The sequence below is a fragment of the Biomphalaria glabrata genome, chromosome 11, assembly GCF_947242115.1.
Source record: "Biomphalaria glabrata chromosome 11, xgBioGlab47.1, whole genome shotgun sequence".
Lineage (NCBI taxonomy): Eukaryota > Metazoa > Mollusca > Gastropoda > Planorbidae > Biomphalaria > Biomphalaria glabrata.
Window position 1 is genome coordinate 24,980,014 of NC_074721.1, and position 128,296 is coordinate 25,108,309.

Here is a 128,296-nt window from a genome sequence, read left to right on the forward strand (position 1 = left end):
AACTCCTCTGTTGCTGCCAGCTATTTTTTTTTTTTACATAAGGGATAATCTTCGGATACCTTTACTCTTTATTTTTTCTATTAGTTTTTTTCCAAGTTAGTCTCGTGTCATATGCGACTCCAAGATATGTAGGACTGTCATTTTTTTTCTAGAGCTTCCATACCTAATGTTACTTTTTTTTTGCTTTGTTTTGTTGATAGTGAGAAGGTAGTGTTATTTTTTTTTCTTGTTCATGGTCATGCCCCAGTCTTTGCACCACTCACTGAGTTTGTGGAGAGCTTCTTGTAGCCGAAATTTTATGACCCTACATATTCTTCAGTGCTGATCAAGACCCTCAAAAAAAAAGTTGTTCAACTCTAGGAAAGTATTAGTATTTTATGGGTGTAGGCCATGTTTACATAAGAAAAGATAGAAAGGATCTAGATCTAATTTTAAGAACTACACTTTGCACGTATCTATCTATCTATCTATCTATCTATCTATCTATCTATCTATCTATCTATATCTATATCTATCTATCTATATATATATATATATATATATATATATATATATATATATATATATATATATATATATATATATATATATATATATATATATATATATATATATCCAATATATATATACGCACGAGAGCGCTTCAGCGTACTACTCGAGGCTGATCTTTGGAAGCCCCAAGACGATGATCCAGTGAGTAACTGGAGCCAGCTAAAAGCGATACTCAGGACGTGACAGCCAAGTCGTGGGATACTGCAGTAAACCCAACAGAGACTGGTTTGATGAGAACAATACCGCAATTCAAGAACTGTTAAAGAATAAGCACAAATACTAGCGATCTGTTCTTGCAAACCCTAATGACCACGCAGCCAGATCTCTCTATAAAGCTTCTTGTCACACTCTGCAGTCAAAGGGCAGGGAACTAAAAAATAATTGGTGGCTTGGGACTTGCTGACACTGGTGACACACGCTCTTTCTATGAGTCACTTCGATGTGTCTATGGTCCAACTTACCACACTACAGCACAGCGAAGATCATCCGATGATTCTACCCTATTAACTATCAAAGCGGACATACTAAATCGTTGGACAGAGCACTACAATATGCTGTTTTGGTGATAAAAGGCACGTATCGGAGGAATCGCATGCAAATGTCCCTCAGAAAACTATGAGAGAGGAACTCGACGACCCACCGACATTTGAGGAAATTGAGACAGCAATATCTAAACTAAAAAAACACAAGGCACCTGGCTCTGATGGACTTCCCGCTGAAATATTTAAAATGGTTGGTGTCGCCCTAACCGAGAGGCTAACAGACTTGTTCGCCCTATGCTGGGAGAAGTGCGTGGTCCCACCAGAACTTCGAGATTCCGTAATCGTATCCCTATACAAAAAGGGTGACAAGTCTAACTGCTCCAACTATCGAGACATTACACTTCTGTCAGTAGCTGGAAAGATCTTTGCTCGAGTGTTACTCGACCGACTAACCCACTCGTTAGTGGACGATGTCTTATCTGAAAGCCAATGTGGTTTCAGAGCCGGTAGAGGTACATCTGGCATGATATTTCTTCTGCGACAATTACAAGAAAAATGCAAAGAGCAGAACCTAACTCTATACGCTGCCTTTGTGGACCTCACCAAGGCTTTCGACACGGTCAGTCGCGATGGTTTGTGGAGGATTTTGGTCAGGCTGGGATGCTCAACTACGTTCCTATCCATTCTCAAGCAGTTTCACGTGGGACAGAAAGGCCAGATCAGACACAATGGTGCCCTTTCGGATCACTTCCCAATAGAAAATGGCGTGAAGCAGGGCTGTGTACTTGCTCCTACTCTATTTGCTTTCTTCTTTGGCGTAATGCTGGGTCAAATGAGGCAGCAATTGGACGATGGCATCTACATCCGGTTTCGTTCAGACTGCAATGTGTTCAATCTTTGACGTCTAATATCCCATACAAAAAACAAAGGCGATGGTCATAACGGAGCTTCTCTATGCCGATGATTGCGCCCTGCTAGCTCACAACGAACATGATCTACAGAACGCGGTAAACGAATTTGTATACGCTGCCGCCTCTTTCGGTCTATCCATAAATCTCGGGAAAACAGAAGTAATGTTCCAGATGTCACCCAATAAAACATACTCAGCCCTAAGGATCACCGTAAACGGACATCCCCTTAACGTGGTAGACCAATTCACATATCTAGGTAGTATAGTGTCAAATGACGCCTCACTTTCAAGAGAAGTTGATAACCAACAAAATCAATGTCTACCAGGCATTGGTTCTCTTAACCCTTTTATATGACTCTGAGACATGGACACTATTGTGACAAGTCAAAAGCTTGCTGTCAGAGTCACTCAAACTTATCACAGCATTAATTATTATTTATCATTATTTATTTATTTTATTATAGTTATTTCCCCGTCCGATCCCCAATTTCTTCACCCGCCCCACCTTTTCCTCTCCCTAGACTGAGTCCACCACCTTGGCGGCTTTTCACATCTCCCTTTGACCGGGGGAAAGATAAACACACAGTCTCTTTGATCTTACCCGCCGGATGTCTGACGGCCGCAGTTGACACCACCTTGGGTGGAATGCAAGTCAATCTTTCTCCCCCCCCCCTTCTCCCACGTCTCTCTTTGATCAAAGAGATTACTCGGGTCAACACGCCTCATGCAACTCCAAAATGCGACTCTTGTCGGATTCACCCACGTGTAAGATAATTCTTAGTCTAGGACATTTCCTGTTTCCGCCCATATCGCCCGGCCTTTATAAAGTAGAATGAATCAAGTCAGACTCTCTCATATTTCTCATTCTATCTGAGCAATCGAGTCTGGACTATTTCATTTATTCTTATTCTTAGAGGAATACCTGGTGCCTCCCTCAGGTGGCTGCCTATTTGCTGTTCAGTGTCTACTCGACACTACTCAACTATTTATCGATCACTTGCCTGACTATTTATTTGGCATTGTCTGCCTAGTCAATTGCCTATTTGCTTGGATCAACTGCCTATTTATCGGATCACTTGCCTGACTATTTATTTGGCATTGTCTGCCTAGTCAACTGCTTATTTGCTTGGATCAACTGCCTATTTATCGGATCACTTGCCTGACTATTTATTTGGCATTGTCTGCCTAGTCAATTGCCTATTTGCTTGGATCAACTGCCTATTTATCGGATCACTCACCTGCCTATTTATTTGGCATTGTCTGCCTAGTCAACTGCCTATTTACCTGCCTTCGTACTTAGTGCTATTCAGCACTGCACTACAGCCTATTTGCTATTGAGTATCATCTCCTGCCTACTTGGATCTACTCAACCACTTACTTGGCGCTATCGGCTCTACTAGCCCGCCTATTCGACAGCCCACATGTCAACTTATTAGGTGCGACGTCCCTATAGACCCAGCGTCTGTGCGAGACGTCATAGCTACGCCAACCCTCTGTAACTCACTGGACTTATCCTGTTAACTACGCTGCCAACGGCAGATAAGTTCTGCCCGCAGTACACTTGTGCCCACGGTAGCCGGCCACCCGCCGCCAAGCAGGACAACCACCTAAGTTCAGAAGACAAAGTGACATACTCTCTTATTAAGTGCAAGAGTGATTATTAAATAGAGTATCGATTAGAGATAGATGCAAACCATCCCCCTTTTTATTCTTCTATTCTTCATTTTAACTTTTGTATCTCTCTTTCATTGCTTGTCTCGTTGCGTGCCTGCTCCCGATTTATATGCTGACGGGTTGGTGTGTGATAGCTTCAAAAATAATCATCCCCTAGACATTAAACGCGCCAAACACACGTCACTTTCGCCAACCTGTCACAACTATACATAAAACAACTAAGACTTCTTGAGCACTTACACCAAAGATGTTTGCGCTCCATCATGGACATACGGTGGCAAGACCGCACTATAAACAGCGATGTCCTTGCGAAGACCGGTATGGGTAGTATCGAGGGACTTCTTATGGTCCGACAGTCACGCTGGGTATGGCACGTATCCCGTATGGGAGACGAAAGTATGCCAAAGGTAGTCTTTTTTGATGAGCTAAAAGGTGGTCGACGTAACAGAGGCGCCCCACGTAAAAGCTTCTAAGACCAGCTTAGGCGCCAACTTTCCTTGGCTTACATAGAAGAGATCACCTAGTTGCATGCGGCCTCAGAAAGAGACAACTGGAGGTTATTCACGAAGGCCGCGGGATACACATTTGAGACCAAAAGAAAATCCGCTACCGAGGACAAACACAGACGGCAAAAAGAAAATCTAAATCGACCACTTGCGGACAGTGGTTATGCTTGCCCTGGATGTGACAAAATATGTAAGTTACAGCTGGGCTGCGCATACACGGGAAATACTGCATTCCTCACTTATCTTCGGAAGATAAGCCGTATATATATATCTAAGGTAGGCGCTCAACGAAAGGCAGGAGGTAACAATAAACTAGGTATTTATTTACAGTACAAACAGGCATGGACTTCAGCCATCAAGTCCCAAAATGTCCTATCTCAAGTGACACCAGTCCTTTCCCACCTAAATACCAATGCAGACCACCGACACACTTCCCAGAGCCGCCCACAGTTCATAGATAGCACAAAGAACGTTCTCTCGAGTCAAGACAACTTAGACTCCCATCACTTTAGCCGAATCAACACCAGTCCTTCTTCCTGTCTAAACAGGTCTTCCACTACTTGTGTTGAATGGCGCTCTGGTGCGCACCATCAGTGTGGCTCGGGAGCGGAGTTATAACATTGCCCCCTTCTCAGCTCTGTTCGTCCCGAACAGATTCAGGTGCCCTACAGGGTAGTGGACGTTGGTCAGTGCAGGTGGACAGGTGGAGGTCGGTCTGTGGGTGCCATAGACGGCAGGAAGCGTGTTCCCCACAAAGTCATCCACACTGCTATCTACAGTTGCCGCTTTGTCCTTCGCCAGTTGACCAAGTTTCTCTCAAGACGATATCTCAATCGTTGTCTCTCCATCCTGATGGTCGTTGCTGGCGTTAGACACCTGACACGTAGAGCGAAGGTGACAGCTCTTGTTTTTAATGCAGTTGATCAAGAACGTCGCTTCAGCAGACTTTCTCGGTGAATGCTTTGCAATTTTGTCGGAGGCCCCCCGGAGGCCAGGTTATTAAACAGGTCACCAAACCCAGCAGCATCTGGAAGACATGCCTGTAGGGCACTTGGGTAACGTCCAATGTGCAAAAGTTCATCAGCTGCTGCATCACGTCTTACTGGTTTACTATGACCACCTTCAGGGCTTCTCTCGCTGGTTATGGTCTCTGGACAAGCGCCTGTTGGGTCATGACCTTGTTGGCAGGTCTTCTAGTACTTGCCCTCTCCCTGCAAGCTCCAGTCAGCACAGATCTCGTAGAACGCCTGTGTGTAGGCAGCAGAAATCACTTGGACATGATCAGGTCTGTGCCCATTATTGTGATATTCGAAGCAATCGCCAGGCTTCTTGTCGTGAGAGCCACGCTTGCAAAATTCGTTATCACAGTCACTGACAGCACTATCATTATCAGCGTCTCCGATGAGTAACGGATCGTTTATTCTTCTCGACATAGTAGCCATCTGTTCGTCTGTCTTGTTCAGCAGATCATATATCGGTTCATCAGTCTTGCCGAGCATGGTACACATCGATTCACCTGTCTTGCTCGTAGTGGTATTCATAGCATGTAAAGCAATAGCTTCAACCACAAAGCAGACTTCTCTTTCTTCCACTGCGTCAACCCTCTGATTCATCTGTTCGTCAATGTTTGTGATTATCTCCTCCACAGCATGTATGCGTTGGTTCATAGCTAGTAAATTGGTTTTGATTACCAATTCCATGACATCCATCTTGGTGTCCATGGCATCTATCTTGTCATTGGCGTTTCCTAGCTCTGAGTTCAACTGTTCTTGCATAGACCCAATATTTTTTAGCACAGCTCCCATCTGTTCTTGCTGAGAACCCATCTGTTGTTGCATATCTTCCATATCTGGTTCGACCTCAAACAGGTAGGTCTCGGGATCCCCCCTTCATCAACCAGGTTCTGTCGAAGACTGTCTCTCATCTTTTCTTTGGCACAGAAGATCCTCAGCTCCCTGGCTCGGAGCTCCTCTTTGAACTGTTTACAGCTTAGTTCATTTAGCTTCCTAATCGTTGTTATTCTTTTCATTCGTTGAGCTGCCCTAATCCCACTTTTAACACCAATTGTTGTAACTCTAAGGTAGGCACTCAACGAAAGACTAAGACTAAGACTGCTTTATTGATCCTTACGGAAATTTGTTGTGATTACAAGGACTCTTTTCTCATATAAAGACAACACAACAGAAATATACACATAAATGTAACAGACACAACATAAAAAGTTCATTCAGCGACTACACATAGGCATCTTGGTGCTTTTCATGTTCCCTGATCAAAGAGTGGCGGTGATATAGTCTGACCGAGTGAGGTACGAACGAGTTTTTGTATCGCTCTGTTCTTGTTTCGATTGACAGCAGTCGCCCACTTCGCGACGACCTGACGTAGTTCTGATGGAGCGGGTGGCCGTTGTCTTCCAAGATTTTTTCGATTTTCTTTAGACACTTTTGTTCAAAAAGTTCCTTTAAATATGGTAATGTTGTGAGTGTAATTTTTGATGCCCTTTTTATGATGTTTTTTAGACGTCGCAACAGTTTAGATGAAGCGTTGCCTTGCCAACAAGTTATTCCGTATGTTAGCAGATTTTGTATAGTCGCGCTGTAAAAAGTATCTTGGATCTTTTTGTTTAGTTTAAAGCTATTGAGTTTGTATAGAAAAAGTAGTCGCTGGGCTGTTTTCTTTGTTCCAAGTTGGTCTTCCCATGAAAGTTTGTTATTAATGATAACGCCTAGATGTTTATATGCCTTTACTTGTTCTATAGATGTTGTGTTTATTTGCAGTTCACGTATAGTTTGTTTTTTCTATCTGAAATCTATTATAAGTTCTTAGTTTTTGTGACATTCGGTGCACCAGTTTGTAAACTCTTCTATCATTTCAATGTAAAACTAGAAATGCTGTCAATTTCATTTGGTAAATAAAAACAACAAGTTGAAAACAATATTTGAAATGTTTATTTAAGTGCACTAAAAAGGTTCAAAAAAGTCTTTTTGTTTTTACATCTAAAACAATGATAACATCTGTTAATCAAGTAATTAAAAACACAATATAAAAAAGGCATACACTCAAGCATAAGACACAATGTGGACATAGACTTATATATATACTACCAGACTGGAAACTGGAAATAAATTCTTATCCGCGACAGATCGATCGTGAACATTTTGTAGAAAGTTGGATCAAGGCGTTGTTTTGTAAAGTAGTTCAAAGAAGTAACGTTGTTTTTTTTTTAACTCTAACCTATGTAACATATAATTTTATTTTTTAGATTTAGATCTAGTAATTGATTATCAAAAATACACAAAAAATCACAATTTAGTGTTGCATTCAGTCTTTTGATAAAGAATATTGTGTATCTAAAAATTGCAAAATAATAATTACGAGACGAGAGTACACTTATTATTGATGTTCGTTTACTAGATCTAGATCTAAAAATTAAATTATATGTTACATAGGTTAGGATTGAAAAAAAGTAGTCTTTACTTCTTTGAACTACTTGACAAAACAACGCCTTGTTTCAGCTTTTAACAAAATGTTCACGAGCGATCATTTTGTGTAATGTTCAAAAGTCTCCATGTCCAGTCTAGATATAGTATATATAATTCTATGACCATGGATAAATGTACAATTCAGAAATATTCAACTGCGACTTTTTAGAAGAGTTGGTAAGAAGAAAACATGAATGAGTTTTATTAGCTGTAAACAAAACAACACGCTTATTTCACAACACACACAAACACACACTAATTTTAAACTCCTACTAAAAGACATTAAATATTGAAACCCCCCTTCCCATTTGAAGCCTAGAGTAGGCTTACATTCATAACAAATAAAACAATATATCCATTATTTTATATCATTAAATGAGATTTTAAAAGCCCTGAAATTCACTGGAAGACATCAATAAATCAATAGCAAATCCTTAAATATACACAACTTTTATAGCAAATTGTCGAAAAGAAAATTGCTCAAACGTTTACCGTTTTCATGCATTCTGAGCTTCAGAAATTCTCTCCTGTTGTCTGCAATGCTTTTTTTTTTTATCATAATAAGAAGATCGCATGTCAAAAGTAAAAGTAAAAAAAAAAAAAGGTGGGGCGGGCAGACATTTAAGTGTTTTGTTGAAATCAGAGAGCACCAAGAGGAATCTTGGTAAAAAAAAAAGTCTAGTCGCAGGTCCAATTAAGTTTAATAAATAAGGAGGCAGCGCTGGCCAATTTTATTATGTGAGCACTATTTCAGATAATATAGCACAAGTACGTCTGGGATAGGTGGGAACGTCATCATTTCATCTTTGTGTAAGACGTCGCGGACATTTTTTGTGTTGCTATTGCATAACAGTTGTCCCTATAAAGATGTACAACAGAATAGTTTCTATCATATTCTGACACAAGACATTTGCTGTTATTTTGAAATGTATTCTTCAAAGAACTTTCATAAAGTCGTAAGTTCATCTTTGTGTAAGACGTTGCCATATTATCCCTCGAATTTTTGATAATTTGTTAAAATAAATAACTAAATAAAAACACCAGGCCTTGGACCTAGATGGCAAATCTTTCTCCAAAATAAAATTAATTTAATTAATTCAGGTGTCAATAACATTTCAATAAAGTATTTGTATATTACTTATTTATAAAATACAAACCTAAAATTTGATGACCACCAAAATTATGAATATCTCATAGTCACAATAAAAATCAATGTTACCACATCGATGTTAAGAAGAGGGAAACAAGAATTTTCCATCAAAAATTCATAATATAAAGTTAATTTTCTAAATAAATACTTTGCATCCGGATTTTCATCACAAGGAGAGAAAACCTTCCTGCTATTACCGATCCAATTGAGGACATAGGAGCTATATATGTAAAAGAGCGCTTTCCTTCGCTTAGTTGGCCATACAAGTGAAGGAAAGTGAGGCGTTCAGCATAGATCCAGCCTCCTGGGAGACATAGACACATGACAGAGCATCATGGCGTCGCGCTGTGAAAACTGGCGCACAGGTTGCTGAGGAAAAGAGAACAACGCTGGCAGAGGAAAATCGCCAGAGAAGAAAAGCAAGACAAACGACACTAGCTCCAGCTGGAATAACCTGCCCAGTGTGCAGCCGAACATTCCGGGCTCACATAGGTCTCACCAGCCACATGAGGAGGCATAAAACCCCAGTGCAAAACCCTCAGTCCCCTGGATGACAAAGTGGTTATCATCGAACCACGATGGACGAACTATATATATATGTCTGTGTGTGTGTAGAAGAAGAAGTAATTCACACACTTTCAAGTAGAATAAAGCATATGGAACTGTAACTAAACTGTTGGCATTCTAGCTAGAGTTTTCAAATAATTAAGTAATAAACAATTACAAAAGAAAAAAAATATTTTGAAGGACTAAATGAATACGGAGTAATATGAAAGAAGCTAGTATCACATGTACAGTGTAGACAATTGAGCAATATCTGAAATCAACTAATCACCGAGATAAACATTACTGTCACATTATGTTGTTGACAACAAAAAAAAAAAACAACAGAAATCCCTACAAGGATTTCCTTGAAATAAAAGATCCCATTTTAAAGAGCCTTTGTGTATTAAAAAAAAATTACTTATTAGGACTTTTGCCTTATGAAGAGAGAAAGACTATGGCTGTCAGGTCACATGATGGGCCAGGTGGTTGATGGAGAAGGAAGAAGAATTTTAAATTGTAATTTTATTTATTTTGTATGTGTCAAAGTATTTAAAAAAAAGGAAAACTAGAAAGATTTCATATTTTTTATTACCGGAAATGTATTCATAATACAAAGTACAAGATTAATAATTTAAAAAGAAAGTGTATGTACATGATTGGAAGAAAAAAGGGCCAATATGAATTGTATAAATCTGACAAAGATATAAAATAAGGTATAAATATAAGAAAGATGTTATCAATAATAAGTAAAGCCTAATTTGACTTAATTACTAAAAAAAAGAAAAGAATCAAGGTTACAAAGACAGTTTATGTGGAAACACAAACTCAAAATCGGCCCTCGAAGTGGTTTCAATATTTTCAGAAAGAACATCAGAAGGAAATTCTATCAAAGACAAATGACAGAGAAGAATGGAGAAAGAAGGTTAACGGATCTTGTGTGGTTCCCCAGCGCTCCACAGACCAAAGGATAGGTGAAAGTGAATATGAAGTTAGATGTGAATCTGGCCTAACTAATGTCTTATAATGAATGTATAAGTGCTCTAATTGTTTTGTAAAGGGACAATCTCTTATTCTTCAGAAAAACAAAAACGTTTCCGTATGTATATAGTTCGGGTTCTCACTGCGATACAGGGTAGTTCACGAGATAATGATAAACTACTAATTAATTGTTGTTTTAAATTATGTCCAACATATATGCATACTAAACAGATTTTTTTTCTTTAAAAAAAGAAAATATTCTTTTGTGTAAATGTAGTAGTCAATATGACAGAACTTATTGTACTTAGCAATATATTTGGGAAAAAATTTTTTTGACAAAAAAACTAAAACCGTTTGCATAAAGTTGGTAAAAATATGGTAAATGGCCATTTCCCCTACTAAAGAGACTTCAATGTTTGTTACTATTAATAATAAATAGTTGTAAAAGTGGTTCATTTTTATGAAAAATACTGCTTGCATAAGTGATTTTAAAAATTAGATTTTTCGCTTTCAGAAAAGAAAAAAGTAGCCGTTGCATCAGAACTTTGAATGGTCTAAAATATTATAATGTCGGATTTTCACTATCCTTTCGAGGGCCGCCCAAAAAAACAACAACATACAAAATATATTGTAGAAATGTTTTAGAAAAATTCTAGCAAAGTTTAATTATTTTGAACTGGATAAGAACAAATTGCATTTTGTTTTTGGAAATTGTAATAGGACGTAATTATATGGATATAGCATAGTATAGCAATGTGTTAAGAGATTTAAAATCGTCTTTATTATAGCGATATATGCACACCTCATGCTTAACATCATATCCCGACTGAGTCACAATAAGCCGGCCTTGAGAAAACGCGATGCACTTCGGTGTTGTAAGACCATCATCAGAGGTTAGTACTTCCCATAGACGCCCATTTTTGGTCAAAATATACACTCCACTGTTGCATACAACAAGCGTATTATCATCGCTGTCTGTACAGACTCCAAACAACGAAACGAAATTTTCAGAAGGAAGGTGAAAATCTAAAGATGTAAAGCAACGCAGTAGCCTGCCTTGAAAATGGAATATTTTGACACAGTTGTTTCCCGTGTCGGAGACAATAATCTGATTCGATGAGTTTGTGGTGACACAGTAAGGATGATCGAATTCTTGAGGGCCGTCACCATATTTGCCAAAAATATGGCTGATAGTTCCGTTTGGTTGTAGAACTGTGACAGAATGTTTACATATATCAGTGAATATAATATGGTCATCGATTGTGACACATATTCCGTGAGGAAATTCTACCGCTGCCTGCTGAGTGAAACACATTTTGAGAGTACCATCTATGCTAAACAACTTAATTGCTGCATTGACGCTGTCTGTTACAACTACATCTTCACTAGATGTGACAGCTACGCCCATTGGATAACAAAGTTGAGATGGTTTTGAACCTTTACTTCCAAATTTTGATTTGAACACGCCGTCAAAATTAAAAATTTGAACTCTGTGGTTTTCAGTATCCGCGATAATGACGTCACCTGTTATAAAAAGAAAGAAATGTATATTAAGGATGACTATAGATCTATTTTTCATTTCAAATTGACATCTATGGAATCTTTGACTTGTACATGTCAGTTAGTGTGGAAATGGACAACTAGCGTATTTTGTTTGACTAGAAACTGCTCAGTTTGGAACAAGGAGTAGAGATAATAGTGAAGGCAGAGCGTTTCTCTGTTGCTAGTTAGTTCAAACTTTCACTTTATGCTGAGCCATAGAAGAATTTGAACATAATATTATTTGACTTTGGATCAGGACAGTGTGACTCTACACATGTCTGTTATAATGAGGTGACTGCGTGTTTGAATTAAAATGTCCACACACTTCGGAAGCTTGGAGAAACGAAGGGAGCATTAAAACTTACAAAATATCCAATCAAATGTTAAGTAGTAGATTTAGTCAAGGCTCTTTTTTGGTTGACCTTCTTTAAACGACTAAAATTTCAGCCATAAAAGAAAAAAAATGGACATTTTTAAAGCTAAAACTTATTGTTGCGCACAGATTGAGGTTGTGACAAGTCAAAAACTCGCTGTCAGAGTCACTCAAATTTATCACAGCATTAATTATTATTATTTATTATTTATTTAGTTTATTTCAATTATTTCCCCGTCCTAACCCCAATTTCTTCACCCGCACCACCCTTTCCTCTCCAGGCTAGACTTAGTTGACCACATTGGAGATAGCTAAAGCGCGTCCTTTCATTTATCTGCCCTTGATCGGGGAAAGGTAAACACACAATCTCTTTTGTCTTGCCCGCCGGATGTCTGAAGGACGGTCGCGGTTGACACCACCTTGGTTTGAATGCAAGCTAATCCTTCTCCCCCCCCCCCTTCTCTCACGTCTCTCTTTGATCTAAGAGATTACCCTGGTCAACACACCGCGTGATATTCCAAGGTGCGGCTCCCACCTCGAGTCCAATCCACCCACGTGTAAGATAAATCTTAGCCTAGGGCATTTCCTGTGTCCGCCCGCACTTTCCAGGCTTATATAAAGTAAACCAACTCAAATCAGACTCTCTTTCATTCTCATTCGAGCTGAGCTATCGAGTCTGGACTGCTTCATTTTTTCTCACTCCTAGAGGAATACCTGGTGGTAAGCCGAACTTAATCACAAGTTCCATCTTAATTACTCTGTGTATATTTCCATTGGATTTTATCATGTGTATTTTGCCTAGTTCATTTATATTTAATTAGTGCATTGTGTATTTCTCACTGGCGTAAGTAGAAAACATAAACATGTCCTATGTATTTATTTATGTATTGCATTAATCTATTAATGCTACGTTGCTCAATTGATCGTTGATGCAACCATGTATTTATTTGTACACCTTATTTTATTTCCTTTATCTCGGTTGACAGCCTTGATAATTCTACTATCGCACTAATACTGCGCTTAGAAAGGAGATATGAGTTATCTCCCCTGTAATGAATTGTCTCCCCTGTACTCATTTTACTCTAATGAGAGTTGCGCCGCTTGAAGGGACACCCTCTCCATTCAAGCACGCTTCATTGTTCTCGACCCACGGTCATATGTAAACAAACCATCTGGGTCGCTGACCACCGCCCATTCCCCCCCCCTTCTTTCTCTATCCACCTGTGTTGTTTATTTGAGATTATTATTTCCCCTTCTATGTACATTTTTATATTATTACTTTCCCTTTTATGTACACTTTTATATTGCTACTATCAGCCATCTGTTTTCCAAATCCTATTTGTCATCATCTCCCCTTTATGCTCTAAAGCAACTTTACCAATCTGACGAATGCACCTCAGTCGAGGGCATCGATAAGATGCATGAGAGACATGTCCTAACTTGTCTTTATTTATCCGCAGCCTCCCTCAGGTGTCTGCCTATTTACCTGCCTATTTAGTTGATATCAAGAATCACCTACTATCTTTGTGCTTAGTGCTATTCAGCACTGCACTAGCTCACTGACCTGCCTATTTATTCATTGGATCAACGATCTATTTACCTGCATTTGTGCTTAGTGCTATTCAGCACTGCACTTGCCTACTGAGATCTACTCAACTCTACCACTTGGCGCTATCGGCATTGCCCGCCTATTCGACAGCCCACCTGTCAAGCTATTAGGTGCGACGTCCCTATAGACTCGGATCTGTGTGAGACGTCATAGCTACGCCAACCCTCTGCAACTCACTGGACATATCCTGTCAACTACGCTGCCCACGGCAGATCAGCTCTGCCCGCAGTAACCTTGTGCCCACGGTAGCCGGCCACCCGCCCTATTGTGCCCACTACAGATATTAGATTTTAGGGATTGAGACTCCACAAGAACTATATCACCGGCGTCCCTCTATCCGCTAGAGCGCCACCTCCAGCTGCAGAACCTCAAGCCAGGACACAGCCAGCTGCGACATCAACAGGACAACCAGCTAAGTCAGAGGACAAAGTGACATGCTCTCTTATTAAGTGCTAGAGTGATGATCAAAATACCTTACTAATTAGAGATAGATGCAAACCCTCCCCCTTTTTATTCTTATATGTATATTTATGTAAATAAATATGCTTCATTTTTAACTTTTGTATCTATCTTTCATTGCTTTGTCTCGTTACGTGTCTGCTCCCGATTCATATGCTGATAAGTGGGGTGTGATAGCTTTAAAAATAATCATCCCCTAGACATTAAACGCGCCAAACACACGTCACATTTCCCCACCTGTCACAGAGGTAGAAAGACAAGGCTTTTTATCCCTAATGACTACAACTCACTAGGGCACAAGGCAAAAGATTACTCCTATATGGAAGAAGGAGGACGTCGGACTGCTTCATTCCATTGGAGTAGTAAAAAAAGGTATTTTATCTTTTAGACCTACGATAATTTGTCGGCCAAGTAGTATATCAGTGTTTGTGTGTCTAAATGGGGGATATTATTGGCCATTTCATTGTTGGATAAAAATAGAGGCAGTAAAGAAACCTACAACGTTTAAAGGATGGACAAGTATCTTGTAGATGCTTACCAGACTTTGTAGTTGTCACACCACATGGCATATCGAATTGACCTCGACCTTGGCCTTTCCTTCCAATTTTTTTCCACAATTTGCCTTGATCTAGTTCCGTCTTGTTAAAGATGGTATCTGATTTTGTTAGGCGTTTTAAGAAATACATTATTCTTTAGCTTTTTAATTTCAGACAAAAAATTAGGTCACTTGAAGTCTTTTTCTCCATGTATCTAATTTTGTTTGTACTTGACAGATGGTCATTTCTTGTGACCAGATGAGCACTTTCTATGAAACATTGGAAGTTGACTTTGGTCTACAAGTCCTGCAATAAATAAACAAACAAATAAAAGTATGTTTTATCAATACAATTTTCAATCATTTCACACACAAACTCAATGACTTCTCTCTCTCTCTCTCTTGGATCGGTTTAAGATTGCTCCTATTGCAACTATTTCTGCCAAAATCTAATTTCAGCCATTTATGAAAGTAAGCCCTATATTACCAAAACTTATTGAAATAAATGTCGATAAAGATGCAGTCGACAGTAGACGACCATAAGATAGTAGAGATTTAATGTAATTTCCATAGATATTATGCTTACACACAGTGGCGTCACTAGCGGGGTGCGGGGGATGCGAGTCGCACCGGGTGACATCCACCAGGGGGTGACACCCAAGTTGGAAAAATGAACTTTTTCAAAATACAACATTGAAAAACTTAAAACTGACTACCTTGAATGTCTCTCACAGTTTCGTTTCAACGTGTCCCAAACCTTCTTAATTGAATTCGATTTGACCTGTAATAATACGTTGTAGACGTCAGGAGAGTTTCTGAAGCTCAGAAATGTAGAAAAACGCTTGGTACAACTCTGAGTGAGCTTCTAACTTCTTATCCCCTCGCGCGCCATTCGATGCAAAGAGCTGCAAGCTCTCTCTACAGAAATCAGTCTAAGGCGACACTTTCACAGCCACTTTGCAGCTGTTGCCCATGAAATTCAGGACTTCTAAAACGTTGACGGCCATGTTTTTTGCGTTCCTCCTTTCGGCTTTCATGTTAAGGCTGACTTTGGTAAACGTGTTTCGTCTTGTCTAATGATATGTCCCACAAATATCAGTTGACGTTCAGTCGCCACTTCCCTAAGACGGCAAAAGCCTGTGCGGGAAAAGATTTCTCTATTGGTAACACTATCTCTTAATATTATTCGTAGGAGCTCAACCATCACTGCTCAGCCATCACTGTTCAACCATCACTCCTCAGCATCTTTTCAACCTTCCAAGTCACTAAGCGTAGTAGCCTTTGGAACAATGATTGAGTAGGTGGATTTTAATCTCCAGGCTAATTGATTTGTTTGCTCAGATAGGCAAACCTTTTTGAAAGATGGCTCCTGCTTTCCAATCTGACATGCAACACCATGATATGCATCTTCATCGCTATTGAGATAACACTGCCTAAATAGGTGAACTTTTCTATTAGTTCAAAATCTTTAGGACCAATGTTGATGAGGTACTGAGAACCTGCACCCAATATGCATAACTTTGAGGTGTCTGTATCCGTCGTATCATGTATACATTTAATTGTATTTCAAAGATAAGCTATGTCGTCTGCAAAAATCCAACTCTGTTTGGTTTACGCCATGGGTACCCTTATTCTCTTGCTATTTTCCAGAGTGATTCCGGTGGACGCTATCAAACTTTTTTAATATACAAAACTGATCAACATCATTGGTTGGTAGTCCAGTCTCGACGATGTTTCGTAGGACGTAAACCTGTTCAGTGCTTGATTTGACTTTTAGGAAGCTGAGAAACACTAGTATAATTAAAAACCTTTTCCTTAAGGAGCTCTTAAATTATGTCAAATATAAATGCTGAACTCAATGTTTTCTAATGGGCTTTGTTGCTGCACATCAAAATTATATATGTGTCAGACGCGAATAGCCCAAATTTTCAGTAAAAGAAATTACAAAAGTCATTTTTCTACAGAAGAAGTTACGAAAGTTATATAATGTCACAACGTGTGTTGTGGTGCCGGGGATTTCGCTTGAATTAAAATAGTTGAATAAATGAGGATCTAGGATTCACAATAAAAGATTCTTTGTTAAAACACAACTCTGGAACTTTATTTAAATATAAAACGTAAGTACAGCTTATGTACAAGTTACAGATCAACAAGCACAAATAACATTACAAAGGCTTTAAATCAGAGCTCCTAGAAAACGCGACTGTCTACTAGGAAATTCTTTCATCGACTGGCGTTCTTTCTACTCTCGTCAATTCTCTGGCGCTAAAATGTCTTTATTTATTTTCAAATCAACCAATAGATTTGCAACATCGTAATTACGTCTCGGGTAAAACCTGAGGCGCTGTGAAGGATCTAGATTTGTGGGGTAATTCCTGAGGCTCAGTCAAAGGTTTATATTTCTATTTACACATAAGCTTTTAAATGTGAAATATACAAATAAATCTATAATGGCATCTGTGACATATTACCCCCCCCCCTCCATTTAGCATTTGTATGGTAATAGAAATGCTCATATGTATTAAAATATTTAAATATACATAAGATACCATACATGAAATTATAGAAAAATGGTTGAGGTAACATATGACAATGCTCTGAAAAATAAAGTCAACTTGAAGATAACATTTAAAAAAATGTAAATGTAGTGTCAGGTATATGAGAACAAAATTATTGATGACTTAGAACACCTGTTTCACTATTCAAGTGGTTATGAAAATGAGACAATATCAAAAGTTGTACAAAGCATAATACTTGAATGAATTAAATCTTGAATTGAATGAGTTACTTCTCTTCATGGTGCTTCATGATAAAATTAAAATATGACAATACAAAACTGATATACTACACCTGTGGAAGAAAAATATATACACAATTATGTAAAGAATTAAATACATCTGGAAAGTGTGTCAGCGAAAACATTCTCACGTCCAGGAATTGTCTTGACCTCAAATTGGTAGTCTGTGAGTTGTAGACTCCAACGAGTTAAACGACTGTTCGCTAACTTCTTTGAGTTCAGAAATGCTAGTGGTGCATGATCAGTTAGGAGTGTGAAATGAGCACCTAGTAGATATCTGGAGAACTTGGCTATGGCCCATACAATGGTTAGACATTCACGTTCGATGGTTGAGTATCTGGTTTCAGCTGGTGACAACTTCCTGCTGATGAAAAATACTGGGTGCAAAGTCTCTTGGCATTTCTGTGAAGTGTCTTGGTATTTCTGCATTAGGCATGCACCTATAGCTGAAGATGAAGCATCTGTGGCGAGGTAAAATTGCTTCTCTGGATTCGGAAGTTTGAGAATAGTGTCTCTTGAGAATTCAGCTTTAATGTTCTCAATAGTGGTATGTAACTTTGTAGACCATGGAATCTTCGTTGGCTGTCCTTTCTTAGTGAGTTCAATCAATGGAGCTATGAGTGCTGTGTAACCTGGTATGAAATGTCTGTAGAAATTACACAGACCCAAAATACTTCTCACTTGCTTTTTACTGGTGGGGACTTTGATGTCTAGTATGCGTTGAATAATGTTCTCTTGTGGTCTCAGCGAATTGTAGCTGACTCTATAACCCAGGAAGTATATTTCTGACATGGCTAGTTCTACCTTGCTAGGCTTTATGGTAAAACCGTGTTGTTTCAGTATGCTAAAAACTTCTTGTAGTCCTTTGATATGTTCGTTCTATGTCTTATGGAATATGCAAATGTCATCTATATATGACACTGTGTCAGAGCGATTGCCTAGTATGCTGTGAATGGCTCTATTAAAGGTGCTGCTGGCGTTGACTAGACCAAATGGCATGAAGTTGAAATGGAATAGCCCATAAGCTGTGGTGAATGCCGTAAACCGTTTGCATTCTTGTCTGACTGGTATTTGGTAATAACCTCTGGATATACATACATATATATATACATATATATATATACATATATATATACATATATATATATATATATACATATATATATACATACATATATATATATACATACATATATATATATATATATATATATATACATATATATATACATACATATATATATATATACATACATATATATATATATATACATACACATATATATATATACATACACATATATATATATATATATATACATACATATATATATACATACATATATATATACATACATATATATATACATACATATATATATACATACATATATATATATATATATATATATATATATATATATATATATATATATATATATATATATATATATATATTGTTACGAATCTCCCTATCCAGGCTCGCTGCAAATGGTACCAAACGACACCACCAACTTAAAGAACTTGACAACTCTGGGCTTCAAAGTAACGTAATAGTTTAATGTCAATAAATAACAGCCAACACTGTACAATTGGCAGCACGTAACACAAGACTGTACAAATATCTCTCCGCCGTGTCAACTCTTGCACTGGTCTCTCTGTCTCGTCTTGGACTTGTACTGAGCCGTTGTAACGAACTGTAGATCGGGAAGTTGTGACTGACTGGTCTCTGATACCTTCGCTCTTTATATAGGGTCCCTACAGGCCTTCTCGAATCGGACAGAACGTCGCTCGACCATTCTGGGTGGTCAGATGACTACAATTCTCGTGACGCTCCTGAGCTGTGTTCACGACGCCGATCCTTCCCGAACCGTCATGTTGAAACTCGTCTCGGCTGACCGTCGTAACTCGTCACGCTCGACCGCTCATCTAGCGCTGGCCTGGGGCGATTGGCGTTGGCTGACTACACACACACACACCACCCCCATCTGTGCCACCACCAGGTTTATAACAATATATATATATATATATATATATATATATATATATATATATATATATATATATATATATATATATATATATATATATATATATATTAATAGTATACAATGTAAAAAGAAATTGTCAAATGTGATGAAAAGAGAAATATATTATCCAGTTGGCATTATCATTCAAACATCGTGAATGTCATAAAATAAGTCATAAGTTTATACCGGAAGTACCTCATCTCACATTTTGGAGTTGAACGAAACTTATGCTTAGTTACCCTTAGTGTTGGCAGTCCTGTATATATATAGTCTATGGTTCTGCGTATACTGTAGGCGTAGTCATATCACAACATGAGCACATGTGATTCGTAAAACATTAAAATACACAGTAAACACTGCACTCATCATTAATCTTCGGAATCGGAGGGGGGAACTGATGTGTGGGCGACATCGTTCCGACCACAGCTAATGCCCAGACATTCATCTCACCGAGATGATACATAGTCGCTTCGCGACTGAAGGAGGCCATAGATATCTAGATCTACATTTCAGATCGAATCTAGTTTAGAAATCTAGATTCTATCTTGAGACTAGATTGTCATTAGTCTAGATCTAGCTCTACCTGACCAAAGTCTATTAATTAGGATAGACTTACATCTACTATCTAGATTATTTTATATAGAGTCTGTATCTAGATCTAGAATAATTCTATAGCTAGTCTAGATCAGACTCAAAAGATCTACTGTCTATACAATATTGAATATACTTTTATATACTTCTACTTATAGATCTACTTTTCAACGCCCACATAATAAAAATAAGGCCGGTAGTGACGTTTTGGCGCCGACGTTTTGGCCCCGCCATTTTGGCGACGGGACGTTTTGGCGCGAGATATCATTTGACGATAATTTAATAAGCACGTAGCTTTTATAACAACGTTTATTTCACTCTACCATAATAGTGTATGTATAGTAGAAATTCTAACACAGTTCAGCGATTTTTTTTTTTAATTAGCCTATAAAGGTTTTGCTTATTTCATGAATATAGGCCTATAATAAGTCTATAAGCCTATAATAAGTCAGATTCCTGAATGGTAATGACATGCTATATTTGAGTTCTGCTAATCGCACTGGATGACATTTTTGGATTTCTTTCCAAAAGATTTTTTTTTATTTGACATTAGTGTAATATACGAACTAGCTAAGTGTCACACTTTAATTATAACAAAACCATGTTAACATCTAAAGCTCTATTACGCTGAATGACAATAACTCCATACATAGTAAAGATCAAGACACGGAATGTGGTCATTATAAACTCTAACGTGAAAAGATATATTTTGAGAAATTGGGTAGGGGTGATTTGGGTGACACATCTCGCATTGACGCAGGTAGAGTTAAACAAATGAAGACAAGACCAGCACCGATCACTGGTCGTTGGCGTCATGCGTCTGGCAATCATCTCCTTGGATTGGTCATTACATGTGACACCTATCCCGCCCCCTCTCTTCTGCTCACATTTCACTCCTTGTATATACTCTTTCCTCCACTCCTCCCCTCTCTCACACGATTTTTGTTTTTCATTTTAAAGTGATATCTTAAAAAAATTTTTTGAAAATAAAAGTGTGCCTCTTAATAAACACACATACACAAGCCAAAATGTTTATTAAACACAAACACACATTTACATTTAGTACGTGAAAAATATGTCTTAACACAAACACTCATGCAAATCATAGATATGAATAATTCTTTTAAAAGAAAAAATACAATAAACGTACATAATGTATTTCGCGCCAAAACGTACTGCTTCGAAATAAGGCTTGTCATCGGGTCCGAAGATTCACGAGGATCTCGAATGAAGTATTTCCCGTGGCTGCGCAGCCCAGCTGTGACCTACATATTTTGCCACAACCAGGGCAAGCATAACCATTGTCCGCCTATGGTCGATTAAGATTTTCTTTTCGCCGTCTGCGTCTGTCCTCGGAAGCGGATTTCCTTTTGGTCTGAAATGTGCACACCGCGGCCTAAGTGATTGTCCTCCAGCTGCCTGTCTCGCTCACCAAAAAAGACTGCTTTTGGCATACGTTCGTGAAGTGTTCTACCACGTTAAGGGGACGTCCATTTACGGCGATCTTTAGGGCTGATTTGATTTTATTGGGTCACTTCTGGAACATTACTTCTGCTTTCCCAAGGTTTATAGATAAACAGACATAGGCGGGAGCGTATACGAATTCGTTGACCGCGATCTCGAGATCATGTTCATTGTGGGCTAGCAGGGCGCAATTATCGGCATAGAGAAGCTCCGTTATGCCCATCTCCTTTGGTTTTGTATGGGATAGTAGACGTTGAAGATTGACACATTGCCGTCTGAACAAAACCGGATGTAGATGCCTTCGTGCAATCGCTGCCTCATTTGACCCAGAATTATGGCAAAGAAGATATCGAATAGAGAAGAAGCAAATACACAGCTTGCTTCACGCCATTTTCTATTGGAAAATGATCGACATGTCACCATTATGTCTAATCTTGACTTTTTGTCACACATGAAACTGTTGAGAATGGATAGGAGCGTAGTTGGGCATCTGAGCCTGGCCAAAATCCTCAATTAACAATTGACCGTGTCGAAAGCCTTGGTGAGGTCCACGAAGGCAGCGTATATATAGTTTTATATAGTATACTAGACTTAAATCTAGTCTAAAATCAAGAATGTCTAAGACTCTAGATCTAGACTGCCTAGAGTACCTGAGATGAGCTCCTATTGAAAAAACAGACTCAATCCTCCCGTAGTGCTCTGGCAAGAAATTGGGCCGTTCGGCGTAATGCCTCATAGCTATCATACAAGTCGAGTGACTGCTCAGACACGTCCCCCCTTAGTTCGCTGAGCTGGGGACACTCGTATAAGACGTGCGACACTGTTTCGACGCTCTCTCCACAGTGACGACATCAGGAGTCAAAGTTCGGACGGAACCGTGCAAAATATGCCTCAATAGGATAGTGTTCCGTCCTACACTGCGCAATAATTGTCTGCTCTGACCTCCTCAGTCGCCACCATGGATCGTCGCGATCTGGGTGACGCATGTGCTGCCAGAAACTACGCTCTATCGGATTCCTCCCAGGACTTTAACCACATTTCATGAATGAGTGCTCGGATTTGTGCCATTGCTTGTAAAAACGTGCTTGGTGCTTCGAGGTATGTGGCTGCCAAAGCACCCTCCCTTGCGAGGGCGTCTGTCGTTTCATTGCCCCTCACGCCGCAATGTGAGGGCGCCCACTGCATGAAAACGACAGCTCCAATAGCTCGGCGGATGTTATCTGCGGCGCCGACTGCCTCTTCTATTACGGGCGACCCACCGCCACCCATATCTAGGAGACTGGAGCGAGAGTAGTGGCACCAGTTTCATGTTGGGTCATTCGAGCTCTAATAGCCTCGAACGCCCGAGTTATCCCTGTTAGCTCGGCGTCCATGGAGCATGCAGCGTAGCCGCATGGGCCAGAGAGCCGATCTGGTTCTATCCGGTCTGGGTAGACTATAAGGGCCCCATACCCAGATCTATCGGTGTCCCTCAATACCGACCCATCGGTATAGCAGAAAATGGCATTTTATGGGTAGGACTTAATTGTTGCTCATGCCTAGAGTACCAGTAAATTCTGATTATCTTAGATTCTGTTTCTACTATATTTATAACCTAGATATTAATTCTAGAAGTAGATCTATACTGATTCTATAGTCACAATTTGAATTCAACGTGAGTATTTATGATTAGGGCCTATATAGATTACAGATTATAACTAGATTTGATAAATCTATAACTATTATGACAAGGCCCATGGCATGTGTGAGATCTATTTTTCAAAGCAACTATAACTAATGGACTTCATCTAAAACAAGTTCTTTCATATATTCACATGCGATTTTTTTTTTAATTTATAAGCTTAGTATTATTTTGGACCAATGTCTCACAACGAATGATAAGAGAAACCATGTATAAACGTCAGGAGAAAACATGACCCCTTAACTCAAGAAATAATTAAGAAATTAAAACAGACACAAAATAAGAAACGAATATTCACAACTGATTATAGTATAAACACATTTTAAAAAATCATTAAAAGTTTTAAAATCACAATTTATATTTCTACAATCATTTTTGTGTGTGAAATTGTGTATCGGAAAATGCCAGGTACTTTAAGTAAGCTAGTCCTAAAAAAAATCCACACAGACCTTGGGTAAAAGTTTCATCAAATAAGGTAGGCCTACTGTAAATGTGTAGTTTCACACACTAGTTTCAGGTCTTCTCTTTTTATAGCCTCTATCGGGTTTTATCCCAACTACCCGTATTTTTGTGCAGAATTTTTTTCTCTATCTATTATAGCCATAGACATAAATAAATATAGACTGGTCGAAGGAAGTAACTTCATGTAACTTGAAAACATAAATATCTATTGTATTCGGATTTCCGAATTATGAAAATTGCATGAGATTCTTAGAGATTAAACAAAACTACACTGCCTCCTTATTTACAATATATATTAGTGTGTGGCTGAAATAGACATGAATACTTAACGTTTATACTGCCCATAAATGCTATATAATAAAGTACACAAAATTGCAAGTCACAAATTTTCGTTTCATAAAACTCTTTAATCGGCCAGTCTATATTTATTTATGTCTATGATTATAGCAAAATAATGCCAGGTTCATTTAAAAAGAGAAATGAAAAATGCAAAAGAAAAATATAAGGAAAAAGGTACTTCCGGCCCAATTTATGATTCTAGTTTTTAATCAAAGAAACGAAACGCATTAGTCCAGCATTGCGCATTCAATAATTGTACAATTTAAATTTATGTAATAACTTTTAATAAAATGTTAAAAGCGACATTTTAAAATAGAATCGAAAACTATTTTGTAACCAATAAATTAATTGGCTTACAGTTTTATTGTTCAACATAAAGAAACAAAATAAACTTATTCTTTTACATCGTTCTGATGTTTATGTTGGGGCGTTCAGACAACGAGACCAATATATGAGATGAACTGCGCAGTGGTTTCCAAATCAGGGAGCTCTGCATATAGTTTTCTTTCTATTGGGTGTTTTGGGGCCAGTGTCTTGTTCGGGCCTCTCGGTAAAGAGTGCAGTTTTGAAAGACATTGTCTGCAGAGAATACTGACAAAAAAAAACAAAACACAAGATGACACCAGAGATTACCGCACCGGGTGACACCGACTCTAGGGAGGTCACTGCCTACACATATTCATTATAGATGGAGTTTAGAAAAACGGCCGAATTGCCATTATCTCTTAGACCTAGCAGAAATGGAAAGGTACAACAACTTTTTTTGTGCAAGAAGCCAAATTGATCATTATGTACACTTTATTGTATGACTATGAGATCAAGTTATACAGTCATTGCAAGAAATCAGCTGAGGTCAACCATAGGAAACGTTTCAATAACATCAAACAAATTGTCTACCAGAGCCAGATCTACATTTTCAGCGTAGAAATCAAACGTTGTAATATCTTTTAATGCCACATAATTGCTTTGCAAATGTCCCCTTAGGTTTTCTAATGCAATGCTTCCAGTGGAACAGTTCAGGCGAAGAAAAGACAAAAAAAAAAGGCGAAAAACAAAGAACAATGTTCAGAATCCAAGATTCAGTTTGGGGCTAAGCCAGAAGGATAAAACTTTAGAATTTCACATTTCACAATTAGTCATCCATCTCTAATTAGTATTTTGCGGGGGAAGCAACATGTTGACAAAACAGCAAAGCTAATAGTCTAATAGCCAGACAATCGCGCATGATATATGGCATGGTTCAATCAGAGAAATCGTTTGTTTGTTTTGTTGTTGTTGATTCGGGAAACCTTAACGAATCGGACTAGAAATAAAAATGCTTTCTGTTCTGACGCGGGGCAATTGTTAGTGGCTATGTAGGCAAACTATTTTCCAACATAATCATGGTTCTCTACACACGTCTTAATCTAAATGAATGTATTACAGTCCCTTTGATTATCAAAAAAAAAACACTGATAAGAACAAATTTACAAAGTTGCAAAAAAGATTAACATCTCTCTCCTCTAAAACTGATGGTTACACACTTAGAGAACAACGTTCATCCTACTCAGTAGCAAGGTACCCGTTGGCCCGGGTTCAAGAATATGTTGATGACCCCCCCCCCCCCAATGACAAATATTTTGTGTGACAAAGAAATCAAATATTAAACATTGCGCCTTTATCTAATATCAGAATGTCGAATGTCAAAATGCAAGGGCCCCTAAAGAGACCAAACCTCCCAGGCGCCCAAATTGTACTATTGCTATTGTACTTTTCGCTCATATTGAAAAGCCATCATTGCCTTGGCATCGTATGCAATTTGAAGAAAGATGGTGATATTTTATTAATTAAGTAATTAAGAATATTTGTTCAGTGAATCCTTCAGACTTCTGGTTCTCGTAAATATGAAAACCTACTAATGACTATCTGATTGCAATTTCTTTAGGTAGTTCGTCATCGGAGTTCACAAAAAATTTTCAGAAAATAATGTTAATTTAATAAATTTTTATTCTATTTGAGTGCTGTCAGATTGAATCTCCTTTAGATGTTTTGCTAAAATTGTATTGCCCAACGGGTCTATTATCTCGTTTTGAATCTGTGGGTCGAGTTAAGGGGGTTGTGTTTTTTTTGTTTGTTTTATTAAGAATGTATGTACTGCTAAGACATCGTCGTTGTTACTTGTGTCAGATAAACGATACTCTTCGCTATGACCACTAAATGAAAGGTTGTTGCATGCTAAAGTTAAAACTAACATTCACTAGGCGATGAATTTCTTTCAGTCAGTCAGTGTCAACTTCTTCAATGTGCTCCTTGTTGATACCATCCACCGTTCTCAGTCGTTCATGTTGTCTGTAGGTTTGACAAGCTTGTTGGTGAAGTGAAGCCGTTAATAGGCCTTTTTTTTTTTGACGATACGGTTGGAAAACAAATAACATTGATGCTGTGTCAGGGTATAAACCCGAGACCATCTAGACCATCCGAAATACTGTCCAGTGCACATACCTTACGAAAAGGCAGCCATTCAAGTGAAAGACACTATTCCATGATAAATGTAATTATCGCTATATCTTAATTTGTGTGTGTGTTATAACCCTCCTCCCAATTCTATTACGATAAGTAGCTAAAAAGTCAACATCTTTAATGTTTTCCTAAGTAACAAACAGAATAGGATTTTCTTTTTATTGTTTAATATCTATTTTAAGTCTAAATCTAGATTTCTGGTAATGGAAAAAAATAAAATATAAAGTTACTAATTTAAAATAAAAAGCAGAAAAAAAAAGGTAATACTATCAACAAGACTATTAATGAGCATATAGTACAAAACAAAAGAAAGACTGGGAGTATGGGATCCAACCGTCACCACATTACAATCAACATATTGAAAGCAGTTACACTTACACTGACTCTAGGTGAAAACACGGGTTAATGTTTTGAAGTTAATATAAAGTTTGATATGACGTTTAGGATGTTTTAAGAAAACTTTTAAATTTTTTTCAGCATTTTTTAACAAAATTGCAGTGTAGGGCTGGCCAATATTGATCATTAGTCATGGGACCAGGCGATATGAAACCCCTTTGTTCTTTGTTTTATTTTATTTTTGCAAAGTATGTAAGAAACATCTTCCTTAATTATTAGGCCAACTGATTTTATCGTGGTTTCTGTAATAAAAGGGCACGAAATTAAGCCTATGGGTGTCAGGTGTGTAAAAAGTCGTTCTGGCCTGATACACAGTGGCTAAGTACGCAGTACTGTCCCTTGTCTATCGACAGCCGTTGACCTGTGTGATTGGCCTGAGTCATGTGTGTCAGTAGGCCGCACACACATTACCCCTTTCAGTCCGCCACTGGAGTTACTACTTGTTATTACAGTAATAACAAGTAAAAACAGTTATAACAAAGAGTTACTTGACACTCTCAAAATATTAAGAATATCTTTATCAAATCAACATAATTAACGCAGGAATAATTTTTATACCCAAGTAAGCAAACTAGCCATTCGTGAAGAGGTGTGGCATGTGGTCCAGCCACGTGATTGAGATTTTTCTCCAAATAAGCAAACTCATTGTCCGGTTACCCATGTAGAGGTGTGGCTTGAAGTCCAGCCGCTAATTCAGATTAGTAATTGTAACTTTTACTCCCAATTGAGGAATTACAAAAAAAGTTAGCAATTTCTTGAACTAATTTTACGAATAGTTTTTTAAATTTTGTTATTGTCTTTTTACATCACAACATTTCACCACAAATGTACAATTGTACTTAATGTGAAGCATTTAAATGTTTACATCCGTGCATCTGTAACTGTAGAACTAGCTTACTATTTGTTTTGTTTTTGCGACTGCTGTCAAATTACAGTCAGTGAGCATCGGCCTGTTATAACACTTGATAATTTTCAAACAAACGAAATAAAGCGTGTTCACAGATGAATCAGGTTCAGAATAATGTGAAAGCTTCGCAGCAAAACTTTCTTAAGTATGGGAATACAGCTTCTGACAGTCATGAAACTTCTGTGAAAGAACTCACTGGCATTTCTCGTTCATGTCACATTTTGCTTGGAGGTATGTCATCTGGAGCTAAATCAGCTTCTGCATTAAATGGTGAGCTGATGGTATAAAAACTAGTTTCAATTCTTAAAATTTATTTTCAAATTCCACAATAAAGGAATCCAAAATAAGTCTTTTACTTTCAACCATTTCACTAGAAATAGTTTCACCTTTCAGCTAAGGAAAATGATAAGACCCGATTTCACCGCTGGCTCGAGAAGTAGAAAAACTTTGTTTGAAAAAATTTAAGATGCAGATACATTTCATTTGCAAACAAAACACTGCAATGTCTCCAATGATAAGCATGAAGTCTGTCTTCGTTAGAAATATTAGTAACACAGTCAATGTCCTTCAATGAACCTAACTATTTCTTCCTTGAGATTCCATATTCTTCTAGTCCAGCGGATGTAACCGAACATCGGAATGTTTTGTTTCCAAATCGTCAAGTACTTCTCGGAACTGCCAGTTATGGCCGGCAGATAATTGGAAGCCCTTGGCAAAGTGACAACAGTAAAATATTCAATTTATTAAAAACCTATTGTTCTTCAACAATAACATTGAGGACAAGTGTCTCTATTTCTTCTTTAAATAATAAAACAGTATTTAGTGCAAGGCCCTCACCAATTGGGGACCCTAAGCAGTTTGTCTATGCCTAAGGCTGGCCCTGTGTCTATAATAAGATCATTGAGAAATCGATTTCAACAATATATTTGATATTCAATGCTTTATTTTATTAAAAAGCCTGTTTTTCTTAGTCAAAGCACGAGCTCCATTAGTTGTTACACTTTCCATCTTATACAAGCCGACCCAACACTTTCAACACAGTTTTTGATAGAATTGAATAAATACTGGCCTGTGTTTGTCTTTGACTGAATGTTTCGAAATATTGCCATTTTAAATAATCTTCGCTTACTTTAAACGTTTTAGAATGACGTTTAAAGACAATGTTTCTTTAGCCACTTCGTGATAAGTGATAAGAATCAGAAGAAGTTTCAATAATTTCTAGATCTATAGATATTTACAATTATTTATTTAAATATTTTTGCATTTTTATATGTGTAATGTGTGGGAACATCTGATCTCTTTAGGCTTCGGCGGGCCGCATAAAACACTTCGGCGGGCCGCATGTGGCCCGCAGGCCGTAATTTGCCCACCCCTGCTCTAGAGAATACCTACGTCCATCGTCTTTGCCTTGTGGTTACATGTCTATCAATGAACTCAATGTGATGGACTAAACAAATCAAAAGGGGTGGGAGTTGGTTCATCTCTACCCTTGTTACCCGTGCAGAGGTGTGGCTTGAAGTCCAGCCCCTCCCCCCTAATAAAGATTCTTCTCTAAGTAAACAAACTCAGTTCCCTCATAAGGTGTGACTTATAGACAGTTTCAACATATTGTAGTAACTCCAGTGGCGGACTGAAAGGGGTAATGTGTGTGCGGCCTACTGACACACATGACTCAGGCCAATCACACAGGTCAACGGCTGTCGATAGACGAGGGACAGTACTGCTAGTGAACGCAAGTATGAACCGTGTTGTGGTCATGTGATCAAGAGCCTTGACTTTCGAGAGACAGTGTATAAGAAAGGACAGTTGAGTCCAGGACAGCAAGGCAGTAAGGACTGCACGGTACCTTGTGAGTCCTCGAGAATGTAGCTGTAGGAGCTAGAGAGACTTATAGTGTTTAGTAGGCAGTTCTGTTGTGTAGCAAAGCATTTGACGTTAGTGTAGCCAATTGTGTTTATTAGCTGTTGTTGATGTATTTGTAAATTAAACCGCCACACTATTTATTGAAACTCTTATTGTCAAGTACTTGTGTTAGATGTGCTGTGTTGTTGTTTAGCAGTGTTTACAGAAGGCCTGGTAGAGAAAATCGTAACACTGATTTACAGCACAGGTCCTTGCTGAACTTCCCACTTCAGACACCAGTTGTTACGTTTCTCCTACTATCCAGGCTCTCTTCAAACTGCACCACACGACACAACGAACTTAAAGAACCTCACAACTCAGGGCTCCAAAGTATCAGTAACAGTTTAATTTTAAATGCATCACAATTGGCAACAACATTAACACTGACTGTCCAAAAACCTAGCTTTGCTCCGGACTGACTTCACAGATTCTTCTCCAAGTAAAAAAACTCAGATCCCTCATAAGGTGTGACTTCTAGACACTGTCAACATATTGAAATGTTATGGACTAAACAAAAAAAGAAGGTGGGGGTTGTTCATCTCTACCCGCACATCTAGACAGACGTCTGGTCAGCGTGACTAGTTCAGGAATACCACATTTAAAATGTAAAGTTTTATTTCTATTTAGATTAATGCGCCTTGTCTTTGTATTAAAAGATGGTGCATAGTCATAGCACTAAAAGCACATAAACGTTAATGTATTTCAGAACTGACATTACTGAATCATTTCCACTTTATGAATATTGGCGGGTTTTATTGACATAGAGATTTAGTTTGACGTCATTCGACAGTTCCCTTCACTAAGTATTAAACTTCTTATTGGACTCGTTTACCAGCGTCGACTACCGTTATAGTGTTGGTTTTGGCCTTTCGCCTGCGTTGTTTCGGTATTTAAGTGTTACCTCCGTTTGACTTATGTTGAAAAGACTTAACGCGGAGGCACCTAACACAATTAATAGAAATATAGGTACTACGATGTACTATTTACTATCTGGCAGTGATATTCGGCGAAGCCGAATAGTGAAAAATTGACGCATATTCGGCCAAAGCCGAAGCGACTATCCCGTGCTATATCTATCTATCTATCTATCTATCTATCTATCTATCTATCTATCTATCTATCTATCTATCTATCTATCTATCTATCTATCTATCTATCTATCTATCTCTCTCTCTCTCTCTCTCTCTCTCTCTCTCTCTCTCTCTCTCTATATATATATATATATATATATATATATATATATATATAGAGAGAGAGAGAGAGAGAGAGAGAGAGAGAGAGAGATGGATATATATATATATAGATAGATAGGCCTAGATATGTATGTATAGATAGATGGATGGATAGATTGTTTATGTACTTAACTCTTTTTCAAGCTGTAAGGGAAGTCGCCCGAATCTAGGAAAATCCATGTCTTAAAAAAGTAATGATCTTTAGTTTTCAAAGTTTAGAAATAATGCAATACCATTTTCTATGATTTTCAATAGGGTTTGTTGCTGAACATAAAAATTATATATGTGTCAGACGCGAATAGCCCAATTTTCAGTAAAAGAAATTACAAAAGTCATTTCTCTATAGAAGAAGTTACGAAGGCTATATAAAATAAAACCACAGACCTATATATACTAAAATAAATATAGGTTTTTGATTGCTAGTTACGATTTATTTAGGTAGGTGCTGCTTACTATTACATACCAAGTATTAGAGTTTAGAAAAATCCAGGTTTGTTTCTTGTGCAACGCTATTAGCTAACACCTCATATCATCTCTCCATTAGTATATTTAGATCTATAATCTAATATTAGTCTAGATCTATATATAAAAATCGAATATATCTAGTAATAGTATAGATTCTATCTTGAGACTAGATTGCCTAGTCTAGCCTATGCTATGCCTATAGTCAGTTTTTATTAGAAAAAAGTTTAGATATTAATAAAGTTTTTTAATTATTAGATTATTAGATATAGACATAAGACATAGATCTAAAAATACTGTTATACGTTTACTATACTCTATACTTAATCTACTAAACTAGAGATCTATCTATAGATCTATCTATAATCTAGTCAATCTAGATCTATACAATATTCATTATAATACTTCTACTTATAATGACTTATTTAATAAGTTAGTACTTAGACTTAGATCTATTATAGTTTATTAATAGATTTACTTTTCAATGCCTAGACCTAATAATAAAATTGCGAATGATGTCTATAATGACTGATTATTTAATTAATTTTTTTTTATAATAATAGGCCTACTAAATCTAGGTCTAGACTCTACTTAAATCTAGTCTAAAATAATGACTGTCTAAGACTCTGGATGATTGAGAAGTTCACATAGAGGTGTTTTTAATAATACGGCATGTCGGCTGAAAGTATATAAAGTGCTTTTTTTTTTTTGTAAAAATAAAAAGAGGCTCCGGTACTCAGTGATAGATTGCCTAACTTTCAACTAATAATACATTAACAATTAACGTTGAATTACAAGAAAAGTAGGCCCTAATCATTTTCCCGACATTGAAAAAAGGTGCCGTTTTTTTTGCGGGGTTATTGCTACTTAATACATTGATACCGGATCGATTTAAATAGGGCCTAAGTATACAAGCAGGATTTCGAGCATTGGATAAATTTATTTTTTAAGTACAAAGTTTTATGGAAGAGGCAATATATTAGTTGTTTGAAGTTTGTAACTTCTTAAATTCAGGCTAAAAATATCGATGCCTACATTTTTACACTCATTTCTAAACAATTAGAAGAGATGGACTGACTCATAGTGTAGCTTGTGTACATCTGCAAAAACACAAACTCAGTTAGACTTTGAAAACTATTAAAAGAAAAACTTAGTGATTATTTTTACTGTATAATTCTATTATTATTCCTTTTTAGAATTAGGATATAAAAAAAAATGTGCCATATGACTTTATCTAACAGAAAAAAAAAACAACTTACGTCTATTTATGCGGTTATTTATAGTTACCTAGTAATATAACATATATTGAACTAACACGTACATTCATCATAATGCAGCCATGCGATTTTTCGTTTATAAACATAGCATTATTTAGGACCAATATTTTACAAAGGCTGCTTGGAGAAATCAGGTATAGGCTACCCATTAGGAGAAAAACGACCCCTTTACTCAAGAAAAATTTAAGAAACTAGTACAGACACAAAATAAACAGTGACATTCATCACAAAATAATATTCGAAATTGATTAGAGTAACACCATTTTAAGTAATCATTTAAAGTTTAAAATCACTACAATTTTTTCAACAATTATTTTGTGTATGAAATTGTGTATCGGAAAATGCCGGGTACATGAAATAAGCTAGTCCTAAAAAAACAACACTCTTTTTATAGCCTCTATCGGGTTTTATCCCAACTACCCGTATTTTTGTGCAGAATTTTTTTCTCTATCAGGTACACTTAAAATTATAGCATAATAATGTCAGTTTAATTTAAAAAGAGAACTGAAAAATACAAAGATATATAGGGAAAAAGGCGACTTCCGGCCCAATACTTTTTAATCAAAGAAACGAAACGGACTAGTCCAACAAACCCTATTGTAACACTCAAAGTAAGGGTAGGCCTATATTAAAAGTCCAAGTGTGTTCCTATTTTTTTTTTTCTGAGAGGGGGTATAATATGGTTTGTGAATATGGGTTACTCTAAACAAGGTGCCTCTCTAGATCTAGATCTATGACTGGCGGAATACAAATAAATAGATCTCTATGTCAAGAGTGGAGTAAGTTGTGAAGAGTGATTTCCTTCAAACTGTTCCGCGGGAAGGGGTGTTGCATTTGAACATAGGGTGTGTATATAAGGGAGGCAACCAGTAGCGGCAACCTCCTCACACCCCGCGCCTGAGAGGGGCCACGCAATCGAAAACCAAATCAGTTCTCATAAACTAGGACTTTTTGTTACTCAATAGTTTCCCAGTATCTTTATAATATCAATTACCATGTAGCCTAAACATTTTTTGGTTTCGAAATTTCGTTCAGTTTCGGTAAAGACAGTATCTAATGACTTGCCGTTTCTAAGAGGCTATCATCGTTTAACAGTTCACCTTGGCATCAATAAAAACACCTAGGTGGAAGCAACCAATCTAAATCGTTTATTTCGTTTATAAACATCGACGTCCAATCGAATTTTATTAGGAAAATGCGTTGTGATAAAGTTTGAACTACTCTTTGCATATAATATTTTTAGTAACATAAATACAAATTTTGAAAAATTGATTTTTTCAAATGAATAATAAACTTTCTTGACTTTCGCTGGTGATACGTTCTAGGACCGCATGGGAAGGTCAGATTCTTGCAGTATTTAACTTCATAAACGTAGGCCCCTATACTATGTTCAGATATAAACAGTATCACAGGGCATCCCCAAACACTTAAAACCCATAGATAACAATTTCCTATTTCATTTATAACTTTTAGATGCTGTTACTTTTTAAAACTCATTAAATGTTCAGTAATTTTTAAAAGTGTCATACAGCATTATTATGTCGCATTACAGTATAAAACGAATTGGTACGTATACATTAAGGACTTACAGGGAGTAACAATAAATATGGCGAGTCTGAATAAGTGAACCAAATTGTCGCACAAACTCAACAGGTTGACCAATACAGTATATAATGTAAAGCGGCCAATAGTAGACCAATACAGTATATAATGTAAAGCGGCCAATATGTTCTATGTTTTGTAGCAAAAATAAGGCTCACAGCTTAGAGATATTGTTATTGTTACAGCGTAAGAGACGGATTAGCCCATTAGCGTGATGTGGTACGGTATATAGTCTACCCTTACGGCTAAGGGCCCCGCACATGACGCTCGCCCAGGGCCCCGCACACTGATAAGGCCGCCCCTGGCTACAACTGATTGGCCTAAGATGTGTTTGAGCATACTCTATAATAGGGGATTGTAGGATGATAGAAAAAAAAAAGACAGAATTTGAGGGCTAGAAAATTGTGTTGGCGTGGGGGAGCGTTGTAATACGGGCCGTTTTATTGGTAAATTTAACAGCAAAATAAACATACATACCAACTATTTAAACTTCAGCCAGTAAAAAATATATCTAGAACTAGATCTATATAACCTTTTCTTAGGCCTGCAACTGATGATAAAAAAAAAAGTGTGCGGTATTGAAAACAGTGCATTCGATTTAGGGATGCAAAAAGAAAAAAAAAGGAAGGGGGTCGCACAAATCAAAACTGTGTCATTCTTAAGAACTATACAATTGAAAGTCCTAAAGAAGTGATTCTCGAGGATGCCAAAAATTGGCTGAGATATAGCCTAATAATAATGCTGGCTGTTTCGCTGAATAATAATAATAACAAAAAGAAGTGGTTCAATAATCATTTCCCTTTCTCAATATAACATCCCTTACTTTTGTGTAGGCTACAGTTTTCAATGTGGTGTAGTTTATTTTAAAAAAAAAGGCTTGCATAATTCATTTTGAAAACATTTTTCATTTTCAGAAGACAAAACGTAGCGGTTGCATCTAAACTTTGCAAGCTAAATATGACGGAATTGGATTTTCAATATATTTTATAGTTTCTGAGATTTAAGCGTGACGGATGGACATACACAAAATTAATAGTGGATTTCCATTTTCAGTGGACGTTAAAAATTCATCTGTGAAACAAAGGGAAAAGATTGAACATTGTATTTTGCAGTGCTAAAAAATGCACCAAATTGTTTATTTCTTCTCAAATACCTAGGCCTACCATAGCAATACATCCGTACTCAGCATACCGAATAGCCCCCAAATGTTAGCTATCTACTGATTTGTCTCTATTCAGAACAAAAACCCACATTGATATTACATTTGTGTCATGATGGTTTAGAAAAAAAAAAGTTGCTTTACTTTGTTCTTCTACACCAGGGATTCTCAACCTGTGGGTCGCGACCCCTTGGGGGTCGATTGGCGGTTTGCCAGGGGTCGCCTAAGACCATCGAAAATATGGATTGTTATTGTCTATTCTTGTATTGCTGTGTGGGTGGGGGTCGCGGCAGAGTGGGATTGTAAAAAGGGGTCGCCGAGCATAAAAGGTTGAGGACCGCTGTTCTACATTATCTATAAATATTGATTAACTAGAGTCTTGCTTAACGGTTACGCCTGTTGTTTTTTTTTTTATATCACTGAAGCAAGTCTCGTACGTTACCATTCTTCTCCTTCTTCTTGTCAAGCCAGCAGTAATATTGTATGAAAACATAATTTAAAGTCTTCTTCCCATTATCTGCTTGATGTGGAAAGAAATTTTGTTGTAGGCCTAGCTTATCATTATTTCCTGTCAACATCATACACAAAACTAACCACATCGGCTACATTATCATAGAGTCAGAATTAAAAAGGTCACATCGATAGTAAAAAAACATAGAAAACTAGGCTACGTAACGTTCATTAACGATCCGAAACCGGAAGCAAACATTAGTTTTATTTTATTAATGATCGAAATTTAATATGATGCAATTTAAAATATCCGCAATCCTAAATAGGCAGCAGTTTGTCATCTCTCTATTATTAGAATTGAAAATCTGCCTCGTTCTAAGTCTCATATAGCTGCAGTAAACTTATATCGCCTTAACTTCTTTTTGAAGGATTCCAGTCATCACTAGATTTATAATGTCACATGACTACCGTAAAGGAATGTAGGCCTACTGTTTGTGTCACTGAGTAAAACCTGTAGGCCATTTCATAATTCATAACAGCGCCGACTAGAATATAAACTAATCTCTAAAATCAATAATATCGTTTCATGCAGTCTATATTTATATAATGTGAAGACTTAACTAAACCTATGAACAGATACATAACTGACCTTTGTAACATAGTCAAGGCATTCCTTGTTCACACAATGCCAAATGTTTTCGCCATATCGATTGCTCTCCACGTTGTGTGAATTCAGATGATCAATGAGTATCTTACACATGCGCGCCTTGCGCTCCCACTCTCCAAAAGCTTCTCTTTTTTCTCCACCCACACACGTAACCCGTTTCTAACCTTTTTTTTTCTTTTAAAAAAACGGGTCATCCATTTCTGACGTCCGCATAGAGGAACGCAAGAATAAGTGACCCAGAAGAGAGAATGTTAAATATATATATATATATATTCTTTACAAAGCTTATATTAACTCACTTTGTCTGTCTGGTAAAAAGTTTGTACTTGTTATTTCTCCCACACCCAATCTCGAAATAAGCTTAAACTTATTTCTTTTACATGACAACACAAGAATCAATAGAAACAAGATTACAAAATACGTTTGTGTTTCACACAAACTCAAAGGCGGTCCCCAATGCCCGCCCATGGATCCGCGTTTATCAGACAGCCGGGACTAAAAAAAAACACAACTCTAACTCGTTTTAAAGCATAATAGCGAATCCTCCTTTTTTTGTAATAATACCTAGACTCGACACTGAGCTTCTTTTGTTTTGGATCTAAATTATTTCCTTTAAAGATCTGGCTTAGAATACAATTAATATTCCTATATGATAGTTGTCTGTTTGTGTGGTATGCGCTCCGCACTGTCCTCTTAAGGATCTCCTATTAGAACTCTACCCGAACCTATTCCTTACCGTCCTGCAGTGTTCTTATCTTATCTTATAAAATACAGACGTTACTAAAAAAAAAAAAAAGATGATGATTACGTAAGTGGCGTAGCTAGCCATGTGATGGTGGTGCGGGCCGCACGGGGCATCAAGTGATGACAACAGCCACCCGCTCCATCATAACTACGTCAAGTCGTCGTGAAGTGGGCGACTACTGTCAATCAAGACTAGAACTGAGCGGTACAAAAACTCGTTCGTACCTTACTCGGTCAGATTATATCAACGCCACTCGTTGATCAGGAAACATGAAAAGGACCAAGACGCCTGTGTGTAGTCGCTGACTGAACTCTTTATGCTGTGTCTGTCTATTTTATGTGTATTTTTCTGTTGTGTTGTCTTTATATGAGAAAGAGTCCTTGAAATCACAAAAAATTTCCATAAGGATCAATAAAGCAGTCTTAGTCTTAGAACGGATAACAGAGGTGCCCCCCCCCTCCCCGTAAGCACTATAAAGATCAACTCAGGCGCCATAACTTAAGGGAGGTGACTCAACGATATACAGATGTTTATTCACACGAGCACATCACAAACACTAAGTAATAATCTGCTTTGAGCACAGCCTCTTCATAAGTTAGGCGGAGCTCCGTTCTCTTCATCCTTATGTAAACATCGTGCTCCGTCCAGTGCGCACTTTCTGCACTAGCTTGGATGGCGCTGTGCAAGATAGAGTTATAACATCGCCCCCTTCTTAGCGCTTTTCGTCCCGAAAATAAACAGGTTCATAATAGTGCAGTGGAGGTTTGACAGTTTATGTGGAGATCGATCGGTGGGAGCTTCAGATGGCAAGGAGAGTGTTTCCCACCAAGCCATCTGCAGTTGTCCGTGGCCGTCGCTTTCTCTTCCTCCAGTTGACAAGTCTGCTCGAGAGACAATATCGTGATCGCTGCTTTGACCTCATGACGATTGGCGCTGATGCCAGCTGACACAGGGGGAGGTAGTGCAGGTCAGGGTTGCCAGCCATTTAACACCAATAGAGGTAATGGCGATCACTGTAGTTCCCAGCGGACCTTTTCCATGGACGTCTTGTGAAGGATTTGTAGTCCCACCGGAAGCCACGCATACAGTTTGCTGCCTTACATTTTGAAGGTATCTTCTCTGCGACACTATGTTTAAGTTTTTCTTCTGTCAACAGTTTGCAGGTACCTTCTTTGCTACACATTTGCAGGTATCTCCTCCCCCACACATTAGCAGGTATCTCCTCTGTCACACATTAGCAGGTATCTCCTCTGTCACACATTAGCAGGTATCTCCTCTGTCACACATTAGCAGGTATCTCCTCCCCCACACATTAGCAGGTATCTCCTCCCCCACACATTAGCAGGTATCTCCTCCCCCACACATTAGCAGGTATCTCCTCCCCCACACATTAGCAGGTATCTCCTCTGTCACACATTAGCAGGTATCTCCTCTGTCACACATTAGCAGGTATCTCCTCTGTCACACATTAGCAGGTATCTCCTCTGTCACACATTAGCAGGTATCTCCTCTGTCACACATTAGCAGGTATCTCCTCCCCCACACATTAGCAGGTATCTCCTCCCCCACACATTAGCAGGTATCTCCTCCCCCACACATTAGCAGGTATCTCCTCTGTCACACATTAGCAGGTATCTCCTCTGTCACACATTAGCAGGTATCTCCTCTGTCACACATTAGCAGGTATCTCCTCCCCCACACATTAGCAGGTATCTCCTCCCCCACACATTAGCAGGTATCTCCTCCCCCACACATTAGCAGGTATCTCCTCTGTCACACATTAGCAGGTATCTCCTCTGTCACACATTAGCAGGTATCTCCTCTGTCACACATTAGCAGGTATCTCCTCCCCCACACATTAGCAGGTATCTCCTCCCCCACACATTAGCAGGTATCTCCTCTGTCACACATTAGCAGGTATCTCCTCCCCCACACATTAGCAGGTATCTCCTCTGTCACACATTAGCAGGTATCTCCTCTGTCACACATTAGCAGGTATCTCCTCCCCCACACATTAGCAGGTATCTCCTCTGTCACACATTAGCAGGTATCTCCTCTGTCACACATTAGCAGGTATCTCCTCTGTCACACATTAGCAGGTATCTCCTCTGTCACACATTAGCAGGTATCTCCTCCCCCACACATTAGCAGGTATCTCCTCCCCCACACATTAGCAGGTATCTCCTCTGTCACACATTAGCAGGTATCTCCTCCCCCACACATTAGCAGGTATCTCCTCCCCCACACATTAGCAGGTATCTCCTCCCCCACACATTAGCAGGTATCTCCTCCCCCACACATTAGCAGGTATCTCCTCTGTCACACATTAGCAGGTATCTCTATTCGAGGCGCCGTACAAATCTTGTTAGACACAGTTATCAGGACTTGAGTTTCCCTCGTAGTTTCTGGCAAATAGACATAGATCTTTAAGGTCCACAGCAAAAGGTTTGGATGCAGACCAATATTGTCTTGATCTGACCGGCTCATTGAGATACTTGTAGCAGGTACACCAGGGATAAAAACTTCAGGCACATAACAAAATTCTCTAGTTTCTTCGTTTGTCTCTTTCTTTTCGATTCGGTACATCCCGTTGAAATCGTCGCAGCAATCCTTGTCACCCAAAAAACTTGCCGACAACACAACACACAACCCCAGCGGCTCCATCACCACTATTTGTGCAGCCACAGTCTCGATTGCTCCTTCAACAATAAGTCTATTTGTCCTTCCAGTGTACTAACTTGCGACAGTGTTGTACCTCCTATTTGTTTCAGCATCTCACTTTTAACTGTGCGCATTTGTTCATGTATTACATTCTGGATACTGTCTAAATGGCCTAAGACCATATCAGACTATCTCAAATTGACAGGCCTGAATCCTCGTCTTCCTCAATCAGAGCTTGCCTGAGGCGTCATTATAAAAAAAAATCCTACCTCCACTTCTGACATCAAAGTAATAAGTTAAGGGTATAGATGTTTATTTACATGGGGACATTACAAACACACAAAAACAATGTCTGCATTAACTCTTTCTCTACTAACTGACGATAACAACGTTGATTCCACCAGAATATGGTAAATAATTACGGAGAGAAAGAGTTAAGCACAGCCTCTTTATAAATTATAGACTTGGGTGAAACTCCGTTATCTTCAGCCTTATGTAAACATCCTTCTCCGTCCAGTCTCTAACAGTGCGCACCTTCTGCACTAGCTTGGATGGCGGTGTGCACGACAGGGTTATAACAATATAAATATATATATACTAGCTGGATACGACCCGCGGCGCGGCGGCATCAAGGCCTTAGTTTGGGTATTAGGCTACTAATCTACTGGATTGTATTTAGATATGCCGGTATGTCAACCATGGCAAAAAAAAAAAATGCTTTGCCACGAAAATGAAAGTCGAGTGAGAAACTGGGTTTACCAGTTTAGCCAACATATTGATACTTAATAGAAAATACTGTGAAAACTGGTTGACCAGATTTGTTAAAAAGTTTCGTTCTTAATAGAGATACATTTTTTATTTTATTTTAAGGGCCTTCCGGTTGTTTGAGGGACATTAAACACACAATATGGTCTCCGCCGTGATCAAATGAACATTTATGCCAAGTTTTAACAAGATTGATAAAATGATTTTGATTTCTATGCGGGACATACATATGTTCTGGATTTTGAAAAAAATTAAACCTTCTTGTAGTTTTTGTTGTTTGCACGGTTTTTATACTGCCCCAATACTACATATTCTTCATGTCCACTGCTCTACATTGAAACAAAAATGAAAGAAGCAACTTAAAAAAATAATATCAATTAAAAAAAACAATGGTACGTACTGTTAATTTCCACTTTTATTTTGATTATACATTTTATTTCTACACATAAGTGTCCATAGAGAAAATACATTGTCTACATGGTATTCATTCATGTCTTCTCACACTAAGTGCTGATTATTATAGAGCATACATTTTAGTACCAAGTAGATTCAATTAAGGCAATTAAAAAAAAAAAGGGGGATAGTATATTTTTGTAAATCAGACCTCATCAGAAAATCAGATTAACTGGATTCTTCTGTACTAGATATATATACATATATATACAAGCATGTAAAACAAAAAGCTATTTTTCATAATACGAATTCTTTAAAAAAAAAAAAAAAAAAAAAAGCATTGAAGCTTAAATTACATAACTACAAAGCAAAAAAAAAGCAACATTTAAACTATAAAAAGCCACCAGATCTAATAGAAAATGTATATGTAAGGCGAGCGGGTATTACAATAAATGTACTTATACATTTAAAACAAAATGTCCATATTAACAAAGAGAGAACAAGCACCAAACATTCATTCCAAGCCTACAGTTTCCTTGAAGTACAAATGTGTTGATGAATACTATTCATCAGAAAAATGTGATGTCTATTGGTTAAGAATATTTATTTGTACAATTAGCTCACACTTAATATTTGGTAGTTTATTAAGTTTTGTTGATTGGAAATGGAATTATGTTTTATTTCCTAAACAAAAAACAACGACGAATGTATTATAGTGTCAATACAACAGATGAGGCTACCAGACCAGGTAGTTCACTTGTTTAGATCCGGGTATGAGAGATGCTTGTTAGCTTTAGATGGCTAACTATCTAGGAGAAGGAAAACTTCATTCAAACCTCTGCTGCCTTGCTGCAATACCCATACATTGGAAAGCCATTGGGAGTCAAACAAATCTGGCAACCCTTAGGCAGCTTGCAGCACAAACTACTACACCCAAAACTGTAATAGCACTTGCCATTCCTTTGAACCCACCAGTTGCTGTGTGACAACACATTCCAACCCTAACTAATGGCCAGGCATTCATCTCCTTTCTATGAAATGATACTTAGTCACCCCTAACTATAGGAGGCCATGGTGGTGAGATTATATAGTAAGTTTCCCTTAACAGACATTGTCATCCATTCACATTAGAGTTATCAAGTAGGTTCTACCTATCTTTTCCTTCCACTAAGATACCTGTAGGACAAGTATAGTAGACAAAATTGAACTTATATTGGTGTTCAGACACAATAATAGTGGTAAACAATAAGCATGTCATAATCAAACTAACAAAACAAAACAATGATTAAATATGGCAAGGTTTTTTTTTTTTTGCAAACTTAAAAAGCAGAAATTTATATTCTAGAAATCTTATTCTGAACCTCATCTACATGACACTTTTCTCAAGTCAGGCCTTTTTTTTTACCTATCAAGGGTGCATGAAGAAATAAAAAAAACTAACAAGAAAAACAAATATTGGTCGAAAAGATTTGGGTAAAAAGCAAACAAATTTAGTTTGAATTTACATGTAAATATCAAGTTTATGTGCATCTTCAGAGCCATAAGCTTTTTTAAAGAATAAGATAAAAATATAAAACCAAATTTAAAAAAAAAAAGGGAGATACTGATAACAACTTGTATGCCTAGTGTTAACATTCAAATAATAAGTAATGAATTAAAGGAAAAAAATTAAGAAAGTAAGAAAAATAAAGATCATTTAGCTAGAAATTAAACATTTTATATGTTGAGTCATATATTTTAACACTTGAATATGTTACATTTTATAGAATTCTGGGTGTTTCTGCCACAATTTGTGTGATATTAATCATATTTATATTTTGGCTACCTCTTACCATATTAAATTGTAACAATCAACGTTTATTGATAAGAGAAAATAATCAAAATTCAAAAGTAAAAAAAAACAATGTTAATGCAATATAATAATAATAATCAAACTCATAGGTACCAAAAACAAAATATGACAAAAGAATGCAAATTTTATCTCAAAGTTTAGTAAATATTACTAAATAACCCAGTTCTATTTAGGGATGATATATTTTTCAAACATAACACATTATTTCGAATATGTACATTATCAGAACAATGACCATTATTTGTTGGATCCAGAAGGAGATGGTGAATTTATTAGCATTTGATCTTGTTCATTTTGGCCACCTAGGTATGGAAAAAAAAGGTACAATAAGAATTTATTAAAAAAAGGGTTAAAGTCCCTTTGGACAGAGAATTAAGCAGAGTTAGAGTTTAAATAAAGTAAAGTTCCCCTTTCAGACCTTGCGATCTATAGGGCAGATGACACGTTAAGGTCATGTGTTTCTTTGGCCAACAGTTAATGAGCAGGGTGTCATTTTGCCAGCACAATGACCAATCGCCATTACTTTACCAAATAAAGTTGAGTGGACTCGAGGCGCCCTAAAAATACCAGTGGCTGAGTGGTTAAGCACTTGGCTTCCAAACCTGGGGTTTTGGGTTTGTATCTTGGTGAAGGTCTGAAATGGCAACTTTACTTTTTTTTTATACTTTACTTAAGGTTTAATGAAAAAATATCTGCTCCAGAACCTTGGTAATGAAAAGGACTTTTATTTACCTGCTGTATTTCCAGAATTGGGTATTCTTGGGTTAACTGGCAGAGATGGTGGTAAACCAACTCCTGTTTGCTGAGGATATGCCCCTTGATACTGTTGCATTTGTGGTTGATTAGGATATGGCCCAGGTGGTGGTGCTGTACCATAAGGTGAATATCCTTGTTGGTTCATACTTGATTGAGGTCCACAATAAGGATTTGGAACACTGGAGTGGGAAGGGTACTGACTAGGCTGGTTAATGTAGTTGGGATAGTGTGCAGCACCTGGTTGTGAGTTGGCACCTGGATACTGCTGAGCAGAAGGACTACTCTGATTTACTCCCATAGCTTGCTGTGAATATGGGTGGTATGGAGGAACTTGATGGGCTGTATTTGATGAATACATCTGAGGTGGAGTCTGAACTTGATTTGGATACTGACTTGGTGGATAGGTCTGACCCATAGGACCTTGTGCAGGATTATTTGGGAGCATTGCAACCTGTTGCTGTGGTGTAGGTGTCCCACTAGGAGTGAGAGTGGGAGGAGGTGTTTGAGGAGATGATTGCGAGGCTTGGGTAAGGGCAACAGTTGATGTATAAGTTGGGCTGGTAGATGGTACAGGCTGAGATATGGGTACACTTGCAGGCAAGGATGAGGGTGAGGACACAGATGATGGTGTAACAGCGGCTACTGTGATAGAAGGCATACTAGAGGTGCTAGAAGTAGGTGAGCCTTGAGTTACTTGAGAGGCTTGCACCTGAGGACATTATATGATTTTTTTTCACAATAAAACACTAACTGGAAACAAATATCTGGATTGGCAAATTAATGTAGAGTTAATAACTACAATTGTTTAAATCTAAATTAAAAAAAAACAACATTTTAAATCTAGCTTGTCAATAAGTCATAGTACAATAAGATTTATTGTTGAGGTTACATTAAACCCTCATAAATGTTTTTTTTTTTTTATATCTTTCAACGTGGTCTAGAATAACAAAAAATTGAACTTTGAGTTTTCATTAAAGAATATCACCATCACAAAAGATGAAAAAGATTTATATAACCTTTCATAGAAATCATAATAAAAATCTGTAAGAGATTTAATTATGATTGGTTGTTTATTTTTATAAACATATGCATTTTCAAGTACTAGGCAAGTACCAAGAGATATGGGTACAGTAGTCTGGTACAGTTAATTAGAAAGTTGATAATTTAGAAAAAATATGCATGAAAGAATCCCTATAAATTAAAATTTTAACTATAGCTATAGAGTTGCATTTGTAAAAATTCTTGCATCCCTATCATATTATTATACATTACATGAGTCAATTTTTAAATAGTTACTTGTGGTCCTTGAGGAGATAATGGTGATCCATGCATGGCATAATTAGAGCCTTGACTAACAGCTGCAGCTAGGGCTGGATTCTGAACACTGGCAGAATTACCAGAAGTTCCATGTTGTCCTTCATGCTGCTGAGTGGTCACATGTTTAGCATCAGCCAACTGTTGATTAGCAAACTGTCTAGCTCTGTACTCAGCAGCACGAATTTGTTCCATATGAAACTGTTGGCGCTCTTGAAGGAGCTGCTGGCGTTGATATTCAAGCTGGAAATAAATATACATATTAATGTAATAACAAAATGAGTCTCTTTACACAAAATCATAGGCAGACTGTTATGGCTGGCTATTTTGGTAAGCAATGTAAGATATTAAAAAAATATGATTTTTAAAATTTGAGCAAGATGAGGGACAAATTAAATTACAATAACACTTTTTTTTCGTGAAAGATGAATGTCACTAGTGACCTATGTTAGTAGTAAAAAGGATACCCATATTGAATCTAAATTTAAAAAAAACACAAAACATTTTAAAACAAAAAGTTTTTTTTTCAGAAGAGACTAAAAATAGTTGCTGCATCTAAGTTAGGCAAACTACAAAATATGGTGAAATCATTTTTTCAATAGATCTTCTAGTATTTGAGATCTAAAAGTAACAGATGAATCATACACACTTATAGGGACATTTCCTTTTCTGAGGGCAGCTAAAATTTCAACTTATGTATTATTCTTTTGTGCTTTATTCACTATGGAGTTGTGTTAAGTGAGGTCAAAGAATCTGCTAGATGTTTCATTGCAGATGGAGATAAACACAGATCAGCACAACACTATTAATATTTTAAAAGGTACAGTTTTTAAAATTCTTTTCATTTATTTATTTCTGTACAGTGTTTTATAACTGATCTATTATTTGATGAAACCTAATACAGTAGAACAATGATAAACATACTTACTCTTTAACTTCTGCCAATAGTGAGCATTAAAAAAAAATATTCAGTTAAAAAGACCAAAAAAAAAAAACCCATCTACTAACAGATTCTCTTTCTTTGTCCATTATGGCTTCCAGTTCTTCAAAGTGTCTGAGTTTAATTTCCAGTTTCTTCATCTGAGTCTCAACTAACAATGCCACAAGGCCTTTGATTTTACGCTCCTCTACTGCAGCTAAATGCTGAATAAAAAATATAAAGAAAGAAAGATTAAGCTAAATTTAATTAGTGATTATAAAGTAACACAGGCAAGTCGTCTTGTCAATTCATGACTCTACAATAAGAAAAATAATTGTTTAAACCAGTGTTTCTCAAACTTTTTTGTCTGCCGGCACACTAAAAAAACTACAAAAATTTCGCGGCATACCACGAAGGGCAATAGTTGTTTTATAATAAAAAAAAAAAAAGATTTGACCTGTTTTTAAGTATTACATTTAATGTTAAGGGTGTGCCTCTTTTTGAGAGCAAATACGATCTAGTCGAGGCTCCAAAGTCGACAAACAAACTCGCATTTCATTGTCTATTGCAAGAAGTCTCTCTCTTTTCTTAGACTTGATTTCAGTCAGTGCTGGAAATCCAAACTCACAAAACCATGAAGATGCAAATGGAAGAATTATTTTGATTGCTTTTAAACTGATTGCAGGATATAACGTGTTAATTGAAATCCAAAACATAACCAGGCTTTTCTTGGCAAAACTTGATTTAAGAACTGCATCATTTTTTAAATCAATGAGCTGCTCTTCTTCTTCAGTTGTAAGATTTGTAGCTTCATTGTTTCCAAACTGTTGGAAAATAATGCTGCAATTCTGACTGCATGTGTGTCAAAGTGTCCAGAATTTCTGGGGTGAAGCACATTCATTGTAAGTAGGGGAAGCGAAGACACCTTTCAAGATCTTACTTTGCCACAAAGACAATTTTTTCACCAAATGACTTCAGTTTTGAGGATGCAGTGATGATGGTTTCCGATGGTCCTTGAAGACTTAAATTCACTGAATTTAATTTGTCAAATAAATCAGAGAGAAATGTCACCTTAACCCACCAGTTCTCGTCATGAATAGAAAAATCTAATGTCTTTTTTTTCAGTCTCCAAGAATGAAATCAGCTCAGCCTTGAGTTGGACGACACGCATTAACACTTTTTCCCCTGGAGAGCCAACGAACGTTGGTGTGATACAGGAGGCATTTGTAGTCTGAATCCATTGCTTCACAAAGCTCTGAGAAATGTCGGGATGCAAGTGGTAGAGATTTGATGAAGTTTACATATTCAATCACTTGATCCAGAACAGACATCAAATCTTTCGGCAAAGATTTGAAGGCAAGAGCTTCTCTGTGGATCATGGAGTGAACAACTAATATATTTTGATTTTCTTGACGCACAAGAGTGACGAATCCCTTTCTATTTCCCTGCATGGAAGGACAGCCATAGGTGCAAACGCTGACACAGTTTCTCCACTGTAGATTGAATAGCAAAATGCTTTCGTTCACCACTTAAAAAATATTTTCGCCTTTGGTGGTAGTCTTTGCAAAATAAGAATTCGTTGACACATTTTTCATCCTTTATGAACCAAATAAAAGCTAGCAGCTGGGCTTTGCCGCTAACCTTAGTGGATTCATGAGCTTGAAGAGACCACAGCAGAGACACTTCATCGTCAGTCACGTCTAAGTGTTCGCAGATTTGATATTGTAAATCTGTCGATATAAGTCTTCAATTCTGCGCGAGATAGTATCATTAGACAAAGGAACTTTTTAAACTTTTTTTCGGCGGCATCGGGTCCAAGGATAGTTTCAACAACTATTGCTAAAGCTGGTGCAATGACTGATTCAGCCTATGTGTGTGCTTTCTTGCGTTTTGCTAATAACTGAGCAACCTTAAAACTTGCAATTAATCCCTTTTTCGCAGTTTCATTCTTGCTAACGTATTTCTCCATGGATAAAAATGAATAATGCTTATTGATAATTTGTTATTATTAGCATACATCTAAACAATTTGCATGAAACATCGCTTATTATTATCGTTACCAATTCAAGAACTGCTGTCAGTGCTGTGCGTCTGCTAAGGCAGCCAACATTTGAGTCATTATAATAATATATTATGTATAGTGGACAACTCCATAACTTGAAGAGCTAACACCCCTTTCCGTCACTATGGAGCGATCCACTTCTATTACTGGTCGTTGTAAGTGAGGGTGTCATCGCAACGTAAAATAAAAATTTAATAGTAGGCAGACCTGTGTAACGCTGCACGTGTGGCGTTCTGAAAACTCCCGCGGCACACCAGCAAATCTTCGGCGGCACACTAGTGTGCCGCGGCACACAGTTTGAGAAACACTGGTTTAAACAAATGTAAAAAAATTACATATGGATGTCTGGGTGTGTCTCATTGTAGGCTTTTCAGATTATTTTATTCTAACTCTAATGCCACTGTTTAAAAAAAAGCTCTTCTCACCCCCCTTACAGACAAACACAACACAACACATTTGCTTTGTGGAAGAATAATGGATATGTATATTTATTTCTAGAGCTGAACACCTTTAGTTCCTTGGAAACAAGATTTTTTTTATTCTTATGGAAATGCTAGAAGAGTATTTAAATTTAAAAAAAAAATATTTTTATTTCTAGAGCATCTTTAAATCTTATTAGTTTGTGACATCAGATCTTTGAGAACCCACATTTCTTCTTTTCATTGTAACCCTGCAATAACTTTCTACCTTTTGATTGCAAGCTACAGATAGTTGACATAGTCTAGTTACTCCATTAACTCTTTTGCTGACATTGATTTTTGAATGATTTTATCAGGCTAAATGGCAGTTACCCTAGAGAATAACTTTAGTTCTTAGTTCTCTTTTTTACCTTGTGTGCCTCAAGTTTGTTTGTTTTTTATTTGGGATGTCCAAATGTAGTACTGTTTAAAGTCTTTGTAAGTGTAGTTTGGAATCCAACAAGTATTCAAAGTTTTTATTTAAAAGAGTGAACAAAATATTACAAGTATTTTAAAGTAGAAGTAGTGGTTAAACAAAGAATATTTGAATCCCATTAATATTTTTTAGTAGTTCAGGTCATCTTAACTAAAAAAAAATAAAAAATAAATTGTGAATATTAGTTATGTATACTTTATTTTAACATAGACTAAAACGCTCTAAAAAATTATAAAATATAAAAGTTTCTAGCATTACCCACGACTACGCCCATTGATTTATTTCCAGGCTATATTTTATTCAGCTTAACTCTTTGACTCCGGAATTATGTTCCACACTTGGACGGAATTTATGTTTTTTGTCTTTTCAAAATGAAAAAAACTTTATATGAAAACCATTTAAAAACACATAAAATGAATGTTTTGAGCTCATTATCCCTATCATTATCATCCAGAACATAAATGTAAAGAAAATAGAGCCTTTAGACCCCACTCTTTCAAAAAATCTTTCACTGTAAAAACACATTGAAAGAAGGAAATTCCGAATGTTTAGCTAAGGGAAACTATTCAAGATAATGTTTTAAGCAATTAAAACAATACAGGAGAAAAAAAATGGAAAATAAATTTCAAAACACCAACATTGCTAGCGTTGATCCAAGCTTTATAGCCAGGTAAAATCAACGATGGGAGCGTGTTACGGAGTCAAAGAGTTAATCAAAATGAAAAATTAATTTAAAAAATGAAACCTTAGCTTTGACAGCAGCAGATGCTAAAGCAGCAGCAGCTGCAGTTGAAACAACAGTAGCACTGTCTTCAGGTGTGTTTTTTGATTTATCAAGTGCTGTTGCTGGATGATCTTCTTTCTCTTTCTCTCCATTGTTAACTTCCTTGTCTACTTTCTTTTCTCCATCATCAGATACAGAATCTCTACTAGCCAAATAATTGTCCTAAAAATAATTGTTTTTTTCATTAGCTTAATAGAATTAAGGATTATTGAATGTTTAAAATCATTGTTTTGCGAGTGGAAATGGTAATTTTAGATAAACCAAGCGCACATATTTTTGTGTCCATTTGCGTACAAAATACGCAAGATGCATACTTGTAGGCAACTCTGCAGAACCTAAAATGCCTTTAATTTCATGTTAGTTTTAATTTTTTAAAATAAATGTGCGCATGTAAAATTATAAAGTTTTTCTTGTTTGTTACAAAAAAGTAAATCTTGTCACTGAAATGTATTGAAGAGGTATGATATTCAAGCATTATCAAAATCATTATCTTTGAGGCTTTCTATGACATATCAGAAGATGATTGTAAAAAGAAACACACACAAATAAATGCTCTCAAGAATGCACAACTCTATTCAATCCTCAAAACTAGGATACTTGGTTACACTAGATCCCATCTCTTACACAAATTCAGGGAAATGATATGGCAAGCAGACTTGTACAAAGCATGTCAGGATTAACATTCACACTTGTTCATGTATATATTTTTTTTTCTATAGAATATCAGACATGCCTACCCCCAAGACCCAGAATGTGGAACACTCAGGTTGAAAATGTGGAATTTTGGGCCCCAATATGGAACATATGCGCGTTTATGTTTGTCAGCCATACTGTAGGCATTATAAATAAAACTTCAATTATATTACTTTAATAACAATACTAGTTTGCTTCTTATAAATTAGATGTAAATAGTATAATTAAAAATAAGAAAATCTTTAATTCATAATTATGTCCTTTGTTTGAAATCAATAGTTCTAACTCCTATATGATGAATTCTAACCAAAATGTATTCTAATGACCTAGAGTCTAGACTCAAATGTTACTATCTATTTTTATTTGTTACTACTAGATCTAAATCTAATGACTAGATCTAGATTATTCTAGATCTACTTGATTATCTATCCTTTTCTAGGGCTCTACTCTAGTCACTCTAGATGCTGTCTCTAGTTCTAGATCTAAAATACATAATTTAAGAGTCTACTAGGTTACTTACTTACTAGTACTAGTCTAGATCTATAGTAGCTTCTTATATTTTGGACACCCCATCAAATTCTCCTTCAATGAACGGGTTTGCTTTTTTTGTTTGTAATTCATTTGTTTTTATGTTTGGAGCAAAAATCAACGTTTCGGGACTGCGCATGTCCAATTTTAGATAAGTTACGGTAATTTTGTTCCGTTTTTCCAAAGCAGATGGCAGTTTTTTAGATTCTCGGTAACCATGTATGTAAAGCTGTTGTTTTAACCTCCCCCGGCAATTCATACCCATATAAGGGATGAAGGCTATATTATGAGCCTGTTTGATCGTAGGCTGATGGGCATATCAAAATAAGCTTCGAAACATCTTTAGAAAGACATTCCAATCACATTTATACCGTTAGCTGTTAAATAAAATTTAATAAGGGGGTGTACAACGAATAATAATGAATTCAGCTCATTCTCCTTCATTGGACACAGCAAAATCGTAATAAGAAATATTATTGGGATTAATAAATCTATGATTTTTTCAATGAATAAGCTTGACCTAGATCGAGATGTCTATAATATATAATTTATGAATGAAAGAAAAAGTGCGGGCTGCTAATTTGAAGCCAGAGACCATGCCCACTGCAGGTGATCACTCCAGATGAGCTGGCAGTGAGGAGAAGTATATACTCAGCTTGTAGTGTCACAAACTATCCAACAGGCAGTGGAGGGAAGGGGGAGAGAGTCATGAAAAGAATTATAAGCATCTATGGGAGGGAGGGGGGTGTTAATGTGTCACAAAACGAACATCCAACTTATGAAAACAAGAAGAGGGTCCTTGGATGGCAATTAAAAGAAAGACAGAGGAAATACATGTAGCCAATGTAGCCTAGTTGAAAATATCTTATTTATTAAATTATAATAATTAATTTATCGATATATATCTATATAGATTTATTTCTGTCTGTTTCTACACATAGATTACATAGGTATATAAATAATAAACTATAAACGATATATATATATATATATATATATATATATATATATATATATATATATATATATATATATATATATATATATATTCTATATAGATCTATATTCTATAATATTATAGAGTTAGAGAGAGAGAGACAGAGAGAGAGTATATGAGGAAATAGACTATAAATACATATTGCAAAAGTGAATCTACTTCTTTTAATACAATCTAAAAAAAATTAAGTAACACAGATATAATTTATTAGCAATTATATAGTGGTGTACAATGACGGTGCTCACTGTCCAATTGAGGAGAAAGCCCAAAAACTGCGTTCAATATAGGAGCATGAAGTGACCCACTTTATTTTAAAATAAAATCTTGACTATGAGTGGTAATACAAAGAAACACAGCTATTTTTATAGTCCTTTAGTTGCAGAATAAGAATCTGCTTTCAGTTTTTTTGTAAGTTAAACCGTCACCAAATAAAAAAATAAAATAAAAATTTGACCTAGTTCCCGTAAGTCGGTGTTCAGGTATAAGAATCTACTATACATCTAATAAGTCCTCTAAGTCCTAATTCTAAGAACACAGATTATAATAATTATATTATAGTTATAGATCTAAATATTTATGTCTAGATCTATAGACTTATTGAGAACTAAATTTATTACATAATGTGCAATAATGATACATATAAATGATCTAGAATCTAGAGATCTATCCCCTTCTAAGTCTATTTCTAGATAGATCTAGATTTAGTATTGACATCTAGTTATCTAGATTCTAGTCTAAGTGCTAGTCCTACTTCTAAAAAAAGTCACTATGTAAATAAATTAAAAATGTAATTATTTTAATTAGTAGATCTAGATCTAGAGCCTTATTTACTCAAATAATTTAGGCCTTAGCCTTACTGTGTCTAAGTCTAAGTTAATTAATTTAATTAATTACATTTAGAATCTACGTCTAGATCTAGATCTAAATCTTTAATAACGTATTTTGTTAAAAATCCTTTTCTTTGATTTTACTTAGAAACCAGTTCAGTTGTGTTACTCAGATCTAGATCTATACTAACTATATGAAACTATCTATAAAGACTAGATCTATTCTATATCTACTCAAAAACTAGAATAGACTAAAATTCACTAAAAATAGATCTAGTCGGTATACTAGACTAGATCTAGTACTAGTAGTAGAGCCATTGTCGGGAAAAGAAAGGGATTTAAATGGAAAATTTGGCTTATTAACTTATTAGCACTTACTAGATTCTAAGATTAGATCTAGACTAGTATCTAGACCTAGACTACTAGAGTAGATCTAGCTGCTAGCTCAACCATATGATCCCCCATATCTTCGTAAATTTAGGACTCGCCGGGTCCGGGAGATAAAATGTAAACAATAAACACAGACCTATATATATTTTAGTTTGCATTCAGTATTTTCATTTCGCACTATTAATAAATAATGAAAAAACGGCGATTTTTTGTGTGTGTCGGAATTCAGACTTGGCGGAACAAAAAATCGTGAATGCGGAACGGCGGAACATGTGAGCTTTTTTTATGATTTTGCGGGACGGTTCCGCATAATGCGGGACTGTAGGCATGTCTGGAATATAAATTTCAAGACAAAAAGATATTAGTCTTATACTAGTTGTTTGAGCCAGCATTTATTTATTTTTTTTTTTACACCTTTTGACTGTTCCAGTTATCAATTTTCTCCACTGCAATGAAAAATTGTAGAGCGAACTGGAGTCAATCAATATTCTAGACTTCTTTCAAAGAGGCTTACTTTAAGCAAACAATGTTGATTTTGCCAGGGAAGGAATTATTGGTTGAAAGACAAAACAATCAATTTTATTGTAAAACACATTGATGATGAAAAGGTTACTAACATGTTTACGTAGCATATTTTCTATTATCCTGCAATATACCTTCATAAGTTCAACAAAAAAAAAGTAATCGAGTTGTGAATAACTTGGCTAAAGAGGTTGATTGCGCTAAATTAAAAAAAAAATTACCTCTTCAAATTTTTCTTTTTTCCCTATTTGAAATTCTTGTAGTTTTTCATCTTCTTTGCTTTTTATCATTTCTGTTTCCATATCCTCTTCATCCTGAAGAAACAAATGTTTGTTATGTTTGAATTTGTACAGAAAAACAACATCAAAACTAATGTCTCAGACCATGACTTTTTAAGACAGAATAATATTCTAAGCAAAGCAGGGTCTTCAAATTAACTTTTAAAAGCAACTCTGTCAACTTGTTTTCACTAACTTAAAACAACTTTTTGATTCCATAAACAATAAGACCAAATGTAAGCAAATAAGTATACTCCCACTTTCAAAAGTAACAAAAATTCTTCACTTGTGACCCCCTTTGCCTCATTTTCATACCATGGCATGGTTAAAAATAAAAAGCAAAACTTTTTAAAAAACTTTGAGTTTTTAAAACATTGTACATTTTGAGATGAATGTGTATTTATTTTGTCATAAAATTTTTTCATATTACGAAATAAGAAATTCCCTTCTAAATGGCATTCTGTCCAGTAATTGAAAATATTTATTATATTAAACAAATGAATATGTTAACTTCATTAGTTCTTGATTCTTAGTTGCACTAGTTCAGGTGTCAGTAACTGGTCCTTAATTGACAGGCAAGTTGTTGTTGTTAAGGGTACAGCATATAATTTAGTATTGGCTGTCTAGCTTTAGAAGAACAAGCTCCAAGGGGTGGGGTGGTGACTATATTTAGTGCAGAATTTGTTTTTAACAGTTTCAATATTAGCAGGAGTCAGCGTCTAAGTGCTAATCAGTTGAGATTATCTCTCATTTTGGCATGCCACTTGAGCATAACATGGGTTCCCTTCCTATTATAAATATTCATGTTAGCAGACAAAAGTTTTTGAGTTTTTTTGTCATTAAAAATATGAGATAAAAAATCTCTAAAAAAAACCAGAGATATTCTGCCAAGTTTTATCACATTTCTTAAGATATAAGACTAATAGAATTTTACCTTACTATCTTCTTTTTTCTTTTCTTTGTCTATTTGCTTTTCTCCTGTGTCATCACTTATTATTTCTAGGACAACAAATTGAAACAACAACTTTAGGATAATAATAGTAGTACAATACTACAATCCTATAATATTCTGTGCTTGATGTTTATACAGATAAACTGAGAGAATGATAGCTGGTTTTGTTCAATTTATAATTAAGAGTCTTACAACCTGGGATGGCACCTTTTTTATGTACCATACGTGCCAGCTGCGCCTATAATTGTCTACTAAACCCCAACCAAAAGACAAAAAAGAAAAAAAATATCTTCTATTTATTAAATATTTTTAGAAAGATTATTTTAGCTATTTCATACTATATCTAGCTATAATGGACTTAAGTTCAGAAATAAGTCTCCACAATGAGACAGTATTTGCAAAACATCAGGTTACACTTATTGAAAGTCTATATAAGAAAATATCTATGTAATATAAACATGACATAGTTACAAGATTTTCCATGGTGACAAGGTGATATTTCAACTTGACAAACATTTATAACAGTTCATTGATGGACTATAATGCAATAAAGATGAAGGTAAAAGCAAAGTAAAGTAAATTTCCCCTTTCAGACCTTGTGATCTATAGGGCAGATAATGTTAAGGTCATCTGTTTCCTAACAAACAGTTAACCGTCAGGGTGTTATGTGGCCAGAACAATGATCAACTGCCTTTACTTTCCCCAACTAAAGCCACGTACCCATTAGAGTTGGGTGGACTCAGGCGCGACCCCGAAATCCTGAAATTCAAAATCCCAGTCAGCACTGAGATTCAAACCCAGGTTTGGAAGCCAAGCGCTTAACCACTCTGCCACCGCACCCTCAATGTAGATGAAGCTATGTATGTCATATTGTCTAAGACTGAAAATCTGAAATTCTTAAGTTTAGTTTAATATGAGTACAAATCAACAAGCCTGTTTTAAGTAGAATTAAGTTACAATAAATCCTTCACTGCTTAAAAAGACGTATATAATTGTGTCCAAAAACTGAATTACCATCATATTTTCTAATTTTATAAATATTATTATAGTGAATAAAGTATTTCAATGCATTTGCATTATTCATAACTCATGTTGAGTGGTTACTGGAATTTTATAAAGGAAGAAAAAAAAAGACAATTTAATAATTCTGATGACAACATATGCTGGAACAATGCTAAGCTTAGTCATCTAAACATCAAGATTTAATTTAAAGCATCTCTAGACTAAATATTTTTTTTTTAAATGTAATAAAATTTTCAAGTAAAAAATTGCATATATGTATTTAAATAACTAAAAGATTGTGGAAAATTAAAACTATTAGTTGAATAAAAAAAATGTAACAGTTAACTATTTTGCTAATGTCTCCACCTTACATTTCCTTTGTTAGTGGCTTTCAGCCAGAAAGTTGAGAGTGAAACTGTCGCGTAGTATAGACAAGTGTATTTTTCTTTCTCCTAACTCTGTTTTTTTATTTCCTCTACTCGTAGTACTTGTACGGGGCGAGAGAGTCTTGTATTTTTGTTTTGAATTGTTTTTGCTATGTCACAAAGTCCGGTGACATCTATTGGGCATTCTTTGTCATGAGGCAGTTCACCCTCTTTGGTTGAAACGGACGGTGTATTGGTCCGTAAAACTTTCTTTGTCTGTACTAGTTTCTCTGACTTATTATTCAGTAGGATTTTTGGGACCCCTGTTTAGGGTGAGTTATTTGTTTGTGATATCTATTATTGTATGTTGTATGAGGTTGTCACTATTTCTATTTTTAGTGTAGAAGTTGAGAGTATTGTGTTTATTTCGTTTATAGGGTGCCAGTGTTGGAGTTGTATATACTGAGCTTGAGTCTATGCTAGTGTGGGCGTCGCTTGCCGTCTCAAAAATATATTTTTCAGTGTCATTGTCAAATTGGCGATCATCTGAGGTCTAACTTTACTATTACCGAGGTTGGCAGTTTTGTGACGCCAGTCGGTCAGAGTCTGGTGTACTATGAAACCAGGGTAACAAGTTGATAGCAGTAGCAAATGTGCTTAAATTAATTATTAAATAATATCTTTATATATACCTATTATATATATATATCTAATATATATATTGTCTATTTATCATCTTCATTGTACATACACATATATCAGTTTCATACAATTAAATTCATTTATTTTTGTTGTTATTTAAACTATTCACATAGTTGGTTACTCTATGTACGACTGTGTATGAGTGATGTTCTTGTCAGGTTGAACCCTGGGACCGTAATGGTGTACAGCTAGTTAACAACACAAATAAATCCTAAACCTGACAGAAACTAAAAAGTGAAACACAATTAGATTTCATCTTTACAAGTTAGTTCCCTTCTTACAAATACAGTTACACATTTCTCACTTTTACCTGTTCCAGCTATACCACTCTTTTCAAGTCCATAATGTGGTTCCACCATTTTGCCATCTTTGCAAGCATTCAAAACAGTTTTAGTATGAGCATCAACAATGGAAGGAGGCACCTCATCTTTCATTTTGGAAAATTCCTCTAGAAATACATTTTTAAATATGTTCATATAATAAAAATATTTTAAAAAATGTCTATATCCCTCAACATTCTCCTCATTATTAAAAAAACCCCAAATCTTCAAGTTCTTTAAAATTATATATACAACACACATATAATAAATTAGCTTGTTAAAATAATAATAACTGTCAGGGGCAGGTATGGCGAGAGTGATTGTGTTATTTCCTTGTACTATTTAAGTATGAAAGAGCTATATCCCTTCGTTTATTTCTTCTTTCAGTATACATATGATGTCTTTGAATGGAAGTTTTCCCTTGGTTGATAGAGTGAATTGGTAGTTTGTCAGTTGTATTATGTTCCTGGACTGGTGTTGTATGTATAAATTATACATTGAAGTTTGATATTATTATTTGCGCTCTTTTGATTTTCTAAAGCAGTAAAGTATCATTATTATTCCATGGATTTAGTGTTATTCTGGAGTTGGAGTTAAATATATTTAATAGTAATTGATCCTAATTGTATAACAATTATCAAGCCCCTATCGAGCCACAGGAACCAAGTCCAGCCAAGCCTAAAGTGAACCCTGACACCTGGGGGCTTCGTCCGGTCCAGGTACTGTATCTATAGTACTTGTCATTGTCTGCAAAACAGACAATATACCAAGTCTGGTCTAAGTCTGACTGATTACCACGTACAACTACATGTACTAGACAAAGTAAAGTACAACCAACTGATTTCTTTATTTTTTTCTTCGCCCTCTTGTGGACAAACTATATATACTACATTATACTATACTACTATACCAAGTCTTATCCTGACCTATTCCACATAGTAATATTACAACTGATTACCATTTTGTATGACTAGATGTCCTGTCTCCTACGCAAGTTATATCCCGTGTCGACATTCTCTCAACTCAAGCCTAATAGACATTTGTTGATGTAATGGTTCAAGCTGACCTTACAGGATCGCCAACAAAAATACCATTTTGTATAACTAGATGTACTAGAAGAAGTACAACCAACTGATTTGTTGTTCTTTCTTCGCCCTCTTGTGGGCCATATAAACTACATTTAAGCGAAAACTGTAAATCAGACGTCACAGGACAAATTAAACATTGTCCTGTCTCCTACGCAAGTTACGTCCCGTGTTGACATTATTCTTCAAGTGTGGGTGTAGCAGTTCTACACGCTACACGAGTTATATCCTGTGTCGACATTCTCTCAACTCAAGCTTAATAGACATTTGTTGATGTAATGGTTCAAGTTGACCTTACAGGATCGCCAATAAAAATATTATCTTTTTATGGAAATGAACATTTATATTTACATTTAATTTGTTAGTTGTTGCTCCTTATTGTTAAATAGAACATTATTTTTCATATTGGTAACATTTTGTTGGTTGATTGAATAACTTTGTTTTCTTTCTTTGTTTTTTTTAATCTACTGGGCATACTGAGGTGCATGCTAACACCAAGGGCGCAGTGACCGAGGATACAACTTGACGAGCTAGTCAGAATTTTGTATCACATTATTTTTGTTTACTTCTACCTTCTATTTAATAATCTTACGATACATTAGGTATTCACATTTTAAATTTTTTTTTTTTACCACAATGTACTACAAGTTTAATTAATTTTGTTTTACTACTGTTTGTTGTGTTGCAAATAAAATAGTTTTGATTTCTATATTTCTTTTCAACATCTGTGCATGTAAAAAGTTCTTACAGAGAGGCTGAACGTGAACTGGACACTCCAGAAGATTTTCAATGTAACTGGCGACACCATCGGGAAAGAGCTATCATCCCTGGCATCAGGCAGAGGACAGAGCTAAGTTTTCTTTAGTGTTGGTTGTATCGGGAATTCTAGGTAGAATCGTGCTGTACCTTATCAGTAAGCAAGCTATATATTTAATAACAGTTCTATTAATTAAAGTAATATAGGTAAGAAAGTTTCCCCTAGTTTAACCAGTCTAACAGTCTTATTATTTATCACATAAGTAAGTCATTGCCCGTATTATACTCTGTAACATGGATGTATTCAGGCCTCGTTCGATTGAGGAAATAACTGGGCAGGCCCAGAAGTTGGGCATTGAGGGCAAAGAATTAAAGAAATTTGTAGAAAGCCAACAAAGACTGGATCTAGACAGATTGAGTGTGGAAAACGAAAAGATGGCTTTAGAAAAGGAAAAGATGGCATTGGCAGCAGAGGAAAGAAAACATGTACGGGAGATGGAAGAAAAAAGACTGGAACGAGAGCAGAGAGAAAAGCTAGAAACGTCAACCAACACTTCAGTAACACAAAGTAAAGTGCTGGACAAAAACCTAAAAACAATGACTGAGAATGAAGATTTAATGTACTACCTTGAACTTTTCGAAACAACTGCAAAACTAAATGGCCTCTACTACTAACACATAAGCTAAACGACAAACTGAGAATGTTCATGATACAAATGAGACACATTCACAGCACAGACTACGACTACATCAAGCATGAGTTATTGAAACAAGCTGAGCTGACAGAAGAAGCTTGTCGCACAAGGTGGCACGAGTTACGCCCTAAGTCAGATGACATAAAGGAGTTTTATGTAAATCTTCAAAGAACTTTTGAAAATTGGATCAACGCAACGCAAACTCCTATGACAGTTGAAGGTATTATCGACCTAATCATGAGGGATCGAATCTACAGCATTCTGTCAGAAGAAGCATTGAAGGACATCATCCTAAGAAAACCAACTACAGCCAAGGAGACACTTGATTGCATAGACCAATTTAAACATGCAAACAAAGGGGCGTCTGAAATTGTAAAAAAAATCCAAAAGGTCACCATTAAAGATACTCCTTATGTAGTTGCCGCATCCTCCGGCCCCTTCGCTGGTCAGAGCACAAACCCCGAGGCTAATGTGTTCTGTTATAGGTGCAGAAAGACAGGCCATCTGTCTCATGATTGTAGATCGAGACAAAACAACGACCAGTACTACTACACATCTGGTAGAAATAGATGGGCCCAAAACCAGAACCAACAGACACGTCCAAGATATTATCAATCACAAGGAAGTAGGTCTCCATCGCCCCCCGCAGCTCAATACTCATCAGAATACAGAAGACAATACCAATCACAAAAATATAGAAGAGGAAGGCATCCCCCAACTGAAACAACACAACAACCATACATGCAAGAACATAGAGCACAACACCAGCCGCAAGAAAATAGGTCACCATCACCACAAGCTCGTAGAAATTGACTATATGTAGTTCAGAAGTGCATCTCCGACCACGTAGACTGTGAACACTGTAGGGGTATGTTAGATGAAACTAATGTATATGTATATTTCGCTTGCCAAAGTGGTTTTATAAATTTGGCTGAAAATAAAAACACGCTAAGACAGAAATCTGTGGGCAAACTAAATATAGAGTCGGGGTTACTAGATAATAAGGTCGTTTCTATCCTCAGGGACACAGGCTGTAGTATCATTGGAGTTAGAAAGAGTCCAGTAAGAGAAAATCAAACTATTAAAGGTCATTATACATTAAAACTAGTAGACGGACAAACTTTTAAATATCCTCTAGCCTATATAAATTTAAATACTCCTTATATTAAAGGTACATGCATAGCAGCAATGTTTGAAGATCCCGTAGCAGATGTCATAATTGGTAATGTTGGTAATGTTGATGAAGCAAGAAAAGTGCATAGTATTAATGCAGTAACAAGAGCCATGACTAATACTAGCATGACTCATTCAGAATCCCCAAATAATAATAATACCCTGTTGGATTTAGAAAGGTACTTTACCACATGTGAAGACTTCAAATTAGAACAGGAACAAGATCCTTTGTTGAGACAACTATGGAGTAAAGTTAGTGATAATACATTGGATGTCAAGAGAAAAGGAACAACATCCTAATTAAAAACGGACTCCTTTACAGGGAATTTCAATATCAGGGTCAGCCTGATTTGATACAACAACAACTCGTTGTCCCACTCTCTAAACGCAAAGTAGTACTAGAGATTGCACATTCATCTCCCCTAGCTGGGCATATGTCTATCAATAAGACAAAAACAAGAATATTTTCAAACTTCTTTTGGCCAGGGGCCGATAAGGATATAAAACAATTTGTGAGATCATGCTCCGTCTGTCAAAAGGCTCGCCCACCCGGAAAGTGTGGTAGAGCAGAATTAGGAGTTATGAATGTTGTTACAACTCCATTTTCAAAAATAGCCATTGACATCATCGGACCATTAGAACTGACAGACAGAAAAAATATGTATATCTTAACACTGGTGGAAATGGCTACCAGATGGCCAGAAGAAATTCCTTTCCATCCATCCATCCCAGTGGCGTTACAGCCCATGGAGGGCTCTGGCCTGCTTTAACACATCCTTCCATTCATATCTCTCCTGGGCCTTTCGTCTCCACGCCCTAACCCCAAGCTGCTTCAGATCTGCTTCCACGTCATCTATCCATCGCATTCGGGGTCTGCCTTTGGGTCGCCTGCCTTTTGGTTTTTGCCTGTATACGATTTTTGCCCCTCTGTTATCTGACATTCTTTCAAGGTGACCTGCCCAACGAAGCGATTCCTTTACCTAACGTAAACACATCCACTGTTATTGAAGCTCTCAGTAATATCTTTGCTAGAATCGGATTCCAGAACACATCCTGAGTGACAATGGACCGCAGTTTAAACCCGAACTGTATGAACAGGTGTGCCGGTTCTTCCACATAAAAGTTGTAGTCTACACCATATCATCCAAGCTCTAACGGAAGGGTTGAAAGACTAAATGGGTCTCTAAAGAATATGTTGATTAAAGTGGCAGAAAAGGACCCTAAAAATTGGGACAGATTTATAAACGCTACCCTTTTTGCTTATAGAGAAATACCAAACGCTACCACAGGTGTATCTCCTTATGAAATGGTCTACGCTAGGAAAGTAAGGGGACCTATATCTATTATTAAGAACTTGTTCACAAATGAATTTATAGAATAGGAATCGAGAAACGTATACGAATATCTCCTTGACTTGAAAAATCGCCTTGGCACCACATTAAGAGTCGCTCTTTCCAATGACACCAAACATACGAAGGAGTACAAAAAATATTACAAGCACAGTACTAAGAAAATAATTTTAGAAGGAGACTTTGTTCTTGTACTAAAACCACACAGACAAAAATAAACTGTCCATGTATTGGGACGGACCGTACAAAGTAGAGAGGAAAAATTCCAACCTGAACTACACCATTAGGAAAGGAAACAAACTAAAAGTGTACCACATAAACAGACTAGCAAAATACCACGATAGGTCAGACAAAGTTAGTGAAAACAAACAGGACCAATTAATAACAGCCTGCATCGCAGCTGTCATCAATGACGTAGAAGAAGATCAGGAAGGACAAAAATTGGATAGCGGGTTAGAAAATTTACCTACTTTTGAAGTCACCGGGAATAGTGGTCTGCAGCATGTTAAAATTAACAAGGAACTTAACGATTCGCAACTCAACAAATTAGTTCATGTTATAAAACAATTACAAGAAATAATAACAGATATCCCCGGAAAGGCTTAAGTTAAAGCGTTTAGAATAGAAGTCTCGTCAGACAAGCCTATCAACCTAAAGCCATATACTATTTAAGTATGAAAGAGTTATATGAAAGAGTTATATCCCTTTGTTTATGTATAAATTATACATTGAAGTTTGATATTATTATTTGTGCTCTTTTGATTTTCTAAAGCAGTAAAGTATCATTCCATGGATTTAGTGTTATTCTGGAGTTGGAGTTAAATATATTTAATAGTAATTGATCCTAATTGTATAACAATTATCAAGCCCCTATCGAGCCACAGGAACCAAGTCCAGCCAAGCCTAAAGTGAACCCTGACAATAACATTAAAAATAATTAAGGGTCACATATGGTCAACACAACAGGTAGCTTGGTATCCATAACAACAGCATGCATGACATGACATTTACAGAGATCAAAGTCAAGTGTGGTAAAGAATCAAATGAGTTAGGTCACTCATTCAACATCTGATTATTAATAGTACACTAATAAAACTAGAGATATTGAGGTCAAATAATACATATTGTTATAAACCTGGTGGTGGCACAGATGGGGGTAGTGGTGTGAGTGTAGTCAGCCGGCGCAAATTGCCCCAGGCCAGTGCTAGACGAGCGGTCAACCGTGACGAGTTACGACGGTCAGCCGAGACGAGTGTCAACATGACAGTTCAGGAAGGATCGGCGTCGTGAACAGAGCTCAGGAGCGTCACGAGGGAGCTAGAAACGTCGAGCGATGTTCCGTCCGGTTCTAGAAGGCCATTAGGGACCCTATATAAGAGCAGAGGTATCGCAGTCAAGACGGTTGAGAAAAGGGGCTCAATACAACACGGTTCACGAGAGGAGGTTAACGGCGGGTTCAGAACACGGTCGACTACAGCACAGTTCAACGGTGTGGTTCTGTACGGAGGATTATGACGGTTCAGTGCGGAGTACTGTCAAGTACAGTTGAGACGAACGGCGTCTTGATCTTGGTCTGCGATCGAGTCCGACACAACTAGCCTAGTGTGTGAAGTCAGTCTTGAACTGTTGAACCCAGTGCAAGCCGGAACGAGACGGAGAGGCCAGTACAAGAGTTGATATGGCGGTACGGTGTTATCGGAGAGATATTTGTACAGTCTTGTGTTACGTGCTGCCAACTGTACAGTATTGGCTGTTATTTATTCAACTATTAAAGTGTTACGTTACTTTGGAGCCCTGAGTTGTCATGTTCTTTAAGTTGGTGGTTTATGGTGCAGTTTGCAGAGAGCCTGGATAGTGAGATTCGTAACAATATATTGGCAGTGTCTTCCATTCTCAAGATTAAGGATGAGTGCAGTATTTTACATGATCACGCAAACCCAGTAGCGATCTGCATATTTTGCCAAATCTAATGCAGACAAAGCCATTGTCTGTAAGGGATCTATATAAGATGTCTTTTGTCATCAGTGTTTGTCTTCTGCAAGAGCCCTTCAATACCGGTATGTCTCAATAGTGTGTCCAGTGATTCTCCAGCTCTTTTCTAGAAAAGTCAGAGATTGTATGTAAGGCTATGTTACTACTATATAGTTAGTAGCCTTTTACAAATTGTTTTTTTTTTTTTGTATGAAAAAGTACAGATGATATCTATGCCCTCCTTATAGTTATGAAGCAACTAGGGATGATCTCATAGCAATGATGAATGCCTAGGTATTATCTATGGTAGGAAGGATGTCGCCCACAGAGCAGTACCACACTCTCCATGCACCTGATGTATCCAAATGAACGTCAAGAGCCGATAAAGTTTAGTTTGGGATCAGAGGTGTTAAGGGCTCTGCACTATGTGCCACAAGCTGCCTTAGGGTATTTTTGTATTTAAAAAATTAGTTTGCACATTTAATTTAAAAAAAAAAATGTAGGGATTGCACCTTTTTGGCATGCTAAAAAATTGGGGGAAATCAGATTTTCAAAAGTGCTTTTAGTTTTTTGTATCTAAACAGAACAAACAAAACACAATATTAATGGTGCCTCTTTGGGGATCTCAAAAATGACATTCAAGATTGCATTAAACTCCTTAAACTACTGACCTAAAGCTGCTTTCGCTGCTGCACTGGCTACTCTTGGATCCACTACAGATGCCAGAAAAGCAACAGTTGACATAATAGGGTTCCCACTTTTAGAGAATGGAATTGGCTGGTACACAAGAGGACCTATATAGATCCAAATGTAAATTATTAATTGAAAATAAAATATGTATAGTAAAGTTTGATTTAAAATGTAAATGTACTCAAGGGGTGCAAAATTTCAACTTAATCTTAGATTGGGTTTGGGTGAAATAACGTGAAAAAACGTTTTACCTAACAGACAGAGTGAGTTAATTAAAGCTTTGTAATAATATTTTTTCTATTTGCATCATAGTACCAATGAATAAAAATGTAGTTATTCCAATGAATAAAAAAACTAATAAGATATTTATTTTCTAAGCCTGTCAAAACAAATTAGTGTCTAGAACAATGTTCTGGAGAAATACAAATCATTCCTCATTGTTTTAGGAATAAAATGTCACCTCCCTTCTTCAGCTGCATTCTACCCCTAAGAAAATATTTCTAAAATAATTTTCTTTAGATTGAGCATAAATATTTAATTCATACTGAATAACAAGATAATATAAAAATGGCTAGATAATTAAAGAGTTAAATTACTGAACTTACCAAGATTTCCAAAATCTTCTTCTAAAAATGGATCTTCAATAGGCAATCTCAGAAAGTGTAGAATACATTCATCTTGTGTCCTGCTACCAACATGTTCACACACTTTGTTCCAATCATCTTTGTACAATTCTAAAGCTTCCAACAATAACAATGTTTCCTGATCTGTCCATTCCCTGCTACGCATAGATGGATTTTTATCCTATACAAGTAAAAAAAGATTGTAAATCTTTATATTTAATACAATATACCTTACTAAAATTGTTAGATTTTAGTAAAGTACCATTTTTATATAAATAAAAGTAAAATGTAAAAAAAAAATTTATTGGACTAAATATTAAGACATTATTTATTATTTCTTTTGTCTTAAAAGGAACAGAAAAATCTACTACAAGATCCAAATATAAAATATACTCACACACAGACATCTCCAACAAGAAAGATCACTGTAATTCATTTTAACTTTTATTTATAAAGCATGATCAGAGAGCTTCAAAAGAAGTGTACAAGTTGGCTCACAAATGATAAATACCAAAAGCAACAAGGCCCCAGAATAGAGGTTAAGACAAAAAAACTTTTTAGAAGGCAAAGTCTAAGCGCTTTCACATATTTTAAGGACAAGAAAAACATTTGGTCTAGTATGTTATTTGCAGAGATGGGAACAGACTTTGATAAAAAATTTTATACCAGCATTAGTGTGATGCTGTGTCATGATGACCCAAATAAAGAGTAACTGAATACTTTTTAAAATGTGTAGAGTTTATATTGAGTATTTTCTTTAAGTAATGTTACAAATAAATATAAATGCACATGCTTTACCCCACTTACAGAATGCATGCAAGACACTATTGTTTGTACATTTAAATGGGAGAACTTTAGCAGCTTTTCTTTTCTTTGCATTTGAAATGTATCTTTATTTCTTGTCTAGAGGAACCTGACAGAATAAGGCTTAACCTAAGTATTGAGGCTAAAATCTTGTGTTTCACTCTTATTTAACTTTTAATGAAAAAAAAGGATCTCTAGATTTAACTTTTAATGAATAGAAAGGATCTTTAGATTTAACTTTTAATGAAAAGGATGCATTGAGGTAAAGATTGTTTATTAAATTGCTTATTTCATACTAAAATACATGGTATTTGCTGGTTGTTTACAAGAAATATGAAGGCTCGAAAGTGGAGAACCATCAGAGCCCTTCGAAGTATGAAACGGGGTAAAACAAGGCTGTGTCCTAGCACCTACACTGTTCAGTATCATGTTCTCCACTATGCTGACAGATGCATTCAGAAATAGAGAAAACAACTGGATAAATATATCATACAGATTTGATGGTGGCCTATTCAACCTGAGGCGGCTTAAAGCAAAATCAAAAACCAATTCAGCAGTAATCAGAGACTTGCTATTTGCTGACGACTGTGCCCTAAATGCCTGCTCTGAAAATGATCTGCAGAGCATCGTCAGTGACTTCTCAAGAGCATGCTCAGATTTTAGCCTTACCATTAACACAAACAAGACTGAAGTCTTATATTTACCTGCTCCTGGGAAAGCCTACTCGGATCCAAGCATCACTATAAATGGACAGGATATAAACGCAGTGGACAAATTCACATATCTTGGCAGCACACTCTCCAGAAACGTAAAAATCGATAGTGAAATTGACCTGCGTATTGCCAAGGCCAGTGCATCCTATGGCAGACTGTCTAAAAATGTCTGGAACAGACGTGGTATCACCACAAATAAAAAGTTAGGGGTCTATAGAGCCGTCATCCTCCCTACATTGCTCTATGCCTCAGAAACATGGACAGTGTACAGAAAACATGCAAAGAAACTGAACCACTTCCACTTGACATGACTGAGAAAAATACTGAAAGTCAAATGGCAAGACAAAATACCAGATACTGAAGTACTTCGAAGAGCGTGTCTGCAAAGCATCCACAAAATCCTGATGCAGTCCCAGTTGCGATGGGCAGGACACGTCTGCAGAATGGAAGACCACCGCATCCCTAAACGACTCTTGTCTGGTCAACTAAGCGAAGGAAAGCGCTCATAAGGTAGTCAAAGAAAGCGCTTCAGGGACACCCTCAAAGCTTCTCTGAAGGCGTTCAGCATAGACCCAGGCACCTGGGAGACAGAGCATCATGGCATCGCGCTGTGAAAACTGCTGCGCAGGTTGCTGAGGAAAAGAGAACAACGCTGGCAGAAGAAAAACGTCAGAGAAGAAAAGCAAGGCAAACGACACTAGCTCCAGCTGGAATAACCTGCCCAATGTGCGGCCGAACATTCCGGGGTCACATAGGTCTCACCAGCCACATGAGGAGGCATAAAACCCCAGTGCAAAGCCCTCAGCCCCCTGGATGACAAAGTGGTCATCATCGCACCACAATGGACGAACTATATATATATATACAAGAAATACTAGCCTACAACTAGATCTAAGGCTATTGGCTTGTAAAGCATTAGGTAGATCTAGAAATACTCTAAAGGTCTACTAGATCTATTATCTGCTAATCTAAGGGTAATCTGTAAACGTTGTTAAAAATCAGAAGTTTTGAAATTCTTTAATCCTTTAGTGTTATCATTCGTGTTAATATCTGGAATCTATCAACCATATAGAAATACTAGTAAAAAAAATGTTCACAAAGTTGGAACTTAAGGGTTCTTTAAGTAAATAACAATGATCTAAAAATAGTAATTATTGGAGAATATTAGCAAGAAACAAGGGATAAGAAAATCTATCCATTTCACAGATGACATAGAAAAGTAGCACTGTTTTGAGAGCCAGACAGAATGACCAAAACCAAAATGTAAAGTGACTTTCTAAATTCAACAAATATGTCATGTGCAAGAAATACTACCACTAAAGGACTGAATGGTTCAACCACAAGATGAGAAGTAACTACTAACATGGAGCTAAGAAAGACATACAAATTCTTTTCAAAGAGTTTCTGTAAATCATAAAATAAGAACACTTGGTATTTGATGATCCATCTTGTTAATGTCCTATAAAAGCTTATAAATTTATTTAAAAAAATTTCTAAGAATGTTACTTTAAGTTATGAAACAAAAGAGGGACAAGACCTAAAAGATTTTAAGAATGTTAATGGCATTTAATAATAAGTCAGAGTGTGAGTCACTGGTTTAATTACATGAAGTTCCTATACGAATGTGATGACAATGTTTGTATACTATCATTCTACTTTTAAAAATTAATTTAATTATGCACCTTGAGAGCTTTTTTAGTGTAAATATCTGTTTTTAATCCTACACTTCCCAACTCCTTTTTCTCCTCATTGTCAACTTTATCCTTTCTTTCTGTAAAGTCACACACCTCTTGAGCAGCTGATGGCTGGAAATAATCAAAATGTCAATAATAAGCTTTATTATCCTGAATGACATTTGTTGTAGAATTTAACACAATTTTTAAAAATACATTAAATACAATGTCCATTCATTTAATAATCACTATCAAACATATCAAAGTGGAATATTCAAAAAAAAGAAAAAAAAAGAAAGAAAATTTAAATAAGTCTTTCTCGAGACCAAGTCAGAAAATTAAGTAAAGTACAGTAAAAGGTTATGCAGAGCCAGCTGTAATCTATAGATTTATTACACTGGAAAGCATCTGCAATAACTAAAGCTTTATTTATTAGTCTGAAACAATCTTTTACTGTTACAAACTGTTAATATTTTAAGTTTAAAGCTAGTTGTTAAAATTATTTACTCTAGATAATCTATTTCAATTATATTTTTTTATTTCATATGCTAGGAATAATTCATACAAGTGCTCATTCTTCTCCAGTGCCACTAGACCATGGAATGGATTGCCTGAATCAGCCACTGGCTAAGTTTCTAAATAACATGCATGACTAGATTATTACAGCAACAAGATGTTCATGTTCTGGTAAGATGGAAAAATTAGAAACAAATTTACTCTCCAGTTCAAAAGAAATAGTTTTGAGTGAGAAATGGCTTTCAACGTACTATTTTAATATGTTTAGACTCCATTTGAACAATCCACATAACCAGGCCCACCCCAAAAATTTGGGCTACAAATTATTGTTGCTTCTAAGAAAAAGCAACACTTTCTTTACTCCTAGAAAGAAATAGGTGAATAATGGCAATTCTTCAATCTAAAAATAACAAAATTAGCCACTTACTTTCAGTTACTAAGTTATATTAATATAAAAAGTACCAGAAATTAGGTTGGATAATCAAATCAAATATTCTTTTTCAAAGTCATCAGGTTTAATGAATGCATAGTAACTTTTTAAGTGGCAGTGAATCACTCTATTACCTGATTAATTCGAGGTGGATTAATAGATGTTATTCCAGAAGGTGTATCAGCAAGAATGTGAAAGTGTGAGGTTGATGGTGGTCCCATTACTGTAGGATGACTGTCAGAATCAACTTGATAGTTAATTAGACCCCACTGTTCTAAAAAGGCATGGACTCTAAAAAAAAATAAAAATATTATCCATTTAAGAAAAAATAAACTTGCATTGGTTATTCTAAATTAGAAAAGATCAATCTGGTATAATACAATAAATTCATGGCTATCACTAAAAAATTCATTAAAACTTTCATAAATGTGTACAACTTTAAATATCATAATTCTTAACCTTAATTTTTAAGTTCAAAAGTTTGTTTTAATTTTTTTTGGTGCTATTTCTAACCATATTTTTCACTAAAAAAAGATCATATTAAATGTTTATTTCATCATTAATTACTTTAACACTAAGCTTTTTTTTTGAGTTACTATACTTTAGTGGAGATATTAATAGCCTGTGTTTCTATTTAAGCAAGAAAGAACCAACAAATATCACAAAATAAATTACCAAAACATTCAGCATAAAAATTAGGCATTAAGGAAAAACCAAGCCAGAAAATTTTACCGAAGAATACAACAAACATCACCCGCAAGGTTTCTTCTGACAGCTGTAGAAGTCAAATATTCTGTTGGATTCAAGCGGTAAGTGTCAATCATGAAATTACGGTAAGCCACATATCTGAAAGTTAAGGTCAGAGAGTTGGCATAAAACAATTATTATACATTATTTATTTACTAGCTTGTTTTTTTTTCTTTCTATGAAAAAAAAAATGAAACTAGATAAATGCACACTAAAAAAATGTAACAATAATTTTATTTGAAAAAAAAATTCATTATTTGCACTGATTATTCAAGGGAGGAGAGCTATTAAGGCTATGAAAACTATCTTTCAGTAAAAGTGATAACATTTTTCTTTTCAGTGAAACTTCCTGTACTACTGCTTTTACTTTTTCATGTAAAGCATACACATCCAATGGTCAGGCTACTGTAACCAGTATGTGTGTGAATCAGTTTTGAAATGGAAATTGTCACGGAACAAAAGTGTATAAGGTCATTTTGAATAACAAATTATTATTGTTACATTGTTTGAATATTTGCATCCTAAAGTCAAGACGGCATGTTAATGATAGAAATTCCATAGTATAGAAGAAGGAGTGGTTGCATGAAAGAAGATTGGATGGTTCCAAGAAGGCGGGAAGACGGAGATCTTAAGGGTATTTAAAGAGATGCTTTTGAAGTTTGGGGGACGAGAACGAAAAAAGTAAACATATTTAATAAAATTGTATTGTACATTTTTAAAGTGTGTCTATTATTAAAGTGATTCCTTTGTATTTATTGTTAAAGGATCTCAGTTTTGAATTTATACATTACATTTCTATCCTCAGCATCACAATATTGTTTGAGTGTTCAATAATTGTTTAAAAGGAGAGTACTATACGAAATCGAACAACAGAAACACATTATCTGATCAACACAATCTCATCATAATCATCATAACATCAAGTAAACATACTGTGACATCAAACACCAAACATTTCATCTCATTAATATATACATAGATGACCAATCATTTAATTCCCGGTCATTTCATCCCCAATTAAATATTTTTTTCTTAGTCATTGTGTAACTGTGCTGTTAAGGCTTTGACTTTAAGCACTCATTTCATCTAATAAATAAATATGTTTATTTAGAATGCTTTTTGAATTTTGTATTTTGGATATGTTATTCTAGTGTTTATAGTGTTCCCCCTCCTCTCTTCATACTTGTTGAGAAATGAAATAATATATATATGTAAATAAGTAGATGTATTGTAATGTGGGGTTTGTATTTAGTTATACTGTTTCTATTTGATGTAGGGATGTCAATATTATCCTGCCCATATTGCATGATGTAATCATCAAAGGCCAAGGAGTGGTGGAAGTAGTGGAAATCTTTTTGAGAGATGAAAACGATTAGATCATGCAGCTGATAACTTATCTCCTGACCGCCATCTTTCACTTTATTTTTGTTTGTTAATCGCTCTTTCTTAAATAGGGGCGCATCATTTTTTAGAAATTTATAACCTTAAGATAATATTTTATTTAATCTAATAAATGCTGACTTCAATCTTTTAGAGCAGATTCATATCGCCTATACATGCTTTTTTTAAAATTCCAGTTAAAACATTAAAATTATAAATTGTGACATAGAAGAAGGTCCTTGGTAGAAATATGCAACACTTGCCAAGAAATAACAAACGATATACAGCAATACGGATCAATGGATCATCTTCTGAATCTAAGATCAATAGCTTGTCCTTAACAAGCAAGAAAAATATTTTTACATTACCTCTATAAATATATATGTTGAATTTTTTTATTTTTTAAAATAACATTAAATTCTATGTTTATTTAATGTGTCACACTTTTTGTCATGTTAATTAAAATATCATATATTTCATACTTTTTACAATTATTATTTGTTCAGGGATGACCAGGGATGAAGTGACAAAAGATTAAATGACCAAGAACCTATACATATACAAACAGGTGTCATTGATAAATGATGGGAAAATGAGACAGACAGATGGATGATGTAATTTACTTTTAGCTTAGACAGAAAGATCTTTCAGTTTTGTTTTTTAAAATAATGAATTATTTGAATATACAGATTTGTTATTTACAGAATTATCCATTTTAATTAAAAACTTACATTTCAGGTGATTTAGATTTGTTTTTCCCATTAAAAAACTCAGGCATGGCTCTTCTTTCTATAGCATGTACAGAATTATAATCAAACCAGGCGGAATAACTGGGTACAATAATATGGTGAGTCTGTTCCGTTAAGGAATCATCTCCCACCTCTTGAGTTTCTTTCTTATCAGTTTCTTCAGTACCAGCACCTCCTGGCTCAGATTTTTCTTGATCACCCTGAAACAAAAATTAATTTTTATCAGGGAACAAATTAGAAAAATCTGAGCAGGGAACAAATTACAAAAATCTGATTGATCCATTCAAGCCTTCTTTTGTGTGTCTTTAAAGACTTGATTCAACTTAAAACATCTATGCACATTAGTATATTTATTGGTGGTATATATCAATTCTAGTATAATTATTGGTGGCACATATCAATTCTATTTCTGTGATCACAAACAAAATAAAAAATAAGACTAATATTGTATGACAATTCTGATGAAATGTGAAAAGGGGTGGGGGTGGGGGGGTAGGTTTAGACACTGTTGAACCCAAATCTACTTCATGCCATTAAAAAAAGCTTTACTATTTCCTAAGGACAGACTTTCTTGAATTCTGTTGCAGGTATCCTTCCAAAAGTTGTTGGCACACTGTCTAACCATTTATTTTGCCTCTTTACTAGCAATTTTGAAAGCTTGCAGAGATTTTAGGCTAGGGTTTGCTTTGTAAGCAAGATGTGCAGATACCTTTTTCTCTATGCAATATTCTACATTTTTTTGTTTTTTTGAGGACAAAGGCAGTGAGTGCTGAGCTGTAGAATGCATCTCTAAGTTTCTCCCAGAATCACTTATTAATGGTACTGAACCTTTGAGGAGCTCAACAAAGAGTGCTATGAAAGAGTGGTGTGAGCGTGTCTGAATGATACTTTTCAGATCCATCCTCCTAGTGACGAAGAGGTCAAGTGGGCATCACCTTTTTTGAGCATGGGTGTCATAAGAGACTTTGTGATGGCATTCCAATGAAGTTTTATATGGCTCCTTTTGTCTCGAAAGGCAATAGATGAGCCCAGATGAGTCACTTGTTTTGGTTTAATCAGCAGAACCAGAGTTTCCTCTCCTGGGCGCATTCCTGGGCCTTGGATAAAGGGGTCATGGGTGGCCCATGCGTCATGATCCCTTTCTCGACTTACTAGGCTGACAAGCTCCATCTGTCCGAAGCTCCGGTTTTAAGGCGCCAGGTATCTGCCTACACCTGTTAGTAAGAGCAGTTTCGCCGGGCTTAATATCTAAGCCACACGAGCAGGCCAGGTGCTGGACTTAGTTGTCAGAGGCTATTTGAGAAGCATGCCATTAGGAGTATTTTATAGACAATGGGAGCTTATCCCCATTGACACCCCTGGCCATGACAACCCTTGAAACCAACGGAAGTAGTTAATGCCAATCAAAAAATCCTGCTCCCAGAACTATACAATCTCCTCTGCCACTGCTGGTCATTGCCAATATATAAGAACAAAGGAGATAGGAGTGATTGCAAACTATTATAGGGGTATCTCTCTCAGCATAGTTGGCAAAATATTTGCTTGTGTGGCACTATCCAGGCTGCAAGGGATAACTTCTTGAGTCTTAGTATGGATTCAGGAGTAGTAGATTCACTATAGACATGATATCTTGAATGAGCAGTTTATGAATTATTCCTAAGCACATGAAATAAAATAGAGTAAATAAATAAAGAGTAATTAATCTTTTGTTTAAACTTGATAATATTGATTACTGCAGGAAAAGTTCATATTTGTTGATCAGACAAAAGCCTTTGACAAAGTCAGCAGAAGTAGCCCTTTCAAACTCCTAAGAAAAAATAGGATGCCCTTCCAAACTACAAAAGTATATTGAGTGTTTTCATCAGGAAGCAAAACGTAAATTGGAATTTAATGGAGCCCAATCACCTTTTGAGGTCAGCAGCCGTGTCAAGCAAGGATATGTGATTGCACCTACTCTGTTTAGCATATTCTTTTCCTGGTGTATTTTTCCATACAAGATCTTCTGTAAAAACTCTTCAATGTATCAAGGTTGAGGGCAAAAACCAAAGTAAGAAAGGTATTAATAAGGGAACTCAACTTCAGACCCTGCTGCAAGCCAGAAGTTAGGCTTAAACATTAGTCAAAGCAAGACCAAAATACTAGTTCCAAGCACTGCATCTCACATGAACATTAATGACCAACTTGGTTCCATCATCTCCAATGATGTGCTACTGGATAAAGACATCAGCAACAGGATAGCCACAGCAATAGGCACCATCTCACTGATGCAGAAAAAAGAGTGGGACAAAGCCCTAATTTACTGGACCTGTGTGATGAGCCCTCTGTAGTGAAACATGATCAACCTACTCTTGGAGGGAAAAAAGCTGATTATCTTCCACCTTCAATACTTAAGTAGATTTTTATAATAAAGTGGCAAGATAATAACCAATAAGGAATTGATGCAAAGAGCAGGATGCCAAGACATCCACGTTGTTATCAGCAGTAGACACCTTGGATGGCTTGGTATGTTCACAGAATGCCAGAAGGTCCACTCCCACAAAACATTCTGTATGGTGATCTAATAGAAGGCAGGAGAACCCATGGTCGCCCACTTTTAAGGTATACCTATGTATAGAAATGTGACAAGAAGCTCTTCAACATCAACAGCTGGGAAAAAGAGGCACTGGATAGATCCATATAGAGATCAACTGTAAAGTCCTGGATTACAGATGGTATACACCCCAGAAGTAGAAAGAAAGGTGAAAAGTACAACAGGGCCTAGTGATTACAAATGCCCAGCTGTGTATAAAGGATTGGAATCTTTAGTCACATGAGAAGTTGCAAAGGAAAAAGATTGACTCTTGAGAGACGTAAAATGCCACATAACAGTTAAGATGAATAGGAAAACAGAATATGCTAGGACAAATTCAGACAAGTACTTTTTCTTTCCTAGTGCAATTAGATCATGGAACAGGTTTCATGAATCAGCCAATGACTTAACATAGTTAAGGTCACTAATTAAAATGACTAGGCAAAATTAACACCTAGGTAGCCATAGGACATAATTATCTTTGTAAAGGATTCATCTGTAATTTTTATGATAATACAGACGACCAGACAGATAAATTGACAGAAACAGAAAGAGTGGCTTTTTAAAACTGTTATTAATGACAACACAAATCTAACATATACACGAGGTACATTCATACATAAATATGAGATAGGCATGTGCAGTCTAAATATTATACATCACTTTAATTTTATTGTATACTTTTCTTTTTTTATTTTCTCTCCCACTCTTTTAAAACAGAAATTATTTAAGGATGATTTTTTAATAAAAGCATAAAATGTTATAGATTTGTTTTCATCATAAATACATGTATGTAGGAGAATTATGCCTAATAAAACAATTTTAAAGCAAGAAATGTTTCACTTGAAACCTTTTCCCTATTTGTATCTCTTACTTGAAATTACCTTTTCTGCTTGCTCTTCGTCCAAGTCCATAATAGAACCACCTTTAATTGGAGTAAACTCATCCTTTCCAGCACGAGCAGCTAAACCTGTTACAAGACAATACAATATTAGTCCACTTTGTTTTATTTCACATTGGGAATAAAGCATTCTTCTAAATTCCATCTGACCAAATCCAAGGTATAACAAATGATCATGTTCTCTATATAAAAAATACATTGAATACTTGTATTCCTTTGAAAACTTCAAAAGTGTTGTTAATGTGGCCAATGATTTATCATGTGCTTAGAAAAATGATCAAACCATTGTCAGATATCTATTAGAGCCTAAAACTGAAAATGACAGCCATCACTCAGTTTACTGGTTTAGAAGCTAAGTGTTATGCACTCAGCCACCTTGCCTCAATTGTAGATACATCCATTCATATAACTTTTAAAAACTAATTAAATAAACCTATAAGTAAAGCCTAGTGACTCTTAAAATAGCTACAATTACTATTTTAATTTACTAGAATTATTTTATACATGCGCCCCCTCCCCTACTTAATTCTAGCGCCCTTCCTTAATTCTAAAGGACTATTCATACCAATTTCATCTTCACCTATCCCTTAGTCTGTTGGACTGTTGGGGGCACCACACAATATTTGTCAACCATCTTTCTCCATTCCTCTCTGTCTTTTGCCTTGGATAGAACCTCTTTCAAAGGCAGGCCTGTCCATTCTTTTAAGTTGTCTTCCCATCGTTTTCTTTGTCTACCTCTTTTTCTTTTTCCTGGTACTGTTTTCTGAAGGATGGTCTTTGCAATCCCCGAAGACCTTGTAATGTGGCCATAGAGTTTTAGTTTCTGTTTTTGTTTACAATAGTTAGCAGGTCATTGTGGAGTCCAATCGCTCTAGTAACCATACCTCTAATCTCTTCGTTTGTGATGTGGTCTTTAAATGTGATACCTAAGATTCTAACATCTCAATTCCATTGCTAGGATCTTCCTCTCTATCTCTGAAGTTAGCGTCCAAGACTCACAAGCATATAAGAATATGGCCAAGAGACCACCACAGTTAGTTCATATCTGGGCATTGAACTGATGTCTCTTTACAACTTCTACTACAGTTTATTGAATCTGGACCAAAGGGTTGGCCACTCTCTATAAGGACAAGAACAGAGAGAGAAAGCTCCATTTTTCACTGTCAGTAAGGGTATTTTAAAGCCATTCTTAGTCTTTCAAAAGTATGTAGAAGCATAATGCACTCTGCATTATTGTTTTTGTAGATTAATGGATTTAATGTCTGGAATGCACTTTGCTTTTATGTGTAGCTTGTTATCTTCCCATATAATCTAATAAATATTTGCATTTGAAAAAAAAAAAGTAGCTAAGCAATCAACATTCAATTTTGAATGTTAAATAAAATTGTTTAACTTAACTACTTTGGAAGACATATAAGCAGCTGTTTGAGACAAACAACCATAAAAAAGCTAAAAAGATTCTAGAGATAAAAAATCACCTTTAGGGTCAGGATTTTGTGATTTTACCATCACAAAAGAGATACAAAACAGAAATAACAAAGACAAACAGACACAAAAACTCTTTTGTTCCCCTGGCAATAAAATCATTAAATGGAAACAATCTGATATAAACTTTTCACATGTAAATTATGAGTGAGTCTGGTGTGAATGTATATTTTGGTTTTCTATAGTTATAATGTTTTGTTTGGTGTAATGCACAAATTTGTAAGACAAATTTCCTTGCAGATAATAAAGATTATTATTATTATTAAGCCCATGTACCAATTATTTACATGTTACTGTTTTTTTCTTTCCACAAATGTTTTCATTCAAGTAGAATTTCTTATGGCCAGACATAAATGCAATAGTGAAAATATACAAAAAAAATCTCTGCTGTGCTTCATTGGTTTTATCCTTTTGATAGGTAAATTAAAATTTACAAATAGAAAAATTTGTTGTACAAAAGCCTGGTGGTTTCATACAAGTCAGTCTTGTTTTAATTGTAAGAGAAGAAAGTGGGAATGAATATGGGCAATCTTTGAGTGTGTCATGTGACATTTGATTAGTAGTTGTGTTTAGTTTGTCCAAGGGGTTTATGTTCTACATGTACACAAAAATGAAGGAACAAAGACACACTGCTGGCAAACAATAAGGAGCTAACAAGATTGATTTTATAATTGCATTTATATATTAAATAATTCTCTTCGTTGCCCGACCACGCGGGACACGCAGGCACACTGACTCTCCAACCCTCGATGAAAAAGTCATGGAAAGATAACTCATTTATTTCTGCAACAGAGAGTGAAGCTCAGAAAAAAAAATGGAGGGGGGGGGGGGGGGAGTTTTCTCTGTATTCAACAGTCACTTAATAGCAGGGCTGACTTATCATTGCGGGCCCTATGTGAAACGGATTGCACTGGGCCCAGTTTGGGTAGGGATATGGATAATAAGAGAAAATTAAGAGTTTATATTAAAAAATACATTGTTATTTGCATTTTATTCTTTCTTTACTGCATACAGAATTACTTTACGAGCCTTGCGTGAAGTGAAGTCATATATCATAAAAATTCGTTTTTCCTACATAGATCACGCTCAATAGCAAGAATTACCAAATGTTTCAATCTATCTTCGAGAATTGTTGACCTCTAGTAATTCTTCATTAGTTTGAGGCATAAGAAGCTTCTTCACCAGATTCCACAATTACGGTATTGTATAATGCCGTTTTTTTATTGCGCATAGAATTGGCATTTTCCATATTGAATGGCACCCCAAAATGACAATTTTGTCTATATTTCAGGAGATTTTTATGAGTTTTCAAAAGATTTTAATAATTTCCGGAGATTTACTGGACTTTTTCATATTTTTTGCACTTTCATGAGATTTCCAGGAGCTCCTGGTCAAACAGGAGGCCACTGGAAATGTGTTATAAGTTATAAAATGGTTTAATTTAATAATTTACACCTAGAATTAGCGTGGGGCTTATGAAAGTGCAGGGCCCACTGCTGTCGCATAGGTTGCAGTGGCCTAAGGCCAGCCCTGCTAAGTAGCATTGTATGCTACACTGCGGGTGGACTAGTATAACTTAATATGAAAAATATTCTGGAGAGTGCTCTCAATCACATTTTTTAGATGATAAAACTCAATACATACCTCTATTTTTATACTGCTACTTTAAAGGCCTTTAAAGGCCATAAATATTCACTGTATTAAATAATAATGATGTTTCACTAAAGCATTTTTTAGTCAATAAACATATGAACACATTAGTAGGAATAGCCTATGAGAGGATCATGAGCTAACATTTTTAAACTAATTCTGACAAAAATCAAGCTCTTTCTTCCTTCTATCTCTGTAAGCACATAAGAACACTGCTAGTTTCCCATAAGTCCTGCATGCAACCAACTGTACTTGGGGAAAAATTCTCCCCATTAAGAGTGATGTAACTGTAATTAAGTTAACCTGCTATGTCAGGGTCAGCGGTTTCTACCGTGGTCAGAGATTGATGTTTAATTTGACAAATTTTCTTCAGAACTCCTCTCATCTTAAGTATTATAGTGCTGTTATAAGTGCTCAATGTTCATCCATCACTAATTTGTTCCAATACTAAGTTTCTCATCTAAAAGATAGTTAAACTGTTAACTAATTAATAGTTGAGTTGCACAAATGGGAGCAAGTTATCAAGGCAGAAAAATATAAATTAGATTAAGTATTCACAATATTCCTGCATTTATATTTGATTAAGCATTCTTGTTTCAAACTAGTTTGAGCGTGGAATAGCATTATTTATTATTGATTTATTGAGTAGTGTAAAACTAAACTGTCATAAGTCATATACAACTCAAAATTTGTATACAATTTCTTTCTGTATAATTACCTTAAATAATAATAAAATACAATTAATGATTTCAAAGACTTGAACTTATCAGGCTACCTTGGATATTGAAGCCTCACTTTATACTCTAGTTTGTCAATGTAATTAAAAGATCAAGATAATGGAAAAATGGAAAGTTTAATCTAAAGTTTAACTGCAGCCAAAGTCTAGTCTCAGAACTGTAGATCTGGTCAGATGTGAACAAGTAAACATAAGCAGACATTGCAATGAAAATCATGCCTTAAAACAATTATGAAGGTCATTTCTTCATTGTGATAAGAATATAAAATAACTGAAATTCACCTGTGAACATTCATACTGCTGATTAGAAAAGTGTAAAAATCTTCCAACAATAATACAAAAAAATTAATTTCACCTAGACTTATCAACTTAAAATATTCTTATGAAAAGACATACACACACAAAATAAAAAATAAAAAATGTTTCAAATAAATATTCACAACTTACCTGATTTAGGGTTATGAACTTCCTGTATATTTGTTTCTGGCTGGGGATCATCCATTTCTTTGGTACTGTCTTCCTCATCTTCTTCCCATTTGCGTTTTTTGCTTGCTCCTATAGCAGCAGCTCTAGAGCTGTGATGGGAATATAAAAACAAATGACTGTAGTTGAAAACAACTGTACTTGTCTAGAGAAGGGTTTCTGCACCAAAGTCAATATGAAATTCCAGGAGTTTTCCAGGATCAATTTTAAAATTTCATTTGCGCCAAAATATCATACAACAAAAGTTAAAGTTGGTGTAATTTAGGTTTAATAATTAAATTAACATACTCATAGAAAACAAAATTCCTGTCATCCCTATTCAGAGTTTAGAAAATTCAGTGTTCACAAGCTGGCTATAAGAAAGTATCCAGTCTATCAGAGGTGACACTGAAGAACTGGAATTCAGCAGAACTTGTGGTTACAATGGAATAGTGCTACAGTGTAAAATCAGATTTAATGCTATCACAGTCATTTGCACTGATACTGCTAAGCAGAAACAAGATGCTCAAAAGTGGCATATAAATCATTTAAGGAGCTATCAAAATCTTGCAAAAGGGTATTTTGGGCTTTTGCCATTTTTAATTCTGGAGAATTGCATTCTTCAATGGAGATTTTTCAAGTTTGAGAACTGTTGTCAGCAGAAACTTTCTGCTCTTCATCTGGAAATTTAAAACAATCCTAGCGCTGGCTTTAATTTTAATTTAGAAGATTTTTTTTGTGTCTGTCAAATCTACACTAAGCAGTGCTGTAACAGAAGTACATTCTTTGAAAACAGCTGGTGTCATAAGTCTTTGCTACAATGACTGACGTATGCTAAAGAGGTCTTGGGCCATGAAAGGGCGACCAACAAAAGCGCATCTGATTGACATTTTTTTTTTTAGAAAAGATTGAGATGAAGCTTTTAATTTTGGTAAACAGCCTTTGAGGTGCTCAAAAGACTTTGTGTTGATTGCCTTCTTAATAAAAGGCTGTATGAATTGAGTTACTGGCATAGCTGCAGGTGGGTGTTGGACAAGTGACAGTCACTGTGACTGTGGCAGCCTTTTTGACAAATACAGCAGCAATCTGATTTAACAGACTATCGCTTGTGCTTATCAGATTTCAGATGCAATTTAAGTGCTGCTTCACCCATGTTTGAAATGATAATTTGTTTTTTATAATGACAACAATAAGCTTTAATACCACTGATGGACGATTTCTGAAGCCAAGATTTGTAGATCTAGAAATCTAGATAGATCTAGAGATTTATATTTTTTTCAAGCCACAGTGCATTAAACTTAAATCCATATCTTAAACGATGTCTTGTATTTAGGCATTTTAATACAAACTAGGTTATAGACTACATCTAGTATTCAAAAAACAGTCCAATGTGATTGAACAATCAAGTCTTAACTAGATTAGATCTACAATTCTTGTATAAGACTACATTCTAGATCTAGCTTAGATTGAACATAGTGCCACACACAATAAGAAACGGATCTAGATCTAGGTCACAAGACCTGATCTATTGATTCAATTCCCAGTGCTTAATATGATCTGATAATGTCTGATGAAAATATAAAGGCACAAAATGAAACAGGAAAAATTAAGTCTAACAATTTATAAGGTCTGAAGATGCGTAACATAGATCCAATTTGGGTGAAAATCAACTTGTTCATTGAAAAATCCATCCGATAACAATACTTGTTATCTTATATAATACAGACGTTACTTCAAAAAAGAAGATGATTACATCTTACACGTCATGCATTTAGTCTTGCATATTAACCTATGACCTAAATTCTGCTAAGTCACTGGTTTTCCTGGCTAGCTCAGGCAACCCATTCTATGCTCTAATAGCAACAGGGAAGAAGGAGCTTTTGTCCTTTATCTTTGTGTCTTTCTGAGTATTTTATTAGATTTTGTTTTTGTATTTGAAGATTATGGTTCAGTGTTTTACGTATTGTTGGCCTCCTTTAGTCGTAGAACGACTATGGTTCATCTCGCACACTTCCTCATGTGGCTGTGGAGCCCTATTTTGGAGAGACACTCCCGTCCACAAATATTGCAGGTTAAGGTGGCTTTTGCTTCAGTGGTAGAGGAGCTGGCCATTTTTCATATTGTACGTTTTCCTTTCTGAGCTGAGATCCATGTTCTTTCACTGTCAATAGCTTTCTTGGTCACTGTCTCTCTCCATCTGGTGCGGTCTAGAGCTATATCTTTTATGTATAATTGCTACTTTACTTTTGAGTCTTCTATCCTGAAGTCTTTCTAAATTTAGTGATTTTATTAAAGGTGTTACTCTAGTCAAAAGTGAATATTCATTTGTTATGAGTCTCACTGCTCTATTTTGTGTCTGTTCCAGTTTCTTAATGTTTTCTTGAGTTGAGGGGTCCCAAACAGAGGGTGCATATTCTATTATTGGCCTAACCAAGGTTAAATACATTTTAGTTTTGTGTTCTTATTTGATTTATAGAAATTTCTTTTAATAAACCCTAATGCTTTGTTTGATTTTTTGTTAGTTTCAAAACAATTATCTTTTAATAAAAAATAAGAAAACAATAATTTATTTTCTCCAGAGATCTGATCATTTGAAAAAACCACTTTGTAAGTGTATTTGCTATGACCCTTTGCACTTATGAATAATGGTTATACTAATAACCTGTAATTTGAAATGGATGGTTCAAATATTTAGTGATTTTTTTTAAAGGAGATTATCTTTTACAAACCTTTTTCTTTTTTTCTCTTGTGGGGGAGAGGGGGATCTTTTTCTCTTAGTTCCACCTTTTTTTGGCCGTCGTGTTTTGTCAGTTTCAGGACTATCTTGAATCTGTGGTAAACAACAAACACATTAGTTACGTTCACATGGCACAAAAAAGTATTGCTATCGTGAATAAAATAAAAAATTTAATGATTACTCACATCATCAACAGTCAAACGAAGCTTCGATTTTTTAGACTTTTTACCATCTCCCTAAATATATAAACAAAAAAAATAAATTATTTTGTGTCAAAGTGTTATTTGAAATGGTTAAAAGGTTCCCGGTCATTTCATCCCCGGTCATTTCATCCCCTGATATTTTCATCATCTGATCATTTCTATCTAACAAATTGTAATTTTAAAAATCATGAAATGAGCAATATTTAATGTATTCATTTTTTATTTAAATACCAAAATTGTAACATGTTAATGTTTAAAAGGAATTAAAGCAAAACTTATAAAGGCGACATGATATCACGAGGATGGATGAACTCCGCCTTTATTAGAAAAAAATAAAACCATATTTCAAGGCTAAAAATGACGCGCCCATTTTCAAGAAAGAGCGATTGAAAAATAAAATAAAGTGAAACATGGTCGTACTTTCACCACACCTTGTCCTTTGATGATAAGTTATTAGCGGCACGGTCATAATTATTGTAATCGCACTTCTATCTCTCAAAAGATTTCCACTACTTGCACCACACCTTGGCCTTTGATGATAAGTTATCAGCGGCATGATCATAATTATTTTAATCGCACTTCTATCTCTCAAATGATTTTTTACTACTTCCACCAAACCTTTGGGCTTCAATCTGGATAATATTATGATATTACAACCCCCCACATCCAATAGAAGTGCTATAGCTAAGTACACACCCAGATTTACAATATAATATAAGATTTCTCATTAAGAAAACAAAGTGGAAGAGGAAACACTATAAACACATTAGTAACAAGTCATAAAATGTCAAAAAGTATTCTACATAATCATATTTATATATAAAATATTTAATTGGGGATGAAATGACCGGGGAATGAAGTGACCAGGGGATGAAATGACAGGGGATGAAGAGACCAGGGATGAAATGACCGGGGATGAAGTGAACAAGACAAAGCAGTGCAGAATAAATATAAAATAAAAATCTCTGAAAAGAGATAAACAACACTAAATAGCTTGGAAGAATTATGCGGACTGCTGGGTGTTGTGAGTGGAATGATTTGAAGAGACCATTGAATTCCCAGAAAATCCCCTAAAAAATTTAGATTTTTCCTTTGTTTTGATTGATGTTTGGGTCACTAAATAAGTGAACATCGTGGCCACTTCTAGATATATTAATTACATGTTTTGACCATGCAGATAATTTTACTAAGGTAGCAGTAACATCAAAAGTGAAGTTGTTTTGTGTTGTTTAAGGTCTAAATTTCTAAATGTAACAGTAAAAAACAACAAACCAACAAACCTACCAACGTAATGATAGTTGAAGAAGAAAAAAGAATGATTATTTTAAATATTTTCTTTCAAGAAGTACACTTTAGATAAATTTTTTGTGTCCAAAACTTAATAAGAAACGAGTCAGTATTTAAGGAACAGCTTATTATTGTTTTCTAGAATCTATGGGATGCTTTTAAACATTACATATGATATGTCCTAATGGGATTCACACATTTGAGACTTTTCTTTCCATAGATGAGTAAAAAAGATGCTTACTGAAAGGACCTCCAGAGACCTTGGGCATTAATGTTTAATTGTTAGCAGATGATTTGTAATTTATCTATTGCTTTACATTTGGCTCTATCAGTATTTCCATTCTTTTATGTCTTTAATATTATCACTGTCAAAAACGTGTAAATTTGCTTCAAATGTTCCAGTTGAACGAATGTTCACATCTAGTAATGTACCCATTATCCCTCCCCCAACCCAGCACCAAAACTGAAAATACACATCCCAATTAGTATCCAGCTTTTTTTTCTTACATCTAGCCAGATCAGTCATCTTGACCTTACAGCACAACATTAGCAGAATTAGGTGCAAGATGCAGTGTGATGAGAAGAAGCTGGCTTTTACTATTTCATCTGGCTAACATGTTTCAAAGTGTCTCAAACTTAAACAAACCTTCCATGACCCAAGCAATATTTGACTTCATTCCCATCAAGTTGAGCTTGAGTTATCCCAATTTTTCAAACCAGAAGCTGTACACTTCCAGGGCCAGTCCTTTTCATACTCATTGTAAAAGGATTTAGTGGTGGTGCCAACATAGGATCACCATGAATCGTGCATAATTGTGTATTAATATTTCATATGTAATTCACCTAATTGTAAGTAATTTAATTATTGCTATTTACAATAGTGTTCTATAGAATGCCCAAAAACTCCCGGCAAATTGAGAAACGATTTCTCATTTTCCTTCTGTCATGCGCATCTAGAGTTGCTTCTTGTGTGATATTTCTCTTTGTGCACCATAATGGTTAGTGCACTATAGTTTCTAAGGACGCGCTTTGTTGTAGTATTCACCTGTTACAAAATAGCAGGGCCGGACTTAACCGTTGTGACCAAGAAGTCATGGAAAGATCACTCTTTTTTATTTCTACCCCACATAGTTTTAGCAGCAAAAAAAAAAAAAAGAGGGGGGGGGGGGCAAAGGAGAACAAGTAATCTACTATATCACTAAATAGCAGGGTCGGACTCAACCGTTGTGGTGCCCTATGCGAAACGGATTTCGCGGGGGCCAAGTTTCGGTAGGGATACAAATAATAAGTGAAATTTAAGAGTTTGTATTAGAAAATAAATTTGTCTTTGCATTTTATTCATTCTTTAACTACTTTACGAGCCTTGCATGTAGCGAAGTCATACAGTATATCCTAAAAATTTTATTTCCTACATAGATCACGCTCAATAGCAAGAATTACCAAATGTTTCAATCTATCTTCAAGAATTGTTGACCTCAAGTAATTCTTCATAAGTTTGAGGCGCAAGAATCTTCTTTCACCAGATTCCACAATTACGGGTAATGCATAATGCCATTTTTATTTATCGCGCATAGGAATGACATCCCAAAAAGACAATTTTCGTCTATATATTTCATGAGATTTGTATGAGTTCTCAAAAGATTTTTAATAATTTCCGGAGATTTCCATGACTTTTTCGTATACTTTGCAATTTCAGGAGATTTCAAAGACCTCCTGGTAAATCACATTACAGGGCCAAATATAATTAAAGTTGTACATCTGTCAAATCACAAGTGTCACAATCAACATGCATGAAAGTTGAGTTTGTACAACAGTTCTAAAGTGTTGACTTCTCTAGTGTATGATTCAGATCTGTATGTTTCTAGCACTAGTTTATTGTTATCATTATACAAATTTGGTGTTTTTTTATAGTTAAAAATGATAACCTATACACTCTGACATGATTCTTAGATTTAAGAGTTTGATGACTAAAATTGAACGAGAGGAAAAAATATAAAATTAACAAGGAAACAAATTTAATTCATTTTAGAAAACTAACATTTCAATTTCTTGGTACAGTAACAAGAAAAGTATAAGAAGATTTGTATAGCATGAGATAAATATGAGAGGCTGCTGTGCTGATATGTTCTGACTTAAATGAAGAATTCTGGTTGTTTATTCAAATAGCATTGCAAACAAACGAAATATTATAACAATGTAAACAAGCATGGCTGTACTGATAATACAGATATTAGACCAATAAAAAAGAACTGAGGGCCAATGGGCAACAAACTGAGAGAACTAGTCTATTAGCATTAATTGGATGGGTTGCATTGGAAAAATTCAGTAAAAAAGTATTTTTTTCTGTAATTTGCAAAAAAGTAATGATAACTTACACTATTTATTTCATCATCGAAAATATAATCTTCTTCATTCATCCACTCATTAAACTGTTCTAAATCCAATAGCCACCTAGCACAAACCTGATGAAATTTAGAAAGATATTTTTAATAAGCATTATAATCTATTAACTATTGTAGTAAACTATTTTAAACATTGACATATAAAGCACAAAGAAATATGCAATTAAGTATTTTTTCTACTACACATAATTTATATCCATGTAAACATTTTGGAAAGGTTAATTTTTTAAAAATATCTTTGATATACAGTATTTTTTTAAGTCATAGAAAATTTTGTCAGCTACAGCCCAAATATGTGCTTACACCGCCAGTCTTATCTGAAAGATTCAAACCTCAAAAGAATAAAAAAAAAAAAAAAAGGCGTACTAAAGAAAAGCATTATAAATGTAACATCTACTAGGTCTACCAACAAAGTGCCTTTCTGTTGTTTTTTTTTAAATTAAGTTTGAATATGCATGAACTTTTAGAGGTAATTCACCTTCAGTGATGTGTGGGTGATGTGAAATAATATGAGTTTAATCCACTGGACTTTTATATGAATTTGAGTAACACTTGATCTATTCTTGGTGTTAATTAAATGTTATTAGGAAAACAGACAAATACAACTATACCTCCCAATGTTCAGGTGGTTGACTTTGTTCAAAATCATATTCAATGTTAACATCAGTAACCCATGAATCATAACTGGAAAGAAGTAAATAGAAAAAAGATCACAAATCAATGTTATTATAGTATGTTCACTTATCAACACACATAATCAAAACATTATTAACAAAATAAATCAGCTAACATGAAGGACAATTTAATAATTTACCTGTCTGGGTAGTACCACCAGTGAATTCCATAACTTTTTTCTCTTTTAAAAGTAGGCCTGAAATAGTCCTCATCTGAATGGATAGAAAAAAAAGATTTCAGAATATTTGATTAAAAAAAAACATTAGTTGAATGTAAAATCTGTAAAATGCATATTTGCCAGATGATAGTAAATTAAAAAGCAGCTAAATGCCTTTAAAATGTTTTAAAATGCATGTTTGAAAATGTCTAATCACAAATACAGATATGTATCAATGCCTGTTAAAGTTCCATTATTCATAGAGGCACATTTAATAATGGCTGTTTGTACTACTAAATTGAATAAGCTAAACTTGAGCTAAAAACCTTACAACTCAGCATCTGTTTAAGTGAAAGCATAGTTTGATTGAAGATTCTAAATAGCAGCTGAGGTAACGAAAAAGACACAGAAGATATGCTATAAACACCAACTACTTCTTAGATCAAAAGTATTACTTTCCATTATATTTGCAAAGCATATATCTACTCACTTTGTCTGTCTGTCCAGTACATGTTATTTCTCCCACTTCCCATTCTCAGATCAAGTTAAAATTTTGCACAATTATTCATTGTCCTAACAAAACATGAATCAATAAAAAAATGTAACTAATTTAATTAATTAATAGTAATTAATTAATTTTGTTTGATATAGAAAAAGGGAAATATTTTTTTACATTTTGAGATATGAGGCTGTAAATGTGCAATTCTTTCCTATATTCAGTTAAGGTAGGCTACACTAAAAAAAAAATATTTTAAAGCAGATCATTAGAGAAACTAAAGCTTAGCTGCTTTTCATAAATACTTGTCTTGCTTATGCTTATATTACATTTGAGGAGAAAAAGAATAGCCTAATTCAGTTCTGCAAATTGTCATGTGCTGTAAAATACTTTTAGCAGTATGAAAATATGAGAGATGTAAAAAAAAAAGCTTTATGACAATAAGCAAATAATTTAAATGATTTAAGAAATTTAATAGAAGTCTTTAGAGTAATTAGGTGACCAAATCACTGTCACAATCATATTCTTATGCAAAGACAGGACAGCACATATATATATGTGCTGTCTTTGCAAAATAATATGATTGTGACAGTGATTTTCATTTATTTGGTCACCTATATATATATATATTCATTGTGACCCTCAGATCTATCACATGAATGTATTTTGTATTAAATTTGTAACCACAGTTGTAATTCTTGATTTTACTCTAGACTAGTTAGATTTAAAAACATGACAATAAACCTACACTAGTCATGCTTACGACTGAATGCAGCAACTAAAAATGCCATTAAAGACAATATCTTATAATTGCTAAAAAAAAAAAAGCAATGACATATTTCCATTTTTTCATACATATTGTTTTACAAAAGACTTGCAATTTTTGCATTAAATCTAAGGAGCTGAAAAACATAATCAATGCATTTAAATCATGAATTTTGTAGAGCTAAAAAGAAAATATATGACTTTTACTTTCGGAAAAAGAAGTCTGTGGATTGGGATGTATAACATGAGTTGCTGATTCCAAATCTTCAACAAGAACTCCCTGATGTCTTTTGATAATATCCTTCAACTTAGGAACCAAAAGTTTATCTACTTCAGGCTTAATGAAAATGCGAGGTAGAATAAAACATTTGGAGGTAACTAGAGCCTTTTCCACTTGTAAAAACATCTCTACATTGCGATCCATACGAGAGGGAGAAGTGAAATCAAAGCGCCTCCTGCCATTTGAAATAAAGAATATAAATATACATGAGTTGTGTAAATTGTAAAAATAAAATAATTCTTTTTAATTAGAGCATATACAATAGAAGGGTAAAATAATATCCTTTTTTTCTTTACATCTTTAACATTTACAACTAAATAGTAATAATGGAGTAAATTTTGTGCTAAGCTTCATATCTGTACAATGAAATTTCAGGTTTTGATTAGGCTAACTTTATTCACTTCACCTTTTGACAGGAAAGTGCAAAAAAAAAAATGGGGGAAAAAAAAAGGGGGGGGGGGAGTTTGATGGGTTTTGTCAAAAACAACAAAACAATAATTAGCCAAAAACAAAACAGCACTGCCTCACTGAGCTTATCAAATATTTCAATGTAAAGGATACTAGAATTCATAGCCCAAAAATGTGTGTGATGGAGAGTAAATAATGCAGATAGCTCCCTTGGAAGTGCTAAAAATGGGGAAAGTTCGGATGAAAATAAAACAATATATATAGCCTATCAATTTTCTGAACACAGAACAACAAAAGTATCGGAAATACAAATGTTTATAGTACAAAATTGTACTTCCTTCCATTGTTAAGCATTTTTAACACTCTTTTTTTGGTGCGTTAACTTTATTTCACACCAGGTTTTATTTTATTTCTAAAAACTATTTTCTTCCTGTTAGGTTGTTAGGTTTGCAACTACTGATCTGACTGATGAGCCAAAGAAGTATGTGTGGTGACTAAAATATAAATCACAGAAGTGTCATCTTTAATTCTTCTAGAATTTTGGGAGGATCATTATATTGCAAGCCATTCCACTAGATTACAATAATTAAAATAACAGTCAGGTCAAACTAACCAGAAGTGCATTATCTTAAACTCAAGGGCCAAACCAGTGTGTGGACTGTATGTATGTGTGAGGGAGTGCTGTTCAATGGAAGATGGAAAATAATTGTGATGGGGAACATGGGTATCATTAAATAGAAACAATCGGATATAAACTTTTCACATGTAAATTATGAGTGAGTCTTGTGTGAATGTACATTTTGTTTATTTATAGTTATGTTTTGTTTGGTGTAATGCACAAATTGTAAGCCAAATTTCCTTACAGACAAGATTTTTATTATTATTATTATTATAATGCAGGCCCTTCCAATGAAGAATGCAAGGTCCAAAAAGAATATTTTTTTTGTAGAGTGCGAATTTGGGGAAAGGTGATATAATCCAGGCCATCTAAAAATGTATCTGTTTTTCTTTAGGACTAAAAATTATGTCCAAAGAAGTGTGCGTGATTGATGAGTCTAAATTAGCAGGTTATGAGCCTTTCAATTGAAAGATGATAAGAGATTACAAAGAGGGGCGGGGGGGACATAAAGAATTCGAGGGCCAGAAAAGTGTGTTGTGGGAAAAGTATTGTAATGTAGGTCATTCAATGATAGCAATAAAAAAAACAACAACAATACAATTAAATATATACAAACTATATCAGCCAAAGCAAAGCACATATAAATTGGGTTTTAATTTACAAGACATTAATGTTTTAATCTTAAAAATGTATTAATGATAACTTAGCTATTAATGTTTCGCTAAAGGTACATTTTCTATGCACAACAATGAAGACTTTCAATCTATAGCTTCTAAGTGACTGTGAGCACATAAATTATCCTGCCGAAATTTGTTGTGTCTAATTATTCCCCCTCCCCTCTTTTGCTTTATATATTCCACATGGAAAACACTATTTCTTCTGCCATTTTGACTGATAACACACATCAACTTTTGATCTGCCCAGATAAGCTGCAATTTATTTTCATTAGTTACCACATTGGCGACATTGCAGTGGGAGATTAAGATAAAATATCTACACATTGTGTCTCTCTTGATTGTAAGATGATTTCCAGACGCCTACCCACCCCACACACACCACTTTGATACTTTGAGGCTATATGAACTTGCCTCTATCAAGTAACCTTGGTTCTTTTTACAATATGATAAATCAGGGGATTTTCAGATCTATTCTTTTTCTAAATCAATTCTGCTACTTTTGGACTTAGTAGTGAGTGGAGTTGAGTTCTATGTACTTATGTATTCACATATCTCTTGTTTATTACACTTTTGAAGCCTGTAAGCATGTAAATATTTGATTACTATCAAGTGGATAGTTATTTCTAATATATATATTTCTATATTTATATTTACTGCATGGTGACATTTTAAATTTTACTATTGCCAGAGTGAGACTGGTCATCTTATCAAAGTACAGTGATCCCTCGCCACTTAAACTCATTTTCATGGCTTCACTTGTAAGCAGGTTTTTATAAAAAAATTGTTTAAATATATATCTGACCAAAATGCTCCTTTTGATAAATATGTCATATATTTGTATTTCCATTGCAGGAGGCTTTTAGACAAAGCAGGTACCAAAGAGTTATTTTGGACAGCATGCTTACAAAGTTTAGAAGAATTTTCTGACACTCAATTATGGAAGTTACAATGCATTAAAAAAAAGTCATATAGCAAAGTTTCTAGTTAAAGGGAAACTCCGATAGTTTTTCAAATTTTAGTTATTGACATATTTAAATTCTGCGTAAAAAGTTGTAATAGTAAACATTATATCATTTTTTATTTAAATGCTCGGAAAATTTTATATTTAATAAATTAGACAGAAAATTCTCCACGCCCCAAAAAAAACGGGGTTCTGCGAGATGTTTTTAGTTTTTAAAAACGTTGACGTCACAAGGGTGCTGGCTAAATTTAGATCTAGATCTATATAACCGATAAACTCTCTAGTCTAGATCTAGACCTATCGGATCGCATTTATTGTTACGCTTCACAGCTAGATCTAGTCTCCACGTTGATTTATAATCGGTCATTGTTTATAAATAATATTCTAGATCTAAACTTCTATTTCTACTTGAAGAAAATTAAATATTGTTTTTCAGCTTGTTGCAGTAGTTCCAATCACAAAGATAAAATCAGCAAGTATGCTGATACAGAAATTAGTGTCTCTTTTCATTTGTTTCCAAGAGATGAACTTGAATGAAGTTTTAAAGGGAAAATGGGAAAAATTTATTCGCCTGAAGAGCAAATATTTTACAATGGCATTAGCTAATTCCTGTTTATGCTCAAACCATTTTGAGAGAAGCTGTTTCAGCAACTTCATTTTCATTGCTGTGGAAATGGGATTTGAAAAAAATTGAAGTTAATACCAGGTGCAGTACCAACAATACATTGGATTTCCAGGCCAAAGAATTCAATTAATGATACTACTGAGACATTTAAAAAAAACTGAAGTTCATAAATATAAATGAATCAGATTTGTGAGTTAGAAATTTACTACGAATACTAGATCTACTATTAAATTTCTTATTTAATAAGTAGATCTATCGTCTACGAAACTCAATTCCAACTTTTTAACTTTTGACCTTGGGGGTGTGTCTCGCCGGCTGAGCCAGCGTCAAGCTCTCATCACTTTTTCCATGTCAACCAATGTTAGGTCAAAACGGCACAAAAAAATCATAACTTTCTTACTGTCAAACATACAGTCTTAATTTATATACCATTAGAAATTTCTTTTTAAGTATTTTAATGATGTACTAACGAAACATTTTTTTATCAAAGATATATTTTTTTTTCTCGTCCTCGTATAACTTGGCGCCTCCCTATCTATAGGATTTGAGTGCACACTTGTGACGTCACACAGAAATTCAGTGAAAATCTGACTGTTTTGGATGCGCAGAAAAATTATGTCACAAAAACATCAATTACTAAGTTATTCTTGCAAATAAAAAAAAAAGAATAATATATTCATTATCTATAAATCAAAACACATATTATATCAAAAATTGTCAAAACCATCGAAGTTTCCCTTTAAAGCAATATGGAAAGAGTAGTCCTTCCTGTCATGAAAGCCAAAAGTTGAGTAAGTAATTTAGATAGTCTACAGGGTTGAAGGGATTATGTCTTAAATTTCTTAAGAATTAAGTTCTTACCATCCTTGTTCACATTTAAATTTATAAACAGCCTGTAAAATCTGGCAAAGTCCTCCACCTGGTTTAAAGTCAAGGAAGTTTTTTAACTGAAAAAAAGCAATAAAATCTGAGTAAGGCATATAAAATTTTGATACAATTAAATTTCATAAAATTTTAAATAATACAAATAAATAAAAGTAATATTCATATTCATATAATATAACCTCTCACAATCTTACAGTTAAAAACTAATGCATAATTATTTTTGTTACAGCAAGTCTTGAGTCACACAGCATACCACACTGGAAAGCTATCACTAAAACAAGTAAAGGCTCTCTTGAATAATGCCTTCAATGTGATAATGAGATATTCTTATGTTCATATTTAAGTACTTCATCATGCTTAAAACAAGTTTTAAAAATTTAAACAAAAAATAATAATAATAATACCGGTAATTTAGTCAAAGCTGGATTAGGTACTTGTCTACCAAATGATTCTTCTTGAAATTGAAGCAACTGCACCAAAAGGGTTGCTAGATTTTTATTTGTTGGTGGGTCAGCTTGAACATACTTTGAAATTAAAAAAAAATAAAAATACAGTGTTGAGGAAATGACAAAACTTAAACTATTTGAATTTTCATAAAGAATGTTAGATACCAAATGTTATACTATACCCAAACGAAATAAGAACATAGAAAGGTGCAATTTTTTTTTAAATTCATAATAACCCAGTAAACCAAACTAAGTATTTTAATTTCTAGATTTAGATCTAAAATCTCTAGAAATCTAGAAATACTTGATTCGTTTATTCATATTGTGCATCCTCCATTTCCTTATACTTTAAACACATTTATTTCGTTTACATCAGTACACAATATTTCTACCTGGAATTAAAGTGCATTGATATAATAAGGTGACTTTGTTTACCTCATGGGAAGAAGGAAGAAAGTCACAGATTAATATTATACTTTTTTTTATCAGTAATAATAATAAGGCTTGTCTAAAAGTCTGAAGATTAAAAAGGAAAGCAGTATTTCCCCTGACTACGCACCCCCAGCTGCATATTTTGCCACATCCAGAGCAAGCATAACCATTTTCCGCCAGTGGTCGATTAAGACTAGATCTCAAGAGATCTATAGATAGACTCGGAGTCTAAGTCTAGTCTCTAGCTCTACGTAGAGTACATACTGTAACTATAGGTCTCTATAGACTCTTCCTCTAGATTAGTCTAGTCATCTAGATAAACTCTAGATTAGTCTAGATCTAGACTAGATTTACTAGATAAGATCTATGGTAGATTCTTATAAGAATTATATCTGAACACTGACTTTCGGGAACTAGGTCAAATTTTTATTTTATTTTTTTATTTGGTCTTTCTTCTTCTTCTTCATCGTTCTCATTGTTATGTTGGAGTGTTCATATGACTAGACCAATACATGAGATGAACTGCGCAGTGGTTTCCAAATCAAGGAGCTCTCCATATAGTTTTCTTTCTATTGGGGTGATTTGGGGCCAATGTCTTATACAGGCCTCTTGGTAGAGAGAGCAGTTTTGGAGGACGTGGTCAGCATTTTCTGGTGATACTCCACATGGGCAGATTTCACTGGTTCCCTGCTCCTGGCTCCACAGGCAGAGATAGAAGAACCACCAGCTCGCTTGTGTAGGCTCCTTCGAGGCGGAGAGCCTGGCCCCCTACCTGCGCGGCGGGATTCCACAGGCAGGACGCCACATCTATTAGAATCGTTTCTGAACTCCAACATAGATGAGGTTGCAAGTCAATGTGTTATGCGCCAGGAGGCCCATTGACTCCGACTTCAGCCTGCTTTTCTTTCTGGGTGTGCTCCCATAGCCTTTGATCATCCAAGATCATCTGCAAGGCAGCAGGTGTTTATTTTCGGAGTTTTCTCTCCTAGATGAACTGCAATCCCTAGCTAACGGGTTTCATCTACCCGGGTTTAGAGTTAGAGCGCCCTATACTCGCTTTTTGCAATCATTTCCCTGGATTTCTGAGATGTTTTTAGGAAATATTCTAACCACTGGAATACTTCACCTCATCCTCCATGACTGCAATTTTATTTGGTGAAGGTTTAACTTGCAAAAAAACTGAAAGCAGACTAATGAACAATAAAAATAGCTGTGTTTCTTTGTATTACCACTCATAGTCAGGATTTTATATTAAAATAAACTGGGTCACTTCATGCTCCTACTCTGAACACAGTTTTTGTGCTTTCCCCTTCATTGGACACTGAGCACCGTCACTGAACACCACTATGTAATTGCTAATAAATTATATATATCTATCTGTGTTAATTAAAAATTATTTATATTGTATTAAAAGAAGTAGATTCACTTCTGCAATATGTATTTATAGTCTATTGCCTCATTCTCTCTCTCTCTCTATATATATATATATAATATATATATTATACCGTTTATTACATAGTTTATTTATTTAAATACCTATTATTATCTATGTGTAGAAACAAACAGAAATAAATCTATATAGATCTATAAATTATTTATTACAATTTAATAAGCATGATATTTTCAACTAGGCTACATGTATTTTCTCTCCCTTTCTTAATTCCCATCCATGGACCCTCTTCTTGTTTTCATAATTTGGATGTTCATTTTGTTACACCTTAACACCCCCTTCCACCCATAGATGCTTATAATTCTTTTCATGACTCTCTCTCCCCTTCCCTCCACTGCCTGTTTGATAGGTTGTGACGCTACATGTTTAGTTTATAATACCTCTCTTCACCGCCAGCTCACCTGCAGTGGGCATGGCCTCTGGCTTCTAATCAGCAGCCCACACTTTTTTTTTTCATTCATAAATTATATATTCTAGATATCTCAATCTAGGTCATTTTTATTCATTGAAAAAAATCATAGATTTATTAATCCCAATAATATATTTCTTGTTACGATTTTGTCATGTCCAATGAAGGAGAATGAGTTAAATTCATTATTATTCGTTGGGACACCTCCTTTTTTAAAATTTTCTTTAACAACTAACAGTATAAATATGATTGAAATGTCTTTCTAAAGATGTTTGGAAGCTTATTTTCATATGCCCATCAGCCTATGATCAAACAGGCTCAAAATATAGCTCTCATCCCTTATATTCTTACTAGCATTTTTAACTTTGGGACCCTTGGGCGCCTCTGAGTCCATCAAGCTCTAATGGGTACCCGACATTAGTTGGGGAAAAGGAAAAGTTAAAGTGATTGGTCGTTGTGCTGGCCACATGACACCCTCGTTAACCGTGGGCCACAGAAACAGATGACCTGCCTGATAGATCGCAAGGTCTGAAAGGAGAACTAACAGCATTACAGTCTCCGTATACCAGACCTGCCTACCAAAAAAAGTCCAAATGTGTAACGCTGATGGTCAAAATGTGTATTTTGGCATCCGAATGCGTAACACTTACGCGATCCACTATTTTGTCATATATATTGTTATAACTTTGCCATGCACACCACCATCCAAGATAGTGCAGAAAGAAGGTGCGCACTATCAGTGACTAGACAGGAAGGAAGTTGACATTAGAGGAGAGAACGATTTCCGCCCAAGTAGAGAGCCAATATGGAGATGCTGTACTCAAGGCAGATGCCCTTTGTGTTTGTCATGTCTCCGTGTAAATAAACGTCTATGTCTCGTTGAGTTTGCCTCCCTTCAGTTATTACAATAAATATATATAGATCTGGATCTATGTCTATATAAAAAATTATAATGAATTAAATCTACTCTAGAGCTGGGCTCAAGAGTGTTACCAATGCCCTGGATCTACTCCAAACTTTCGTAGGCCTACCTTCATCCTTGATCTATTCTATACTAAGACTAAGAATCTAGTCTAGATCTAGACTAGATGGTAGTAGATGTTAACGATCTAGATCTTGTCAATCTAAATTTTAGATTGACTAGATCTAGATCGACTAAATGATACTATAACTTATAACTAAATTGGATCTAGATTGTAGAGTAATGTAGAGAATCATGACTTAACGTAATGACTAGCTAGACTCTAGCTAGATCTATTCCTGTATAACAAGTTATCTAGATTCTAGATCTAGGATCTAGATTAGATATCTACAATGTCACTCAATGTGTTTTGAATCGATAGCACTTCGATATTTTTTTTCTATACAAATGAATACGGGAATCAGTGATTCAACATCATTAATTTCTACTAATGAACTTACAAAAACAAAAGTCATGCTGGTGTATCAGCTGACGGTACCAGCCTGGTACAAACCGCCACTCCCTCACTCTCGCGTTCTTCATTTCTAGACTAAATCTAATTGCTATGTGTTCCCCCACCTTTTCTGTCCCCCCCCCCCCCCCCAACAGGACGGCTTAGCGTGACCTCTGTAAGCTAGTCAAGAGAGGGGTGTTAAGTGACAGAGACTTTTACTGTGGCCTTTTCTTAGAATAAATACATGGCACATTGTTCTTCAGCGTTGACTACATCTCTTTACTAGTTAAAACCGATGTGTTTGTTTTGTCTGGATTGTTGATCAACTACACGGAATACACCCGAACAATAACACCCAAACGCTTGCAGAGTAATTGGTTGAAATTCAACAGTCATCCATAGTTGACCTCAAGACAGCCTGAACAAGCAACATCACAGTGGCGACCCCGAACCTCGAAGCCGAACCTCGAAGCCGAACCTCGAACTGGACCTCGAAGCTGAACGTTTACTCAGGTGAGGGTCGTGCACTCGAAGATATAAAGTTTCATCGGAGTACGGCTGAACACAGCATCATCGCAGTGGGACTTTGTTTCAAGCCAAGTCGTCAGTTTTACATACAGTCGTCGCCTGCTCGATCGTACGTTCAACGAGCCGTTAACTCAGGGTGACCTTCGTCAGGACAGTGATCATCGCAACGTCTGGTCTACTCAACGAGTATATTATCAACGCCTGATCTTCGTATGCTGAATCGACCTACAGCCAGAGGAACCGTTCATTCATAACGGGTGAGAGTTTGTCAGTGAACCTGTTGGACATATTTTTTCTTCGCTTGAGAAAACAGTCGTAGGAGCCACATAGTCGTATCAAGTTTTACCTCGTCAGTTTTGAGAAGGACAGTTTGCCCGCTGTCAGAAGTATTGTGAGTACTACAAGTTTGGTAGCTAACTAAATCGCCCTGTCGTCTTACCCTTTGAGAGATTCTTGTGGAGCAGTTTGCTCATTGAACCGGTTGCTTGCTACTTTTATAACGGTCACTGCGTTTAACCTTTGGAAGGTTAGTGAAATCGTATTTGTCGTTACTGGACATTGATATATTTATTATACATTGGTCTAGACCATATCTAGACTTGTTAATATTGAAGTAGTGGAAACAGCTACATCCACTTAATTTTGTTGAAAACCGTTAATCGTATAACGGAACGTCGTCGGAGGTAACCTTGGTCTCACCTAGTCTACATTGGACATTACGGACATTTTGGTCTAGTGAAGCAGCGTACAACAGCAAACTTCGTCGTACTACCAGAGTAGCAGCAGAAGCAGTGAACTATTTTAGAGAACCGTTATTCGTCAGCCCAGATCAAGTCATCGTCAAGAAAGTCGTTATTCGTCAGCCCAGATCAAGTCATCGTCAAGAAAGTCGTTATTCGTCCGCCCAGATCAAGTCATCGTCAAGAAATTCGTTATTCGTCAGTCATCCAGATCAAGTTGCCGTCAAGAGACTGTTATTTGTCAGTAGTTGTCTACGCAAATCAAGTCATCGCCAGGAGAACCGTTAACCTATTCGTCAGTAACTGTGTACACAAAGTCGTCGGAACTACACATACGGTCATCAACAGTCGTCGAAGAAACTGAAACATTTTGCTGTGGCATATCAAGACATCTGGGGCATTACGTGGGATACTCGACACGGATTGTATCCACTGGTAGCACCGGAGAACAGAGTCAGAACTGGAAGAGAAGCAGTGGAATTTGTTGTAGATCTATCATATTCGAGAATCCGAACAAAGGGGATCTTTTTTATCAAAAGCTAAGTGCCATTTTTGTTATTAGTATATGTTTAGATTGCCCTTAGAAATAGATTTTGTCTAAATTTGGTACGTTAGCCTGAGTAAAATCAGGTGGTGCGCCTTAAAACCCGTCGGGGTAAAAGACGTAATTTAGAAAAGCTATATTATAAGTTTAGGATAGTGATTGTTTTGTTTGTGTAAACGTCATATCCGTTGTTGCTTGGTTACTTCGTGACGTTATTAATGTGTGCCATTTTGTCATATCCCAACCCATAGCTATAGTCTCATTTAATTATTTCATTTGTGTATATTAGATCTATTTTATATTATTTATTTTTATTAATTTAATTAGATCCGTATTTTTTTCACTTAATGATTCTTTTATTGTGAATCAGACTAAAATACATTTTAGTTTGAGCGGTTAAAATCAAATATGATTTTGCCATGAGAATAATGCCGAAACTGGCATAATAGTCAAACATTGTCGTCTGGCTAATCTTTGATCCACAAATTTTTGTACATTTCGTTGGTACATCTACTGATCTAGACTCTAATTTTGAATATTAATTGAAAGATGAATGAAGGTAGTACATTCTAGATGTATATAACTTGTTAAAGATATATTTGACATTGTATAAACATATTTACTTCATATGGTTAAATAGAACCATAATTTCTGGATTAGATCTATCTTATCTACTCTAGACAGTCTTAGAGTCTATTCTAGACACTTCAGTCACATCAAATTTTAAAATTGATCATAGTTATTCATACTAATAGTCATAGTGCTCTTGATAACTGTAGATCTAAATGGTACTATTATATATACTATAATATACTAGATTTAAATTTGTGTGATATTAATATACAGATTTGAATATAACTCAGACTAGATTTACACATTTACTGAATCTATAGAGACATAACACTTAAAACTTGTATAAAGTTTGTAAAAACTTAAATATAAAATAAGTTTAAAGTATAGCCATAACTAATATAGGCTAAGTAAAAATATATAAATTTGGGTGAAAATAAAATACAATGGCTACATCATCATATGTGGACCTTAAGGAGGTTAAGGAAACAGCTATGCAGGATGGAAAGGCCATGGAGTTAAAAGGAAAGGATTTAGCAGCTTATGTACAGCAAGTTGTGAGGGAAGAAATGGAAGGTCAAAGACAAGAGATAGAAAGACAAGAAGAACGTCAAAGACAAGAGAAAGAAAGACAAGAAGAACGTCAAAGACAAGAGATAGAGAGACAGAAAGAAGAAAAAAGACAAGAGATAGAGAGACAAGAAAGGATCAGAAAGGAAGAATATGAGAAGCAAAAAGAGGACCAAGAAAGGCAAGACAAAGAGAGAGAAAGAACTAGAGAGCATGAAGCTAAAATGGAGAAGATGAGATTGGATGCAGCACAAGCCAGAGCTCAAACTGAACAAGGAAATAACACAAATAACTCAAATAATATTACCACACAAAGAGACAACCCTAATTCGCAAACATGGCTAAAGAGAAAGATACAAAGTTTTGATGAACAGAAGGATGACATTGGTGATTTTCTGAAAAGATATGAGGCAAAAATGTCTACATTTAATATGCCAGAAGAAGAATGGTCTGAAATACTGATAGACTTCGTTCATGGTCAAGCTCTAACAATATGCCAAAATCATGACCATCATATTGATGATAGCTATCAAGTTTTGAAAAGAGAGTTGTTGAATGCCTATGGTCATAATGCTACAACGTTCAAAAAGAAATACTTTGACAATATACCATCAGTAGATATAGAACCTCAAACTACCATTAATATGGAGAAAGATTTTTTTAATAAATGGGTAAAACTAGAAAAAGTATGAAACTCTTATGAGGGATTAAAAAATTTCATTCTATTAGATAACTTTATTAACAAGTGTGATCCCCAACTTCAATCATTCATTAAAGAGAGAAATCCTAAATCTTTAGATGAAGTAACAGAAATAATGAGAATTTATAAAAATGCTTATCCAACTAATCCATTCTCTACTAAAGATAAGAATAAGGTAGACTTAGTAGGATACACAAGTGAGAAAAAAGTCAGAAGTAATGATAGACATTCTAGAGAAACTTAAGATAGGTTTGAAAATAGAAATAGAGATAGAAATGCAAGATCAAAATCTAGGGATAATCATTCTGAAGAAATAACTTGTTTCAATTGCCATAAGAAAGGTCACATAGCTTCCCATTGTAAAAAATCAACATACTATAAATCTAATGATAGGAACTCGTATAGAGATAGAAACGAAAACAGAAGTAGTAGTAAACATAGAGATAGGAATCAAACAAGCAGAGTTTACTATACTAATGAAAATCAGGATAGAGATTATAGTGATGAGGATAGTGACATTGAGCAATTAAATTATGGTAACACTATAGAAGAAATTAACATGGTTGAGGGAAAGAGAAATACTTTTAAACTATTCAAAGGTCTAGTAAATGGAAAATCTATAAATTTTATCAGGGACACAGCATGCACTACAATTGCAATTCATTCAAAATTTGTAGATTTGTTGATTTGAGGCACATCGGCACAATTTAGGCCATGTCGTGCCTGCAGTCCCTTAAGGACTACTCTCTCTCTAAACAACAAGGGCCAGATTCTATACAGTCATATAATTAAAATCAAGGTCTATTCACAGTTAAAATAGTAAAGGTAGTAAAAATTTAAATATTTGGTAAAAATCTAATGTAAATAGTGCATGTTCACAAATTCAGAAATCAGATCTTCGTAGATAGCCCCACTTCCCGAATAAAGCCCAGTACCTTCCCAGGGTCGACATTATTAAATAGTGTTTTTAGATTAGTGGCTCTAAAATATTTCGCCCTGACATCCTGGTATCTGGGGCAATCAACGAGGATATGTTCCACGGTGAGGCGAGAGTCACAGTACTCGCAAAGTGGGGGCTCCTCTCTCTTCAGTACAAAAGAGTGCGTGATGTAGGTGTGGCCAATCCTAAGTCTGGACATGGTTGTGCTACCACGCCTTGTCAGACCCTTAGATGTGGGCCACCACCTGACATCCGCCACAATCTGCCTGAGTTTACTGTGAGTCTCAGCCTCCCATCGGTTCTGCCACTCTCGATAGGTGGCAGAGGCAATACTTTGTCTCAGGTCCGAGTAGGGAATTTGGGTTCCTGACACCGCATGATTTAGGGCTCTCTTTGCTTCTCTGTCTGCGGCTTCGTTTCCCTCAATGCCAACATGGGAGGGGACCCAGATGAAGGTGACATCCCTACGGTCGGCTGTTATTAGGTCCAACAGCTTCAGACTCTTATGTACCAATGGGATGTCAGTCTTCATCCGCCCCAAAGCTTGCAATGCAGATTTGGAGTCGGAGCAGATTATAAATTTACTCCTTTCTGATGCTTTTATGGCCATAAGTGCAAGCAATATTGCGTGCAATTCGGCCGTAAAGATGGAGCAGCCATCGGGGAGTCTACGGGAGATTGTTTTGTTCCGAAAGGAGCAGGCACACGCGACCTTTCCCTCCATTTTGGATCCGTCTGTGTAGATGGTGCCACAATCTCCGTAGCTCTCCTGCAGTTCCCTAAAGTGGACTTGTAGTATGCTTGGGTCTGTATTTTCTTTTTTGAAATTAAGGAGGGATAAATTTAATTTGGGTTTATTCATTAGCCAAGGAGGATTCTGAGGGGTGTCTATTTTAGAGATTTGGTCAATGGGTGGGGTTAAATTTTGGATGGGTTCTCTCATTCGAAGGCCCAACGGCTGTATGACGTTAGGCCTTCGATTGTATAATTCTACCTCTGTGGGGTTAAATATGGAGTCAAAAGCAGGGTTCGTGGGGTTGGATTTTAGCTTGACTATATACTGCATTGCAAGCTTTTTCATTCTTATATCCATGGGGAGTTCTCCAGCCTCCACATGGAGACTTGGGATAGGTGATGTACGAAACGCGCCGAGACAGAGACGCAGGGCAGCATTTTGTATTGGTTCCAGTATTTTTAGGTACGACTTCCTTGCTGCTCCATATATTATGGATCCGTAGTCTAGCTTGGATCGAATTAGACTCCGATAGAGCAGCAGCAAGGTATCTCTGTCAGCTCCCCAGTCCGTATGGCTGAGTACTCTTAGTATGTTTAATGACTTTTGGCATTTCTTCTTAAGTTCCTTAATGTGGGGGAGAAAATTAAATTTGGAATCTAAGGTGAGGCCTAAAAATTTTGTAGTTTTCACGACAGGGATCTTCTTTTTGTGTATAAATAGTTCAGGGTCTGGGTGGAGTCCCCTTAGATTACAAAAATGCATACTAACTGTTTTGGAGTCTGAGAATTTGAAACCATTATAGTTTGCCCAACCCTGAATTTTGTTTAAACATAACTGTAATTTCCTTTCTAAGGTGTTCATGTTTTTCCCATAAGTAAGAATGACAAAGTCATCAACATACAAAGAGCACTCTATGCCAGGGGACAGCGCATTTATGATGCTATTTATTTTAATGTTGAACAGGGTTACTGACAGAATGCTGCCCTGGGGTACACCCATTTCCTGGTCATGAGTGTCAGAAGCGGAGTTGCCCACCTGAAATTTTCGATCTTTCAGGAATTCCTCCACAAAACGGGGGAGGTGTCCCTTAAGCCCCATAAGCGCCAGGTCACGTAGAATGCCATGTTTCCAGGTTGTGTCATAGGCCTTTTCTATATCGAAGAATACAGCTACTAGATGTTCTCTTCTGAGTAATGCATTTCTAATATAAGCTTCCAGCCTTACCAGGTGGTCAGTTGTTGTCCGCCCCTGCCGGAATCCGCACTGGTAGTTTGAGATCACTTTATTCCTTTCCAGGTACCAGACCAGCCTACTGTTAATCATTCTTTCCATGGTTTTGCAGATGCAGATTGTTAGTGCTATTGGTCGATAGTTAGCTGGGTCAGAGCCGTCTCTTCCCGGTTTAGGTATCGGTATAACTGTGGCTTTCCTCCAGCTGTTTGGGAAAGCGCCTGTTTGCCAAACACAGTTATAGACCCCTAGCAGGACTGCCAATGAGGGTTCGGGAAGGTGCTTGAGGAACTGGTAATGGATTTCGTCTTCTCCAGGCGCTGTGTCATGTGACTTGTCCAGCGATTCCCTCAGTTCCTCAAGCGAGAACGGTTTGTTGTAGTCTTCATTGTTCTCTGACCTGAAATCAATGGGGTGTCTTTCCTCCCTGGTTTTGACTTTTTGGAACTCTGGCGTGTAGTGTGCAGTGGATGATTTTTCTGCTATTGAGGATGCAAGGCAGTCAGCTATTTCTCTGGGGGGCGTGACAGTTCGTCCTTGGTTTTTCAAATGCCCTATTGCATTTGATTCTTTCCCTTTGATTCGCCTTACTGCCTTCCAAACCGCTCTAGCAGAAGTTTTGGCATCCAGACTGCCGACAAAACTTCTCCAGGAATTCCTTTTGGCTGACCGTATGGTTTGTCTAGCCTTTGCTCTAGCTATCCTGAATAGCTTTAGGTTTTCCTGGGAAGGATTCTTTATAAATGCAGCCAGTCGTTTTTTCCTATCACCAATAGCACTTTTGCAAGCTGTATCAAACCATGGTTTGCTAGGCCGTTTTGGATTTGCAGAGGTTAGGGGTACAACTTTCCTGGCTATACTTAGTAGCTTGCTAGCAAAGGTATCAGCTGGGTTCTGTTCATGGAGGATATTTTCTGTGATATCCTCAGAGCATCTTTTTTGGAATTGTTCCCAATCGGCCTTATTCAGTTTCCACCGCTGAGGTCGTCCCAATGAAGGGAGATTGTTAGTAATGATGACTGGGAAGTGATCACTTCCCCGTAGATCATTGCTAACTGACCATTTAAAATCGTCCAGAAGTCCGGGGACGCATACGGTGAGGTCAATGCATGTGAATGATCCAGTTCCTGGGTGCAAGTAGGTCGGTGATGCATCATTAAGTATGCATAAATCATGTTGGAGGAAGATATCCTCCAGCATACGACGACTTGTGTCGGTATTGTTGGATCCCCACATGGTGTTATGGGCATTGAAATCCCCAAGGATTAAATAAGGCCGGGGGAGTTGTTTCAATAGGTCCTCCATGTCTGTTCGGTTTAATGGAGCGCCTGGTGGTAGATACAGGCTGCAGCAAGTGATAACCTTGTGAAGGGTTATCCTAGCTGCTACGGCCTGTAGTGTGGTCTGTAGTTCTACCCTCTCATGGAGGATGCTATCCTTCACAAGGATACAGACTCCACCTGATGCTCTCTCTGCATCCTCAACATTCTTGGTGTAAGCACGGTAGCTTCGGAAGCTGATGCAATCTTTCAGAAATGTTTCCTGTAAGCAGACAGCTACAGGAGTCTCAGAGTCCATCAGTAGCTGCATTTCCTCGTAATTGGCCTTGAGGCCTCTACAATTCCACTGTACAATTCTGGAATCCATGGCTTATTCTAGATGACCTACTTGGAGCTATTTGGCCTTGGGAGGCCCCCGGAGGGGTTTCCCTTTATTCCAGTGACCTTGGTATTTTTATTCTTGGGTTTGGATGGAGAGGAGGACAACCCCCTTTTGGGGGAAGTCTTTCTCTCTGGAGAGGGGAGATCCCTCTGGTTAGAGCGGAGGTTATTTCCTCCTCTCTCACCTCGGGCATCCTCTCCGCTTTGATTTCTCCCCTTAGGGAGTTGGTCAACCTCTAACTCGGTAGAGGTTGGGGTGTCTGGCTGGGTTCTCTGAGGAGAACCTGTGTCAGACATGATGTCTCCGGGTTCTCCCGGAGTATTGGTTTTGACATGCTGCTCAGTCTCCATGCTCTCATCAGCGAGCACAGAGAACCTGTTCTTTAGCATGACAACAGGGCTTTCTTGTTTCTTCAGAGGTGTGTTCTTTAGCAGTGTTTTCTTCTGAGTTGGGGGAGGAGGAGGGGGTGGTGGGGTCAATGTGTCCGTCTGTGTGGCTATGGATCTTCCTTTCTTAGCAACAGCCTGGGCGTAGGTCTTTGTCAAGCTGAATTGGCCCTTGGGTAGGGCCAGTACAGCCGATTTCGCCTGGCTAAAGGTACATCAGTTTCTTGCCTTGTACTCCTGCACGGCAACCTCCTGTTTCCACACAGGGCAGTCCTTGGAGTAGGCTGAGTGGCCAGCTTGACAGTTTGGGCATTTGAACTGGGCTGTGCAGCCCTTGTCCTCATGACCCTCTCCAGCACATCTGGCACACACAGTGTTCCTCTTGCAGACTGCCGCGCCGTGTCCATAACCCTGGCACTTGAAGCACCTCATGGGGTTAGGTATGTAGGGCCTCACTGGAACTCGTAGGTATCCTGCCTTCACATACTCTGGCGGTGTCCTAGTTCCGAATGTGAGGATAATAGTGGCGGTTTTGACCTCCTCACCCTCCCTGCGCCTGGTAATGCACCGGGCATGGGTGACTCCTTCAATGCCCTCCACTATTTCCTTCTCGGAACATTCCAGTAGGTCCCTAGAGCTGATTACACCTCTGCTGGTGTTCAGACTCTTGTGTGGCATGACTTCCACTTGGAGATCACAGAGTCTTCTGCATCTTAAAAGCCCATCAGAGTGTGTCTTGCTGTCTACTTCTACAAGGAGTTCCATTGTTTTGTGTAGCTTAGACACACTCTTGGGCTCTCCCACTACTGACTTGAGTCCCTTATAGATAATAAAAGGGCTCAACTTTGTCAGGCTTTTTCCCTCCTCTGTGCATCTAACCACCAGAAATGATGGCCAGGTGGCACAGCTTTTTGGGACCTCCTCTTTTTTATCGTCAATTCGACCTTTCTTGCTCAGACATAGGTCTGGGGCAAGTAGTTTTGTGTGTGTTTTTTTGTCCATATATATTTTGGTTAATTCGGCACCTGTGCTCCCCACCCGCCATCGAGTCCAACAAGGGGACGGGCCATTCGGATGTCCAGAATGAGCCCGCCAGGGCTACACAGGTGCTATACTCAGTCAGCTGCTACATCGGACATGTGTCCGATACAGCAGCTCCCTGATTGACCCTCCAGCCACAGGTCGACGACCTATGCTGGTAGCTCGGCATGACCAGCCGGTTGACCCAGAGCGGGCCATCTGGGTCTCAGGTCTAGGGGAACTTGGAGCCAAAGTATTGTGTTGTTGTGGTTTATCCTCAGATAGCCACCACTCAAACACCAGGATCTCTTTATCCCCCCTTACCCGTCGCAGTCCACGGCAAACGGACTGGTCTAGGACGTAGTGAGAATTTAAAGTTAAGGAGACAGTGTGATGATCAATGAAGGCAGACTTAGGAAAAGAGGAGGCAGACACAATGATAGAAAAGAAGTAGGGCACTTTTGAGCTCCAAAAGTGCTAAGGAAAGAGGAGCGCAGTTTAACGTCATGTCTCGGGACGGATCAAAATTTGTAGAACCATGGTGTTATTTAGATTACATGAAAAAGGTTAGATTATTAGATGGCAGTATTAAGAAATTTAAGGCTTGTAGAATTTTTATTAAGACACTTTTTTTCACTGGTTACTGTAATGCTGTAGCAATACCTAGTTTGACACAGGATATGTTATTGGGTAACATTAGAGGAATTAAGTCTTGTACCATAAGGGACATTAACAGATGGCAAAACAAATATGAACATTTATTGAACAGAAATGTGTTAAACAGAAATACTAGACAATACAATAGACCTATGAACTCATATTATAAAAGAAACATGACTTGTTATAATTGTCATAAACAAGGACATTTTGCTAGAGAATGTTGGAATAGGTTCCATACCAATCAGAAGATAGCGAGTTCTAGTTGTAGATTTGGTGGAAGAATTAACCAAAGTAGAAACAAATACAATGATCATAGATCAAATGGGTACAGAACTTATGATAAACAAAATGACAGGACAAGATATGATGTAAAATAAATAAGTATTCTGAATATGGAATCATGATCAGGTTTAAACTTGTCTATTAAAGTTTATAATATGGAACAAAAGAATTTTAAATTAAAGTATCTAAGTTGATTAATGAAATATTTGACTATAATGATAATGAGTAGATTCTATGATGTGACATTCCATAGAATAGTAATAATGTGTTTGAAACTTTTAAAGTTATAAAACTAAAGTGAAAGTACCTCTTGTATTTATTGAAATTTATTGATTGATAATTTTAAATTGGGTATATGCTGTCTAGATTGACATACATGTACATAAAGGAAGTGATACTTGTAAATACTATAGGGTAACGACGTGTTTAGTGACAGAGACTTTTACTGTGGCCTTTTCTTAGAATAAATACATGGTACATTGTTCTTCAGCGTTGACTACATCTCTTTACTAGTTAAAACCGATGTGTTTGTTTTGTCTGGATTGTTGATCAACTACACGGAATACACCCGAACAATAACATCCAAACGCTTGCAGAGTAATTGGTTGAAATTCAACAGTCATCCATAGTTGACCTCAAGACAGCCTGAACAAGCAACATCACACTAATACAAAATCTTAATTTTTCCTTATTATCCTTATTCCCACCCAGACTAGGCCCAGCGCAGTTTCACATCGGGCCCCACAGTTGTTAGAACCGGCCCTGTTTATCCAGACCAACACTAAGTCCATGATGCACCTTGTTGGCCATAATACGGTCTCAGGTGATCGGTTCCGTTGGACTCTACGATTGAGTGTTTATAATTATTATTCTGAAAAAAAATAGGATTGCGGTGATGCGACCCGTTGTCAAACATGTATATAGTCTCGAGACCTAAACGCCTTGAGCACTGTTGAGATTCGACCTTTGTTTACAGTGGTGTATCTAGGGTGGGGCAAGGGGGTCCAAAGATGAAAATCATGCCATGATGTCGAATGTCAAAATGCAGGGGCCCCTATAGAGGTCAAGCTCCCAGGGCCCGCATATGTCCACTGTTCGTTAGAATTGCATTTTCTGAAACCTATCCTCTAGAAATGAGATCTAGAAAGTTGTCACTACCATTAATAGTTTTCTCAATCTACTTGTATAGGAAGCGCGCCCCCCTTTATCCCCCACCCTTGTGACGATCTTGCTTGAGCTTTCCTAGTTAAGCTAATTCACTTAACACTACTAATATATCTAAACTTATGATTCTCTTATTACAATTATCATTTGATCGTCTGCTGTGACGTCTGTTTATGATTACAGGTCAATGTAAAATAAGCCCAAGAAAGTTCCAAGTGGGGGACATCATCAGGTGTGTCTTTGGTGGATGGACTGAAAGTATGAGAGAGGTGAGGGCCCATCAGAAAGGTCTCAGTACTGTCACTAAGAACGATAGCCTTCAACATTTTTCGGGGAGTAACATATAGACTGCAAATAACATTAAAAGTTATTTCCCTTTTTTTGTGTTAATATTTTGCTTGAAAGGGCCCATGTAAAGTGATTATGAAAGTGAGGATAAACTGATACACACGTGGGCCTAAATCTAGAAGATTATGATAATGTTTTTGTTGATCAGGATTGCCCAAACTATTGTTGGCGGGCCTTTTCTACCTACAGTTCAAATTATAAATACTCATTATATATATATACTAGACATATTTTACCCATGACCCGCGGGTCTTTATTTGCGTATTACTGTCGATATAGTCATTGAGAGTGTTTTTAAAACATTTAAACGAAATAATAATGTAATAAATAAAGCGAATGTGTAAATGTAATAATAGTATGAATGAAGCAATCAAATCAAAGTAGCTAATCTACTTAAATCCATTTTTTCAAATTAAAACATTTGCCTGGCGTGCACAAGTCCTAGTCACAACAAATGACAGACATAAGAAAAGAATGGTTGTGGACAACAGCCAAACCATAAACCGGTTCACTCTACTAGACGCCTACCCTATGCCCAGAATTGACGAACTGGCAGAGAAGATTTCGCAATACTCTGTATATAGCACTTTAGACCTGAAAAGTGCATACCATCAGATTCCTATAAAAGAAGAGGAAAGGCCGTTCACAGCCTTCGAAGCATGTGGGAAACTGTATCAATTCCGTTGGATTCCGTTTGGCATTACGAATCGAGTCGCCTGTTTTCAGCGTACAATTGACAAAATCATCGAAGACGAACGACTCACTGACACTTTTGCTTATGTGGACAATGTGACCATCTACGGTGTGGACTCTGAATCACAAGACCGAAACCTACAGCGATTTCTTGATAGTGCTCAAAAGTATGGAATCACCCTTAATGAAACAAAAAGTGAAATTAGCACTGCTAAAGTGAGACTGTTAGGATACGAGATTTCCAAAGGACAACTTAAGCCGGATCCTGAGAGATTTCGCGCTCTAAGGGAATTACCCGTACCAGTGAACATGCGTGAACAGAAACGAGTATTGGGTTTTCTGGCTTACTACTCACAGTGGATACCTAACTTCTCAACAAAAATAAGCCTGTTAACAAGAAATCAACAATTTCCTGTCTCTGAAGAAGTCAAAAGAACATTTGAAAGTTTGAAAAATGAGCTTGAAAAAGCAGCCGTATATACTATTGATCCAAATCGCCCTTTAACCGTTGAGACGGATGCTTTTGATATAGCCATTGCAGCTACCCTCAACCAAGACCCTTTCTTCTCTCGCTCATTAACAAAAAGTGAAAGAAAACATTCTTCAGTTGAGAAAGAAGCATATGTCATTGTTGAGTCGCTGAGGAAATGGAAACATTTCTTAGTTGGTAAAGCGTTCACACTTGTTACGGATCAGCGATCTGTCTCTTTCATGTATAACAGGTCAAACAAAGGAAAAATTAAAAATGAAAAAATCCAAAGGTGGAAACTTGAACTCTTGTGTTTCCACTATGACGTCATCTATCTCCCTGGCAAGTAGAGCACTGTAGCTGATACATTTACCAGAAACTATCTATCTGCCATCACTCGCAATGACCTTAAATTGCTGCACACTAGTCTTTGCCACCCGGGCGTTACTCGACTATTGCACTACGTAAGGACTAAAAATCTTCCATTTTCCTGTGATGACGTCAGAACTGTGATAGAACAATGTCAAGCTTGTGCAGAACTAAAGCCCCGTTTTTTTCGACAGCCGACCGGAGAACTGATTAAAGCAACTCAACCTTTTGAGAGAATTAGTATGGATTTCAAGGGACCTCTCCCTACTGTTTCAAGAAATAGATATCTACTTACCATTATAGATGAATTCTCTAGATTCCCATTTGCATTTGCATGTCCCGATATGACTTCCTCTACGGTCGTTAAATGTCTCAATGAACTATTCGCCCTATTTGGATTTCCAGCGTACGTCCACACTGACAAGGGAACTTCGTTTATGTCTACAGAGGTGCAGCATTTCCTCCACGAGAGAGGAATTGCAACCAGTAGAACCCCTTAAAGCCCAAGAGGAAACGGACAAATAGAAAAACTTAACGGGACTTTATGGAAAGCCATCACCTTGGCTCTACATTCTAAGGAATTGTACATAGCTAAATGGGAACTAGTACTAAATGATGCTCTGCAATCCATCCGGTCATTACTATGCACTGCAACTAACAGGACACCACATGAACGACTTCTTGGGTTCAACCGAAGAAGTGGTTCCGGGACATCCTTGCCAACATGGTTGACCAGTCCTGGTCCTGTCCTGCTGAAGAAGAACGTTAGATCATCTAAATATGATCCCATAACAGAGGAAGTTGATTTGGTAACATGCAACCCTCAGTACGCTGTAATCCGAACACCAAACGGTCGAGAGGAAACTGTCTCATTACGAATGTTAGCCCCTAGGGAGGAACAAAAAGTTATAGAAAATGAGAATCAGAGTAGAACAGAGCTTGATATTGGCTGCCCCATCCAAAGCTCACCTCCCAGGAATCAACCTACTAATTCTATCATGCCTGAAGAAACCACCAGCACCACCAAAGACATAGCCAGACCGTCCGAAACTCAAGCAGATGAAACTTCACATACATACAATCTTAGAGTAAGGAGAACTAGGCCCAACTACAAAGGTGTAAAAGCTCATCAGCTTACTAGAGCTCTTACTTTGACATTCAGTTTTGTCTCCAAAATGACATTTGTTTATTTTACTACTTTCATTTGGTTTTGTTGACTTGACTTTAATGTGATATTTGATCTATCATGATATATTTTAATTAGCTATTTGATTTACCATGTTATATCAACATGTTACATTATGTCATGCATTGTTTGTTTACTTGAATCTCTTATTATTACTCTACACTTACTTATATCAACATGTTACATTATGTCATGCTATTCTACATTGTTAGTTTACTTGAATCTCTATTATTACTCTACACTTACTTAATTCTTTCATTGTTGATAATACTAGATAGCATTATTTGAACCGGGGGTGAATGTTATGAAAATTGTATTCTGTATCGGTTGTCGTTCTTATGTTTACATGTGCTTGTAACTCGTCCGTGAGAATGTGTTCACGAAATGTGTGTTGTGTAGTCATTCAGTGTATTAAAGCCATACTATCCAGACATGGTTCTTGGCTCTCTTATCTTTATGTTCATAACAGCCTACATATATATATTTGATTAAAATTTGAAATGAATAGACTTAATTTTGTATGTTCATGTGTTAAAGTATAAAGTAGATCTTGAGGTAGACACAGATCTAGATCTAGACTAATCTAGAGTTAAAAATTGGCTTTTATAGAGTTCATTCTGTGCTGCGTGAAGGCTTTGCTCTGCGCATGCGTGACCTTTTTTCATGAATGAATATAGGCCTTTCTCAACACGGCTACGCAGCTTTAGCGAACAGCTAACGAATTTATTAAATATGCTTTAGTTTAGAACAACAAATTTGAATGTTAATTTGATTAAAATATGAAATGAATGGACTATAATTAGTATTAGTATGTTCATGTGTTAAAGCATAAAACTATCTTTGCGAAAAGAAGTTTTATCACCTTAGAGTTCAATAAAAGAGTTTTAGACCTAGGAATTGACTCAGTAGAGAGTTGTGTTAATGTCAATAATGTGTAACCATTTGGTAATGTCTAATGAAAAAAATGTGCATCGGGATATCTAAATTCGCAGATATATAAATAACGAATTAATGTAAAAATGCTTTTGAAACACAGATTTGAAGGTTAATTTTATTAAATAATGAAATCAATAAAAACTATATATTTTGTATTTTCATGTGTCAAAAAAAACTATATAAGTGCAAAGTTTAGTTCTTAAAATTAGATCTAGATCTAAATCCTTTCAATCTTTTCTCATGTCAACAGTGTAAACATGGCCTAGATCCATAAAATACTATAGCTGTAATAGAGTTGGTCTTTTTTTTTTTTGAGGGTCTTAAGTTTGTTTTAGGGCCACAATACATACACTACGGTCTAAGTTGGTACCCAAGGAACATTTCTGCCAAGTTTTATCAAGATTGGTCAAGCGGTTTTTATTTCTATAAGGGGACATACATACTGTAACATACATACGCCAAACATTCTACTTTATATATAGATCTATTAGATATTATGGGTGTGAATTGCCGGGGGAGGTTAAAACAATATCTTTACATGCATGGTTACGGAGAATCTAAAAAACCGCCATCTGCTTTGGAAAATTGGAACAAAAATACCGGAACTTATGTAAAATTGGACATGCTGAGTCCCGAAACGTCGATTTTTGCTCCAAATAAAAAAACAAATGAATAACAAACCAAAAAACTTAAAAAGCAATGCGTTCAATGAAGGAGAATTTGATGGGGTGTCCCAAATACAAGAGTAAGAGCCTCATCTAGATTATTCTAGATCAGTAGATCTACTAGAATCTAGACTAGACTCTTAGGCTTAGTACTAGTAGTGAAGTTAGTGACAAGTTTCAAGTTAGTCATCTAAATGAGTAAATCTATTAAAATAATTATTCTAATCAGATAACAGATTATATTTTTAATTTTATAGATCTAATTATAATCACTAATCAGACTAATCAGAGTCTTAGACTTATGACTTAGTTAGACTTAGATTTAGATCTAGAATCTAGTCTTAGACTTTAGTAACTGACAAGACTAGATCTGGATTTGATTCTCCCCAATATTTCCATCTCGTCAATAAATTCAACGTACTTTTTTGCAATTCTTTAAAAGCCAGGTTCGTACGGAATCAAACTGGGCAATAGTCTCTTGAGTCTCAAAATATTTAACATTTGGTTCGCCGTCTTTTTTTCTTTGCAACGCCATTTTGTCGCTGTAAAAAAAAAACAACACTTATCTATATACATTTCGGTTCTTGAAAAATACATAGAAAAATGTTTCTAAAATACCCAAGAAGTGTTGTAAGACCATAGTCAATTAGATTGTAGAACAGTGAATCTTAGATTGGTCAGTATAGACGGAAGATTATTTCCAATCCCAATTACGGTTCTGCGAATGTAAAAAAAATGAATAGGGGATCTATAAGATGTGGATAGTGGATCTTATTTAAGCAGGTCTTGACTATAATTTTGACTTTCCATTAAAGGAACCGTCTCATACGAAAACATACAAACTGACATACACTGTCGCCCGCAGGGTTTTTGCAAGGTGGTCAGGTTGCCACCTAAATGGCTCAAAATCGTAGCGTCAACATTCTTGTTACGGAGAATATTAAAGACATTAGAACTGGTAGTCTACCCGCCCGGTCCCCCATCTCTGTGCAATATTTAGTACACTGTAAATACTTGTTTCAGGAAAATAAATAAACATGTGACAAACTATTTACTGCACAGGTTTTTAAGTTTATCCGAGCGGCCCATGCTTCGACTGCCGCTGCCGAAACTAATGCTTCTCATCGTGATATAGGCCTATATATATATACGCCTATATATATATATGTATGTATGTATCATGGGCGCAGCCAGGATTTTTTTCCTCCCCGCGGAAAAAGTTATATATATATATATATATATATATATATATATATATATATATATATATATATATGTATGTATGTGTGTATGTGTGCGTGCGCGCGTGTGTGTGTGTGTGTGTACACCATTAATCTTTATTACATTCTGACCCTTGTCAGGGAAGGTATGGCGAGAATGAATGTTAGTTTGATATTTTGGTGTGATTGTTATATCCCCTTGTTATGAATGCGAAGTGTTGCACGTGTTGTGAACTGAGTGATTAAGTCTTCGTTGAATGTGCGAGAGAATGTGTTAAGTCAGTAAGGTCTTACTCCCGGTCCAGGAAGGTTGGATGTTTAAATTACTTCCTGGACTGGTGTTTTGTGTATTACTATTTCATAAGAGTGATATAATTGTGTGCTTTATCAAGTATTAAAGTATTATTGATATTCATGAATATAAGGAGTTAGAGTTGATGTATATTAAGTGTTCGTATTTGAGTTAAGCAAGTGTTAACAAGTGTAAGTGAGTATTCATACCCCTAGTGAGCCAAGTTAAGAAACACAAGAAAAGAGACAAGACAGCAGAGCATAGCAGCAGCAGCAGTATATAGGGCATATATATATAATTTAGAACCTCTGACATAGCCCTTTAGGATGACGTTTATTGTGCCCTAGAATATGTTCTTACTGGAATTAGCGGAAAACTTGTAGACTCCCCGCTCTTGCTAGCAAGGGGGTCTGGGGGAGCTCTCAGCGCTCCCCCAGCGCGGGGCGAAGCCCCGCCGCCGAGCACTATTTCTGGTATTGAAAGCCAACAAAATGCATATTCTGAGGTATCTAAAGTGCATTATCTTGCTATTAAAAATTTTTATTTCAAAAACCTAATGTGCTATTCTTATTGACTTAGACCTCTCTCGCGCCGTTCGGCGCATTTTCCGGCAAGCTGTTTCCGCAACTCTTATTATGCGTAATTCATTTTGTCGGAGAACATGTCCCGCAAAACCTCATGGGACGCTCTGTCACAACCTTACTAAGGGTTCGACTTCCAGTTCGGCATATGATTTCTTTGATTTAGACCTGATCTCTATAAATGACTCCTAAAATCTGTCTTAGCCATCTTTGTTGAGCCACATTTAGTGTTTTTCAATTTCGGCAGATGACTATTCACTGCACTTTATATATATGGAGCCCAGCCACTGGTAGAAATTTGTAACCTCTCTCGACTACGCTCCTGAAATTACATGCCTGTATTTCGCTTTAGATTTTATATGGAAAAGGAAAATTGTATCTTAAAAATCATCTGTTGAGGGGTTTTAAACTAAAAAATCTCTGGAATTTTTTTGTTTGTTTTTCTAATTCAAAACCCCATTTAGCTACAGTCTTAGAATTTGGTCACTGTAGTTTGCTTTAAAATAATATTGAAGAGAGAGGTTTTCAACTCAAAACGCTCTGTAGGAGAATTTCAAACTCAAAACCATCTGGAGGGGTTTTAAATTAAAAAAAAAAAGCCATCTGGAGGAGGGGGATTTGAACTCAAAACCCCTCATTAGCCTAGCTACGCTCAAAGAATTTTAGTGTGTAATTGGCTTTTTTTATATTGAAGAGGTATTTTTTTAGCATCAAAACCCTCTGAAGGGGGATTTAAACTCAAAACCCCCTTTTCCTACGCTCATAGCATTTTGAGTGCGTAATTTGCTTTTTTTAAATATTGAAGAGGTATTTTTCAGCTTCAAACCCCGCTGGCAGGGGGTTTTAAACTCAAAACCACTTTGGCTACTCTCATAGATTATATAGTGTGTAATTTGCTTTTTTTTTATTGAATAGGTACTTTTTAGCTTCAAACCCCAACTGGAGGAGGGGGGTTAAACTCCAAACCCATTTGGCTACGCTCATAGAATTTTGAGTGTGTAATTTGCTTTTTTTTTATATTGAGAAGGGGTTTGTCGTAATTTTTGGAGGCGGTTTTAAAGTCAAAATCTTCCTTAGCTGTTTTCTTGGAATTTGGTGATTGTCGTTTGCATTTTTTTAGTTTTGTTTATAGAAGAGGGGGATTTAACTGCAAAACCCCTAGTAGGGGGCTTTAACCTCAAAACCCCTGTTGGGGGTTTTAAACTAAAAACCCCCTGGTAGAGGGATTTTTATCTCAAAACCCCCTGATAGGGTTTTTTTTAAATCTCAAAACCCCCGGTAGAGGGTTTTTAACTCAAAACACACTCGGCTGTGCTGTGGTAAGTGATGAATTAGTATTAAAATCTCACCTAAAATAAACAAAATGAAAGCGAAAAATCAGTCACTGAATTCCGTCCCTCATTTCGGGGGGGGGGGGGGGTTGAACCCCCCCCCCCCAGCTACGCCTATGTATGTATGTATGTATGTATGTATATATGTATGTATATGTGTGTGTGTGTGTGTGTGTGGAGTTCCTCTTTCAGACCTTATATATATATATAGGCCTATATCATGGGCGTAGCCAGGAGGGGGTTAGGGTTCTATCCCCCCCCCCCCGAAATGAAATCCCCTTTCCTTGCAGGACGGCATTTAGTGACTGCTTTGATTTTGTTTATTTTAGTTGAGATTTTAATACTAAATCATCACTTGCCCCAGCGCAGCCAAATGGGTTTGAGCTTAAACCCCCCTCCTCCAGAGGGCTTTAAAACCCCTCCAGATGGTTTTGAGTTTAAAATCCCCCTTAAAAAAAGAAGATGATTACGTCATAGCATCTATACCTATTTAGATATATTTAACCGATTTCCAAATTTAGAACAAACTGTCAGAAAGATAATGTTTTAACTTATATTGAATATTTGAATGCCCTCTATTTTGATTTTCAAATAAGAATTGAGGATTTTCTGAGTATGGTCATTTCTGACTCGATAATCAATCCATATGATGATATAGGAGGAAATAGGAGGGACAGACGAACATTACAAAAAGAACTACTCAGAATAAATACTAATTTAACAAAGAAATCAGTTTCTTGTGCTTTGAACAGTTAGTTACATTTTGTTCAAAGGTTTAACTGTCAAAGGAGCTTAATTATCCAATATTGTGAAATATTGCCAGAAATTTAATAATAGCTTTTCCCTCTTCATATTTAGTAGAAAGAGGTTTCAGCAAAGTTGCCAATCTTATAATTATACGAGATGATACAAGTACTGCGCTACGTTTGAGAGCCCTGATATAGAGTATGCACAAACTCTACGTAGGATCATCAGTCGTAGCCTTTTCAACAGCTTGCATTATAACGCACCCATCACACACACCTACACAATAAACACATTATTTTTAAATGAAATGTCTCTCCCCAAAAAAACACAATTTTGGCCCTTGTATATTCAATGGAACAGCCAGCGTAACAATATCATCGCATAATTTTTAGGCACCCTCCGATAGAAAACCCTCATTCTCAATCACGGACTTTTAGGCCGCCTCAATTTGTTTTTCAAAGCATACACTTCTTTGAATCACCCGTTGCACAATATCATAGCATATAATAATGCCATTTTTTTACCCGTAAAATACAGATAAATATGTAAATAAATCATTGTAGATTTGCTTTGTAAGCATTGGAGGAAGAAGAATTACTAACTTGCGCTTTGCAGACGACAAAGTGTCACAGTCTCGGTTGACATTGCCTGTTAAATGTTCACCTTGGATTAAGAGGGTGAAAAGACACGTGAAACTCCTGATATAGAAACAGGAAGTAGAATGACTAAATTGACTTTGAGTTCAGTCAGTCAAGTGGTATCCTTTGGACAAGGCAGTCAAGTAGTGTCTTTTGGTCCAGTACGGACAGTAGTGACTTAGAGAGTCAAGTAGTAATTTGAGTTAAGAAGTATCTTTTGGGCAGTCGGAGCCAGTGGTCACTTTAGACATGTATTTCTAGTAGTTATTATTCTGTACTATTATTATTATTAAGCATTTGTTACCTGATGTGATGCGACGTTACTTGAAGTCTATTTTGGAGAATTTGACATGTTGGATATATTTGATACCGCTGTTATGCGGATGTGACTTTGTTTCTTATTGGATTATGTAATCGACAAGGGATGCAGCATTATTATTGTTATCAAATAAACTTTATATTTTGTCTGCTGAAATGGACTTAAGTCAATTTGTAGTATCTATGTTTGTCACGTGTCAAGTGTGACTCCAGGAAGCACGAATCCAGCATTTTACGGCATTCGCGACACATTAGTAGTGACCAGATGGTCTAGAAGGAACATAATAACAACTAGTTGAGGCGCATAAGATGTTAAATAAACACAGAAAGAAATGAAACTCTAATTATGACCAATGGCCAACAGGGATTTTTAGAAAGGGACATCAATACTGTTATAAACCTGGTGGTGGCACAGATGGGGGTAGTGGTGTGAGTGTAGTCAGCCGACGCAAATCGCCCCAGGCCAGCGCTAGACGAGCGGTCAACCGTGACGAGTTACGACGGTCAGCCGAGTCGAGTGTCAACAGGACGGTTCGGGAAGGATCGCCGTCGTGAACAGAGCTCAGGAGCGTCACGAGGAATGTAGTCATGTGACGAAGCTAGAAACGTCGATCGATGATCCGTCCGGTTCTAGAAGGCCATTAGGGACCCTATATAAGAGCGGAGGTGTCGCAGTCAAGATGGTTGAGAAAAGGAGCTCAATACAGCACGGTTCAGAAAGGAGGTTCACGACAAGAGTTCAGAACACGGTCGACTACAGCACAGTTCAGCGGTGTGGTTCTGTACGGAGCATTACGACGGTTCAGTGCGGAGTACTATCAAGTACAGTTGAGACGAACGGCGTCTTGATCTTGGTCTGCGATCGAGTCCGACACAACGAACCTAGTGTGTAAAGTCAGTCCTGAACTGTTGAACCCAGTGCAAGCCCGGAACGAGACGGAGAGGCCAGTGCAAGAGTTGATACGGCGGAACGGGGTTATCGAAGAGATATTTGTACAGTGTACGTGTTGCCAATTGTACAGTATTGGCTGCTATTTATTCAACTATTAAAGTGTTACGTTACTTTGGAGCCCTGAGTTGTCAAGTTCTTTAAGTTGGTGGTGTATGGTGCAGTTTGCAGAGAGCCTGGATAGTGAGATTCGTAACAATACTATAATAATTTATAGATGTAAATTTTGTTCAAATTGTTTAATACGTTTAAATCTAATTCTGGCCTCTATTGAGTCTATTTAGATTGTTATTAAGTGTATCATGAAGATATGTAAAAACTATACGCGCTATAAAAATAGGCCTAGTTCCTTTTTTTAAACTTTCAACTAAAACGAAGTTCGTATTAAAATTATTAAAAAAAAAACAAAAAAAAAACTTTTGAATCAGTATTCTATTCCACGAGTTAGTTAATAAATGGAAAATCTATTTTATAATGATCCTTTGATACTTTTTCCATTGTGACCTTAGATGTAAATTTTGTGTACCAATGCGCGAATCTATGAATGAATGTTGATTTGTCAATGTCTCTGACCTTTATAAAAGACTTGCCTCCCTTGAAATTTTTCATTTAAAAGTGGTGTATTTTTGTGAAAAATCTGCTTGCATAGATAATTTAAAAAATTAGATGGTTCAATTTCGGAAAAGAAAAAAGTAACCATTGCATCTGTTCTGTTGTCACAGATTAATAATAAATTACTGTAGACGTTACTAATTAATAATGATAATAACGAGACTGTCTTTATCAAGGTAGACATATATAACTAACTTTTATTTCCGTCCGATTCTTTGCTTTCGCATAAAACATAAACAACAAACAATGACGTAATATCTTCTAATATTAGCACATCCTTCCTTTTGAAGCTATTATCACATCCTTCTTTTTAAAGTTCTTAATACTTATATTTACAAGGAATTTTGACAACTCGACCACTTCTGGTTGTCTTGACCGGCACAGCAAGTTCTCTAGATGTTGGTTTATAATTGTCTGTTTCGTTTGCTCTAACAGTTTGCTGTTCATTGTCTTCGTCGGTATCATAGTACCCAGAGATGTCTTCTTCGTAGCTCTTGTTTAAAAAACGTTGATTTCGTCTGTATGTTTTCCCATCATTTGTCTTTATGATGTAAGATCTGGGTGATGGATGTTTGTTAATGACGACTGCTCTCTGCCATGTTTGTCCTAGACGAACTCTCACCTTCTCCCCGACAGAGTAGTCTTTAGGTAACCTTGCTTTTGAATCGTATTTCACTTTGCTTTTCCTCTGTCGTTCGTTGAGTAATGTCTCTGCATTTTCAGCTACCGATGGTTTCAATAGTTTGGGATCAGTTGGAATGATGTCCCTGAGTCTTCTACTCATCAGCAGTTGTGATGGCGAATAAAGCAGTCCGCTTATCGGAGTATTTCTTTACTCGAGCATAGCGAGATATGGATCTTTCCCACTTTTGTATGCTTTGTTAAATATCTGCTTTACGATACCAACATACACCTCACTTTGTCCATTTGATTGAGGGTACCTGGAACTTGATGTTGTTATCTTGAAACCCCATTAGCAGCAAACTCTCTATATTGATAGCTATTGAATGGCATATTGTCGCTCACTATTTCTTCTGGTATGCCATGTCTAGCAAAAATACCTCTCATTGCCCTGATAACACATTCTGCTGTTTTGTTCTCCAGTCGTTTTATTTCAGTGTATTTAGAGAAATAGTCCACAACAAGCAAATAGTCATTGTTTCGCCATTCAAACAAATCTGTCGCAATCTTTTTCCGTGGTCTGTCTGGTACAGCATGAGGTGGCAATGTTTCCTTCAAATTATTTCTTTTGAACGTTGCACATGTTGCCCATTTCATTATTGTCGAGAAAATATCTTTAGACAATCCTGGCCAAAACACACTCTGTTTTGCCTTCGATCTGGTTTTCTAAAGACCAAAATGACCTATGTGCAACTTGTCGAGAATTTCATTTCTCATACTTGAAGGAATTATAATTCTGTTCTCATAAAACAATATTCCATTCTCTTCATGAATACTGTCTTTAAATGACCAATACACTTTCACTGTTTCATGAACTTGATTTTTTATCTTTGGCCGACCTTCTCTGACATAATTAATTACAAGTTTTAATTTAGCATCCGATTCAGTTTTCCTTCTAATTTCAATAATCACTTCCCGGAAACTGTGCTGTTGCGCTATGAATTCTCATAACCATGTCATCATTTGAATTTGATTGTTCTTGACCATTGATGTACGCACGCGATAACGTATCAGCTATTTGCATTTTTGAACCTGGAGTGTAAGTTACTGTTAATTGATATCTCAACAGTCTTAACATCATCAACTGAAGTCTTGGTGAAATCTTGTGTAAAGGCTTAGTCACAATAGTTTGCAAAGGTTTGTGATCTGATTGTACAGTCACAGTTCTTCCAAAAATATAATGGTGAAAATGTTCAGCTGCAAACACTATAGCTAACATTTCCTTTTCTATATGTGCATATCTGCACTCTGTTTCTGTCAATGATCTTGACGTATACGCAACTGGTTTGTCTTCTTGCATTAAACATGCTCCCAACCCTTTAGAAGAAGCGTCACACTGAATAGTAACTGGCTTTTCAGGGTTAAACAATTGCACTAAGTGTTTTCTTTATTAGTTGGAAAGCATTTTCTTGCTCTGCATTCCACTGCCACAATACATCTTTCTTTAGCAATTCACGCAATGGACTGGTAACTATTGACATGTTTGGAATGAAACTTGACAGAAAGTTCAACATCCCTAGCAGTCTTTGAATTCCTGTTCGATCTGTTGGTGTTGGCATCTCCATTATTGCTTTGATTTTAGCTGGATCTGGATGAATACCATCTGCTCCAATTTGTCTTCCGAGATAATTAACACCAGAAAGTTTATATTGTATCTTGTTCTTGTTGAACTTTACATTGTTCTTTCTAGCTCTCTCCAGAACCTTTTCAAAAATTTGATCATGTTCTTTTTCATCTTTTGCTGCAATCAGCATGTCATCTGACATGATATGTACACCTGGGATGTCTCCGAATACTTGATAAGCACGTTTCTGTAATACTTCACTAGCTGAGGATATACCAAAAGGCATTCTCAAGAATCTGTATCTTCCAAACGGAGTATTGAATGTACATAAATAAGAGCTTGGTTCATACAACTCAACTTGCCAATATGCATCCTTTTGATCAAGTATACTAAACACTTTTGCTGCTCCCAGTGAACTATTGATTTGATCAAATGTTGGTATAGTGAAATGTTCTCTCATTATATATTTGTTCAATTCTCGGGGATGTAAACACAACCTCAAAGAATTATCTTTCTTCTTTGCTATAACCAAGTTATGAACCCATTCTGTTGGCTCATCAACTTCTGTGATCACTCCATCTTGTTGCATTTGTGTGAGTTTTCTTTTCTATTTTTCATAGAGTGACGGTGCAACTCTGCGCGCACATTGAATAACTGGTTTTGCATCTGACGTCAGTTTAATGTGATACTTCATTTTGTATGTACCCAGTCCTTCGAATACTTGATTATATTTTTTCATCAACACTCGTGGAACTTCATTTTGTTGCTTGACATCGTGTACTTCGACATTTCTCTTTGCCTCAATTAGTTTTAAAGCAATAGATGTCTTCAGACCTAGTATAGGATTTATACTTTTCTTGATCACGTACAGATCATCTTTAACTTCTACATCGCCGACTTTAAATGTGACCGATGCAACTCCCTTCAGTTCTAATGCTTCATCCCCCAATGCTCGTAGGGTAGTATTTGAATTCTTTAACTGAGCATCAGTTTCTAAATTGTTCCACGTTGACTCTGATGTCACATTAGCTTGTACTCCTGTGTAAATCTTCATTTTGACTATTTTTCACATAATATTGACATCAACCATCCAAACTTTGACATTGTTGTCAGTACCAATTGCCTCAAACCACAACTCATTTACTTGGCTTGACTGACTTTCATCTTCCAGTAAATCAACAGCTTTGAAGTGTTTCGAACGACATTTTACAGCGAAATGATTTCTTTTTTTACATTTTCGGCATGTCTGTCCGAATGCTGGGCAATTGTATTTTCCATGAGATCCACCACAAGATCTGCAATCTCTAATGAAACTTGTGACATGATTCTTTGCCATATTTTCCTGTGATGTTTTGACTGGCTTTCTATCTTCTGTCTTCTTTAATTTATTAGCATCATCCACATGTAGTCCTTTCATATCTATCATTTGATTCTGGGTATGCTCGTCCGCACGAATTATGCTTGCTGCTTTCTCTAAAGTTAAGTCTACATCTCTCAGAAGTCTCTCTCTCACTCGATCCGACTGTATGCCACATACCAATCGATCTCTGATGAGTTCATCTCGAAGGTTGTCAAACTTGCATTCTTTTGCCGAATTCTTTAACTCAGTATAATACTGTTCAAACGTTTCTCCGTCTTTCTGCTTTCTTGAAAAGAATTTAAATCTGTCATACACAGTGTTGAACTTAGGCAAAAAATGATTCTGAAACCTTTCAATTACTTTGTCTACAATCTCGTCTTCACATACTTGAAAAGTATTGTAGATGTCTCGAGCGGGTTCATCGATCAGGTGTAACAATAAAGCTTTCTTCACTGGCTAGGGCTTCGTATTTTTTCAATGGCGACCATAAACAGTTCAAAACTTTGTCTCCATTTTTTCCATCTTTCAGATAGATTACCGTCTAGTGACAACGGTTTAGTTAGAAGGATCGAATAATTCCATTATTCGTACAGATTCTAGATTCTATGTACGTCCGATTCTTTGCTTTCGCATAAAACAAACAACAAACAATGACGTAATATCTTCTAATATTAGCACAGCACCAGAACTTTGAATGATCTAAAATATCATGATGTCCGATTTTCATTTTCTCTTCTAGTTTCTGAGATCTAAACGGGACAGACGGACGGACGGACAGACAGGCCACACAAAGCTAATAGCATCGGGGGCCGCTAAAAATAAAAATAAATGTTGCATTATAAATAACATTAATTTGCAACAATGAGAAATAGAAGCATAGTTAATTATTTGCACCCGTATCCCTTTCAAACTCTTCCCGTACCCCTGTGGGTTTCTCGTACCCCACTTTAGGAAACATTGATCTAGACCAGCGGTTTTCAACCTTTTTAGCTCGGCGACCTCCTTTTACTATTCCCAACTATGTGGCGACCCCCAACGGTAAAACTATTTACGTTTATAAGCATAAGTACTGTGCTTTTGCTATTGGTATAAAACTAAATCCAAATGTGAATAGCCTATATGCATTGCCAAAGTTTTATGTTTAAATCACTTAACAATATGTAACTGCCATATATTCTTGAAATAGATATTTCTTCATTTAGTGAAATTCCAAATAAATGAATTTTAGGTCGTGCGTTTATTAACATTTCTACCATATTCCTGTTCCAGACATATGTGACAATTTGAAATGCACTACGGAGCTCGGATATTGCTCCTACATTTCTACAATTTAGCCTGACATTGTTTCTATTTCACTAGATGAGAAATTCTTGGAAAGTCATTGCAAAATCACAAAGAATGTCGTCTTCTGCATCAAGTATTTTGTCTGTGTTTAGCTATACTTAATGACTAATAGACTGAAAAACCCATGTTTCGCAAAAATATATTATTGAAAATACAGACTAATCGGGTAATAGCTGCAAACACTTGATCCAAATCTGTGTAACTAACATTCAATAAAAATCATTTTTCCTATATCGCTATTAATGAGTTCAATAAACTCTTACTGTCTCCGTTACATCTTCAACTTGATTTTTGAATGGAAAGTGTAAACGCAGTGTCAGGTAGATTTGGAAAATGGGAGGAAATTTCGTTGCGAAAATGTTCTGTCACAGATTATTATTTAGGCTAATTGTTATTATTCGTATTATTAGTCAATTTTCGACAAATTCTGTTTGTCAAGTTAAAGTTTCATTCGGAAGGATTGGATTTTTTCCAGACTTATCGAGCATGTTGCATTTGATCCTTGTAGTGACGTTTATCATTGCTTCTTGTAATTCTTTTGGCTGTGTCTTCGTTACTAATATTCGCCGACTAAAATCATACATTGAGTTTTGATAACTCTCTGTTACTCATTCAGTACCAGACGTTGAAATCCAGACAGACATACTTGGAGTACCATCTGTGCAAACATCATTAATTTTTTCAATTAGATTTTCTTATTTTCCAAAAATTAATCAACTTTCTGTTTTACATTTCGTGGTGCAGTCGTTTCAATTGGTTACAAAAAAGAAACTCGTCTTTTAAATCGCCATCATTGATATACCTAAACATTCCTTTAGATTGTGAAATATCTATGTTAATAAAGCACGAATGTTGAATATCAAATAACGTTATTGGTTCTTCCGTGATGAAAATATTTTCTCTAATCATGGACTATTAAAAGATAAGTTATTATTAATGTGGTGGGTTAGGCACAGAACAAACTAAATGACATGACGAACGGAACTCGTAGGACGATTCCAAACTGTTTATTACACATTAAAGACCTGCAGCCATACATAAACACATGGTGTAGAACCATGCACAAACAGGGAGTGGAGACGACGTAGGTCCAGTAACGTACGGACACTACAGCGACAAGAGATGCCGGTCGAATGGACAGTGCCCACGTTGGTCTGCCTTGTTATGCGCGGACACAAGGTGCCATCTAGGGGGAAGGGTCACAAGGATATTGGGGTGGCCGGTGTTTCCTGAAAAGGTATCCACTCCACTACATTAAATATAATCGCTTTTCACTTTTGTCATGTCGTTACTACAGAAATAATAGGGCCCTTATCTATGATTACGCAACGTTGATTTATGCATTAATTTACATTAATTTAAAGTGTTAAAAATATATATGCTTCAACGATTAAAATGTTTGAAATCATTCTATCCTTGAAAACAACATAAAAATAGTAACTTTCAAAGGAGAAATTTTGTACAAAAGACAAACACACAAAAAAAAAATCAAATTTTCGATGGTCTTAAGCGACCCCCGGCAAACTGTCATTCAACCCCCTAAGGGGTCCTCCCCACCGGTTGAGAACCGCTGAATCTAGACCAACAATAATAAATCTGTGCGATAATAAATATTTTTACCATTTGCTTTTGTTTAACGCTAGTATAACATGCTTTTATCTTTCTCAACAGCTATGATCCTATCACTTAATTATCTGGACCAGTTGGAAAAATTGGGGGGGGGGGAGATAGAAAGGGATATATGGGTGAATTTTCCCCCGTAATCACTTTTTAAAAGCATTTATTTAAAAAAAAAGGGGGGGGGACGACCTGAATTCGAACTCATGGCTCAAGCCGACATACTAACCACTCTGCAAGTGAGGTGCTTATGAAAATAAAGATTATATAGTTATCTATTGTTTGTTTCAAACTTACTTTAGAGCGGTGACCTATAAAGGGGACTAATTCAGCTTATACCACCACTTCAATCAAGTACACACACTTTCATTCCCTTGTTCAAGAATAGTAATTAATTACCAATTTTTAATTAACTAATTGATTAATTTAAAAAAAAAAAGATTTTGTGTTGCCAGCTAGGTAAAATAAATAATTGTGCAAAATTTCAGATAGAGTTGATATAAGCTTTGTAAATAATCAATAATAAAATAGCTGTCATAAAAAAAAAAAATAAAAGGTTAAATTTTGAGATACTGGTGATAATCAACACCCTAAGATTAACATATTTTTCCCTTTTGGAGTTGTTGTTTTTTTCCTTTTGGAGAATACAAAGTAATTTGTGTTAACACCTTTATAAGCACATTTAAATTTGAAAATCGCATGGTTTTTAGACCAACAATTAA

The 128,296-nt window shown here is 36.2% G+C and overlaps 2 protein-coding genes and 1 long non-coding RNA gene across 3 annotated transcripts; 1 reads left to right on the plus strand and 2 right to left on the minus strand.

Moving 5' to 3' along the window:
* Positions 1 to 7,054: 7,054 nt before the first annotated feature.
* On the minus strand, positions 7,055 to 36,942 carry LOC106070570 (tripartite motif-containing protein 2-like). Its single transcript, XM_056004765.1, has 3 exons — positions 36,698 to 36,942; positions 14,802 to 15,105; positions 7,055 to 11,804 (listed from the first exon to the last, which is right to left on the minus strand). The coding sequence occupies exons 2-3, from the start codon at positions 14,947 to 14,949 to the stop codon at positions 11,008 to 11,010; spliced, it is 945 nt and encodes a 314-aa protein (XP_055860740.1). The 5' UTR covers positions 14,950 to 15,105; positions 36,698 to 36,942; the 3' UTR covers positions 7,055 to 11,007.
* LOC129921809 (uncharacterized) lies at positions 11,968 to 14,361 on the plus strand. The gene is made up of 2 exons (XR_008773787.1): positions 11,968 to 12,915; positions 13,656 to 14,361. It is a non-coding gene; the product is annotated as an uncharacterized LOC129921809 (long non-coding RNA).
* Positions 36,943 to 41,283: 4,341 nt separating the features above from the next.
* On the minus strand, positions 41,284 to 114,884 carry LOC106070879 (SWI/SNF complex subunit SMARCC1-like). Its single transcript, XM_056045747.1, has 25 exons — positions 114,742 to 114,884; positions 94,175 to 94,294; positions 93,747 to 93,832; positions 89,523 to 89,770; positions 88,037 to 88,109; positions 87,834 to 87,906; positions 87,196 to 87,282; positions 83,516 to 83,566; positions 83,323 to 83,423; positions 80,579 to 80,706; positions 76,244 to 76,329; positions 72,773 to 72,990; positions 70,647 to 70,760; positions 70,049 to 70,205; positions 68,978 to 69,100; positions 65,761 to 65,959; positions 65,137 to 65,259; positions 57,427 to 57,564; positions 55,030 to 55,094; positions 54,039 to 54,131; positions 49,822 to 50,022; positions 46,210 to 46,344; positions 45,184 to 45,444; positions 43,864 to 44,596; positions 41,284 to 43,433 (listed from the first exon to the last, which is right to left on the minus strand). The coding sequence occupies exons 1-25, from the start codon at positions 114,853 to 114,855 to the stop codon at positions 43,369 to 43,371; spliced, it is 3,792 nt and encodes a 1,263-aa protein (XP_055901722.1). The 5' UTR covers positions 114,856 to 114,884; the 3' UTR covers positions 41,284 to 43,368.
* Between the last annotated feature and the right edge of the window lie 13,412 nt (positions 114,885 to 128,296).

Excerpts from the sequence above, each read along its gene's own strand:
- LOC106070879 (XM_056045747.1), bottom strand. The coding sequence starts at position 114,855 with ATGGCGTTGCAAAGAAAAAAAGACGGCGAACCAAATGTTAAATATTTT. Across the intron at positions 87,907-88,036 it reads TGGTGGTACTACCCAGACAG|TTATGATTCATGGGTTACTG; the intron begins GTAAATTATTAA and ends ACTTCTTTCCAG. Across the intron at positions 46,345-49,821 it reads CTGCTGCTGTCAAAGCTAAG|CATTTAGCTGCAGTAGAGGA; the intron begins GTTTCATTTTTT and ends TTTTTTATTCAG.
- LOC106070570 (XM_056004765.1), bottom strand. The coding sequence starts at position 14,949 with ATGTATTTCTTAAAACGCCTAACAAAATCAGATACCATCTTTAACAAG. Across the intron at positions 11,805-14,801 it reads TGTGACAACTACAAAGTCTG|GTGACGTCATTATCGCGGAT; the intron begins GTAAGCATCTAC and ends TTTTTATAACAG.